The 139,909-nt window shown below is 32.1% G+C and overlaps 10 protein-coding genes and 1 non-coding gene across 21 annotated transcripts; 8 read left to right on the forward strand and 3 right to left on the reverse strand.

The window, feature by feature from the left end:
- The first annotated feature begins 56,586 nt into the window (after positions 1–56,586).
- Positions 56,587–57,237, forward strand: LOC129318359 (uncharacterized). The gene has a single exon (XM_054963082.1). It carries the CDS (start codon positions 56,587–56,589, stop codon positions 57,235–57,237), a length of 651 nt encoding a protein of 216 aa, XP_054819057.1.
- A 6,828-nt stretch (positions 57,238–64,065) lies between these two features.
- LOC129317893 (histone H4) lies at positions 64,066–64,720 on the forward strand. The gene has a single exon (XM_054962308.1). The coding sequence runs from the start codon at positions 64,167–64,169 to the stop codon at positions 64,476–64,478; it is 312 nt and encodes a 103-aa protein (XP_054818283.1). The 5' UTR covers positions 64,066–64,166; the 3' UTR covers positions 64,479–64,720.
- A 3,849-nt stretch (positions 64,721–68,569) lies between these two features.
- LOC129318584 (calmodulin-binding receptor-like cytoplasmic kinase 2) lies at positions 68,570–71,794 on the forward strand. The gene is made up of 6 exons (XM_054963430.1): positions 68,570–68,876; positions 69,050–69,285; positions 69,395–69,560; positions 69,799–69,888; positions 69,970–70,268; positions 71,245–71,794. Exons 1-6 carry the CDS (start codon positions 68,636–68,638, stop codon positions 71,569–71,571), a joined length of 1,359 nt encoding a protein of 452 aa, XP_054819405.1. The 5' UTR covers positions 68,570–68,635; the 3' UTR covers positions 71,572–71,794.
- A 6,413-nt stretch (positions 71,795–78,207) lies between these two features.
- Positions 78,208–91,888, forward strand: LOC129318626 (alpha-glucan phosphorylase, H isozyme). 2 transcript variants are annotated; one of them, XM_054963485.1, is made up of 16 exons: positions 78,208–78,356; positions 78,490–78,730; positions 79,271–79,450; positions 80,225–80,401; positions 80,494–80,579; positions 80,757–80,946; positions 81,193–81,285; positions 81,967–82,151; positions 82,257–82,374; positions 82,467–82,595; positions 83,079–83,297; positions 83,383–83,586; positions 83,997–84,155; positions 84,676–84,939; positions 85,424–85,614; positions 91,279–91,888. In XM_054963485.1, the coding sequence occupies exons 2-16, from the start codon at positions 78,509–78,511 to the stop codon at positions 91,403–91,405; spliced, it is 2,544 nt and encodes an 847-aa protein (XP_054819460.1). In that variant the 5' UTR covers positions 78,208–78,356; positions 78,490–78,508; the 3' UTR covers positions 91,406–91,888. The 2 variants fall into 2 exon arrangements, with proteins under 2 accessions (XP_054819460.1, XP_054819461.1); XM_054963486.1 differs by having other exon boundaries at positions 78,228–78,245.
- A 1,222-nt stretch (positions 91,889–93,110) lies between these two features.
- On the forward strand, positions 93,111–95,416 carry LOC129318361 (FT-interacting protein 3-like). The gene is made up of 2 exons (XM_054963084.1): positions 93,111–93,831; positions 93,936–95,416. The coding sequence occupies exons 1-2, from the start codon at positions 93,111–93,113 to the stop codon at positions 95,414–95,416; spliced, it is 2,202 nt and encodes a 733-aa protein (XP_054819059.1).
- A 511-nt stretch (positions 95,417–95,927) lies between these two features.
- Positions 95,928–99,206, reverse strand: LOC129318134 (serine/arginine-rich splicing factor SR45a-like). Of its 5 annotated transcripts, none has more exons than XR_008595170.1 (8): positions 99,053–99,206; positions 98,131–98,153; positions 97,962–98,045; positions 97,709–97,817; positions 97,422–97,571; positions 97,151–97,258; positions 96,908–96,971; positions 96,731–96,809 (listed from the first exon to the last, which is right to left on the reverse strand). XR_008595170.1 is itself a non-coding variant. In XM_054962734.1 (7 exons), exons 2-7 carry the CDS (start codon positions 98,151–98,153, stop codon positions 96,145–96,147), a joined length of 1,095 nt encoding a protein of 364 aa, XP_054818709.1. In that variant the 5' UTR covers positions 99,053–99,199; the 3' UTR covers positions 95,928–96,144. The 5 variants fall into 5 exon arrangements, 1 of the variants encoding a protein (XP_054818709.1); XR_008595169.1 differs by having other exon boundaries at positions 96,732–96,809; positions 97,154–97,258; XR_008595171.1 differs by having other exon boundaries at positions 96,733–96,809; positions 97,170–97,258.
- A 5,470-nt stretch (positions 99,207–104,676) lies between these two features.
- Positions 104,677–110,227, forward strand: LOC129317856 (uncharacterized). Of its 3 annotated transcripts, none has more exons than XM_054962258.1 (8): positions 104,677–104,837; positions 104,987–105,093; positions 107,008–107,093; positions 107,202–107,313; positions 107,847–107,881; positions 107,991–108,158; positions 109,656–109,767; positions 110,094–110,227. In XM_054962258.1, exons 1-8 carry the CDS (start codon positions 104,812–104,814, stop codon positions 110,123–110,125), a joined length of 678 nt encoding a protein of 225 aa, XP_054818233.1. In that variant the 5' UTR covers positions 104,677–104,811; the 3' UTR covers positions 110,126–110,227. The 3 variants fall into 3 exon arrangements, with proteins under 3 accessions (XP_054818233.1, XP_054818234.1, XP_054818235.1); XM_054962259.1 differs by having other exon boundaries at positions 107,208–107,313; XM_054962260.1 differs by lacking the exons at positions 104,677–104,837; positions 104,987–105,093 and adding an exon at positions 106,011–106,146.
- A 3,705-nt stretch (positions 110,228–113,932) lies between these two features.
- On the reverse strand, positions 113,933–115,790 carry LOC129318520 (uncharacterized). Its single transcript, XM_054963341.1, has 4 exons — positions 115,498–115,790; positions 114,711–114,803; positions 114,385–114,519; positions 113,933–114,214 (listed from the first exon to the last, which is right to left on the reverse strand). Exons 1-4 carry the CDS (start codon positions 115,729–115,731, stop codon positions 114,173–114,175), a joined length of 504 nt encoding a protein of 167 aa, XP_054819316.1. The 5' UTR covers positions 115,732–115,790; the 3' UTR covers positions 113,933–114,172.
- On the forward strand, positions 115,229–115,300 carry TRNAG-UCC (transfer RNA glycine (anticodon UCC)). Its single transcript has one exon. It is a non-coding gene; the product is annotated as a tRNA-Gly (tRNA).
- A 14,730-nt stretch (positions 115,791–130,520) lies between the features above and the next one.
- LOC129318195 (protein GRAVITROPIC IN THE LIGHT 1) lies at positions 130,521–132,921 on the forward strand. 2 transcript variants are annotated; one of them, XM_054962824.1, is made up of 2 exons: positions 130,521–131,310; positions 131,978–132,921. In XM_054962824.1, exons 1-2 carry the CDS (start codon positions 130,623–130,625, stop codon positions 132,769–132,771), a joined length of 1,482 nt encoding a protein of 493 aa, XP_054818799.1. In that variant the 5' UTR covers positions 130,521–130,622; the 3' UTR covers positions 132,772–132,921. The 2 variants fall into 2 exon arrangements, with proteins under 2 accessions (XP_054818799.1, XP_054818800.1); XM_054962825.1 differs by having other exon boundaries at positions 131,981–132,921.
- A 1,727-nt stretch (positions 132,922–134,648) lies between these two features.
- LOC129318196 (mitochondrial uncoupling protein 2-like) lies at positions 134,649–139,211 on the reverse strand. Of its 3 annotated transcripts, none has more exons than XR_008595190.1 (10): positions 138,901–139,211; positions 137,724–137,942; positions 137,560–137,638; positions 137,205–137,338; positions 137,010–137,108; positions 136,800–136,904; positions 136,432–136,506; positions 136,100–136,186; positions 134,795–135,192; positions 134,649–134,720 (listed from the first exon to the last, which is right to left on the reverse strand). XR_008595190.1 is itself a non-coding variant. In XM_054962826.1 (9 exons), exons 1-9 carry the CDS (start codon positions 138,979–138,981, stop codon positions 135,163–135,165), a joined length of 909 nt encoding a protein of 302 aa, XP_054818801.1. In that variant the 5' UTR covers positions 138,982–139,211; the 3' UTR covers positions 134,649–135,162. The 3 variants fall into 3 exon arrangements, 1 of the variants encoding a protein (XP_054818801.1); XR_008595191.1 differs by having other exon boundaries at positions 134,649–134,724; XM_054962826.1 differs by having other exon boundaries at positions 134,649–135,192.
- Positions 139,212–139,909: the final 698 nt, after the last annotated feature.

Raw genomic sequence — 139,909 nt, forward strand, 5'->3', positions numbered from 1 at the left:
CAATAATGTGTGGTAGAATGCATAAAAAAAAAAAGGACTGGGATAGATACACACGAGGCAAATATTTGGGCTATACAATTTTTTCTTTTTTCTTTTTTTTTAATGAAGTGTATTCCCCACAGATGAGTGGAAGACAAAAACGGCCTAGGATTACAAACAAGTGTTAACTACAAAGAAGTAGTGCCACTGCATGACTTTATTATTCTCTTTTGGATGTAAAATCAAGAAGAGGAGGTCACTTCAGCTTCCACATCCACCATCTCCAATCTCCATAGCTTTTCCCTCCCCACTGTGATCAATCCGACCCACGTGTGTCTGAAGCATTATTGAGGAGATGCAAGAGAAAATTGTAAGACAAGAATATGGCCATGACCAGCAGAAGCGAAGACGCGTGGACGAGGAACCACTTTATTGGAGAGACGAGGACCAGCGAAAGCAGCTCGCCGGCAAGAATTCCAAAAGTATGGCACAGCACATTGTTTAATTGCTTGAGCGTTCATTGAAATGATCAAATTGATCAAAGGTTAAGAGGGAAGTGACGTAAACAAATTGTGTGATGATGAAAACTGCACGATGGAAAGATATTTCTTTTGATAAAAGGAAGGGTGTTAGATTTCTCATGGGCCGCCAGCGTTGAACACGTTGATATTCTATTCTATTAATTTATTTAGAATTAAAATTTTATACCTTACAAATAAATATCAATATATAGTTGTAATTTTTTATGATTTTGTCAACATATTTACAATTGTAATATATATATATATATATATTAAATTTATAGTTACAACTACAATAAAATAAATTATCAATAGATATCAAATCAGAATGGTAGTTTTTGTAAAATATTTCATTGGAAAATTTTTTCTCCTGTAATTGTTAGAGATTTGAGAAATAAGTCGTATGATTTATAAAATATAAATTTGTAAGATTTAAATTTGAATACACATGCTTATGAATAAAATTAAAGCATGTGTATTCAGAATTACCTTAACAATTATTTTTATCCATAATCATGTTTATTCAAATTTAAATCTTACAATTTATATGCGTTTTTAATATATTTTTACCTTTACATTCTTTTTATAAATTATTGGAGAACAGATTTTGATAAAAATACACCTCTAATTTTATATAAAATTTTAACTTAAATTTTTTAATTTTATAAAATATATTTTTTTTATTTTTTATTTTTTATTTTTTAAAAATTAAATATATTTTTAATTCATAGCATAGTAGGAATTACATATGCGCGCGCGTATAGTACTATAGTGGCATGGTGAATTTGCCTACCGATGCGAAGCGGCTTGACATAGGGAATAAGGTTGGCCCCCCGAATTTAAATAATTTGTTTTAATCTGTATATCCTCATGATTTTTTTTATTTTATATATTAACCTTTGATATTAAAATTAATAATAAATTTTTTAATTTTTAAAACAAAAATACTCTTAATTGAATTTTATAAAAAAATAATTTAATATTTTTAGCGAAAATAAAAATGAATAATATATTGTTTACATTTTTATTAATTTTTTATAAATATTATGTTTTTATCTAATTACATAAATTTGAGTTATAAAAATTATGTAATTAATTCTAAAGTTATATATCATTAGATAAAAATAAAAAAATTAACTTTGTTTTTTAAAGAAATTTAAGGATTTTAACTTCTAGTAATTAAAAAATTTAATTGATCAAACTATAAAGCCTTAATTAAAACAAAATAAACTATAGGGATCTATTCAAAATTAAAGAAAACTTGAAGAACTTGCAGATATATTTTCTCCTTTTTTAGTCTTTGTTATTTCTTATTTGTAGAAATGTGAAAAGCAATTTTTAGACCCCAAGTTCTTGTAATTTTCCATCTTTGACCGCCCACATGCCAAACTCTCAGATTTGTCCATGCACAGTCCCTTCTCGGACATCAGGTAAAAACAGACTTATAAAGTCCTTTCGACATCAGATAAAAACAAACTTATTTTTTGTTTTCAATAAAAGATCAAGATACCCCTTCAAATAAAAAGCTCTATACTAAAATAGGCATCTAAATGACAAAAATAGGAGCAAGACAATTAAATTAAACTTCACACTATGAAAAGAAAAAGATTGGAGCTGTTAAAGCAAAATAAAAATGCATGGCTTCGATCATATGAGTTGACCTTTGCCAAAAGAGTCTGGATCTTTTGATTACTCAACCAGATAAAAACAAACGCATATGGTTTATACTTTATAGGACGTGAGAATTAGGATTTTATTAAAAAAAAGTTAACAGTAGAAATAAATTCTTTCTTTAAATTTTGGCCAAATATAAAATTTCTCTCAATTAAATCCTCCTATTTTTTGTTTTTAGCCAACACATGTAGGGGGAAAACTATTATTGGACCTCCCAGCTTTATTATTAAAAGATAAAAGAAAGTCTCACATTCAAAAATTAAAAGATAAATAATAAATATATAAGATTAAGAAATATCTAATCAAATAATTTAAGTTATTTTGATGAAGTATACTATCCTTAAACACACTTAATATAAGAATTCTAATATAGTATCATGAGTTATTTGATAAGGGACCAAAAAAAAAATGAAAGATGAAAAAAAAACAAGAGATAAAAAAAAGAGAGAGAGAAGAAGAAGAAGAAATTGAATATATTTGAAGCCTCTGAAACTTAAAAAAAAAAAGTACATGTCTAGGCAAGAAGAAGAAAAAAAGAAAGAAAGAGGGAAAAAAAAGAAAAAAAAATAATAGAGAGAATATTAAAAGATAAAAAAAAGTCTCACATCTAAATATTAGCAGAGAAATCATAAACATATAAATTTAAAAGTATTTAACTAAATAGTTTAAATTATTTTAATGAAATATATACTACTTAATATGAGAATTCTAATATCTATACCATCTCAGTCGTGCCCTGCCGTCCTGCACCGTGAGCCTCTGGCAACGATGATTCGGCTCCTTCAAGACGGAGACATGGAATTCGTGGTAATGCATACTCATACCATAAGACTGACATCAGTGTAACTACCACGAACGAGGACACGTTGACGACGAACCACTTAACTGGAGACACCAGAACCAAACCAAGCAGTTCGCAGGAAACAGTTCCAGAAACATGAAACACAATCTCCATTAAGTTGGTCGATTGATCGGATCTGAACGTTACGAGTGCGAGGGCGTAGACAGAAATAGAAATAAGAAACAGGAGCATCAGAAGTGGGTGTTGTTTGAAAAGGTCGGTGCTTGACCCTTGATACTTTATTCCGACCAGAGTAAGGAGGAGGCCCGTCAAGAAAGCATAAATAGTATGAAGTGAAGGAATGGAATCTGAATCTGAGACCCTTCATGAACAAGATATAACAAAAATTAGAATGGAAAAGGAGGAAAAAACAGGCAAACGAGAAAGATGGAACACACACACACACACCCATGTAGTAACAAATTAACCTGGGTGGAGTCATATTTCTATTTGACGTGGAAGTAATCCTGGAGATGGAAAACCTCATCAGGGAAGTCGTTTTTGATCTGTAACGTAGCTACTTACGGTTCAGTTGGAAATTAAGCTGCGTGGGATAAAAGAGGGAAATGAAATGAAGGTGTGGATTTGTCGGAAGAGACATGACTGCCTCAGTCCAAACGCACGGGAGCGAGCTGATGGGATCTTTGACAAAAGTGGTCCACGAAGAGGAAAGGTGTGTTGACGTGGTGAGACCGAAAGGAAGAGGACAAAAGAGGTGCATGAAAAGTCTAAAGAGAATGCAGTGAGACGATAAGAAGCGCACTGCATGTTCACTTCTTCAGATGGCGTCATGATCAAGTAATAGTAAGCAAGCATTCTGGCCATTTGAGCTATGAAAGTCGTTCTTGCTGAACACGGGGTGCTCCTTAAAAGAATGCCTGTCATATAATAAATTTTTATTTTAGTAAATACTGACTACTTGCAAATATAATTTTCTAACTCACACTTCCCAAAAAAAATATTTTTTTAAAAATACAAGTTTTAAATCCACAGCTTTGTTAACATCTCGTACGCGCTCAACATTCCAACTTCTGTCAAGCATATTGCTTCGAATCCCCCATGCAACAGTCAAGCATCCAAGCGCTCACTCAAATTCGAATCATCCACAGCCTGAATCAGCCCGCGACAGTCACTCTCCACTACAATGTCCCGCCTTCCCAAATCCCACGCAGTGCATAAGAATTAAAAATTGTAAAGAGTAATAAGTTGTTGATAAAATAATTTCTAAAGCAGGGTTTAAGATTTTAAAATAAAAAATATGCCGTTTAACTTTTTTTAATGTGCACTGAATAACAAATTATAGAACATAACATGTTATTTTAACATCTCATCTTTGTGAAAAGTACAATATCCGATCTGAGGGGAAAGTTAGAGAAAGAAGAATGCACGCGAGTGGATCTAGCTTTAATTAACGGAGCTCAAGGCCCAAATGTGGCCAACCTTGTTCAAACGGTAAAAAAAATTGTTTTATACTTGACTTTTAGATATAGCCTTTGTTGCCAAGAGCCATCGTCTCGTCTGGTTCAAATGGCATGAACCTTTCCCCTTAAGCAAGGGATTGTGGATATACCCCTAAATTTTTCACTTAAATGAATGGATATACCACTAATCAGTAGAGAATAAAGACAAGGGATCAGATATGCCTATTACAATTACATTGTAGGACCGCATGACGTAGAATATATACGATGATCACGGAATATATATATATATATATATATATAATGAATCTTTTTTCTGAAGCCTGTCTAGTGAAGAAAGAGACAAGCCAAATGATCTTGCACCCTTCACTTCGCGCTCTGCCTCCAGAGTTTTAAGTTTTAAAGGTTGGAATTTATTTTTTGGCTCCACACCTAACGGTCCCGCACAGACGCTAATGGAATTTAATAGCTTAGAATTTAAAACCCTATAAGTTGCTTAGCAGAATAAGGACAATTAATCTATCCCTTACCCCGGTCTTATATTAATATTTTAATATCATTTTAATATCGTGTTGGTCTCCATCCCACCACTTTCTTCACTTCCACTACTGCATCTTTCATCTGGTTCATCTCCACCGGAGAGCCTATTACCGCCGTTTGTTTCGGCGCCGCCGCCATCGACCCTGCCCCTTCCTCCCATTAATGTTTCTTCCACTTGTGATAATTCTTAATTCATCCATCGTCAACATATATACTACAAACATGTTAACATTGTCATGATTATCACCTTCTGATGCAGTTTCAAGCATCTGTCCAAACATTTTACCACACAATATATCTAAAAATGTAAAAAAAATATCCAGCAATTTTTAAGTTTTTGCGTCTATCCCTCTTTTTCTTAACCCGCCTTTTTTCATGACATTCACAAGACGCCGTTGAAAGATTATAGTAAGGAGAAAATACAATCTCCTTCCTCCTCATATATTATTACTGATGTGGAACAGTATATTTAGTTTTTAGTTAGTGTGGCGAAATTGTAATAGTTCAGACATGAATGTATAGTTAAATATCAACAAAAGAAGAATATTGAGGAAGAACAAAAGGGAAACTCAGAATAGTCTAATTTGTAGCCAGACATGCATAAATTAAGGATTTTCGATCGTCAACTGGATATAAACATTTTGGTGAGGATATTACAGATTGAAGAAATAACAGAGCACACATGAGCTTCTTCGCATCACCCCCGTACGTGAAGTCGTGAAGAAGAGGGAGGAGAGAGAAAGTGAAAAGTTTATTTTGAGTTGACCCACGTGGAGGGGAGAGATAGGAATTGAAAAGGCACTTTTGATATAAATTAATAATAGAAAAGGGTTGCCTTGAAGAAGAAGATGACGATGTCCTAGCTGATGACAACAGAAGGCTCAACAAACAGGTGATGGCGGCCTTCACGGTGGCAATGGCTCGGCAAACGGAATCAAAGTTCTCGCCTTTAGCTTCTCAAGGCAAGAGAACGTAGTGAAAACTTCTCGGTTTCGCCATGTTCGGTTCACTCACGTATTAGTTTGGGTCTCAAAGCCAAGAAGTCTCTTGATGGAGTATAAATAATAAGGGTTAATTCCTGAGCATGAAAAATGAGGTACTGAGTAAATAAGGGCTAATTGATAGTAAACAAGAGTTAGATTAGTTTATTAAGTAACAAGAAAAGGATTACAGAGATTAAACAAAGCTAATCAAGGAATGGAGTCATCGTGATTGAGAGCTGATCGTGTATATTTATTGTGAAAATGTGAGATTTGAATTATCAAAATCTAACCGGTTGTTCATAATTAAAGCTTTTTAGTAGTTATAGTACATGGCCCGTTTGCTATAAAAAAATTTTACGGGGTGAAACAAGAACAAAAATTAAAATAGAATGCACATATATACGGATGGGAGCAAGATGTGTGCTGGGCATGCACAGGTAACGGAAACAAAATATTTTACGAATGTAGAAAAAAAACGAAGTAATGGAGATGAAAATGAATCAAATGACTAAATCATCCCTAATCCTTGTGTGTGTGTGTGTGTGTGTGTGTGTGTGTGTACATATATATGTAACAAAATCACTCCTAATTCTAATAAGGCAAATATTTGGGTTATATTAGATTTTTAATGAAGTCTATTCGCCATAGATGAAAGGAAGCCGAAAACAGCTTGGGACCCGTTTAAAATGTAAACAAGGGGGCCTAACTCGACTCTAAATAACATAATTTCGTGAATATGTGGGCCCCCATTTTTTTATAATTGATCAAGATTTAAACGGAGCTCCCCTGATTGAGACAATAAAAACCCCATGTAATTAATTATACTCTGTACAGAGACATGCCACACTGCAAACGAGTGTTAATTAGCTACCAAGAAACCTGCATGACTTTATTATATTCTCTTTTGGATGTAAACTCAAAAAGAGGAAGTCACTTCAGCTTCCACATCCACCATCTCAGTGGCTTGTCCCTCTTCACTGCGATCAATCTCCGACCTTTATGCTTCTGAAGCATCGTTGAGGAGATGGAAGATAATTGTAAGACAAGAATATGACCACGACCAGCAGAAGCGAAGACACGTTGACGGGGAACCACTTTATTGGAGAGACGAGGACCAGCAAAGCAGCTCGCAGGCAAGAATTCCAAAAACATGCAAACCACAATGTGAAAATTGCGTCAGTGTTCATTGAGTCGATCAAATTGATAGGTTAAGAGGGAAATTGCATAGACAAATTGTGTGATGAGGAAAAGCGTCATAATATAACGGAAGGATGGTCTTGGAAAGGGTTGCTGATGGATCCTTGGTACTTTATTTCCACCAGAGAAAGAAGCAAGCCGGTCAGGTATGCGTATATGGTGTGCGGTGAACTCGAATTTGAGGCCCTTGGAAGCATGTATGAAGAAAAAAAATAAAAAAGAAAGAAAGATAAAATTAGAGCAAATTAATTAATAAAAGGATAAAAACACAAGAAATAAATAAATAAATAAATAGGCAGCAACCTGTGCGACGTAATGTGAATAGCAGGACCGCTTGAGGAGGAAGCATGGGAAGGCACAGAGAAGAAACGAAAGAATGTAGAGATGGAGCTCTTTGAGAAAGGAAGTGAAACTGTTGGCATACTCGTGAATAAATGGAATTTCAAATGCTACATATGTTGAGGAGATGGCTGACTAGCTAGCGGATCAGCATGAGTGGGAAGTTGCATGATGGAAAGTAACTATATATATATATATATATAGAGAGAGAGAGAGAGAGGGAGAGAGGGTTACATTGCTGGGATGATATGATTTACAAAATAAAAAAGTAGTAAAAACTAAAAAAATGAAGATGGAATTGTCTTAGATATGTCCACCATATATAAATTGTATGTTCGATAATCGATAGTACTATAAAACAAGCGCACGTTAGTTTTTACTGAAAGACGCCGCTGAGGTGTGGAACGAAGGCGACGGGTCTGATGGATTAGATCACAAGAGAATCTCTTATGCAGGCTCGCAGAGGAAAATAGAAAAGGAAAAAAAAAAGAGTAAAAAAAAATGAAGAGAAAAAAAATAAAAAAATATAATTTTCTCTCATTGTACTTGATTAAGTAAGAGAAAAAGAAAAAAAAAAATTATTAATTCTATATGAACAATAATAACTTTATTATTTATAAAAATATTTATATAACAAAATTTAATATTTTAACATATTATATATATAATAATTTTTATCATATATTAGTGACCGAAAAAAAGCATAAATAAAAATTATTTTATCCAATATTAACAAAAAATATTTTATCCAATTTAAAATTTTATATATTAAATTATTAAATATATAATAATTTAATAAATATAAGGTATTTAATTAAAAATTAACTTGAAAATTTAAAATTAGCATTTGTCTAATTGTAAAAATTAAATATACTGTTCATTTAATAAAAAATTATCATTCAAATATAACTACACTGCAAATGTCATGATAAAAATAGAGAAAAATAAGAGGTGGCAATGAAAAATTAGTGGATAAATTTAAAAATAAAATTTTCTCTTTAAAATCTCTCTATATTTGGAGAGAAAAGTTAAAGATACAAATATGTGTTTCAGATATTATTTTTCTCTTACTTTTCTCTCCCCAAGCAACAAAAAAAAAGTTATTTTTTCCTTACTTTCCCTCTCACTTTTCTCTCCCCTCACTTTTTAGCATTAAGGACTGGCGTTGAATTAGTCGGGTGGCCTTGCTCCATTTTACCGTCATATCAGATATGCTAGGAAGGATAGAGACTTCAAAAGTATATATAAATATACAAAATTACAAGCAACTAGGAAGGATGATTAATTGAAAGGTACGTACATTGGTTTAATTTCGAATTAATATATAAAAACACTTCATTAATTTCATACGTCTTGGAGGGAATGAAAGCTTCATTTTTTTTGGTTACAATGAAGGGAATTGACGGGTTGAGAAGTCTATTTAGTTTGTCATTCTTTTGTCTATTTAACTCACCAGAGTATCCTGGAGTTTGAAGCATATGCTTAATTTCCATCATCACTACACTTGCTCTTGCATCAAGTCATCAACAGTTCATCAGTAAAGCGTCGGCAAGGAATTTTGCATATGATTCCAAGACAACTCTATTGAAACCCATACTAGATGTAGCTACTCTTGAACGAGCCCATTTGTCTTGGCTTCCCATGAAGCTGAGCCCAACGGGGAACCTTCGAGAGTCCAACAACTACAATGGGCCAAGAGGTTGGAGGTCCAGCACATGGGAGAAGAAGGAGCAGGCGAGTGGGAAAAGCCACGTGGAAGATATTAGAGCGGTAGAGTAGGGGGAGACATGAAGGCGGAAGGGTCCGCACTCCGCAGGATGGTGGCGTGGATGATTTTTTTTTTTCCTCCTTTTTAAATCAAAGAGACAGGCACGAACGTTCTCAGAATGATGGCATAGATGAACTCGCAACCTTCCACTTAAAAGTGAGCTTACAATGCCACCAGATTGCAAGTTAGAATACTAAGGGGTGGCTTTTGTGATGAGTCCACGGTGAAAGCCACGCTCATAATAGAAATTCTCTTTCCAAGAATACTAAGAGCAATATATATGTATGTGTGTATTTCTCAACTAAGTTGTTACATGTATACTAGTTGTTGCATGTATATATATTTCAATTACTTGAGTAACAAAAATTCTTATCACTTACATTTACTCAAGCTGGCTTGAATATTGTCTATTACATGGTAAATAATGAGTTTTCCACCCCATTTTCAACTAATTTGAAATCTATGTCCTTGTAATATATATATATATATATATTGTGTTTTTAACTCACACCAATAGTATTTTTTTAAAGAATTAATATATCAATATTGGAATTTATTAGTGTGTCATATGAAAAAAATATTAAATTTTAATTACAAAATTATATATTAAATTTTATAAAAGCGATAAAATTTATTTTCTTACAAGAAAGACTAGTCGGTAGCTAGATAAGGCATATTTTTTCTAGAAAAAATTAATCATTTCATCCATGTAGTTTTGATCCAATTATAACTCAATCTTTAAATTTTGATTCATTATAAATTAGTCCTTATAGTTTTAACTCAATTGTAACTCAGTTTCTAAATTTTACCTCTTATAATTTAATCTCTATAATCTCAACCACTTAAATATTGATCCTTATATTTTAAAAAATAAAATTACAAATATTAAAAATATTTTAAACTTTTAATATTTACAATATTAGTAATACAATTATAAAGATCAAAACGATGTTAAAAATTATTACTAATATTTTAAGTTATTAAACTCTTTTAATCTTTATAAATATTATAAATATTAAAAGTTTAAAATATTTTTAAATTTTATAATTTAATTTTTTAAAATATAGGGATTAATATTTAAGTGGTAGAAAGGACTAAATTGTAAAAGATAAAATTTTAAAACTAAATTACAACCGGATTAACATTTAAAAATTGAGTTGTAATTGAATTAAAATTATATGAATCAAATAAATAATTTTCTCTTTTTTGTTAATACCAAGGATAGTTTAAGATTTTTTAAATAAAAAAGGATAATTCAGTAAATAAATATTCTTTTCCACCTCTCCCCTCAAACCTTTAACCAAATTAGAGGCATCCTTTCCATTTATAAATAACAACCAAACAAGGGGACAATAAAACTCACCCTTGATTTCTATCTACGAATTCATCAAATTGAACAAAAGGGCTCAATTCTTCTTGAATGAAGTTGAGAATTTAACCCATATGTAAGGAAAAATTTAAGAGAGCTCCTTCCCATTGAGCATAATAACTTGAAATCAATCTAATAGTATCAAATACCAGAAGCATAATCTCTAGGCTATTTGCTTACATTTTATAATAAATATGTAGTATTATAGGAACATTTTGTGCGCTTATATATGATGAGGGTTTATCGTCCCTTGCACTTCACTCGTTTCCTTGTACCTCGTACGTCGTACGTCTTGACATTGTAACCTCTTATTCAAAGAGGGGAAAGAAAAAGAAAGAAGTAAATAAATGCATATGTAGTTGAAAAATATTTTTAATTATCAATAGAAAAATATCACTTATTATAAGTTGGAAGAGGAAAAATGTCCCCATCAAATTCTAAGAAATATGAATCGCTCGCGTATATGTATTGATAAATTTTTATTAATTGATTGCATGGATGCAAAGAATAAGAAAAAATGTATGATAATGTTGTATATATGTTTCAACGTTTGCTTTGGTGTTTGCACAGGTATACGCGGAAGCTCTGTGGAGGGGGATGAGGTGGGAGAATACAAATACTAAAACAAACAAGTAGAATTGGAAGACGTACGCCCCTAGTTCATAAGGGCTTAAGCTTTTAAACTTAATTTTTTATTTTTCATCCATTTTTTAAGACTCAACTCTTATTTGAAGGGCTTAAAGCCAAGTCTGCAAGACCTATTCTGAAATAATTTTTAAAAAATTAAAATAAAATTAAGCACTACAAATTAATTAAAATATTTTATAATTAAAAAAATTAAAATTTTTATAATTTTTTAAAAATTAAACAACATATATTTAGAAGTCTAATAATACACAAACATAACCTTGGTTAAAAAATAATTTATTTTTTTAATAAATACACAAACATAATAATTATAAAAAAATTAAAAATATCAAAAATTTTATACTGCACACTAATATTTATTAAATTATATTAAATTAATTTTAGAATAAATTAAAATTAATGATAATATAATACGCATAAGAACAGGGCTTCAAGTAAGCAAGTCTTTGGTTTCAAGCGCATATTCCAATAAAGAAAAAGAATAATAATATAATAGAGTTTGAAGGGCCGCTCGAGCCCGACCTTTTTTTTACAAAACTTATTAGGGCCAAGCATTTAAACCTAAATTTAATTTTCTATAAACTCTTAGCATAAACAGTCACTGTAGCTTTATGACTGACCCTCTCCTCACTTATTTTCCTTCTTTTAATGATTAAAGGACCCATATCATCCTCAGCTTCTCTTTTCATTCCCAAACATTTAATACTTTTCGTAACTTCTACCACCTCTTGTTTTACATAAGGTATTAGAGCATTGCATTTCAACTCACCATCTGCAACAACAAGCTCCTTTTTATAGCCCACATTATCTTCTACTCATACCCTCAATTCTTCCTCGAGCCTCTCCTTCCCATACTCATCTTTACAACCACTAGGCCCATCAGAACTAGGCCCAAATCCTTAGCAGTAGCAGCACCAACCTTAGGCTTAATGACAATTCTACCTCCCATTAACCATCTTAATTCCAGAGTTAATTTTACCCTTACCAGCTAGATCCACTTTCTTTTATTTACTACTGACCTTCTTATTCAAATTAATAGAAAACAAATCAACCATATTCAACGTGCAATCATTATGATCATGGATAATACTGTGAATACCTCCTCTTTCTTTTGACTTTTTTCCTACCTCTTTTTTTCGCCATTCATGATTCACCTTAGGCCAACCTTCATTAACAACCACCGTAGCATCGTCCCATATATGAGCTTGACTCATAGAAAGCCATGCACCATATCTCGGCTTATCATGATTAACGATCGACATCAGCCTCACAGCTCTGCACATCCTCGCATCATGTCCAATTTTGCCACATTGATAACAAAAAGTTTGAAGTTTCTCATACCGCACTGTCATCCAGCCTAGAGTTCCATCAAGTTTTGGAATCCAAAATCCTGACACTAGTGCTCTCTAGAAGTGCAACAACACACGAATGTGAAGAAAACATCGTAACAAATGATCATTACATGATGGATTCTCTGTTGTCATAACCTCTCCAACACAACCTTCGATCCTAATAGCATTCTCAATGTTCATCGCTTCCAAAGGCACATTGTGCAATTGAATCCATGTCGTACTACAACTAAAATCAAATTCATCAAACGCCTTATACTTCTTCCACTCTTGCAGATTCAATAGATTTTTGTTGATCGACCACGGTCTACCTCTGAGAATCCTATTAAATTCCTCTTCCTTAGCAAACTTGAATAGAAAAGCATTTCCACTTATCTCATTAATGTCGAGACTAGTTTGCATATTCCAAGCCTATCGGATAATTACCTCAATCGCAGCTCTACTTATCTCTTTATCAGAGATTAGCTTTCCAATCATAACCTTCTTTGAATCCTCGTCTCACCAAATCAATGGTTCCTTAATAATAGCCTCCTCATCCACATCAATTTTCTCCTTTTCTGCCATCCGATCCTCCTCCAAGTATCATTGTCACCACCTAAACTCCCACCACCGAACACCACCTCACGGTCACTCACAGGAAAACTAAGCTCTCATACACAAAGTGTAGAGAGAACTCAAGCTCTCATGTACAGGGTGCACAGAGAGAACTGTTACACTCTCAACACCTTAATTAAAAGATCCAAAGTAACAAGTTTGCACAATGAAAAATTATTGAGCGGCTTCTTCCTAAAAAGAATGGAATCAACTTAAAGTATACTGTATCACCTGTATTAAAGTGATGTTTAGATATGTTTTTTTTTCCGTTGATTTAGGGCCCATTTGTTTTAGCTTATTTTATGAAATAATCACTAATTTTTTGAAAAAAAATTATTTTGAGTTTTCATGATGTTTATTGAAACTTTTAAAAATAATTAGAATTTGAAAAGAAATAAATTTCTAATTATTTTAAAAAAAAACTTTGAATAACTTCTAAAAATATTTGAATGCAGTAAACGAAAGATGTTATTTTAAAAAGGTGGGATATGTGAAGATATCATAAAATTTTAAAATATATAACAATAAATTATTTTTATAAAACAAAAATTAAGATATCATAAAATTTAAAAATAACTAAATAATAATCATTTTTTTACTATTTTAACCAAACATAAAATAATGCCTGTTTTTTTATCAAATTTTTATAAAATAAATCTCTTTTTATAAAATTTTAAATTATCTAAAAATTACTTGTTTTTTAATCTTAAATAGACCCTTAATGTAACATCTCAATTTTTATTCTTAAAATTTAAACAAGATTAGAATAAAACTGCTTCCTGGCAAATGAATTTGTCATAAAAATGAATTCTTCTGTTGGTCTGTTGAGAATATTTGAACGCTGCACGCTGCTATGAAGTAACGCGACAGGATTTGGTAATCCACACGACCACACCCCATCTCTTTTTGTTATGCTTCTGGGTCCCCGTATTATGGTGTTTGTGGTACGAATCACTAGCCATTTCCTTGCTTACGTGGCCATCTATTATTAGCCATGTTTTGACGGTCCACTGTATCTCGTACGTGTTTGTTCAAATACCTCAGTTGGCATATCAGCAAGAAGCACAGAGTTAGCGCGTCCAGTTTCGGCGGTGCCACTCACCCAAATGAGATCCGGACAGTTTGCATTTAAAATTTTTTATTGGAAGAATTTCAGTGAAAGACTACACATAGACTTAATCTCAAATGAGTTTAATTTTTTTTAAAAATTTCAATTTAATTTAAAAGAGAAAAGTTAAAAAAATTTTAAATGGTGAAAACATTAAAATACTTTTCACTTATTATGCAGAATCACTTTTTATTAATTTTTTTCCTACACTTGTTAATTTATTAATACCACCTGTAAATTACATTCATTTGTCAAATAATCAGAAACATTAATTATTAATTCACTAACTTTGCTTGTTAATTTATTAATATTAGAAATGTATATTAATAAATTAACAAGTAAAGTAAACAATTTCATAATTGATATTGCTGTTTATGATTAAAAAATTAATATCAAATCTTATATAATTATTAATATATCAACTTATATACTTTATAACTCATATTCATAAATTAACATGTGGGGTAAAAAATTAATAATTAATAATGTTACATAATAAGTTAAGGATATTTTGATCATTTTACCGTCAAAATTATTTTGATTTTTCTTCCCTAAACTGAATAGAAATTTTAGAATTTTTTTTTGACTCTCATGAAAGTAAGTCTTTACAGTGGCCCTTAGCTGAAATTCTCACTTTTTAATTCTTAATTTTACTTTTATTAAATTAAAATTTATAAAAATTATAATTTTTTTAATAAATATGGTTTTTTTAAACCGAGACAATTCGTACATACAGTAAAACGAGTTCAATAAATGGGCTATGAGTACCAACACTAAGAGCCCCAAACTACAGTGCAACTCAAATACATACTTATGAGACTCAGAAGACTAGAAAGACGGAAGACGAAGCGAAAGAACATAACAAAAGCAATGAACATGAATCTTGACCGGGTTACCTCAGCCGAAGATGAAGTCATCCAAATAACTAAATTACCCACCATCCTAATAAGGCAAATATTCGGGCTATATTAGATTTTAAATGAAGTCCATTCGCTATAGATGAAAGGAACACAAAAACGGGCCAGGACCCGCTTAAAATTTAAACAAGGAGCCTGACCCGACTCTAAATGACGAAATTTCAAGAATGTGTGGTCCTCCAATTTTTTTTTTTTTATAATATTTGACCAATATTTAACGAAGAACCCCTGATCGACTGGTCCACACAATAAAAACCCCCTGTTCGTTACAGAGGTATATATGCCACGCTACAAACAAGTGTTACCTACCAAGAAATAGTACTACATGACTTTATTATTATTCTCTTTTGGATGCAAAATCAAGAAGGGGAAGTCACTTCAGCTTCCACATCCAGCATCTCAGTAGCCTGTCCATCTCCATTGCGATCAATCTCCAACCTTTGTGTTTGGGAAGCATTGTTGAGGAGATGCAAGAGATAACTGTAACACAAGAATGTAGCCACGACCAGTACCAGCGAAGACGCGTTGACGAGGAACCACTTGACTGGAGAGACGAGGACCAGCAGAAGCAGCTGGCAGGCCAGAGTTCCAAAAACATGGCAAACCACAATGTTAAAATTGCGTGAGCGTTCATTGAGTCGATCAAATTGAAAGGTGAAGAGGGAAATGACGTAGACAAATTGTGTGATGAGGAAAAGCGGCATGATGGAAGGGTGGTCATGGAAGGGGTTGTTGGTGGATCCTTGGTACTTTATTTCCACCAAAGCAAGAAGCAAGCCAACTAAATATGCGTATATGGTGTGCGGTGAAATTAAATTTGAGGCCCTTCGCAAAAAAATGCATTAGAAAAGTTTAAGAACTGATCAAATAAGAGAAAATAAAAGGATAAAAAACACAAATAAATAAATAAATAGGCGGTAACCTGTTATGTGATGAAATTTGAATAGCATGGCTACTTGAGGAGGAAGCGTGGGAAGGAACAGAGAAGGAACGAAGGAATGAAGAGACGGAGCTGATGAAGAAAGGAAACGAAAGTGGAGGCATTCTTAGCTTGTGTTGTCAAAATGTTTAAGAGAAGCTGAGAATCATCACGGACGGGGTCATACTAGCTGGAGGGCCATCTATATATATATATATATATATATTAGATATTATAAAAATAATCGATATATGTACGTATATATTCATTTAATTTCTGTGCATATCTTAAGAGAGTTGAGGCAAATGCAGACCTTTAAAGGAAATATCTTAATATTTAGAGATCAGAAAAGTACAAGGCTGTGCTTTGAGCCTCTGAATTGACGAATGAAAAGTTCTGCAAGTTCGATATATATATTTTTTATTTTTGGCAAATAACAGAACAGATAAGAGGAAAGGTTAAGAAAGTCCAAATAGGCTGTGTAGCCAGAGAGCCCGGAGATGGAACTTGAGGGTGATAGCTTCAGCCCCCTCGATATGTATTATCAATGCTTTTTGACCTTTACTTCTGGCCAACATTCACAAACTAAAGGCAAGAGAACGTAGTGAAAGTTGGGTTTCACTACGTTCTCATGCCCTTAGCCACTAATTAAATGCAAGCGAACGTAGTGTTGCCTTTAGCCACAAAAGGCAAGAGAACGTAGTGATGAAAACTTTCACTTTGTACGTTCACTTCACCGTATAAGGTGCGTTGGTAAGAAGGAAAGGACAAAGGGAATGTAGTGAGGCGATCAGAAGTGCACTGTTCACTTCATTGATTTTAATTAATTAGCATTCTGGCCATTTGAGCGATAAAAAAAAATAATCGTTCATGCCTGTCATATTTTCTTCAATTTTAAATTAAGTTCTTATAATTTATTTTGTTTTAATTCAAGTCTTTATACTTTAAGTTATTAATTTGAGGGTTAAAATTAAAAAAATATTTAAATTTTCCAAACAAAAAAAAACTTTTGGAGTTTATAGAAAATTTAATTTAATACTTTCAGCTAAAATTGAAAAAAATTAGTTTTATGAACTGTTTACATTTTTATTAATTTTTATGAAAATTGTATAAGTATAAAAAACATTTAAAAGACAACTTAATTATATAAATTTTGAGTTATAAAAATTGTGTAATTAATTCTAAAGTTATATTTTATACTAAATTCTAAAGTTATATAATCATTTAGCAAAAATATCAAAGTTTTAAATTTTATTTCTTAGATAAAAATTTGAAGGATTTTAATTTTTAGAGGTTAAAAAATTTAATTAATCAAAATGTAAGGACTCAATTAAAAGAAAATAAACTGCAGAGACCTGATTCAAAATTGATAAAAACTATAAAGATTTATAGGTATATTATTTTCTTTGTTAATAAAAATAATTTCTAACACAGGTTAAAATTTTAAAATAAAATATACCGTTTACCATTTTTAATATGTACTGGATAACAAATTATAGTATATAACACGTTATTTTAACATATCATTTTTGTGAAAAGTACAATATTCATGGGAAAAGTCAGAGAAAGAAGAATGCCCGCGAGTGGAATCAGTGGATCTATCTTTAATTAATGGATATCAAGCCCTTAAATTTTATAAAATGGAATATCGCTCAGCCATAAACAGACCAAATTCCTCAACTTTGCGCCTTTATTTATAGGATTGACTAGACTTGAATTTGACTTCTCTCTATTTTTTTACTCTTCACTTCTTGTCTCAACCATTAAATTTATTTTTAATAATTAAAATTTAAAATATAAATATTTTTATATAAATTAAAATTCAAAATTTAGTATTATAATTAAAAAATTACAAAAATTAATTTTATAAAATAATAAATTTTAATCATTTAAAAACGAATCTAATAATTGAAATAGGAAGTGAGGAGGAAATAAAGAAAAAGGGCGGAACGGATAGAAGCCACGTTCACAAGACTTGTCCCAATTGGCCATGGAGCACCACGTGGCCGCCCCTACAATTCACCCTCATTTTCAAGACCCCTGCTGCCTCCAGCCTCTCGAGTGGAGTGGGATTGCCTGCTTTTTTCATTCAAAAATAATAATTTTATTTGTTTTATATTTGAGTTTGTTTTACATATAACTTTTGTTGCCAAAAACTAAAACTGCAAAATGGGCCAACCTGCAAGCCTGTGAAGAGTTGCGTATTAGGCGTGTGGGTTCAAAGAGCCACTCCTTGACAAGCTGGGATTTTCCTAACCAGCCCGCATAGGTGGGTTGACAAGCGAACCCACCCGCCATGTTTTATCTTTTTTTTTTTTTTTCACTTGCACTTTTTAAAATTATGCTATTTTTTTTTTGCTTGAATTATGCCATGATTAATTCAATCAATATTTAAAATCATTTTACATTAATTAATATTTGTCATTTCCATATATTAGATGAATATTATTAGTGTCAAGGGTGAAAATGTTCACTAATGACACTTAGAAAAAGCTTCTTATTCACTGGGTTATAAATTCCGTTCGTTAAGACCATCTTCCATGCACCCCAGCTTCTCATCACTTATTTTGAATCCATAATACCAAAAGCATAAAGAATTCATCATTAATCTAATAAAATGATTTATTTCGAATTTCTTAATATCCTGGATTTGACTTTTTATTATATTTGTATCAGGTATAATACTTAAAATCAGATATAATTTTGATAATCTTTCTACTAAAATTTAATTTCAAACTCTACACTACCCATTTAAACAGCATGTAGAGTGGTTTCTTTTTGGAAAGAAATAGAATATGATGTTGATTTTAAAGAGCAATATTAAATACTGTGTGCATATCATAGGCAGATAGGCTTATGCATTATCATATCATGTGACAACATGAGATATGTATTTGTATTTGAGAAATATATGAGAGAGAGAGAGAGAGAGAGAGAGAGAGAGAGAGAGAGAGAGAGAGAGAGAGAGTACTGGACGTTGGATGCAGGTGGTAAGTTGAGGAGCTTGCTTGTTGGAAGAGGAGACGATGACCGAAAGCTCAGATTGCATTGCATTTAGATTAAAGAACGTAACAAAGAAAAGAAAGAAAGAAAGAAGTCTGGGTTTGACAGCCGGTTTGTTTAAAATTAAAAAATGATTTGACTAACTAAATTAGGCTTAATGTTAGAAAATTATTGTGATTATAAGAAAATTGTTGGGAAAATTTAAGCTGAACAAACATGAGAGATGTGTTAAAAAAAGGGAAAATTATTGCTCGAGACCTGGAAAAAACAATATTAATTAAAAAGGATTTTAAAAATATCAATTATTGAGAAGGACCAAATACCAAAATATAAATTTTAATTTAAAATACAAAATTTAAAAATATTATATTTTAAAATATATAGATTTAATTAAATTTAATATTATATTTTTGTTTTTATTTCCGTGGAATTGAAATCCACATAACTTTATTTTAAATATATTTTTTGTAACTTATGCTGAACTATTAATTTTAAGATATTATTAAGGGGTTTTATGTTAAGGTTATAATAGTATATTACATTTATCTTAGTCCTTACTCCTTCAGCCTAATTTAAATTATTATAATCCTTTATAATAAATATTTTTCCAGGTATTTAGCAATAAATTTTCCTTAAAAAAACTTGTCTTGATAAGTTATTTGAAATAACTTTTTAAAAAAGGTTACACACACAGATATATATATATATATATATATTAACACCCACCTTTATAATTAGCTTAACCTGTCCCAACTATCCAAGCATTAAACTTAACTAAAGCCAGTTTTTTCTTTTAAATTTAAACAAGCCGGCATGAACGTACCCCAAAACAAATTATGAACCTGTTTCCTCTGGCTTTCAATTCCAGCACATCTATCTCACTGGCTTGTTCCTGGTCCGCATCTTCAGTCTCGGACCTCCGTGTTGCTGCTGAATCGCAGAGCTTTAATATGAACTTGCAGCACAAGATTGATGCTACTGCCACTGCAAATGAAGATATGTTGATAATAAGCCACCCCATGGGTTAGACCAGAACCAGCACAAGTATCCCACAAGCTGTGCTTCCACATATATATGGCACACACCAAACCTCAAACTCTGGTTTCATCTAACTGGGGAAGTTGCGAGTATGAGGGCAAAGACAGATATTGCTACTAGAAACAGCATCATGAGACGAGGTTGTTCCTTAAAAGGGTTGTTATCAGATGCTTGACACTTTATCTCAATCAATCTAAGCAGCAGCCCCGTCAAGAAAGCGTAAATGCTGTGAAGAGAAGAACTTGAATATGAATCCGAGGCCCTGCATGCATGCGCACCATAAATATTATAACCAGAAATAAAGTTAGAATTGAAACACACAGAGAGAGAGAGAGAGAGAGAGAGAGACTAACCTGGATGACATGGTATCAACTCCTAGAAAATAAGAAAAACGCAGAGGAAATTGATACTTCAATTTTGGAGTGCTGCTTATGTTCACTACAACATTTTTAACCTACAGTAACAGTTAAATTTGCAACCGACATAAAAGAGTTGCCAGAAATAGGAATAGGCAACAGTTTTTCCAGTGTAACTATTAACCCTCACTTTAAAGAACAAATACCGAATAACACTTGAAAATCGTTACCTAAAGTAAAATAGGCAATAGTTTTATGACTGTTGTCTTTTATTTTTTAAATAGGTAACAAAACATAATTGTTGCCTATAAAAATAAGCACCAAGTTTATACACGTTGCCTAATATTTTTAATAGGTAACAAACAAATCTGGTACCTCTCTATTATTTTTCTTAAGGAAACATCAATAGCCTGTTGCCAATAGGTCGTTTTATTTTTTTTAGGAAATATATGTAAATATATTATTGTTCTTCTTTTTAAAATTATATACTTTATTTTTTCAAAAAAAAATACTTATCAAGAATACAATATATTTAAATGATATAATATCTACTTTTAATTATTATTAATAATAAAAATATAAAAAAATATCAATAAAATATAATAATACTAACATTTTATAATATGTATAATAAAAATAAATATTAAAGTTTTTTGATTTAGATTAATTTTTATTTTGTAATTGTAAAGTAATTCTTAATATATATTATCAGTCATATAAAAAAAGTAAACGAATTCTACATATATATTATCCCTTGGGCTATTATATATTAAATAAAGAGTGAATAAATCATCAAAAATAAAAATACAGTCACTATCAAAGAAAAAAATATTAAAATAAGTTGAATTATTAAAAGTTAAAAACATAAAAATAATAAATACTCCCTCCATTAAAAAATATAAAGCATTTTTTGAGGAGTTAGATGTTTAAAAATGTAAGACATTTTTAAATCTTTCAAGGTGTGATCATTACCTTTTTTTCAAAAATGCTCCTATTGATGAATGATTACATATTTATTATAGGGTGTTTAATATGAGTAAATCTGAAAAGATAAGATTAATTTAAAAGTAGGTAATTACTTTATTAAGAGATAAGATTTAATTAAAAATGTTTTATATTTTTAAATGGAAGGAGTAATATTTAATAATAAAAAAAAAGCATGGGAAAAGAAGATGAAGAACGCGCGTAAATTTGCTACCCGTAACTACTCCCAATCCATTCATCCCCAAACCACAACGCCTATCGTGACTGCATCTATTTAAATTGTAAAGTTTTAGTTATGATGGGATTGCAACTCACAACAACGCAGATTCTCCTTCCCGTTCAAGTGCGGACATGTTTAGTAGGTAAAATTTTGAGATCATGACGTAACTCTTTTCAACATTGAGGTCCTCCTATAAGTAAAATTTTATCTTGGTTAGAGACAAGCTGAGCTCCATTGATGAAGCGTCAATAGGTTATAATCTTTAATTTGCATCTTAATGCTTCTAAGCTTAGTATTTTATCTCTTTGTTTTCAATTTTTTTTTTGTTGTGTGTGAAGGAGTGTTGTTAACTTGGTAACATTGCTTGATCCACAATATTTTTACTGGACACTGGTTACTAATTTTGTCCCCTACGTTATTTGGTTCTTTGTTCTCCACTACATCGTTATATAACTCAGAATGTTGGTTATAAAATTAATAGAATATTTCTTTTGCATCAGCTTTTCTTGAAATATATAATGATGGGTTGAAGATGCGTCTTCTACGCATAATGAGATGGTCGAAACAAAATCGTGGTGTGTCCCCCTAACAATTGTGACTTCGGCAAACAAATCAATTCAAGAATTTTTGGAAATTTTATATATATTCATTTAGTGGTTATATTGCATTTTTTGGGAGTTTACTCTTTTGTTTGTAGTTGCAAACATTGTATTTAAGGCAGACATGGGGATGTGATCTTATTGTATGTTGACATTGTCAATATTAATCTTGGAATCATGTGATTATAAAATCAATTTTATTTTTATTTGATAAATGTTTCTGTTTTTTGGACAAATGATGAAATTTCATTTATTGCAAATCATATTACTTGTGCTGCTGCCATATCTTTATATAATATTTTTTAATCAATAATAATAATAATAATAATTAACATCATATAATATTATAGACAACATGTATAAGTTGTAAACAAATACTTAGGCAACAGGTGAAACGTGTAACAAATTACTGTCTATGGCAACGATCATAACTTGTAACCAATTACTACAAATACAAGACAACTACTGTCTAAAAACACTTTGTTACGGGTGCAAAACTGTTGCAAGAAAAGTTACAAGCAACAGGTGAAAATTTTTGCCGTAGATGGGCAATGATTACTATACGTTATCTATTTCCAAATTCCAAACCCATTGCGGGTGACAAGAGGCAATGGTTTTACCATTCGTTGCCTAAAATTATAAAAAACTGTTGCCTTAAATTTTAGATGGCAATCACTTGAAGTACAGTCAAAAATCATTGTCTATATTATAAGCAATAGTTTTCTCCCTTTGCCTATTGCTATGGGCCTAAAATGTTGTGTTGCTATATATAAGAAAAATAAAACCAAGGATCACTTGAGATAATTAATTGTGTTACAAGTTTAAATGATTCCGATATCACTCTGCAAGATTAAAGGACCTAAATGTAATTAAAATTTATTGTGAAAATATAAAACTACCCCTAATATATATTTGTTGTAATGGGAGACTTTATTGTTGTTAAAATGATAATGAAAATTATTTTTTCTTGAATGAATATTTGTTTATTAGATTACAACAATTCTTTCTATAAAGTTAATATTTTGTAATTGTTAACACAAAGGAATTGATTGTTATTAGTTAGAATGAAAGTGAGACTTTTTTTTTTGAGTGGGGATTTATTCACTAAATTACAATACTTGTTCCTCTCAAATACAAAGTTAATTTTATAGGGTTATTGATAAGAGAATTAATTATTGTTAAAATAAAAATAGAGCATGTGTTTTTTCAAATGGAGAATTGTTTGTTAAAAGAGTGTGTATATATATATAAGGGGTAGTTTTATCTCTTCATAGCAAATTTTAATTTAATTAAGGTTCTTTAGTCCTGCAAAATATTATCAGAATCATTTGAACTTACAGCACAATTAATTCTTGATTATGATTTTCCCTTATGTGGGTGTGTGTGTCTCCCGTAGTGCGCTGGATTAATTCCTCAACCGGGAAACAGTGGAGATTACGCACGACAAAGACACTGTGAGTAAAAGACGGACTATATCCTTCGGCCGCTAGCTCAATCTTCCTAGATTCAAATGGCAAGTACGACTTGAAAAACACACAATCAAGAGTGGAGAAAGTGAGATCAGATGGAGGCATCACTACTACAAAATAAGTTTACAGGAGCGCTTTTTTTTTACTTTAGGGAGCGCTTTTGAAGCGCTCTCGTATCGAGCGCTCCGAAATGTATAGGAGCGCTTAAAAAAAGCGCTCCTGTATATACGCTATACGGGAGCGCTTTTCAAAAAGCGCTCCTGTAAGGGAGCTACATACGGGAGCGCTCTCTACAAGAGCGCTCCCGTATGCAACCATACCGGAGCGCTTTTATAAAGAGCGCTCCCGTATGAACCATATAGGAGCGCTCTCTGGAAGAGCGCTCCTGTATGTTACTTTACAGGAGCGCTTTTCAAATGAGCGCTCCCGTATATTACTTTAATTTTTTTTTAAATCAGATTTTTTAAAATTTCTCCTTTTACGTCTCTTTAATAATGACAAATCATAATATCAAAAACTAATTTAAAAATAATATTAACATAAAAATTTATATACAAGAAAAGAATTTGAAACTGATACAAAAATTTCAATTTCCTAACTAACGTAGTTTAATTTCTAACAAGCCTAACAAATGAAACTATTGTTATTTTTCTAACATTGAAATCTAACTTCCTATCACAAACAGCCAATAATATATTTTGACAACTCTTCAACTAAATCTTCTATTTGCTCCATAGTAAAATACAAACATCTTACTCCAACAAAATACTACACAAGATATGAAAGCAATATATAAGAAATTAACATTATATCAACTTAATTTTAAAGTTTTTGACTTACATTTTCAGGAATGATCAACTCTTGTTGTGTGATTACTTCTCTCATAAACTTCATAACATAGTATCCACACTCCCAACCTTGTAATTGTGTAGGTACCTATAAAACAATAAAAGATGTCATTATCAAAATATGGTGGAAATAAATTCTAACTTAATTTAAAATACTTCAGCGATGAAGTTATATATATGAATCATTTCATCAAGACGGTCAACATCATATGTCCCACTATCACGATCAAATGTTGAGTAGCTCGCACTATCCCTCCAATCATTTGCATCATTCCTTGTCTCCCCATGCATGGTCCAACAAGTATAAGTTGGATCAATCCCATTACAGATTAAATGATCTTTCAATTCTATTGGCTTTACTCTTTTTCCATAGCAACATTGCAAACAAGGACATATGACTCCAAGGGGGTCTTGATCACAACAAAATGCAAATTCAATGAATTCATCCACACCATCCCAATATTCTCTAGATAGTTGATTAGCCGACATCCACTTATGATCCATATCACTAATATGATTATCAAAATTCAATAAACAAAAGACTTAGATTTCTATAAAAAAAATTCAACAACATCTTCCTTAAAAGAAGAACCTCCCAAATGATCAAACAATCAAATTCCACAACACAATACATTTAAACTCAAAAATTAATTCATCCAAATAAAAATTTAGTAGCATAATGCATCTAAATTCTGTCAATCAATTGTAATTTAATTAATAACAATAATCTCCCTTAAAAGTATATTTCATAAATAAAATAAAAATGTTCAAGTAGTTTCCTCAACTTTAATCTAATTATCAACTACAAATACTCTATAATTCTAATATAAATAACTCCAATTCATATATTATCTATAATATTGATTATTAAAAAAATATATATGAAATTTATTCTCAAATATATATAAATATATCAATATATTACATTATAAATTAATTATTAAAAAAATACCTTCACAGTGTAGTCTTCACGGCAGAAAACAGAAGTCTTCACGGCAGTAGCGGAGGTCTTTGCAGCGTTGCTTCCTCGGCTGTACAGCAATGACACACGGCTACAACGGAGGTCTTCACGGTGTCGCTTCCTCCGGTGTACAGCAGCCGCACAAATCTGAAACAGTAATGTAGATCTAGAATAGTGATGCAGGAGATGGCGATGACGGCGACGGCAGCGCAAAAACAGAGACAGATGGCGCGACATGACACAGAAATGAACAAACAGCGATGAACACTAATCTGGAACAATGAACAGCAGCAGACGATGATTTGGAACAGCGAACAGTGGCGAACGTCTTTCGGAGCGCTCATTAAAAGAGCGCTCCGAAAGATGAGATCTTTCGGAGTGCTCTTCAAAGAGCGCTCCAGAAGATAGTCTTCCGGAGCGCTTAACTACGAGCGCTCCCGAAGGTCTTTTTAAATTTTTTATAATATTCTATTTATATTAATTAGGAGCATTATCTTATTGAAAAGCCCTGACATACAGGAGCGCTTTTTTAGAAAAGCGCTCCGGTAAATTCTGCATTTACATTTTAGAGCGCTTTTTAAAGAAGCGCTCCTAAATACCCGCTCCTAAAGATATATTCTGTAGTAGTGCATGGATTGATTTGGACATAATGGCGTCCAACCCATAATCAATAGGGAAGCCAGACATTGCTAAATTATGGCTATTGTTATTTCTGTTGTTTTTCCTGTATGGAAATCTACCAGGCTTTTAAAAAAGAAAAGATAAATGACTTATGACTAAAACTCAACAACCAATGCCCAGACTTTAATAAATTCACAATCATTCTCATCGAATTCGTCATGTTATTGGTAATGTATATAAAATGTACATCTTACTTTGCAAAACACCATCTCATCGATCTTTGTGAGTTTTCTAATATACTCCCTCAATTTTAAAGTAGTTCACATTCCGAAAACGTCGCTTTAAAAATTTAACGAAGTATTAATTATTTTATATGATTTTGCCATTTAAGTGAAAATAATAATAGACAGAAATAGAACCCAAGTATAATTAACATCTGTTTAACATGTGTAACACGTATAGATAGATATATATCGTTAGTCAACAAGCATATGTTGATATTAAATATTTTGAGTCGGGGATACGCTAGGAATTAATCAACGACCATGACATGAGGCATGAACGTAGACCACATCTCGTTGCGCCTGCTTTTTTGGACCCCCGAGCCACATGTACTTCTAACAAGTGACAGCACCCCATGAGCAAAAATACCAATAATGCCCTCGAATGTCACATCATTCATCATCCAGCCCTCACGGCAATAATGGACGACTTTGGTCACGCAGGGCTTTAAGAAGGGGTGTTCACCAGATAAGACCGGATGGGAATCCTCTATCTCATGTGCCGTCCATAAAAACGATTGGAATTAAATTTTTATCTTATATTTAATATTTTGTTCAGTTTTAAAATTCATCCCATTTTATTAAAAATAAAAATAAGATTGAGATGTCTCAGTAAATCAAGCAATATAAAAAAATGTAGAGAACATTTATTAAAATATTAAATCACATATCTTGTTAAGTTTAAAATTAAAACAACATAAAAATATAAATTATAATAATTTAAAGTCAATTATTAAATTACATCAATTATAACTAAAAGTGTACTCCCTTTGTTAAAAAATATAAGGTATTTTTAATCGAATCTCACTCTCTAATAAAGTAATTATCTACTTTCAAACTAACCCTATCTTTTTATATTTATCCCTATTAAAAACCCTACAATAAATATAAAGTCATTATCAATAGAGTCATTTTTTTTTAAAAAAAGGCAATGATTACACTTTGAAAGGCAATAATAAAGTAGTTATCTACTTTCAAAAATGCCTTATATTTTTTAACATCCAACTCCTCAAAAAATGTTTTACATCTTTGAATGGAGGAAGTATAATTTAAAGTCAAGTATATAAAAGATATAGCACATTATGACAATAATTACCAATGAGCTTCAGGCTACAAGTGCAACAACCCCAAACAACTTAGGTATAATATTAAATCATTGTTCTTTTTTTTAACTGAGATATTTAAAACTGTTGACTTTTTAAAAATAAAACAATAAATACAATAAAAATAAAAATTAGTAAATATATAGATATAAGAATAAATTATAGTAATGTAATTAATATATTGTAAAAAGAGAGATTACCTCATGCTATTTGCTCTGTATTATTAAAATTATCAATATTGAAAACTTTTAGGTTTGAATAGGGATTGCAAATATTAAAATTATAATTAACATAATTAATATATTTTAATACATATTTTTAAAATAAAAAATAATATATATATATATATATATAAAATATTCAGGACGGGACGTAATATCTCAAGAACAATCCCATATCTCGTCCTGTCTTCAGGTCAAGAAAGACCTATCTTAATGATATAACTAGAATGAAACTGGATAGATCGGATAAGTACAATGTTAAACACTTCCACAGGACGTCAAAGGATGACGATTGAGGATAATACTCAATGACAAAACTTGCATTTACTTAAACGTATTTTCTTCAATTCAATGTTGCCACGTAGACTTTTCCTCCCAGCTCATCCTTAACCTTCTAAACAGTGTCACACTATATTGCATCCTTTTTATTAATTCTTCCCAGGCCCTCAGCCTCTATGCATGTCAGCTATCAATCCTTATGTGTGTGTCTCTCACTCGGCTTCTCTTTCACAGTTTCATTGTTCTCAAACATATACGTCCTTCCCGCTCGTCCTTACTTCCCATCTCTCATGCATTCTTCGTCTCTCTCAAGAACAAGAACCAGAGACGATGATGTTTTCTACATAATACCGCACTTGGAAGGACCGAAGAAGATGATGCCCTTGTAATTAGATGAGCACACTTAATTTTCTTTTTTTAAAAAATCATGTTTAGCATTGTAATGGCTTGACGGCCGGGCACACACACATGTATGTATCCATATATATGAATTGGTTCTCTTCAAAACAGAGACATCAGTCAGTGATCATATTCATGGAGGGAATGGTGTAAAACTGAGATCGTGATGAGAGATGGTGTTGGAAAGATGCTCCAACTTATTTTAGTAATTAATATTAATATTATCTTAAATTTTTAAGATTCGTGCATGTTACATATGCTGGAAATAGGTAACAATTAAATTAATGTCGTTGTTTTGAGCTTTTGAAAAGACATGCATGTAAATAAACAAAAATAAATTACCGAGTTTTGTGTGTGTTTGTGTGGCTATCTAGCTATAGAGGTAAATTTGAGCATTGTGAAGTTCAATTGAAAGTGACTATCGTAAATATGTTTTAGGATACCTCTTATAAAAAGGGACGGGGAGTGTGTAGCAATTTATGAATATTGCTGACTCATAAAAAATAAAAAACCACACTATTTATCGTAAGCCATGAATAGGATCACACTATCACATGCTCCAAATTTCAAATCAAATAAGTATAATAATATATCCCAGATATGGACATTTTCAAACTTAAAAGACAGGCTGACATAGTATTTATAGAAGTTTAAAACCTGATGATAATTCATCAGCGTAAAAAGAAAACATTAAATAGCCCCAACGAGAAAGAGAGAGCAAATATATTAATGAGCAGAAGATATTCAACTTCCTTGTTATTTAGGGTCGCGTACTCGTTTGTCTCTGTCCCTCCTCACTGTAAATAATTTCCGATCTGTTTGTTGCAGCATGATTGAGATCAGTTTGTAATAGATACTTGTAGCATAAGAACAAGGTCACTGCGAGACAAGACAAGACGCATTGACTATGAACCACTTGATCGGAGAGACCAGAACCAGCAAGAGAATCTCGCATGCAATAGTTCCACAAACATGGCACACCACAATCTTCAAGTGGTCATTTGTTTGTAATAGATACTTTTGGCAAGGTCACTGCGAGTGGGAGACAAGACAAGACGTATTGACTATGAACCGCTTGATCGGAGAGACCAGAACCAGCAAGAGAATCTCGCATGCAAGAGTTCCACAAACATGGCACACCACAATCTTCAAGTGGTCATTTGTTTGTAATAGATACTTGTAGCAAGGTCACTGCGAGTGCGAGACAAGACAAGACGTATTGACTATGAACCGCTTGATCGGAGAGACCAGAACCAGCAAGAGAATCTCGTATGCAATAGTTCCACAAACATGGCACACCACAATCTTCAAGTGGTCATTTGTTTGATCTGATGGGGAAGATACGAGGAGCGCAATGACGTAAACAAAATTTGATATAAGAAAACACATATCACGATAACAAGGTGTCCTCTGAAGAGGTTGCTGCTCGATCCTTGATACTTTATTAGAGGAAAGGTTCAAAATTTTAAAAATCAAACTAAATAACACAAAAGAAAATAAAAGATATAAACAACACAAAATGAAGTTCATAGCTCACTTTGGTGTGGTGTGACGAAAAGGCCTACAGACAGAATTTCTCATAACGGAGAATATTGACACTGCAGTGTATAATCACTGTCGTCGTCTCCTCATCAGGTAATTGATGATAGTATTTCGGAGAACACGATCTTTAAGGAGACTCTAAGGATCAGTAGTGGCATGTAAGTGGCTTGAATATACTCCTGGCTATATATAAATTGGAAGGGGATTAAAAATTTCTGTGTCCACTGGTAAAATAAAAATTAAAAAATTATGCTGTCAAAATGGAATTTGACGTCAAGTTGGGTTTGAACATTGTTGAATATGAGATCATGGAGGCTTTTGTGACGTGGAGGGATGAAAGAAAAGTATGTACTATATACTATATGCTTCTATAATATCCATGCGTTGCGCGAGCGCCAGTGCAAGTATGTATGCAAAATTTGTGATGCTGATCACTCTGCATGCAGAATTTAAAGTTTTTTATTTTTATTTACATTTATTAAAATATAAATTTTTAATTTTTAATAAATATATTTACCATCAATTTAGACAATATAAATTTAATTTAGATAGTTCAGTTTAATATTAAAAATATATAATTTTTATAAATTGACTATTCAGATATACTTTGAACAGTCTAACTTTAATATTAATTTTTTATATTTTTATAAATTTTTTATTAATAAAATATTAAAAATAAAGATAATATCCTAACTTGCACTTTCAAAGAATATTTTTTTAAAAAAAGTAAGTTAAAAAATTTAAATCTTAATTGTTCAAAGTAAATTTGGATAGTTAATTTATAAAAAATTTTAATATTAAATTTAAACTATGCAAATTAAATTCATATTATCCTAGTTGGTGATAAGCAAATATATAAAATTTGTTAATTATTTTTATTTTTTTATTTTAATAAAAATAAAATAAAATCTAAATCTAAAACATTAAATCTAGAGATTACCCAGATCTTATCAGGGGGTAATGAGCACCATGGTACTTGGCGCTCATTACCCTGATAAGCACTAAAGATGGATCTGCACATGTGTGAGTGTTGTGTGTATCGTCTCCTATCCTCAAAAAATGGCAATTCATATTTTTAAAATTTGTGAAAAAATGTTTAATCTTTTCTAAAATCAATTACCACAATAAAAATGTCTAGAAATTACAACTTAAATCAAATAAAGAGGTGTACATAATATTAAATAAAAATTCAAAACTTTATTTTGTAATTAGGACTGTTGACTGGTGAGCTGTGAGGAATAGAAATGCGGGTTTCGAGCAACGACACTGGGAAGGATAAGCTTGAGAGTTCAGGATATGATTTCTTATCTCATGCGTGCTCCAAAAGTTCAAAGTCAATAAAAACACAAAGAAAACTGTAATATGGTGTGGAGTACAATTGAAACCAGTGGTGATAGATTTCTTGGACTTACTAGGGGTTTGGTGATCTAAGGAAATTTAGCATCACTTTCCCCATGAAATAGTTGAAAGGGTCCAAAAGTATTAAAGATAGTGTTTGGAATTATTAGATGATTAGTTGTGAGTGCTGTATGAAACATGAGTCACGTTAAAGATATCACGAAGAATAAACAAATATAAAGAGGATAGGTAAGCACTGCTGATTTGTTATTTTTATGTTTAATTTATAGACATAAGTATTGATGCAACTTTTTAATAATTAATTCCTTTAAAATGTTGAGTGATTTTAAAAGATAATTATAAATTAAATTTTCATGCAAACCTGCAAGATTAAGGCTAATTAATATTATATTACAAAATGAAATTATTTTGTGATTTTGGAAATTTACTTATCAATCACTGTTTACTCACTTGTTTAGTGCAGGTAACTTTCTCAGAAATTTGAATTGACTATTGGTTTTGGCATGTTGAATTGAATATCTCGTGCGGTACGGTATGCACAAAAATATCTTGTACAGTACTATAATGCATTGTTTTGCTTGCTTATCGCTTAACAAAATTCAAAAAGGAAAATAGTGTGTGAGTTCAAAAACAGGGAGAGACGAAGGCCGCTTTTGGTCCAGGGAAATAGGGAATGGAACTATGTTTTCTTTTTAAAAAAAAATTAGATAGATGCATTTTCTATTTTTCTAACTATCTATTTTTTTATACTTATTTTTTATACACCAGCTACTGATTTTGGCGATGCTACGAACGTTAATTTGTTCATGCTATTGATTAAGGTCAAAATATGTAGGAAGAATGACAAAGAGATCCCAAAGAAATCAATTAATTCAAATTAGGTCTTAAATGCCAAATTTCATAAATTTGTAATTCAACCTCTCAATTTTGCAACTATTAAAATTTAAGATACAAGATGTAAATCCATCACAATAAAATTGTAAAATTGAAAGATTGAATAGCAAATTTTTAGAGTTTAATGTTTAAGACTTGACTTAAATTAATTGATTCTTTTAAAACATCTGTGTTATTCTCCTAAGTGTGTATACATAGAAGATTGGAACCAACCATTATCCGCGCATGATTGTCTCTGGTATGCAATTTCTTGGATCCTAGCTCAATTACTGCAAGGAGCGACTTATTTCAAGGGCTTCGCTTTTGTGATCATATGTCACAAGAAATTGTTTTTTTAGTTTCAGATGTGGTAACATTTTGCATATAAACTTGGGAGATCTTCTGTCTCAATTCATAAATATGAATTCATTTCTTTTTCATTCTTTCAACTCCCATACCTTTTTCTCTTATGGAAATTGATAAAGGAGTTGATTTTTTCTCTCTTTTTCTTTTAATTTTGTTAATTATATTTTTGTTTAATATAGCACCTGTCTTTTAATAATAATAAAAAGCATATTTAAACGATCAAATTATTCCAATAACGCTCAGTGCATCAATCATTTGTTTTCAAAAATCAAGCCTCAGTTCCTAAATGGCATAGTAACTACTGAATCTTAATTAATTAGTGTGATACAGTGTATTGTATAAATAGGTATATCACACAAATTAACTAGTTTGATAGAGGCTCAACTTACAATCCCCCATTTTTTTTTTTTAAAGACCAACTTACAATCCTTTAATAGTCACCAAAGTCATCATCATCCATGCTGAGTCATTATGAAAGAAAATGTTGAATTGTTACCAGTTAAATTTATGAATAAGTTACAGTATTATACACTGGAATAGGTAACTATACCCAGGTCAGTATATGTGTTGAAACATCGTGCATTATAACTAATTCTATTAGTGGCATTAACATCCTCTCCACGCACTTCTAAATTAAATCTCTCATTCTTGAAAAAATAAATAAATAAATCTGTTATTTACAATTGTCTACGAGTAAGGCACATGTTGAGATTTAATTTGCCCACACATGCCCTCCTTTAATGAGATTTTTATACCATTCCATCTCTGATACATGATTCACATGCACTCTCTTTTAATTAAAGCTGTCAACAATAAGGGCCGAATTGCTCTGGCCACCCCTTATAAATCCAAAAATAGTTAGGGTTTGGCCACTATTCTATTTCAAAAAAATGATAATTTCTTTTGTAAGTCCTTTTATTAAAAGAAATAAACACCTTAAACTCATTTGTCCCCCCCTCATTCATTCATTAAGATTTAGTTAATAATGTTAGTTAAGTCTAATTTTTATTAGTATTAATTTTGATCTTGTTATTTGATATTAGACTTAGATGTTTAAGTTTTTTATATTTGTTGTGGTGTAAATTGATTTAAATTTATTTTTCTAAACTTAATCTTATGTGTGATAACTTTTTTAAAATTATAAATATATTTTTAAAAAATTTTAATTGAAAAAAAAGCAAAAAAAAGGGGGTTGAGGCCTTGAGGGGCAAGCCTTAATTTGAGAAGTATGAATGAAGCTTGTCTTCTAAAGTTAGCTTGGAAATTGCGGGAGGGTTCAAATGAGTTATGGGCAAAGGTAATACATCATAACTATAATAATGGGAAAGAGCTCTCTTCAATCCTTAAGGTGCCAAGTAATGCATCTTGTTTTTGGAAGGGTATTGTGAAGGTATGGGACTATACAAATAGATTTGCATGGAAGGCTGTGGTGGATGGAAGTTCAATGAATTTTGGGAAGATTGTTAGGTGAATAAGAGTACTAAATTGGTTGATCATTGCATGGTGGAATTAGATGAGGGTTTGAGAAGGTAGAAAGTTGCAGACTTAGTTGATGCAGGGGGTAGATGGAATTGGGAGCAATTAGACGGATTGATTGACAGGGAAGGGATGACACTGTCGGAGGGAATTCTGTGCCTTGTGATGAGGAAAGGGATAGGCTATTATGGAAGGAAGGGGATGGTTTGTTCTTGGCTAAGAAAGGTTATAATTGTATTAGGGGTGATCTAGAAGGGGAAAAGGATGGGTTTTGGGATTTGATTTGGAAGTGGAAGGGGCCAAAGAGAGCAGTGAGAGGGTTAGGAATGTACCTTGGTCGATTGTGTTTGTTGTCATTTGCTGGGCCCTTTAGAAAAAGAGAAACATGAGATTATTTAGTGCTAGAAACCATGTTGATGATAGTTGTTTCAGGATCTAGCATTTTACAGAGGAAATTGCTCATGTCAAGGGAGTATTAGAGTGTCTATCTACAGTTGAAGAGGTAGAATGTTAGAGATCGCTTGAGACTAGATGGATTAAGGTTAATACTAATGGGGCTTATTGGGGTGAGCAAGGGATTGTGGCGTGTGGGGGAGTGATTCGTGTCGATCAAGGGGAGTAGATCTGTGGCTTTGCTAAGAATTTGAGGGTGTACACTGTTTTGGAAGCTAAAGGATGGGGAGCTTTAAGGGGTTTGGAGATTGCGTGGGAGTTAGGGTGGAGAAAGATAGAGCTAGAAGTGGAGTCATAAGAGTTGGTGAGATTTTTGAAGGGAAAGCATCACTCTGGAGTAACAGCAAATTGTGTGTTGAATCAAGTATGGCAACTGATAAAGAAAAGATGGAAGATTCGTATCAGAACTGTTCGTAGATCAGCTAATGGGTGTGCAGATGGAATGGCAAAGTTTGGTTTAGGGATGAAGAAGGAGTGTTGGCGACAGGGTTTGGTGCATCCTAAGGTTCATGATGTGTTTGTAAAGGATAAGGGGGGAGATATGTCAGGTTTGGCTACTGGGTTAGGAACTGACTAGTTTTTTTGGGCTTTTGGCCTCATCTTTACCCAAAAAAAAAAATATAAGGCATTTCTAACTGAATCTTACCTTTCAATAAAATAATTAACTACTTTTCAACTGACTCTATCTTTTCATATTTATCCCTATTAAACACTCTATAATAAATATAAAGTCATTATCAATAGGGGTACTTTTGAAAAAAATAATAATTATACCTTAAAAGCCTAAAAATACTTTATATTTTTTAACATTCAACTCCTAAAAAAATACTTTATATTTTCTAATGGAGGGAGTATTCAAATATTTTTTAAATTTATAGAAACATAAAATGGTTTTTGAAAACATAAATCAAACATGTCCTATGTCATTGTTCTGTGTCATGGTTTCTGTTTTCACAGGGCATGGCGCTGCCCAAGTCTCTGTGAAATTACGTAGTAGATTCCTTAAAGTTCTAATGTTTTAACTTATGGATTAAAGTTATATGAAGTTTGTCTGAAGTTGCAATTTCAGTGTAAAGTTGACTTACTTTACAATATATATAAGTTTTACACCAAAAAAAAAAAGGTAAGCCTACTTCACAATTGCAATTCATGAATTTCAGGCATTAGAACTTTAGAAATTTGATTCCGATCCTTTAAAATATTTCTCTCATTTATTCGCGGGACGAAGACTCCTTGCCTTTCGGGAGGTACGAACGCATCTCACCGACTAGATAATGTATTCATTGGTGACTGTGACTTATATAATCATATGCTTCTCATTAATTAATTACTAATAAAAAAAAAGTCGTTGCAGTGGTCCCCCGCACTCAATGCGTCTATTTGAGCTGATTTAAGATTCAACTTTCCCCCTCCCTTCCAATATCCTATATCCTCCACCCTTAATTCTCAACTCCCATAATTGATATTTAATACTTCTTTCATTTTAAATTATAAGATACTTTTAAATAAAATTTTATATATCAATAAATCTTATTAAATACACTTAATAACCTTATTTTTTAAAAAATAAAAATATAAACTTTTAAAAATACCCATCATATAATATATTGAAAAGAGAAAGGATAAAAATTAATTATAATGAGAGAAAGGATAATATTAAAATTGATGTATTCAATAAAACTTATTCTATACAAAGTGTGTTATATTTTGGGAATAACAAACTCTTTCAAAAATACCTTATAATTTGAGATAGAGGAAGGATATTACAAAATTATCATTATATAATTAAATAATAAATAATAAATTTTAAAATAGTTTATAACAGAAATAGTCATGGGCTGGTCACTTAGTTACTATAGTGTAGAACAATATATATAGATATATATATATATATATATAAAATAAAATTCGCCACTTGCTTTTACCCCTTACGGAACGACAAATCATAAATAGGGTGATGGCACATAATTGACACACACTACTTTTAATATATACATTAAAATATTCAACAAGCTGCATTCTCGGGGAGGTACGTACGAAACTTGACGGCAAATCCTCGAGTGTTTGGGCCTCTAGTTTTATTTTATTATTATTATTTTATTGTTATTTTTTTTTACAGTGGAGCAAGACTTTATTAATTTTTTCCCCATCAGTCTAATAATTAAGGAGTACTGGAAGTTATTGTTTAAGTTTCCACGTTCATGGTCTCGTCATGAGGTTGTTCTTGATCTCTATCGTGAACTTCTTCTGATGACCGGCCTTGTGTCATAACATGATTATCCAGCAGTTTCAATAATAGGTACTTGTAGCATGACAGGGCCAGTGCGACCACAAGTAGTGAAGACACATTGATTATGAACCATTTGTTGGGAGAAACGAGAACCAACAAGAGTAGCTCACACGCTATAGTCCCAGAAATATGGCACGCCACAACCCTCAGATGGAGCAGTGAGTCGTCATTATTCATTTGATCCGGTCGAAAAGTTAAGAGTGTAATGACGTAGACAAATTTTGATATGAGAAAAAGCACAGTGATAACCAGATGTTCCTTAAAGAGGTCGCTGTTGGATCCTTGATACTTGATTTCAATCATAGCTAGTAGCAGTAGAGTGAAGTAGGCATAAATAGTGTGAAATATTGATGCAAAATCCGAAGCCCTTCAACGAATTAAAAAGGGTCAGTCAAAGAATAGTGCGAAGCAATTAAAAAGAAAAAAGAAGCAGCAGAGTGATGAAGAAGCTTTTTCTCAGTTCTCACCTTGGCGGCGATGCATGATGAGTTGGTAGAGTATTGTGAGGAAGAAAGAATAGGCGACGGAAAAACGTGCAGATCATGGGAATGCTGATCATGATGCAAAATATAAAGAAACTTAACCCCTCAGGTGATGGAACTGCAATTGTGAGACAATGATGTTGAGCGCTGAGAGTAAAGAGGAGCTAAGGTGAATTGAATATACAAATATATAGCTAAACAAGGGAAGAAAGATTTGGACTTTAGCCACGGATAAAATAAATAAAAAATTTAAAATTAACCAATAAACTGAGATGGATGGCGGGGCCCTCAAAAGACGCATGCTGAGTGGACGTTTGATAGTTTATTTATTTGGGGCGAGAAGGATAAATATGTAAAAAAATTGGGATTAAGAGATAGTGGAGACTGATCAGTTAGGTCTCCGCATTGCAGAGGAAGCTGAGAGATTATTTGTCCCTTTTAGTTTTTTTAGACTGCGGTGATTTGAACGGTTAAGAATGCAGGGTGAATTGAAAATTATTGGTTACTGTCACATCGTAAGAGCGACAACGTTGAGTTAGAATCCTTCCTAAGAAAAACACTTGCGTCCCCATATATATATAAAATATTTTCAATCAAATTATACAAATTAATAAAAATTAATTATTTAATTAAAAATATGATAACATTTTAATTTTATCTCTAATTATTATAAATAAAAAATAATTTTTTAAAATAAACTAATAAAAGTATTTATTTTTTTAAAATTTAATAAAAATATAATGGTCTATTTATTAAAAAAATATACTAACAATTTTTTATATTTAAAAATAAAAAATTTTAAAAAATTTTCTTGTATAAAGAGATGAAAGGAGTACATATACAAACAATAATTAATTAAAAGATCATCTTTGTTTTTTAAATATAAGGTTACGGAGAATCCTTGCGAGAAAAAAAAGCTAAAAAAATTTAATCAAGTCAAGACTCATAAAAAATCAACACCTTAGGAATGGATCATCCAAAACCAATGTATCTGTATTATCGTTTGAAACTTGGCGATTGAAAGGTCATCTTTAGAATCAAGAAAATAAGTTGAACTTATGAGTTATCCCTTTTGACCCGTCAAATTGAACGAGTTGGATGAAGAAATTAACCTACTGTAACAAAATTGGTGGGCTAAGGGAACCACCCTATTAATATTGCATGTCCTCGGAAAAAAAATAAAAGACAGCCACAAATCATTCCTCAAGTCCGCTATTAATATTCCACGGGCTGGGGGTTTTCGTTTTCCAAGTATCCCGTACTCACATCGAATATTTTCCCCATCATAATCTTACGGTCCTGAAGCACGGCCAGAAGGTATTATACTCTTTCTATCTCAAATTATAAAATATTTGTAAAAAAAATTCATCATTTTAAAATATAAAATATTTTAAAAAGATTAATATTTTATTAAGTATTATTAAGTAGACTTATTTTAATATTACCTTTTATCTTTCTATTTAATACTAATTAAGTGTAGATTTAAGATTGTCGAATGAAGATTATTTTTAAAAGTTTATATTTTTGTTTGAAAAAAATAAGATTGTTACGTGTATTTAATAAGATTTATTAATACGTGAAATTTTATTTAAAAATGTATTATAATTGTTAAGAAGTATTAATTTAGCTTTGAACTCTAAGTTTGCTAGCAAAAAATATGACACTACAATTTAAAACGCCAATATAGATATTTCAAAAGAGGATCTTTTAGTTCTATCATTTTTATTTTTAATTATTTTTAACATAATTTAAGGAAGAATTATATAAATAAAAATTATACTTTGAAATAAGAAAAGCATGCATCACTAATAACAGGAAAAATATGAATAATTTTTCATAAATTTATTATTAATTTACATAGAATATCACGCAAACTACTACGTGTCCTTTTTTTTTATATGATATGCCAAACTCTTTTAGTAAGATAAAGAAATAATGATAGAGGAGTTTGTGGGAAAAAAATTAAAAAGTTAGAAGAGTTAATTTTAAATTTTTAAATGGGAAAAGGTTTTGTGCAACTACCTCAAAATTCAAGAAAGTTTTGCATATTTTAAAAAAATAATTTATAAAATAAAGAGGCCAAACTGAAATCATATGTGAAGTTTGAACATCAAATATTCATTTTTTATTATTTTTTCCTCACAAATTACAATTTAGAAAGAGGAAGATGGAAAGTTAGCAAGAAGAAGAAGAGGAGAAAAAACGAAAAACGGATTCGTAGAAGGTGCAGCAGCGAGAGAACAGTGCCTCATCCAGTTCCAGTTATTATTAAATGTTGAAGCGTGGATTCAAACATGGCCCCGGCCTTGTTCAAATATGGCTTCAGCTTTGAATAGACAGATTTGTTGTGTTTAGATAGAGTTGGTAATTCGAACATCAATAAATTTAAAAAAAATTAGGACAGGGTCTAATAAAAAATATATTTTTAAAATAAATATAAGGTATAATAAATATTAATTATTTTTTTAGTTTTAGATCATTTTATAATAAAATATCATATACTTAAGTGCATTATTATATATTTTTTTAAAAAATAAAAAATAATAATATTCTTATCTTTTTATTATTTTTAGTCTATAAATATCTTAAAATAATATTTAAAATATATTTTAATATTAATTTTTAGATTTAAGACCCACATATATTTTTAAATTTTTTTTTGAGTCTTATATGTTGTTTAAGTATCTAAAACATATATTTTATATTTTAAAAAACAAAAATTATTAATTTTAAATAAATGGTGTAAATTAAAATTTATTTTAAAAATAAAAATGTGGGTATTCAAGAAACCTAAAGCCTAAATGAATTTGGATTAAGTTTAGCCATTCAAACTTTTTAAAAAATTCAACATATTTGGGTCAAGTCTATTTAAGTCAAGCCCGAATACCTCCAACTTGCCCAAATTAGCGACTCTACATTTGGGCCTTCAATTTATAATTAACTTCAGACATTTCTCTTTTTCCTTTGTTTAATTAAAATATTAAATCATATTATAGGAATAAGCCCACGCATCAAATGTAAATCACTTATTCTTCGTCACCCCAAGCTTTACCTATAATTAGGGGTGTTCATTGGATAACAGGATTGGAACAACACTATTCTATGTCCTGCCCTAAAAAATAAATGAAATTAAATTTTTATTTCATGTCTTGTCTTATTGGGGACCAGGATGTCCCAATAAAACAGGCAAAATATTGAATTTTGTCAATAAAAAATAAAAATTGGCACAACGTAAATATTAAACATACTTCAATGGGTGTGATTTATCCGTTCATTTATATATATATAAAAGAGAAAATAATTGTATTATATTGTTTTAGAAAATCAGTTAATTATAATAATTGTATCTAGAAATAAAAAAATTAAACTCAAATATCCTTGTATTTAATCAAAATAAGATTGCATTAGTTATTTTTCATGAATGAAAATTATGAATTTATGATAAGTAATTTAAAAAAATTATAATAAATGTTTATTGAGATACATGATTTTACTTAATAAAAAACAAAGCAATGAGTGATAATTTTTTTTATATATAAAAATAGAGGGAATATAACTGGGACAGAGCTGTACAACATCAGCAGCAGTTTATTAATTAATTACCATTCAAGTAATCTAGTATTTGATATTTATAATGTTTGACTCGGTATCACCTTAAATTAATGGATACACTGCTCAGTTGAAAGAAAGGACGAGGGATCGATCAGCTATGCCTATTACAGTTACCGCATCCATGATGATGTAGAATATATACTACTGTATATTGCTACAGCAGATCGAATAGAATGGAGTACGTCGAATCCCTACTCCTTCGAATTGCGAATCTCATAACTCTGCCTATATCCTTTTCAGTGCAAATAATTAAAGCCAACCTTTAAACTTGACACAGAGGGAGGAAAATTTAAGCATTATTTCATGCACTCCTTCCGTTTTTATATATAAAAAATCTTTTAAAATATTTTTTATCTTTAAATATAAGAGGTTGTTAGCATATTTTTTTTAATAAGTGAATCATTATACTTTTATTAAATTAAAAATAAAAAAGCACTCTCATTAATTTGATTTAAAAAATATTTTTTTAAAATAATTAAAGATAAAATTAAAATATTGTTTGTGTTTTTAATTAAATAATTAATTTTTATTAATTTATATAATTTAATTAAAAATATTTTATTTATAGAGATGGAAGGAATATAACACAGCTGATATATTGTACAGAACTTGAAAAAACGAACCGTACTGCATGCCACTCGTAAACGCTAAACAAAATGAATGCATCTTGACAACGATAATATCTGCGTGGGAGTGTGTGTGGAAATTTATGAAAAGTGTCAAGGTGAGAGGGAAACAGTTGGTAGGTAGGAATAGGATAGGGGAGAGAGAACCGTGGTTTCCACGGAAGTAAGATCGGGCGTGCTTAAAGCGAGGCCATACACAGGTGACAGGTGTGAGGAAGTGTTTTGATTTTTGATCTGGCTTCTCACGTATGAACTGTCATTCTGACATTTATCCTCGTATCCCCATATTTGCTTATTTTGTTAACATTCCAGGCAAACGGACAATGTTGTCACTTTAAAGTATTAGGGCTTGGGAAGGATGGAGGGCCCACATGACATGACCCACCACAAGTACAACACTCTTTGCGATTGAGAGAAGAATGAGACCCAACCCAATATGGAATTGCAATTGAACCCCCAGATCTTAATGCCCGACAGCATTGGCTGTGCTGTGTTATTATAATTCAACACTTAGTTCGGCCGCATTATTTTCCTTTATCAAGGAAACCAACATGCATGGTCATGATTATCCTGGGCCTAATTAACGTGGGTACAAACAAATCTTACGAACGTGCGGGAACTAAACGCAATGCCGCCGCCGGGTTGGGGTTAATATAAACCCCTTTTTTGGTTTTCTTTTTTATTAAATAGAAAAGAATCAGCACAAAGATTGTTATGTCAGTCCACTGCTTACATAAGACTAGTCCTCATTCGTAGCATAACTTCCCTCAAAGAATATATATCACGACGCGCTTTTTCTCCGGTAGAATCAAAATATGAAAAGATAATAATTCTAAAGCAAGCCAAAAATCATCAAAGGAGATCATGTAAAACAACCAAACACAAAATAACAGAGTCCGAAACACAACGAACAGCAGTTAATCTAAATCTAATCCTCTTAAGTCAATACATCGGTGAGCTCCTCATGTAAAAGTAATCTAATCCTCTTAAGTCAATCGAGGAGTGGAACTGGAATCTACTTGAGCACCCAAGCTTGCCAGATTCTGCCCTGCTGCTCCTTCAGTACTGTGGGGTGGTGATCCGGAGAAGTGATCTTTCGAAGCAAGCTGCATCTCTGGAGTCGGATTTTCTGCTACTTCTGTAGTTTGGGGCGCCGGTGATCGGCGCATCTGAGATAAGACCAACATATATATATACACACACACAGCCAGTAAAAGGAGAGGCATGCCCAGACTAGCCTCCAGCCCACATTGGAGAGATGATCAAAATCAATTGCCTTTTATTTTTAAAATAATAGATGTTATTCCTCAAAGTAGAGAATCCGACTCGTACAACACCTCAGAGTGCAATGCCTCCACAGTCCACACATTCCCACACGGATTAGGCTCGTGTGAATCTGGCATTTGGCTGTTTTATTCGCATTACTGGCAAATTAACTTTCGGGGATAAGCTGGGTTTCATTTAGTTACCGAAATTTTACTATGCCAGAACTTTAGTCGTTTATTGACATTTAGTGAAAAAAATCCATTGACAAAATGTAAGTTAAAAATCCTAAAAAGTAAAAACTACTCCCTCCATTAAAAAATGTGAGACATTTTTTGAAAGTTAAATGTTAAAAATATAAAGTATTTTTTAGTTTTTTCAAGTGTAATTATTATCCTTTTTTCAAAAGTGACTCTATTAATAATGGCTTTATATTTATTATAGTTTATTAGAGGGTGTTTAATAGAGTAAATATGAAAAGATAATGTTAGTTGAAAAGTAGATAATTACTTTATTAAAGGGTGAGATTCAAGTTAAAAATGCTTTACATTTTTTAACAAGGGAGAAAGTTGTAATTGTTTAACTTAATCAAACGGCTTTTTTTTATAAATATTCTCCTAACATTTCTAATTCGTGCACATTGTTTTTCCAGCTCATTAGCTTCTAGCATTTCTAAATTGAAGGATAAACATGGAGGTATGGTTAATTTAAAATCATTCCAACTTAACTTCCAAAATTTCTTACTTGGCCTCTGAAAGATTTCTACCTTATACGTGAAAATGGGTATTCTGATTAAATAGCTTTTCAAAAAGTGTCAATAAAAAAGTAAGATTCTTATAATTTACATTTTAATAGAGTCTTGGAATTATTATATGTTTAGACTTTATTAATAAAATAAAATGATCAAGTAATAGCAAAAAACATTAATATTACAAATTTTAAAAATAGCATTTATTATTTTAAAAATAAAGAGTAATTTTCTATATATATAACTTAAGAAATAAAAATTATACACTCACATGAGTCATTATGACTTAAATCTTATATAATTTATGCCGACAAAAATAGCCAAACATGCTCCAAAGATTGTAGTTAATTATATCGGTTTGAAAATTCAAGGTACCTTGCTAGCTGCTTGAGGAAATCGAAATTTCTTTATTTGAAACTAGATGGAAGAACTATGCTATACATACATGCATATATATATATATATATATATATAACTGCATACCAAACATAAATTTAAAAAGAGAAAAGGAAGAGTTTATTGAGGCAATGAATTTAAATGAGAGAATCATATCCAAAGATCACTCAAGAAATATATTTGCAAATAAGAACTAATACGGAATGGATTATTATTAAATGGAAACATGAATTTAATTTTTTATTAAATGGAACTCGTTATTAGTTCTTATTTGTAAATAAAATTTTTAAGTGATATTTGGATATAATTATCTCAATTTAAATTGAAAAGAGTACTTGTGAGTCAGTTTCGTCCGGCTTCACTTCCACCGTCAGTCTCTGGATCCCTAGCCTGAATGCACCCCTAAACACAAATCATGAACCAGTTTCCTCAGGCTTCAATTCCACCACATTTATCTCACCAGCTTGCTCCTGGTCCGCATCTTCAGCCTCCGACCTCTGTGTTGCTGCCGAATCTCGGAGCTTTAAGATGAACTTGGAGCACATGATTGATGTTACTGCCACTGCAAATGAAGATACGTTGATAATGAACCACCTCACGGGAGATACCAGAAGCCGCACAAGCAGTTCACAAGCTGTACTTCCACATACATGGCACATCACAAGCTTCAATGTCTGTAACTCACTGTTGAATATTTTTTCACATAACTGGGAAGTGATGAGTATGATGGCATGCACAGATATTGCTATTAGAAACAGCATCATCAGACAAGGGTGATCATTAAAAGGGTTGTCGTGAGATTCTTGACACTTTATCTCTATCAAAGTAAGCAACAACCCCATCAAGAAAGCGTAGACAGTGTGAAACGAAGGATTTGAATGTGAATCCGAGGCCCTGCGTGCGCACCATAAATATTACAACCAGAAATGAAGTTAGAATTTGAAACAGAGAGAGAGGGAGGGAGAGAGGGAAAGAGAATAACCTGGATGACATGGTATCAACTCCTATAGGGCTTTGGTAAGGAAATATTAGAGATGCTGATCATAAACTAGGAAGAAAAAGGTAGAGGAAATCGATGCTTCAATGTTGGAGCGCGTGTTATCATATATACACATAATTTATCCCCGAGCGCGCTCGATTCCTCCGTTAGAAGACGGGGACGTTACGTGATAATGGTCGACGAACCCAACATCTAACGGCGGTCGTCAGACACGACACGTCAGGAGAATAGAAAGCGAAAATCACGTCCAAAATCTTCCTAAAAAAATAACTTTTTTCTTGAATGATGATTTGTTATTAATTTTTATTTGTGAATATTTTTTTTTTTGAATGTGATTCTCCCGCATAGAAATGAGTTCCAAGTGGCAAGTACTCCAATTTTGCTTTTTATACGCCTGCGTTGATAACTTTTTTTTTTTTTAACTTTTTCTAATCCATATTTCCCATTATTTGGATATATAGGAAAAAAATCATTATTTTTTTAAATTTTTTTCTCATTCTTATTTTCTTCACCCTCTTCCCTCCATCCAAATGAAGCATTCGGTTGCATGTGTGTCAATAATTTTTTTATTTAAAACTATGATTATAGAGGCTCAGGTCATCTCTGCTAGTGCTCCCTCTCTTCAACTCTCCTAAAAAAAATCAATATTATACTGTTTACAATATTTAAAATAATTTATCTATATATAATGAATATATATAGTGGTAGGTGGGTAGTTTATTAATTTTAAATAAACAAAATGGATGAATAATTTTTTACTTGGAAAAAAGAGAGTCAAACGCAATAAGCAATGCCCAGATTTTGATGTGTGTATCACACGCAATCACGCATATTAACGCGGCAAGACGACCTCAAACCAGCTCCTACAAGTTTCCATTTATCATATCAATAACCCATTCATCCACACCGCACTTAACTTGTGAATTGTGAGGGTGGAGATTGCGTCGTAAAATCTCCACAGGACCCGAAAATACGATTTCACATGACAAAATTTCGACGACCGTCGACAAAGTCACAAAAGAACAACCAACAACGTCATTTTCACTGTGACATCATTTTGTTCTTACTGTTAATTAATAATATCTTTAATTTGTTTTAATTTATTCTATTTTACTCCCTCCGTTCAAAAACATAAGATATTTTTAACCGAATTTTACCTCCAATAAAGTAGTTATCTACTTTCAAACTAACCTTATATTTTTATATTTATTCATATTAAACACTCTATAATAAATATAAAGTTACTATCAATAGGAATACTTTTAAAAAAAGGCAATAATTACACTTCGAAAGATTAAAAATTTCTTATATTTTTGAACATTCAACTCTTCAAAAAATACCATACATTTTTGAATGAAGGAAATATTTTATCATATTCACTCCTCTCAAATTATTAGTGAGGTTATTGGTCATATACATGTTTGTGCACATCTTCCATTTCTGTGAATCTTCTAATATACTCCCCCAATTCTGAATGAAATGTCGCTTTAATTTAAAAATTTAGCCATTCAATCGTGGAAATAATAATATATAGAACCCAAGCACGTACGAATTCTCTCTGTTTTTTTTTTGGGGGGGGTACAAGTGGGAGTAGGAACTCCTATTATTTAAGTAAATTAGAAGTTTGAATCCCAACCTCTTATTACAAAGCCCAAAAAAAAAAGATAAAACTCCATTATATATTATCAATATTTTGGGAGAGATAATTTCTAGTGTTAGTGGAGCTCACTTTTTATGCTTGCACAAAAAAATCCAAGTACTATTATTTTTTTAAATAAATATAGTTTATTTAAATATCATTAAATTTTGTCTACTATGTGTGGATATTAAATATTAAATTATTGGCAAAAACTATCAAATATTTCGAGTTGGGGATAATTAAACTAGGAGTTAACGAATAACGACCATGAACGGAGACGGCACTTTTTTCCCCCCGGCCACATCGCATGCGTAAGCGTAACCAGTAACGAGAGTAAATAGCACTCCCAAAAGGGAAAACAACAAGAATGCGCTCAGATTTTTTTTTTCCCCCAGATGAGTGGGTTGCAAGTCAAAAAAAGTACTCCTTCCATGTCCCAAAAAAAAAAATCATTCCAATTTTTACCATAACATGCTTTCTAGAGTGTGAGAATAGGAGGAGGAAAACATACTTTGTGAGTTGCACCCAACGAATTATCACTACATGGGAACAGAGTCACGAGGTCAAACTTGGTTCAGGTTCACAAAGCAAACACACACGATCAGAGAGAAGAGAGCGGAAGGAAAAGAGGGAGTCTGAACTCACGCATGTAACCTCACAAATGAGAAACCGGTTCCTCGTATAGCCATCATTCATAATGCACAAAGTGGCGACGTGTGGGACATGGTTAGATAACGGTTCCATCTCATTCAAGTTAACAGGAGAGAATCACACATAAAAGCCCAAATTCTCTCATAATTCTGATAAAACCCCATTTCACAATTGGGCCATTATTTGGGCTTAATCTATCAAGGGTAAATAACCCAACATCTCTCGCTCGTATTTGGTAGAAAAAATGATATCAATATTATCCCTTTCTCTTTCCTCTTTTCATACGATGTGCTTTGCTACGATCATATGAATTTGACATCTTCATTTTGAATATTTGTACTAGAAATTTCATTAAGGACCAGCACAAAAAACTTTATAATTTAATTTATTTTTAATTAAATTTGTGCCTTTAATGTTCTAACTTCTAAGTTTACCAATATACACTTTTTTTACTATGATTAATCTGATCCTTCTCGAGCCAATTTAAAACTCAAATAGTCTCTCTTGTATGTGTGTATAATTTCATAGACATGTATTGTACAATGACAACTTTTTACTTTATATAATCCTTTACAAAACCATACTTGATATCTATATGTTTGGTTTTGCTCTGATACTTATGATCTTTGGCAAGGTTATCAGAATTAGACTGAACTACCCAATTCAATTAGTTAAAGCAAGAATCGGCCAAGTATCTTTGAACAATTTATTCAAATTTTAATTTCAATAATATATTCTACTATTTCACTCATGTGATTCGTTTCAAAATTTGATAAAAAAATTCTTAAATAGGGATTATTGAACCTCTTGAGGCAAACACAATTGTCTTCCTTGATCATTTGAGAATCATGTGAGGTTATGAATTTGTGAAACTTCAAATACCATTGTCTGAATGATTGTTTAGTCCATACATTAATATATTTATCTGACATACATCATCTTCTTTTCCTGTTTCAATGAAACCTAATGGTTGCTATATAAAGATTTTTTTCATCCAAATCACAATTCAAAATAGCAATTTTTGCACCCATCTGATGTAACTCTAAATCTAGACTATTTATTATTTTCAAATCATCTAAATCACCATTTAAAAAAGTAATTTTTACATCCATTTGGGGTAACTCTAAATATAGATTATTTACTATTTCCAAAATTAGTTTGGGAGAATTGAATCGCATAACAATGAAAAAAAATAGCTGAAAAAAATTGATTAGTGATGGGAAATTTTGTGGCTAATAAGTGAAAATTTTGTTGGTAAAAACACTGCTCACTAATTTGTTAGCTGCGGAATAGTGATGAAAAATTTTTATCATTAGATAAGGATAAGCTATTTTGACTTTGCGATGGAATACATTCTATCACTAATTCGTTGTAAATTTTTTAATGGACTTATTCTGTCACTAATTTTTAGGTGGATCAAAACATTATTGCTATGTCATCCGGTGGACTGATGCCACCTTACCATTGCCTCGTCACCCAGTAGACTAGTACCACCTCATTTATCACTGTCATGTTAAATATTATTACCTTCAATTATGCCTTGGCCAAGCTTGAACTCACAATCTTATACTCTTTGGTGCCTTTGTGTTCACCTTATTATCAGTTGAGTTGAAAGAAATATTCAGTCTTAATTGATAAATTAAATATATAATATTTAACCACACACACATATATTAATAAATATATTATTTAAATTATTTTTAAATATAGTATTTAAATTTATTTTTTAAAATTATATTTATTAATATGGAAAAATTAATTTTTATATAAGAATTATTTATATTTTTAAAAAAATTATTTTTGATAATAAATTTAATATTAAATTGAAAAATATTTTATTTTCATTTTATATTATTATATAATTTGTATCTATATAATATATAATATTTTAAATTTTTATGTATTTATATTTATTTTTAAATAAGAATAATTAAGTATACAATTTAAATTATTATTAATAATATAGAAATAATTTAAAATAATAAAATTATTTTAAATTATGATTTTTAAATTCTTTATTTATAGCATAATAATAAATTATTAAATAAATTATACATAAATATATATCATGAATAATATTAAATTAAAAATAATTTCTTATGAAATTATGATGAAAAGTTTTGTGATGAAATTTTCTATCATTTCGTCACTAAATTGAAATATGATATCCTAAAAATTAACAACAAATTTTTTCATTGATAAATTATTTTTGATAGATTAATAATAGAATAATGATAAAATTTTAGTGATGAAATATTCTGTCACTAATTAAATGACAAAATTAGTGAGGAATTAATGATGAAAATTTATTCCGTCACTAATTTAATATTTTTTTGTAGTGCAAGAAGGGAAGAAATACTCTTATAATTTAAGAATTAATCTGATAGAATTAAAGCGCACACACTTGAAGAGAAGAGAGCTAAGCTAAAAGGGGAGCATTGACAAACGCATGTAACCTCACAAGTGAGAAGCCGATTCCTCATATTGCCATCATACATAATGCACAAAGTGGCACGTGTAGGATACGATTAGATACACTTCCCTCCCTCATTCAATTTAAGAGGAGCAAATCACACTTGAGGACCTGAGAGAATCACACATAAAGACCCAGATAGTCTCATGATTCCAATAGGACCTAATCCACCAAAGGTGAATAACCTGATATAGAAAAAAAATTGTCCTTGACATAAGACACATGAGAATATTAATTATATTTTTGTAATATAAACCATGTTTAAATTTATTAATTATAAGAGAGAATATAATACAAATTTAAATTTTTTTATTTAAATAAGGGTAAAATCATAATTTTATTTTATTTTTTCGAAAAATTTAATAACTCAATCATATTTTCTCAATTCCAATGAGGTAATTAGAAGTCAAAATGCCTTATAGGTGAGAGTATTATTTTCTATTTTACATAAAAAATTGGGATAAACGATGAACATGTCTTTCAATATTCACATGGATATAAAACTCCCCTAATATACGGTGCTAAAGTATAAAAATCCAAGGGGACGACTTTGATTATGTGGTTACAAGGGTTTTTGTCATGAAAGGATATTTTTTATTTGTGCATGTTGTCTTTGTACATGAGCTGTGTTAATATTCTCCGTATCCAATTTTATTGGTCATAAGGGTCTTCGTCGTGAGAGGACATTAAAAGAGGCTATTGGTTCCCATTTCTTCTTGTATGATTCTCAAAAAGTCTAAATTATTGAATGGAAAAAATAAATAAATAAACTTTGGCGATTTGGACGTGAATGCATAATATGAGCTTTCTTCAAGTTTGGGCCACAGCTTTGGTGATTGAAAAATTTAGTGATAATTATAATATCCCGTTCTTCCGTGAAAAAAATTATAATTAAGAGGCTTTCAAAAATATATTGAAATATTTAGTTCAAAAATATAAGGTATTTTAATTAAATTTCACTCCTTAATATGTTAAATCAAAGAAAAGGTAATAAATCTTCAACCATTGTGATCCTCTGTCTGAACAAGGATGCGACTACGGGCAAACTTTTATGGGTTGTATCTGAAGATATGGAAAGTGATTTTATCTCAGTAGTAGAAGTCCAAGCTCATGTGAAATTGTTGACCTTGTAGAGGTTGAATAAAAAATTAGGAGGGGTTCCAGGCAAATGCACGATTTGAGATTTTTTTTTTCTTTTTACCCCTTATGGTCCTCGCTTGTCATGTACAAGTACGACGGCGCCTTTTGGGAATGAAATTCCAAAGATATTTTTATCAATTTTTTTTTATTGCCGCTTAATAACAACAAGGCTTTCTTCGTGTATGCAGAAAAAGAGGGGTGGGGGAATCTAATTTTGACCCTCACTTTCATGAATTTTTTCATTGTTGCCCTTCATGAGTGATGCTCTGGATCTGTCACTGCCTCCCACGTCAACTTACAGTTAATCGCCTCAACAAATAACTAACATAGACACAAAAGGATTCGTGCATACCAAACGGTCTTTGTATTTCATTTATGGTACCAAAGGAAAAAAAAAAAGAGACCTTTGATTTCTATCTACGAATTCATCCCATGTAAACATTGTTTATAGACTGGTAACATTAATCGCAGGGGCTTAATTTTGTATTACGGTCAATTTAATTGAAAATATAATCAGTTAGAAAATGACCAAAATACCCATTATTTTTTTAAAATAAGAAGGGACTTGTTAAAACTTTAATTTATCGTATTATTAATACATACTTGTTAATTAATTAGCAAGATTTATTAATACTTTATGCATATTCAATTTTATTGACTTGTTATAACATAAAGTGGGCTTATTAACATCTTAATATAACTTGTCATTTTAATAACGTGTGCTTGTAAATGCATTAATAATATGTTTAGATTAATGTGAATTTAGATTTGAATCAAATTACTCATTTGGATATATAAGAATTTATGGTCTATTTCTCATTATAATTCATTTATGATTTCAAATATTCCTTCTATGTCCTAGTTATTTAAAATTTTAATTATTTCAAACCTTTTATTCTATGTGATTTTATATCTCTGTAACTTTTGTATCTTTTCTCAACTTTCAATTTTATCTCTCATTGATTGAAAATAGAACTAAATTTGTCACTTTTCTCATCTTGAATCTCACCTTGTTTATTTTTTCATTTGAAATTGTTTAAACTATCAAAAGAAATAATTTTAAATACATAAATTTTAAATATAATATTTGAAATGTAAGATTTTAAATATAAAATTCACATCAAAATCTGTTAATCCAAACACTACTTAGAAGAATTTGTTAATAATACTTTTTAAATCTTCAATCTCTTTGACTTATGAAAATATAAAATGTATTTGTTAAAACCGTAATTTATTAACAAATAAGGATATTTTGATTATTTTTATTAAAAATATATTTTCAATTCAGTGCACTGTATTCTCAAATTCTGCTAGTCATGATTTGAAAGTAAACCCTCGCCAGAGTTCGTTGAAATTCTCCATTTTAATGGCAATGAAATGTATGTATGCATGAAAAATTAAATTTGGTATCACTGGAACGCACAACAAAATATTTAAAAGAAAGGATGAAAGATAAAAACATCTCAGATGACCGAATCACCCCTCCTCCTAATAGGGCAAATATTTGGGCTATATTCTATCTTTAATGAAGTCTCTTTGCTACCGAAGAAAGGCAGACAAAACCCGGCCCAGGAGCCGTTTTGAATTTAAACAAGTGGCCTGACTCAACTCTAAATAACATAATTCCATGAATGTGTGGGCCTTTATTTAAAATAAAAAAAAAAGTAATTGACCAATATTTAACGGGAATTCCCTGAGCCGGACAAAAAAAACCCCATGCCCGTTACTTTATTATTCTCTCTTGGATGTAAAATCAAGAAGAGCAAGTTACTTCAGCCTCCACATCTACCATTTCCATAGCTTGTCCCTCTCCACTGTGATCAATAATCTCGGACCTTTGTGTTTCTGAAGCATTGTTGAGGAGATGTAAGAGATAATTTGAGCACAAGAAAAACGTCGCGACCAGTACATACACACCAGAGAAGACACGTTGATGAAGAACAACTTGACTTGAGAGACGAGGACCAGCAGAAGCAGCTGGCAGGCCAGAGTTCCAAAAACATGGCAAACCACAATGTTAAAATTGCGTGAGCGTTCATTGAGTCGATCAAATTGAAAGGGCAAGAGGGAAATGACGCAGATAAATTGTGTGATGAGGAAAAGCGGCCTGATGGAAGGGTGGTCATGGAAAGGGTTGTTGATGGATCCTTGGTACTTTATTTCCACCAAAGCAAGAAGCAAGCCAACTACATATGCGTTTACGGTGTGCGGTGAAATTAAATTTGAGGCCCTTCGCAAAAAAATGCATTAGAAAAGTTTAAAAACGGATCAAGTAAGGGAAAATAAAATGATAAAAAAACGCAAATAAATAAATAGGCGGTAACCAGTGATGTGAAGAAAATTTGAATGGCATGGCTACTTGAGGAGGAAGCGTGAGAAGGATCAGAGAAGGAACGAAAGAATGAAGAGATGGAGCTGATGAAGAAAGGAAATGAAAGTGGAGGCATTCTTAGCTTGTGTCGTCCTCAAGATGTTAAAGAGAAGCTGAGAATGATCATGGATGGGTCATACTAGCCTGCAGAGGGACATCTTAATATTTAGATATCAGAAAAGTACAAGGCCGTTCTTTGAGCCTTCGAATTGATGAATGAAAAGTTGCAACCTTTTTTTGGGGAAACGACAAGACGAAAGGTTACGAAAGTCCAAAATAAGCTATGTAGCCAGGTAGAGCTTGGAGCTTGGAGCTGATTATACATGTACGTAGTAGTCATTTTTTGTTTTTTGGATTTGAATCATGTTGATTCTTCAATGCGGGTTCATAGTGGACGTTATTCTTTATTATGAACCCTAGGAGAGTGAAGTTACTGTAGGCACTAAGGAGAAGAAAAAGAAGCAATAACCTCTGGTTCGAGCCACCTTCGTTTCCTTTTCTTTCTTTCTTTTCTTATCTTTTGTTTTTTTTTTTTTTTGGGTACTCGATATATGGCTTTACCCAATCCACTACATCGATAAAGCATTCTTTGATCGTGTACTTTTGAAATGCGTCACTTAGCTAGGAAGAAGGTTCATACATATTGTACTAACAAGCGCACCCCGTAGCTGCGTCTTTGCCCCGAGCTCAAAGATGAGTGATCCTTCCGCAGGTTGGAAGTGATAACTAGAATTCTTGATTGGTACAAGTACTTGTGATAACTAGAACTCTTGATTTACGAAGCTCTGAGGATGGGCAAGACTCAACGGTTTGAACGTGGTTTGGGACATGGGCTTCAAAAGTGTAATCGTGGGATCTGATTCCAAGCTACCGGTAGATAGCCTGCTGAGGGGACACTATACCAATGTTACTGGTAGCCTGGTACGTGAGAAGATTAAACAGATGCTGAATCTGAAATAATGATCTATTGTGATACAACATATCTCAAGAGAGCAGAACAAGATTATTACAGACAAGTTGGCAAAGGAAGGTCTGAATATCTCTTCCTTTTATGACATGTCTCCACCTTCTTTAAGAGCCCTGGTGCAAAGTCTATGGGATCTGATGATCTCCGGCTTTCCATTATTTAGCTTTCTCTTGGGCTTAGCCCATCTCTTGCATTATTAAAAAAAAAAATGTACTCCTTATAAAGTACTTTTAATTATTTTATTGGAACTAAGAAATGATTATTAATTTATTAAATATATTTTTAAATAAAAAATTTAATCTTATTAAATCAAACTTATAGCAGAGATAAAATTTGAAAATGATAATAAATAGTTGTATACGCCATATAGTAAGAATTAAATAATCCTTCTAATGAGTATTCTATGACAAGAAAGGAGCAAATGGCTTGACACATCAATGTGATCCCCCTCCAAAGCTCTCTTGCAATGACATACAAGTCAACAAATTTTTTCACATAGAAACAACCCCTTTTTAAGTTTGTATTTTATGTAACAGCAATCAACTTTAATCCTCAAGAAAATTTGAAGGCATACAAAGAGTAACATCAAAAGAACATCACCAATATTATATATATCAATAGATATTTTAAAAAATAAGTTTTCATTAATAATCACTATTCTGATGTTACTTCTCATTATTTCACTTTTTCAATATATTTTTTCATCTCTCTTATTGATGAAGTGTATCTTTGGAAGCTAATAGAAAAATTAAGATTATAAAATGTATATAATGAACTATGTTAGTGTGTGAAATCTTGTTAAAAATATCTTATAAATTGGGATGGAGAAAGTATTTCAAATTTTGAGAACTTCTATTAATATACAGTGCCATGTTCATTATTATATATTAGTCACTTCTAATCATTTAATTACCAAAATTAAGAATAGTTAAATTATTGATATTGTCTACATTTTTTTTCAACTTATCCATATTAAATGCATCATTTTTAAAAATATTTTCTTTTTCATAAAACCTTTTCTTCCTTCCTTATTGAAAATTATTGTGAAAGGATAAAATTAAAAAAATTAATTAATTGTTCATCATTTTATATGAAAAAACTTATCAAAAAGACCATAAATTTTTATGAACAAATGAAAATATTAGAATGTCCACGAACCAAATTATTCAAATCCAATGAGACCCAAACATTGCCGTGTATTATGCACGCAAATCAAAACCAAGTCAAGTTATGAAAAGTAAAGATAAATGAATTGTTAAATTATTTAAGTATGAAAAGTTTTATATTAAATAAAATTAAGTTTAATAATTAATATAAAATAAAAAGAAATGACATCATGAACGAGAGCTTTAATTAAGCTTAACTTTATTTAACGTGGACTTCTCGTATTGTTTAAATTCAATCACTGGACAACCTAACCTTAATGAATGTGAACAGAGATGCCCATGGCCTACATTTGCAGCACTATTACCATCTTGTGAAACATGCTGTATCTGAAAATATTTCTGGAATCTCAGCATATCTCTAATCTCCATCATGACAATACCGACGCTGTCACGATAATTCAAAGTGGAAAAGATCAGCTGGTCATAATTGTTATGGTTTAACTGATGGTATAATAATTAAATAAAAAATACTTCCTTCGTCCCCAATCATAAGACATGTTTAAATAAAATTTTACATACCAATAAAATTTTATTAAATATACTTAACAACATTATTTTTAAAAAAAATATAAATTTTTAAAAATATCCGTAATTTAATATATTAAAAAGAGAAAGGATAGAAATTAATTACAGAAAGAGGAGTGATATTATTAAAATTTATACATTTAATGAAACTTCAATTTATCTAAAGTATTTATATTTTAAAATAAAAAAATTTTATAAAATGTCTATAATTTGGGACGTAAGGAGTTCTATTTATATACATATATATTAAAAAAGTAGTCTAACAGTTCCAGGTCTCGGGTATTTCTCCAGGTATTCAGGAACGGCCTTGCCACATCTGAAGCTTTATGCAAGAAATGATGTAAAATTGATCCAAGGTGTAAAGTTTGCGGCCTTTATGATGAATCATTGGAGCATTTATTCCTGTTATGCGAGTGGGTAAAAGATGGGTGGTCTGGCGTCTGGGTGTCATTTGAATATTATGATCAACCCACTGCTTATCAGTAATATAAGGGATTGGCTCTACCATCTTATGGGAAAGCTTATGTGGCTTTGTTTTGCTGGAACATTTGGAGAATTCGTTGCAGAAGTGTCTTTGACGATGACCCACCTGATCCTGGGAAATTAATGATGCAAACGGATGCAGGCGTTCTTAGAGTTCTGGAAGGCTCGAGGTCTACTAACTCAGATTCCTGAATCTGGTCTGCGAAATACTGATTGTTGCTCATCCACGCCTCCTGTGGGTGTTATAAAAATCATTTGTGACGGGGCATATGAGGGCCATAGTAAAAATGCTGGTATTGGCAAAGTCGTACGGGATTTCCACGGTATGTTCCTAACTGGATGGTGTGGAAGCATTGTTGCAGATTCTGGTTTCTTGGCCGAACTAAAGGCTGTCAAGAAAGCTCTTGAGTTAAGCTCATATTGGCCTGGTGTGGGTTTAATGTTAGAGGTGGACTGTGAATCTGTGACGAGGTTTTTAAACTTTGCACCAGCAATAATTTATACTTATGTGATTGGGAATACCAGCCTTTACTTAGATATCTGGGATATTTTGGTGTCTTTGAGCTGTGTTACTTTCTCTCTCACTCGCCGTGGTGAGAACCTGGCTGCTAATTGTTTAGCAGGTTTAGCTTCAAGGGAGCTGGAATCAGTTGGTTCGGTGTTCACACCACGCCCTCCTTTAGCACTTGTTTTGCTCCAGGACTCCATGAATGTGCCATTGTCTACTTCTGGCCAGTATTCAGTAGCAACAGATCGCGAGGGCATTTGCAGCAGCTTTCTCTTTTAGTTTGCTTTGTTTTATTTTCCTCACGTTTTCGATTTACTGTTTCTGGTTTGGCATTTTTATGGACTATGTTATGTTTGCATGGTTTTTCTGATTTATGAATGAATATCTTTGCTCCGCCCACTATTATAAAAATGAATTTTTACAACAGTTAAAAATAACTTTTTACAATTGTTAAAACTGATTTTTTTACGGCAGTTAAATAAGTGGTGTTGTTATAGAGGATGTAGAAAGTCTAACTTTGACATCGGTTATATAACCGGCTAACCATAACCATAACTGCTAAAAATATTCTAGCGCAGAAGAAAAAACAGGGAGAGATGAGGGCCGATTTTGGTCCAGTGAAATAGGGAAACCTGATGGGAAGTGATAGAATGGAAGTATTAAAAACACTAGATATGTGCATTTTCTATTTTTTTAAAAAACATTTTTCTAATTATCCAACTTATTTCTTTTTACACTAATCGATCGAGCGTGCTTGATACACCAGCTACTAATTTTGGCGATGCTATGAAGTATGAACATTAATTTGTTCGTGCTATTGATTACGGTCAAAATATGCATGGAAGATTTCTCCTTTCTTTTTGAGGTCGAGAGATTGGAACCAACTATGTTCTGTGCACTTGCTTGTCTTGGATATGCAATTTCTTGGATCCTAGTTTAGTTACTGCAATGAGCGACTTATTTCACAGGCTTCACTTTTGTGATCATATGACATGTGCCACAAGAAATTGTTTTTTTAATTTCAGTTGTCGTTGCATTTTGCATATAAACTTGGACGATCTTCTCTCTCAGTTCATAAATGGGTTCATTTCCGTTTCACTCTTTCAACTCCCGTCTCTTTTTCTGTCTGGAAATTGATAAAAGGGTTTTTTTTTCCCCCTCCTTTTCTTTTAGTTTTCTTAATTATATTTTTATGTTTAATATAATTTCTGTCTCTTAATTTAAAAAAAAAGCACATTTAAGCAATCAAATTATTACAATAACGCCCAGTGCATCAATCATTAGTTTTCAAAAATCAAGCCTCAATCCTTAACTGATGTATTGACTATTAACTCTTAATTAATTAGTGTGATACTGTGTATTATTATATGTGGTAAGTAGATCACATAAGTTAACTAGTTTGCTAGAGCCTCGATTTGCAATCTTTTTTTTTTTTTTAAGACCAACTTACAATCCTTTACTAGTTTTCAAAGTCATCGTCATCCATGCCAAGTCATAATGACAGAAAATGTTGAATTGTTAGCTATTAGATTTATAAGTAAGTTACGATATCGTGCGCTAGAGTAGGTAACTATCAAGGTCAGTATATACATTGAGACACTCTCATTATCATTCCATCTCTGACTCATGATTCATAAGCACTCTCTTTTTGTTTGTTATTATATATTTTGTATTGCATTAAGAAGATTCCAACATTTGATATCTGCTCACATCTGGTTTTATCCTCACTTTATTAGCTCTAAATAGTGAATAGCTATATTCTACATATTTTGTCAAAATACCTGACGCGTATTAAAAAAGAGTATTAGTTAAAAATGTTCATCACAGCGACTCGCGATAAAAGATACTGTTCTTAATTGTGTAGTGGGAGTGATATTTGCCATTTTCTGTCTCACTTTGAACCAATGATAATTATGCCTTAAAATAACGTGATGGACTGGTTTAATTTTGATGAGAAAAATGGACCGCGAGATAAAAGACTGGGCTAACCAATGGGCCAGCTATAAGTGGGCTCTGAAGTAAGATTAGAAGTCTCTCATTTTCCCCTGCTCTCTTTTGCCCTTTACGACATTACTGTTCTAATTTTAATTTTTATATAAATAAAATATTATAGCTTTAAATTGTTTATATCATATTTTAATAGTTTAAATTTATTTATATATTTTTATTTAAAATTATAATAATAATGTTATCAAATATTAAATCAAAACAATTGAAAAGCTTTGACTCAACAATGATAAAGAGAAAAGTAAAGAAATGAAAAGTGAAGAAAAATGAGAGGCCCCTAGGAGGAGTAAGGGTGAAGTATAAATGGGTTTGAAGTTAATTTCTGAAAATTTTCTCATTTTTTCAATTTTTAGAAATTATTTTAAAATTAATTTTAAAAATTATTTTTTGAAAACAACAAAAATATTTTATTGGTTATGTTAATTTGAAAAAGGTACATAGTTAAAAAATAGCTGATAGTGGTAGTTGCTTCTAATTAATGATAATGACCTGCAATACTGGTTGGCTGTAGCTAGAGATAATTTATAATAGTCAAATATAATATACTTAAAATTAAAATACTTTTAAAAATATTTAAATTCAAAATACTTACCCAAATATTTTTTTTTATTTTTAGAAACATGAAATAGTTTTTAAGAACATAAATCAAACATGTCCTTTGTAGTCTTTGTTCTGTGTAATAGTTTCTGTTTCCACAGGGCACGGCGCCGTACAAGTCTCTTTGAAATTAGGAAGCAGGTTCCTTAAAGTTATAATGTCTTAACTTATGAATTAAAGTTATATGAAGTTTGTCTGGAGTTGCAAGTTTCAGTGTATAGTTGATTCAGTTTGCATTATATATAAGCTTTACAAGTAAGCCTACTTCACAATTTTATTCGATTCCGATCCCGCGAATAAAATATTGGTTGTCTTTAGTGAGGTATGAATGTATCTCACCGACTTGATATTATATTCAATGGAACTTTGACACAAGGTGGAGATGGAGGATTAAGGAGGGGCCTTAATTTTTTAATCTTTTTTAGTAAAGTACATGGGTTATACATTTTTGACCTTTTAAGTTAGTAAATTATAGAAGCATTAAAATATTAGATAGAATTATCATTTTTATTTTAAATGCAGTCATTTACGCATGTAGATTACAACTATTTTAATAATTTAAAAATTATCATAAGATTTACTTATTTTCAGTAAGACAATACTACACATGCTCCCAAAACATTGATGTTATTTAATTTTGCTTTCATTATATATTTAATGAAAGAAACTATAAAAATTATTACTAACAAACGTTGTCAAACATTATAATAAAAACCCTAAAATATATTGAATGCTATGTGCTCAATATTTATTATACAATCATTTATCTAAGAGTTAAGAAGTTATGGTTAAAATGTTCTTCTAGAAAAAAAATACTCTCTTATAATAACCAAGCTATTAAAATTTATGATATAAATAATTTTACTCTAATATAATTGAAATTCAATCTTATTGACATGGAGATTTTGTGACAATTGTGTATCATTATCATGTTGATATGTTTATTTGTTATGATTATCAGTTAAAAAATTAAATAGTAAATTTATTTAACAATTAATAGAGCTCCATAGATTGGACATAATTTTATATCCTAATGATGCATTTATGTCATTCAATGTTCATAGGGAAGATGTAATTTTCATCAATTTAATGATAAATTTTATTGAAAAGAAAATTGCTAAAAATTTTATCATAAACGTGATAATTAATTTTTATGTTATGAAAAATCGATAAGCAAAATTTAAAAGATAAATATATATTTTTATTTTTATTATATATTCGTGTAGTTGAATATAAATATAGACATTAAAATATTTATATATGTCATGTCAGTGATATATATATATATATATATATAGATAGGTTTATTTTTTTTAATTATCATATATGTTTTATCATCTTGACTCTCTTAATAATAAAAATTTCTAGTTTCACCCCAGCTTTGACTGACATAATCCGATGCTTCTCATTAATTATTTACTAATCTATTTATTAAATTATATTAAATATAAAAAAAAGTCGCAGTAATAGTCCCCCCGACACTCAGTATGTCTATTTGAGCTGAGTTAGGATTCTCCTCCTGCATTCTCTAGCACCCTTAAATCTCCACTCCCATGGTTTAGATTTAATATATTATAAAATTATCATTATACTATTAAATAATAAATAAAAAATTTCAAAATATTTTATAAAAGAAATAATCATGGGTTGGTAATTGGCATGCACTACTTTTAACATATACGTTAAAATATTTAACAAGCTGCATTTTCAGGGAAGTACGTACGAAACTTGATGGCAAATCGAGTGTTTGGGTCCCTATTTTTATTTTTTTTACAGTGGAGCAAGGCCTTATATTTTCCCCCCTCAGTCTATTAAAATTAATAAGCAGTGGAAGTTATTGAGTTTAGAAAGGTTCATGGCTCATCATGAGGTTGTTCTTGATCTGTATCGTGAACTTCTTCTGATGACCGGCCTCGTGTTGTATCATGATTATCCAGCAGTTTCAATAATAGATACTTGTAGCATAAGAGGGCCAGTGCGAGCACAAGTAGCGAAGACACATTGATTATGAACCATTTGTTGGGAGAAACGAGAACCAACAAGAGTAGCTCACACGCTATGGTCCCAGAAATATGGCACACCACAACCCTCAGATGGAGCAGTGAGTCGTCGTTATTCATTTGATCCGGTCGAAAAGTTAAGAGTGTAATGACGTACACAAATTTTGATATGAGAAAAAGCACAGTGATAACTAGGTGTTCCTTAAAGGGGTCGCTGTTGGATCCTTGATACTTGATTTCAATCATAGCTAGTAGCAGTAGAGTGAAGTAGGCATAAATAGTGTGAAATATTGATGCAAAATCCGAAGCCCTTCAACGAATTGAAAAGGGTCAGTCAAAGAATAGTGCGAAGCAATTAAAAAGAAAAAAGAAGCAGCAGAGTGATGAAGAAGCTTTTTCTCAATTCTCACCTTGGCGGCGATGCATCATGAGTTGGTAGAGTATTGGGATGAAGAAAGAATAGGCGACGGAAAAACGTGCAGATCATGGGAATGCTGATCATGATGCAAAATATAAAGAAACTCAACTCCTCAGGTGATGGAACTGCGATTGTGAGAGAATGATATTGAGAAGATCAGTAGAGAGGATATATATACATATATATATAGTTAAACAGAAAGCTAGGGATGACAAATTTGGACTTTGGCACTTATAATCAAAATGGCCAATAAACTGAGAGGGATGACGAGGCCCACCACACACGCATGCTATAAGAACACGATGGATTTTGGTAGTTTAATTTGGTTAATAGGATGTAATTAATGACCAGCGTAAATGGGGTGAAAAGGATCAATATAAAGAAATTGTAGAAATCTTTCTTCATGAAAAAATTGGAGGGATCAGAACTCAAAAGTATATATGGACATTCATATACAGACAACTGAAAGGTAGGAAAAGTAAGCACTTGATTGAGTAAAAGTTAATTGCTGTCATGCACGTGTGGCAATTGGAAGGTCACCCTTAATCACATTGAATGCAATCTTGACTGTCCTCAAGTATTTGGGGAACGAGACACAGACAGCAACCTTGGCCTCATCTTCATCTCACAAAATGTACTCTGTTTCCTTTAGCCACACACACGCACCCTACTCATCTCCAGAACACAAGAAAGAAAGAAACAAAGGCTCTGTTTGGCAATCTGTTTTAAAAACAGTTTTTTGTTTTTCAGGATAAAAAAAAATTATTTGATAAGTTGTATTCAAAAAGTGTTTTAGAAAATAAAAAATAAAATAAAAATAAAAATAACTTTCAAATGTCCTGGGATTATTGTTCTGGAGAATAAAAAAATAAAAAACCCATTTTTTAAAAAATATGTTTTACAAAATATCAATTTAAAAATAATAAAATAAAAATAATTTCAAATAACTTCAAGTTTATTCCTATTCTCCGTTTTTTCAAGCTCGGTGCCACATTCGCGTTGCTACGGGTCCGTGGAGAAGAAGTATCAAGCATTCATACATTACATGCTATTAACATATTTATAGATTATAGATTTATAGAAACTGGCACAAGGTTATAAGCTATTACCGGTAAGGTTAAGGTGATTTGCCATTAACTTGTTGAGCAATTCACTTCCAAGTTATAATAATATTTTCACAAGAAAATATAATAATATTCGTATTAAACAATAATTTTTGAAAAATTAATTATTTCACTCCTATAATTTTAACTTAGTTGTAATTTAATTTTTAAATTTTTATTCATTATAACTCAATTCTTATAATATCGAGTGCGCTGTAACCCATTTCCTAAATTGTTACTTGATTTTTATAATTTTAATTCAGTTAAAACTTGATCCTTGAACTTTCACTCCTTACAATTCAATTCATATAATTTTAACTATTTAAAATATTGGTCTTTATATATTGAAAATAAAATTTTAAAAATTTAAAATTATGTTGTCATTTAGGGATTAATATTTTAAATTACTAAAACTTTTAATGTGATAAAGATTAATATTTTAAATAATGTTAATCTTTTTAATTTTATTTTTTAAAATATAGAAATTAATATTTTAAATGATTAAAATTATTAGAATTATGTTATAGTAAATTAAAATTTAAAAAATGAGTTACAATTAAATTAAAACTTTAAAAATTAAATTGTAATGAGTCAAATTTTAAAAATTGAGTTATAACTAAATTAAAATTATGAGATTAAATAATTAATTTTTTCATAATTTTTTGTTATCCTAGTGAAACACAATATCAATACCCAAATTTAAGAAAAGTAGATCCCCCCCCCCCCACCAAATTTTCAGGCTCCATTCACGAAGAGATAGCCAAAGCAAAAGCAATCCACGGATTACCCCTCGGCTAAAAGCGAATCTCCACCGTGGAAACTCATCTATCGACGTTCTACAATAATCCATGTTGAGACGCACGGATCGTGAATTTGAGCCCTCGATCAATCATAAATCCAACGGTTCTGATCAACACTCGAACCCTCGTAAGCTTTAAATCCTGACCTTCCCGCTTCGATATATACCCCAAAGGGCGAGTATTTTCACAATTCGTACTCTTCACACGGAAACGTTTGCAAACCCTAAATTCTCAAACCGATCTTTCTACTTTCTTCGATTCTTAGAGAAATTTTCCTGCGAAAATGTCTGGTCGTGGAAAAGGAGGCAAGGGTCTGGGCAAGGGAGGAGCAAAGAGGCATCGTAAAGTCCTCCGCGATAACATCCAGGGCATCACAAAGCCTGCTATTCGGAGATTGGCCAGAAGAGGAGGCGTCAAGAGAATCAGTGGCTTGATCTACGAGGAGACGAGAGGCGTGCTCAAGATTTTCCTGGAAAATGTGATTCGTGATGCTGTGACTTACACTGAGCACGCCAGGAGGAAGACCGTTACTGCCATGGATGTGGTTTATGCGCTCAAGAGGCAGGGAAGGACGCTCTATGGATTTGGTGGTTGAAGTTGTTGGTCTGCGAATAGGTACAAACAGAAGAAATTTGTGTCTTGAAAGAGGTCTATATAACAATTATGTACTGGGGATGCTCTATTTGGAAATTAGAAATGCCAGTGTGTTTAAATTTCTTCTGTTATTTGGTGTTGTTAATACTGTGTCCTCGAATCAGAGGGATTAATGCATTGCTGGATCCTCATGTTATAACTGCTTGATTCACTTTTAATTAGTAGATGATTTTGTCCCTGGAATTGCGATTCCGTGCTACGTAATCTTGATGTCCTCCGAAAAGGATTTCTGGTTTTAGTGTTCTGCCTCTTGGTCTCGGGTTGGTTGATTCTCAGGATTTGCTTTGAAGTGGGTTTTATTGTGAAATTTTCTCCTCTTTACGAACAAGTTTATGATTGTCGTTTTTTTTTTTTAAAGTATAAACCAGATGGGGTGGCTATAATTTTCACTGGGTGTATTTTTACCAAACAAAAAGGATGTTTGAACTTTCAAGGGAATATTTCCAATGTTGGAAACATTTATTAGACGGAAGCGGAAGATGATTTCAATAGCTTTCTTGACTTCTAGAAGCTCGGCCATGGAGCTATCTTACAGTGGTTTGTTCCCCCTTTTGCATCCAACCCCTTAAAAATCTCTGCGCTGGAGCCATCGTTGCTGAAGGCGCCAACCCATCACTATTGCTCTATGTTGTTATTGTTGATTATATCTTGAGCTGTGGATGGTTTTTTCGTAAGTTGGCATTTTCTAAAGAAGGAAATAGAGACAGGGCGCCTTGAATGAGGTCCTGGAAAAAGCTCGCCTGTGCAGACATTGCCGAATCAAGCTTTGTATGGTTGACCATAGGAGCGTGTTGTTCACTCCTATTATAACGACGACAATGGCAGCAATTCTTATCTTATCAGCGAGATCGGCTACAGCAGGACATCTCCCTAAAGTAACGACTAAATAAATTTGACTGAAGTGTCTAAACCAGCTCAACTGCCGGCGAACAATTATAACTTATTAAGTAGCCTCTCAATAATTGGTTTAAAAAAAGTAGCCTGTCAATAACAGGCCCAAAAAAAAAAATCTGAAAATAGTTGCTCGACGAAACAAAACGTGTTGCTCCATACATGTTGACCATCATTGAGGACAAGTGACATGCTGTCACTTGAATGTTTGTGCACGTGGAAACCAATCTAGCTCCAGCCTGCCATTTTCCATGTTCTTGTCATCTGCTTCGTTGACCGTTACAATTTTAAAAAAGGACATTTTGTTTTAAGGGCTCTGGGTTTCTGCCTTCTGGAAGGTCTAGCGTATATATAGGAAAGAACCCAAGCAAAGCTGAATTTCAACATGCAAACAGATTTTTTGGGCAAATTAAGTAGAATGTTATAAGTAGAATTTTTTTTTCCAAATGTTATACTTTTGAAATTATTTATCAGAATATTATAATATAAAAAATTGACTTTTGACATATCGAGTATATTAACATAAAAAATGCTTTTGTAAAACTAAATTTTTATTTTTTGTTCTTTAATATTTGTTAAAGTTTGTTTTGTGATCGACCTGTACATGACCTACAAGTCCTTTACAATTTTTTTGTAATTGCTTCCTCCCCCTCCCTGTTTCCTCTAACTCCATAAAATTATTTATGTAATTATGATTATAATTATACTATATAAATACTTTTATAATTATTTGTTAAATCATATATCAAATATAATTTTGTTAACAAAATCAATATAGAAATATACAATTAAATGATAATTTTTTCATGCAAATTCATTTACTGTAAATGCATAAAAAAGTAAAAAATTCTTTCCTAACTAGAATAATTTTTTGCAACATAATAATCGATAAAATTGTAAATGTTAAAAAATTGCATAATAAAAATAAAATAAAAATTTATAAACAAAATATGTCTCAACTTAACTTGCTAAGTTATTAATAATCCATAACTCAATAAATTGTGGTCTTATATCTCACTACTTATGTGAGAAGTTTAGTAGTGGGCGATTTTTATAAATACTCTTTAAATTTAAAGGTATGTCTGACTTTTGACGAATCCTTGAGAACTCATTTAAATTTTTTCTACTAAAAATATCAATTTTGTTAATAATTTTTTATTATATCATTTAATTATAATTTGAGAAATCACATAATTGTATATTTTTATTTTGATAAGGGGAAACAAGAATTGATTTTAGTGTTTGATGAGATTTGAACCTTCCAAATTTAAAAGTCTTATTTTTTATTAAAATAAAAATTATAAATTTTTAATAAATCTACTTTATCATTAATTTAGATAATGTAAACTTAATTCGAATGGTCCATGTAAATATTAAAATTTTTTAAAATTTTTATAAATTAATTAATTATATATACCTTGGACAGTATAGATTTACAATTAATTTTTTAAAAATTTTTATAATTTTTTACCTTGATAAATATTGCATTAAAAGTAAAGATTTTTAAAAGTAGGGGTGATCAAAACTAGTTTCTGAAAGGTGGGAAGCAATTGCAGAAGATTTGGAAAGGATTTATAAGATAAGTTTATAAGGGTTTATAAGTTTGTCATAAAATAAATTTTAACAAATATTAAAAAAATCAAATAAAAACTCTTCATAGAAGTCATTTTTCACATCGGTGTATTTGACATGTCAACAGCTAATTTTTTATATTATAGTATCTTAGTATATATAGGCCGCCTTTTTATTATTATTATTATTCTTATGGATTTATACTATGTTGCTCGTTTGCAAGGGCCGTTCCCTCGAAGTGACATGACTTTTTCAACCTCAAATGAAATAGTCGCGTTACTCCAATCTATACATAGTAACAAACCAAACTTCAATCTGATTTTCAAACTCTTGTTATGTGGAAAAGTTTAATACCGTAGCGAAATTTTATTTTAAAGTATGCAAGTACTTTTTTTTTTTTTTGCCTTGAAACTATTTTCACTATTTTTTTAGCCAAAAAACTATTTTCACTATTAATATGCTGTTTTAAAATTTTTCATTTTTTTATTATCAACATTTAACAATTTTTCAATTTTGTATTGTGGTTAAAGTGTAACAATATTATAATACTAACATAAACTAGACAAAGTTTAAATATTAAAACGATCGCTTTAAAAAAAATATAAAACGGTCAATTAATGGAAAAAACATGTGCTTTAATGGAAGAATCGAAAAAGTCAACTTCCTTTCTCAATGCGTGACCGATAAACCGCGTGGTTGGGTCATTTGCTTGGTATGTGGTACAGATAAGAGACGTTGACCCGGTTTAAAAACAAAAATCTAATTAAAAACTTAAAAAATATAGGTTTAATCATTGGAATTCATTTAATTAATTTTAAACATACGAAATAGTGCATTAAAAAAATTAATGTTTTTTTGTTTTGCCAAATATAATTAATGAGTTTTTTAATCAAAATACTCTTAATAAATAAACCACTTAACTGACTTTTAAGGTGAAAAAATGATATTAGTTTAAAAATAATTAATTAAATTTATTATTGGTGTAATTATGCTAAAAGTATCTTATACTCCTTTCCATCCAAAATATAAGTAGTTTTTGACAAAAATTGACATACAAATAAAGTTATCATTTCCACAAAAATATATTTTATTTTTTATTTTTATCCCTAATCCCAGCTGCTAATGCACTCTATGATAAATTAAGAAATATATTTAAACAAATACCTAGATTAATAAATATAAGAGGTAAAGTGAGAATTTTTTTTTCTCAAGTACCATATTGTTTACATTTTTAATTGAAATATAATTGAGAAAAATGCTAATATTTTAGGCCGCAAGGGATATTTTTCAATGGAGGGAGCAATAGGTAAGGACTAAATTTGTTCTAAAGTTGATTTAAAATTATATTAAAAATCTTGACTAAAATCTCATATCACTGTGTTGCCTTATTTGACTTTGGCTTCTGATGGACATTGGACAATTTGCCCTTACTGGTAAGCACTTCAAGTTTAAACCGTAAAAAGAGAAATGTTACTATCAACTTCAAAAACTACTGAGTCAACCAATTGGACTAGGACAAAATTTGTTGGAGAATTGGTCTCAGAAATAAAATAAAAGGGATTAAGAATCCTCAGACCGTCTTCCTTTTAAATTTTGGTAATCGGGAATGATCTGGGTTAGCATTAATCTCTGCAGATGAAGAACACTCCAGAACGCCATTTTGTCCTTTCAAGTCAAAGTAATCAGAATGGAGGCAGTGATACAAACAAGCATAATCAAAAGTCTCGTCCTTCCCTTAAGTCTTTCAAATCTCTTGCCAAGAAATTCGCACTTGTTTTTGCGATCTTTCGCTCTGGCAAGGGAAAACCATCTGCAGAAGTTGCCGGAAGCAGTGATGTTAAAAGGAATAGAAGTAAATCCAGATGGGTATCATCATGTAAGTCTTGGTCTTTAATTTGATGAGGAATTTGATATAATTTTCCGGTTTTACCCGCATCCTCATTTTCTTTAACAGTCTGAATTCATTGTGCTTGCCAAAATGTCAACCCTTAAAATTAGATTGTGAATGCCATATTTTCCAAAACTGAGACATAATTGTAATCTTTGCAGTTTCAACTGATGTATCGTCTGAGAGTAACAAGAATTCATGGAAGTTTTCTCACTCCTACGCATCTTCTAGCGTCACAAGTGGACAACTTGGAATGGGCAACTTCTCGTTCGAAGAGCTTTACAATGCAACAAGAAAATTTTCTGCAGATAATATAATAGGGGAAGGTGGGTTTGGAACTGTGTATAAGGGGAAGCTCAGTGATGGGTCTATTGTTGCTATAAAGCGCTCCAAGAAGGTATGGCAATGGCTTGATGATATGTTTTGAACATTGCCCATCTCCAAGAAAAGCAGATTTTTCAGGTTTTTGCTACCAATGTGTCTGATATAGTGAAGTTTGTTGGCAGACTACGCATGACAAGAACTTAGCGGAGTTCAAGAATGAAATAAATACTCTGTCAAAAATTGAGCATCTGAATCTTGTGAGGTTATATGGATATTTGGAGCATGAAAATGAAAAGATGGTTGTTGTTGAATATGTTGGCAATGGGACACTTAGAGAACATCTGAATGGTAAGTTCAGGGAATAATCAATCTTTTACTGTTGCATATGAAAAAGATAACCCAGTCAGAATTGGCATATTGTAGAAGGCAATGGTTCGTGTCTTAGCTCGTTGTTCATCTCCTCAACTTTTCGAATGTGCTTTATAAAAATTATAAAATTATAAAAGTTCTTTGTTAAGTTTCTGCAAACTGTATATTGTTTTTAAGAACAAGATGAGAACTTTATAATCAATTGCTATAAATGCAGGTACAAGAGGAAATGGACTGGAAATTGGTGACCGTCTAGACATTGCAATTGATGTTGCTCATGCAATAACTTACCTTCATATGTACACAGGTGTGTCCATTTAATCAAAACAAGTCAGTGCTTCTTGTTGAAATCATATGAGAGGCTTAATTTGTGTTGTATATTTGACAGATCATCCAATAATCCATAGAGACATCAAATCATCCAACATCTTACTCACAGAAAAATTGAGGGCTAAAGTTGCAGACTTTGGATTTGCTCGTTTGGCTTCAGATGATCCTGCAGCAACTCATATCTCAACTCAAATAAAAGGAACAGCTGGTTACTTGGACCCTGAGTACCTTCGAACATATCAACTCACTAAGAAGAGTGATGTTTATTCGTTTGGCGTATTGCTCGTTGAAATGATGACCGGGAGACATCCCTTAGAACCAAAGAGACCTCTCAGTGAGAGAGTGACCATCAGATGGGTAAGCATGTTAAAAATTCCTAAAAGTATTACATGAGAACTAGGAATAGTACTTTTGCTTGATGAGCACATTACTTGAGAATAGAATCTGACTGTTTCAACTGTATATCAAAGTTATCTGGTAGATTAAAGATATTTAAGAATGGAGAAAGTGAATTTTGTTCAGTGTTTATTCTGGACACAAGCATTTTAAGTAGCTAATTATTCTGATGAGAGGCTCCTCTAGGCTTTAAATTTTAATGTCTACTAAGGAGACTAAGATGATCATTACTTATTCCCCTCAAAAAAGTTTCCTTCATTTACATTTGCTTGAGAGTTGAAGTCACAAATTCACTTCCACTGGTTTATTGAGTCGTTAGCCAAAAAAAAAAAAAAAAAACAGTTCACTTGGTTCCAGTATTAAGAAGATGCCACAGGCCACAGGGCAAAAATGTGCTAGAATCTGCCTGATTGAAACTTGATGGCATTGCCGCGGAGTTAGTTTTTAGGCCATCAAATTCTGAAAATCTACAGCATGAGTGTAATGTTTTAGCATTCTAGCATTCTAATTTTTTATTGTCTATCTCGCAGTAAAGTGCTCGGATTATTCTACCTAGGCCCTGGTCCTACGTAAAACATTCATTACATCGAACCATTCTGTGTAATACCGAGGAAATATCATATTTAACGATTAAAATCAAAGAATGGACATAGTGCGGATAGTAAATGATCAAATTCTGTAAAAGATGGAAATGCAGAAGAAAACATTAAGAATTCTTAGTTACTTCTCTAAGTTTCACATCATAGAGTTCTTAAAACCTGCACAAATGTGCTACTTGGGGCTGATTCAGGTAGTAAGAATGTAGCCTAAAAAGACCTACACAAATGTCCAATGGCTATGTTTTCTGTTTTCATTAAAATAACTCAGCCAATGATTATGCACTTTGAAGGCCATTAAATTGATTGGACGGAAAAATATGCAATCTGTTTGAATACAGGCAATGCAGATGTTGAAACAAGGAGATGCTGTTATTGCCATGGACCCCAGGCTGTGGAGAAGTCCAGCTTCAACCACGGCAATGGAGAAGGTTATGAAGCTTGCCTTCCAATGTCTTGCACCGTTGAGGCAGTCGCGACCTTCCATGAAAACTTGTGCGGAGATTCTATGGGGAATCCGAAAAGAGTTGAGAGATCAAGCTTTGGCTAATGTTCCTCCTCTTGCTTCTCATCATTCTGCAGATTTCACTAAAGCTGACGATAGGAAGAATAAGTTTGTATCGCTTGAAGTTGAGGATGATGACAATTATAAGTTTGTCTCTGCCTAATCATATTAATTAGTTCTTGAGAGAATTTTTTCATTGATTGTTCAAATAGGCTCATTCATAGTAAATGTGCTGCTGTTTCATATCAGTCTATTGTTTTCAAGAGGTTTTCTCCTCTTCCATTCTGGAAGTTCTCAAGTTATCAGAATGATGATGAGGAGGGAAATGAAATATTGAAAATTCAAGTCACATCAATTATGAATACAAATTTTATTTACATTTTTTAGTAGAATCTATAACATGAATTTGACCCTATAAACCTCAAGATTTTGTATTTAGATTGTAATGATGTGTTGAGAGATTTAATTACTTTTTTGTGCAATAATCTCCCAAGAGTAAAGATGGGATCAAATATTAGCAAAGCAGAGGACATTAATTAAGGAAAAAAAAATAACATTTTAGATGACAAAATTGAAAAGTGATATATTAAAGATAATGAGAACATCTTATGATAAGGAAAAGGAGTAATATGTGCATTCTAAAAAAGAAAATTCCAATGCCTTCAATTTTTTCTCAAATTTGAAATTAAATAATGTTACACCAACTTTGTCAATAAGAATTATGAATCAAAAATAGGATAAAAATAAAATAAAACTAATAAAAATAACTATAAAAGTGCACTAAACATTATTAACATAAAACATAAATTTTATAAAAAGTCTCCCTCTTTAACAAACCATAAATAAATAGCGCAATTTACGGAAAAACCTACCTAATTATAAAAAATTAAAGATAGAATCACTCTCTCAATCTTAAACATTTGAGTAACTTTACAATGCTTAGTTGACTAATTGGCATTTTACGAGGTGGAATAATGGAAATCTTTATATACTACAGCAACATAAAGATATAAAGATTAAAGTTTTACCCAAAAAAAACTAAAAAGATTAAAGATATGATTTTTTTGCTAAAATGTATTGTTAGTTGTCTAACTTTGTATAAAATTTTTGTTTGATTTCTTAATTTTATAAAGTATTATTTTCAATCTTTTAGCCTTAAAATTTTTATTTTTGAATGATTTTCTTTTGAATCAGTTATTGTTATTTTAAAAAACTAGCTTTTACTATCAAAAATATTGCATTTTATTTTTTTTTATTGATACTACTCATATATTGGTCGAGATATAATTATTTTATCATGTAATAGAATACATTCTTAATAAAAATAATTTTCATTTTATTGATTTGCAACCTCCATTAAAAAAAAAAAAATTAATCCATCAGTACAACATCATGAAATCAAACATAAAAGGAAGACAACAAAATAGATACATAACATCTCATTAGCTCACCTGCCGAAAGATTTATCTCCAAGCAACATTTGTAGTTATTCTTTTACCAATATTTTGACAATCATGCAACAAAAATTTGTAACTTTTCATGGCACTTACCCTTGAAAATACCACATACCATGCGTTTACTTCTCAGTGTGATGTACTAGAATATTATAAATAAATGTTGATCAAATATAGTGATTAATTCTTATAACAATATATTGATTGTAGGATTTTCTTGTTTAGTCATCTTTCATACAAAGAAATTAAAACTATTAGACTTCTATTTATGATATACATTCTACACTTTTTTTATTTTAAATATAATGCCTTCATTTTATAATTTAAGAACTTTTTTCATTTGTTATATTCATGCAAGTATTGTTATTTTGAATTTAGCTAGCTTTTACTTTCCTTTCCTTTGCATGTAAGTTCAAGGACCTCCTTAAAAGTTAAGAAAAAACTGTAAAGATTTCCATATTAGTTTTACTTTTTATTTTCAACCATTCATTTTTTATTTTTGAAAAATTGTATAATTTCGGCCATTCATTTTTTTTTTTACTTAGGGAGGCACTAACAACCTATTTAAAAACAAAAGACATTAAAATTGTATGGATTTTCAAAACAAACCTCAGGACATAAAAGAATGGGGTTCTTGCAATCTGGCCATAAATGAAGAGTACATTAAAAAATGAGTACAGTTGGAAGTTAATGAACATACACTATATAAGGTATTGACATCTAAATCATGCGATTCGGAAAGAAAAGTAGACAAAAGAAGCAAGTGAAGAAATAGCAAGAATGCATAAAATAGAAATTTAAAGTAATCTCATAAAATTGAAGAACCCAAAAGTCGAAATCACTTTGGTAGCTTTAAAGTCACTAGATGTTGGTCAAAATACACGGAGAATGGAGGGCGTGACAACTTCTCCATCTGACCTGAACGAAGGAAGCGATGAATGCTAATGAAAGACGAAAATAGCAACACGAGCAAATCTAATGACACTCTAAGCTTGAACCCGACAACCAAATCTAAAAGGGATGTTGTGGAAGGATTTGAGAACTAGTGCTCTTATCTCTGCTTTGAAGCTCGAGACACTGAAGAAGGAGTTACAAGAGGGAGAAAAGGGTTGAGTGTTAAAAAAGACAAAAGGAATGGAGGGGATGACAAAAAAAAAAAATGAAGCATGCAAAGGCTAGTAGCAGAATGATCACCTTTTTTTCTTTTTAATATGAGACAAGGCAGGAGTTTTTAAATTTAAAAGGTGAAAAAAGAGAGTAAAAGGGGGCTTTTACACATATAACTTATATTATAAGATCAAGTAAAAGAAATAGCTTATCCTTCCTCAAATTTAAAAAATTGTGTTTTTAATATTTAGATTATAATTAATTTATAAAATTGCCCTTTTCTAATATTTGCTTTTTAAATACCATAAGATTTAGAACATAAGATATCTTTAGAACAATAGAGACAAATGTGAGAGAGAAGACGAAACTCGACACGACAAAGACAAATGCGAGATAGCAAAGTAGTGTGAGTGTACCACAGTCACGACGGCGAGAGACAAACATGAGGTGAGATATATCGACAAAATGGAGTGTGCTAGCGAGAAATGGAGCTACAGATTCATGTTTTTTTATTTTACTAGTTTAGATTTGATTCTCTGTAACAAGCTAAGAGTCCAAAATTTTTTATGAACTTAGATTTATTTTGCAAATTTGTGTTTTGTGTTATTAATTTACAATACTACATTATTGATATACGACTGTATATTAATTATAAACAAATTTATGTCTGATTATTTGATTATGTTGATTTAGTGATATACTATTGTATATCATTCATATATAAGTCACATCAGAAAAAGCTTATTGACTTGTCTACCATTGATATATAGTCGTATATCAGTAATGGAGTTTTCTTTTTAATGTCTAATATCCTCTTCATAATATCTAAAAAAAATAGGGAAGGAGAGAGAAAAAAAATTGTGTGATGAAGATGATAATTCAGGCAAATTAAATTAAAAATTTTGATGAAGAAAGACATTGTATGAGAGATGAATATGATGATTCAAGAAAGTCAAATAAAAATCCGATAAAGAAAATATTCAGAGAGGGAGCACACACAATATAATTTTTTATAATAAAATAAAAGATTTAATCAGTTAAAAATTAGCGAAATTAGATATATTCTGTTCTAATAATAAATTTATTATGAGCATAAAAAAAAATATATGTAATTAATTTTATGAATGAGTCATATTTTAAAATATTTAAAAACTTCATTCATAATTTATACGAGTTGCATTTTTAATGACCATTGAGGAAATTTTTTCAAATTTTTTTAGGACAGAAATAATGAAGTAAATAGACTTGATAATGCTAAAAACTAAGGATAGAAGCTCGTGGCCTTACTTTATGTCAAAATGAAGTGTTGTCAACCATTTCAAGTGAAAGACCGAAAATGCCCCATAGCTACTTTGTTATTTTAAAGAAGTGTGAAGGAATCTCATTTTTACCGCTCTTGAAAATGCCAGGAATGCTCTCATTTTATCATTCATAAACTCTACTTTTTTGAATAGTTATCTATTATATGTTGTTTAAACTTAATGCATTAATATTTGAAAAAGTTTTATTAATATTTAAAAGTTTAATATAATATTTTTTAGTTGATGAAACCAACGATAGCAAGATTAAAAGATTGAAAGAATGCCTTATAAAATTAAAAAGTCAAAATTAAACATAATATAAAGTTAAAAGATATGTCATGTTTTGGTTTGCGATGAAGATTGGACAACCCTATCAAGAAAGAAAGAAAGAAAAGGCGAGCTTAGACTCGACCATCATCAGGGAAAAAAAAAATAATCATGGTGAGCATGAAAATAGAGTATGCATGGTTCAATCAAATAAAATTTCCCTTAAAAAAGATTAATATACAATTTAAATTTTGAACTATAAATGTAAAAGTAATTTAAATTTATACTATTAATTGATATATTTTAAACCCAAAATAATTAAAACCAATGCATCTTCACCCCCACTTGTTAATTTGAAGCTAATGGCCATTATTTTTTAAACACATAGTAGATATAGAATGTAGGCTCCATTATATTTAAAAAGTAACAGTTGTTAGCTTCAAATTAATGGGAGTAAGAATGCACCAACTTTATTTATTTATTGTTCAAAATATACCTATTAATAATATAAGGTTTGAATCGTCTCTAGAGCTATAGTTTAACCTTTTAAAAAATATGTTTTCATCATTTTTTCACTCTGTCCTGCAAATTGATAAAGCTTATTCAAAAATAAGATTGTTAAGATAAAAAAAACTTTGAATTTAAAATTTGTTTTATTATTTACAAATAACAAGAAACCTCAACTATTATAAAAAAGAAAAGAAAGAAACCTCAACTACTGTCTAATTTTTTTTCACAAAAAACGAATTTATTTTATCTTTCAAATTTATACTTTGAGGTTTGAATATCATTTGATTTAAAATTAAAATATTTTTATTAAATTAAATTTTTATTTTTATAAAAATATATATTTACAAACATACAGCCGGATGTGCGTAACATGTTCGCGCTTATAAAATAGCATTTACTACCATTTTCAGTACAAAGTAGTATATATATTTAGCTTATCTTCTTGACTAACAATCATTATTACTCCTTTATTAAAAAAACATTTTTATTTTTTAAGAAGTTAGGTATTTAAAAATGTAATGCATTTAAGGTGTAATCATTGTCTATTTTTTAAGAGTACCTTTGTTGAATAAATTATTTTATATTTATTTTAAAATAAAATACTCTATTGAATATGGATAAATAAAAAAATAGGATTAATTTAAAGATAAGTTAATAATTTATTGAGATGAGATTCTATTAAAAATGACTTATATTATTGAACAGAGTAATATAGTGTAAAAATTAGGGGAAATAACAACAAAATCCCACCAAAATATATAAATGACAATCAGGTATTTTAAAAATGTCATAATTTCGCTAAAGTTTTTATATATTTTTTAATATTAATGATTTTAGATTAAATAACTAAATTATCCTTAATTTAGGTAGTTATAATTTTTATTTAAGCAGTCAAAATTTTTATTTATAAATCATAAAAATTGAACAAGATATTATAATTTTTTACATGAACATCTTATTTTTTAATTTAAAAAAATAATTTAATTATCTAACTTAAAATTATTAATGTTAGAAAGATATTTAAAGATTTCAAAAAAATTACAATATTTCAAGAGACTTAATTATTACTTATATATTTTTATAAAATTTTATTATATTTTTTAAATTAAGGTCGGTTTCACCTTTTTTTTTTTTGAGCATATTTAAGCAATCCCTTATTATAAGAAAACGTTTCTTAAATGACAAGTCACATATCTTTAAAGATTAATTTACACCACATTGCTTTCTCAACTTGTAAAATTTATTCAAATTAAGGGTTGATAAGTGATTTAAATCCATTTTCTGAATAAATATTTTAATTACAATCATTTAATTTAATTAATATTTTAAAATTATTAAAATACATTTTAAAAAATTCAAAATGATCCTACAATCAAAATAATTATCTTCTTTAATTTATATTTTTTAAATATTATGTGATAAAATTTTTAGAAACCATTCAATTAAATCAAATTTTTGTTACTTTGCCACATAATCCACTAATTAAATGGATGAGTGGATTTGCGCTATTCACCGAATCCAAATCCATCTAATTTGTTCTGATAAAAATTGTTAAATTGATAATATAAGTTTATAAAATAAATTATGTAAGTACATACTCCCTCCCGTCTATTTATAAGATACATTTGAAAAGTAATTTTTATTTCAAAATATAGAATACTTATAATAATTAAATTATTTTTTTAATTTTATTTTTTTGATTAATGTGAAAGTATTTAATGTAATTATATTATTATTTACAGTTAAAGATGAAAATAAAATTATATTTTATTTTTTATGATATAAAAAATTAATTTTTTTAAAAATGTGTGAAATGTTGAAAGTGTATTGTAATTGAAGTAATAAACTTACTTTCAATTTTTTTTTTTTAAATTCCTCACAAGACGGCGACGTCGCTCCCAAATTTCTTTTTAAATTCGCGCGTAAAGTTCAACCGCCGTCTCAAACTTCGCGTTATTCCCGCTTTCCACTGAATGCTGCCACGTGTTCACCGCCTCGCCGTTGTAAAACTATCTCCTTGTGATCTCAATGTCACATCCAGAAAGGTCCTTAGTCCCACAATTTCATGCGTCTCGTGCTTCAGTCTCACTCCTTATTATTTCTTCCAGGAAAGAACGAAGGATCTTCTCTGATATTTTCTTCCTCTCTTCACAATACTCCAAAACCCTCCCTGTTCCACTTGACGGCTTTCTCTCGAAGTATCTTCTAGAATATCTCTTGATTCTCTTTTAGTGGCCTACCATTTCCTTAAATATCTTCTTCCAAACAAAATTATTATCACTATATCAATCTTAGAATTGCTTGTGCTGGTAACACTCTCGCCTGGGTTGCTGGTTGTGAGAATTTTGATTGACGTTGTATTAGTTGGGTTTTTCCGCATATGCTTAAGAGTTTAGATTAGGTGGCTAATGTAATTTTTGTTGTTGTTGTTGGGCGTGAAAGCTTGATTTTGAGATTGGAAATGGCGGGGAAAGTGGAGGTCAATGGCGGCAGCGCCTCTTCTTCTTCTGTTATTTCTGCCAAACTTCCGGCGGTGGCGAACCCATTGGCTGAAAAGCCTGACGAGATTGCGTCGGACATCAATTACCACGCTCAGTATAGCACTCATTTTACCCCTTTCAACTTTGAACTGGAGCAAGCTTACTATGCCACTGCTGAGAGTGTTCGCGATCGTCTCATTCGAGTACGGTACTGTTTATGGATGTCGTGCTCAATACTCATATCAGATGCGACATCACATCTCATTTCAAATTATATTAGAACGCCATATACTTTGTGGTATAATGTCCTATAGTCTTGTCCATGCTTCTTGTAATGAGGTTCCAATTTTGACTGATGATCCTTGATTTGTTGGCGTTTCACATTGAACAACAAATGCACTTCTCGTTACCCCCGCGGAATATCTAGATTCTTGGTAACTATTGTCCGTCGATTTCCATTGAGACAAGCTTTTGGTGTGTGTAGTGCATAAAATATGTGAACCTTTCTAAATTTGTCCATGTCAATGACATATATAAGCATTTCAACCTTTCAAAATCAATTTTGAAGTTGATATTATCAATGATAAATGATATTTGTAGTCAAGAAGGAAACTCTGTGGGTGTCTTGGTATTTGACTTCGAAGTTATAATAATAAGAGGTAATTTGTTAATCATCCTTTAAACTAGTTTTAGTATCATATCATTCGACTAATGCTGTTTCCACCTATTGATAATTTTTTCAGCAATGGAATGAAACGTTCCTCCATTTTCACGAAGCTGATCCTAAGCAAACATACTACTTATCAATGGAGTATCTTCAAGGTCGAGCTTTGACTAACGCAGTTGGAAACCTGAATATACAAGAAGCATACGCAGATGCTTTGCACAAATTTGGACTCAAACTTGAAGAAATAGCAGAGCAGGTAAAAATTACAATATCTGCCATAACATGATTGTTTCCAAGGCCTTTTTCTTGAAATTAACCCAATCTTGTAATTGTTAGGAAAGCTTTTATGAATAAAATAAGCAAAACGTGATAATTGTAAAAGAAAAATTCATTAGAGTTTTGTTCCAGAAATAATATCAAAGTCTGTAAAAACATGCAAATCTTAAGCAAGAATTACAGATGACTATACTCATAGGTAATGAGCCATCGAATTTATGCCACCTTATTTTGACGTGATGGGTACTTAAGTGGGTGAACTAGCTCGGTTAAATATCCATTGAGAATCCTACACTACTCACTGCAGAATATAAGCATCTCATGCTACTTTATTCTCCATCAATTGGCCTCTTTTGGAGAGCTGACATCTTGGTAGGTACTTTCAGTTAGAACCCTTTGCAGGTAAACCTTTTCAAAATTGTTTTTGATACCAATTTTTAGGTACCCGAGTGGGATGAGAGACCCTCCCTTAAGAGCTAATTACTGAAGTGGAAGAACAAATCCACTTAAGTATCTAGTTGAGTATCCTATACTACCTTAGTCTCCATTGTGGATCAACCCAAATGATTCTACATGATTCATTTGAACTGTATTTCTCACTCTGTTATAAAAGTAACAATGAGGGACATGAATCCAATTTTTCTTGAAAGAACTGCACAGGTATATGAGTAATAAAAGCAAGGGACAAATTCATATCATAAGTATGTTTGATATTTTCAGCATCTTCGTGATAATTCCACTTAAAACTTTGCAGGAGAAAGATGCAGCTTTAGGAAATGGTGGTCTGGGCAGGCTTGCTTCGTGCTTTCTGGATTCCATGGCAACACTGAATTTGCCTGCTTGGGGTTATGGTCTGAGGTATAGATATGGGCTATTTAAGCAGATAATCACGAAGGAAGGCCAGGAAGAACTTGCAGAAGACTGGCTTGAGGTTTGATTTATCTTTCTTCTTTTAAATCCTGGGAAATATATCACATTTTTTTACTATAAGCTGATACTTGAACTCAAATGAAAACTGAGCAGAAGTTTAGCCCCTGGGAAGTTGCAAGGCATGACATTTTGTACCCTGTCAGATTTTTTGGCCATGTTCAGGTTAATCCTAATGGAAGGTAAGTGGAAATCTAGTCCTTAAATTATTTAAGTACTGACTTAATGATGAAAAACTCTATTTTATAGTCTGATTTGATACATAAGTCTATTTCCATAAACTTAATTCAAATGCAATGTCAAAGTTCACCCTATTTATAAAAATTGGTACGAACTTAAAAGATTGGTATGAATGCCAGCCGAAAATGGGTTGGAGGAGAGGTTGTGCAAGCATTGGCGTATGATGTGCCAATTCCAGGATACCAAACCAAGAATACCATCAGTCTTCGCCTTTGGGAAGCAAAAGCTAGTGCTGAGGATTTGAATTTGTTTTTATTTAATGATGGACAGCATGAATCTGCTTCTGTTCTTCACTCACGAGCTCAACAGGTTTGTATTTGGCTTTCTATCACTTTTTAACTAAAGCTGGCTGTTTTGGCAGGGATGATTGATTACCAACCATTCTCTTCTCATCAATCACAAGCAATTAATCTTTCTGCAAAAGACCTTTGTTCCCATTGCAAGGGCATATGCATAAAGAGATAGATCTATCTTTGCCTTAAATTCATTTTCAGAACAAATTCTGGTAAAATTTCTTTTCTACCTCCGGTTTTATATTGAATTTGAAAATGCTAGATTTGTGCGGTTTTGTATCCTGGGGATGCTACAGAAGATGGGAAACTTCTTAGGCTGAAGCAGCAATTCTTTCTCTGCAGTGCATCACTCCAGGTAAGATATATCCTCTGAAGAGCTCCCCATGTCATTGTCATTTTATTTGTATTGTAGTTCTTGTCCTCCCTTCTAGTTTTTGCTTCGTAACTGAGGCTGTCTGAATTCAAAGTTTACATGTCCTTTAAAGTTTGAGATATATTAATCAAATGATCACTATTGGGGGCATCATATAACCACGATTGAGGCCTATCATAATAGCTTGAGTTTTTGAAAGAGGGAGTTGACTTGACATGGTATTAGAGTAGCACCAAGAGGTTCAAGGAGTTCACAGTCCAAGAGGTCCACCCATACCATTTTCTTAATTAGACGTAAATTTTAGCACAAGGTATTGCAAGCTTGTGCTCAGTCCATGCGTCAAGTTCAAAGCGATTTGGTTTAATGGGGTGTGTTAGAGCTGCTTGCATGTCAGCCAATTGCTGCAACTACAGAATTTTCTGCTTGTTGACATGAGTTAAGGAAAACTAGATCTTCTGCTTACCAGTGGTCTTTCAATTAACACCTTAGCTGACAGATCATATTATATGATGACATAAATAATATATTTATTTCTCATTGTTATGCTATTTTGGTACAATGGATATTTAAATGATTCAAGCTATTTGTCTCGTTCTACTCAATTGTCTCTTGTTTGACATGCTGTTTTCATTACTTCCCTCTCTCATCTTGGGTCTATCCCAGGACATAATTTTTCGGTTTAAAGAGAGGAGACAAGGAAAGGAGTCTTGTACGTGGTCTGAGTTTCCTAGCAAGGTTGCTGTGCAACTTAATGATACTCATCCTACCCTTGCAATTCCAGAGCTAATGCGACTACTTATGGATGATGAAGGGCTTGGATGGGATGAAGCATGGGATGTGACAACAAGGTGCGGCGTTTAAAATTTGTTGCATATCATAGGCGTCAGTGATATTCCTTCTTTTATGTCTCTTCAACATCTGTAGGCTAAAATGTGATGCTATATACTAACCAGGACAATTGCTTACACTAACCACACTGTCCTCCCTGAGGCACTAGAAAAATGGTCTCAACCTGTAATGTGGAAACTACTTCCTCGCCATATGGAAATCATAGAAGAAATAGACAAGAGGGTAAGATGCATTGGCTTCTATTTTACTATTTCAAAAATTTCATGAAAGTCTTATTGATATATTTTAATCTATAAATCATAAAATACCTGCAGTTCACTGCATTTGTAAGCTCAACACGGCTGGACCTTGAGAGCAAGCTTCCTTCCATGTGCATTTTGGACAATAATCCCCAGAAGCCAGTAGTTCGGATGGCAAATTTATGTGTGGTTTCGTCACATGCTGTAAGCATTAGACCTGTGTGAATGCATCAAAGTATTCAGCAGCTTATTTTATTGTTAATCTAGTTCTAGTGTTTTTCTAGAGTCACCAAGTGGTTATATGGGAAAAAAATTTAGCTGAGTGGTTTAAAACAACTGTAAACTAATGTCCCATGTGGGTGTTTCTCCAGCAAGCACTTTACCTGAGAGTTATACAATCTTGTGACTAATAGTGGTTGCTATATGGAATGAATACTATAAACTTGGCTAAAGATAAAAATGCTGAATGCCATTCAATGTTTTTCATCCACCGATACAGAAAATCTGTTGTAGCTAAAATATGCATTCCAAAATTGGCTGAATTATTATTATTTTTTTTTTTTTGGTATAAGAGGAGGATTGAACTTGCTATCTTTTACACTTTTCTTTCTAAAATCTTGCTCTGTACATTTTTGCTTGTTGGCTACATTTAAAGTTTGTTGTCTAAAGGTTTTTATCTCTTTCAAGGTGAATGGTGTTGCTGAGTTACACAGTGACATTTTAAAATCAGAATTATTTGCGGATTATGTCTCAATATGGCCGAAGAAGTTCCAAAATAAAACCAATGGCATCACACCTCGAAGATGGCTTCGCTTTTGTAGTCCTGAGCTCAGTAAGATAATCACTAAGTGGTTAAAAAGTGATCAATGGGTCACCAATCTTGATTTACTGGCAGGTCTTCGACAGGTGAGTAATTGGATAATTTTTCTTCCCTTCTAGTTGAGTCCTATAATTGCAACATTCTCATATCAATTCCTGGTGCTTCCTATAGTTTGCTGACAATGAAGAACTGCAAGCTGAATGGCTGTCTGCAAAGAGAGCTAATAAGCAACGCTTGGCACAGTACATTCTTCGGGTGACAGGGGTGAGCATTGATCCGGACAGTCTGTTTGACATACAAGTCAAACGCATCCATGAATACAAGAGACAGCTACTGAATATTCTGGGTGTGATTTATAGATACAAGAAGTTAAAGGTACAAGAAACAGCCTACTATTTGGAGTAAAACTGTGACATATTCATTGCCTGATAATGCATGGCAAGAAATTTTGCTCAGTTGCCAATTTTTCAACAACAGTTACTGTTGTTCATGATGAAAATTAATATAGAACTAGACTCATTTTCCCTTCACCCTACACAAAAATTGAGGTGAATTCCACTGTTCATGACTAATAAATAGCATGGCTTGTTATGGATTTTGTATTTATATTTTTAGTGCCCACCCTATTCAGTTTTATACTTTCATATCTCATGCTAATTATATAGCCCAATACTAGCTTATGTCATGTTCTGCCAGCATTTATATAGAAGATACTGTCTATGATGCCAGTCTTCTAGAAATGCTACAATATACCAGAAATAATTCTTACGACTTAACTGTTATAGGAGATGAGCCCTGAAGAAAGGAAAAAAACAACTCCACGTACTGTGATGATCGGAGGAAAAGCTTTTGCTACGTATACAAATGCTAAAAGAATAGTAAGGCTGGTTAATGATGTTGGTGCTGTAGTCAACACTGATCCTGAGGTCAATAACTACTTGAAGGTAACTTAATTTTTATTTCCCTTGCTATTTTGAAGGTTCGAATTTAGGATACTATATGTCTAGAGTTCATAAATTGCAGTGCCTATCCAATTGTAACGTTTAGAGGACATGAGCCTTTAAATTTGATATTTTCCCAACATTAGTGAAAAACATTAATACTATAGCTACTGGCATATCGTGATTTCTATTATTTTGCACTGGCATAATCTGCAATTAGTTAAGCCCCAATTTTCTGTCATTTTGCCTGTGGAACATTGCATGTATGGGTATTTTGATGGAGTCCCACATTGGGTATCCCCAAGCAATTCTGTTGGTACTTAAATGATATGGTTCTTCCCTCACAAGCCAGTTTTTAAGGGTGGGCTTCCCATTTGCACTTGGGTTTCCATGATATGGTTTGATGACATATTGCAATGCAGTTTTATGTGACAGTCAATGTGTGGGCTGTATTTTGCATAGTTTTGTCTAGTAATTAGGCTAATTTATGACTGCTCTGTTTTTATTGGACAATCATTCTCAGGTTGTGTTCGTCCCAAATTACAATGTGTCTGTGGCAGAGGTGCTGATTCCAGGAAGTGAGCTGTCCCAGCATATCAGCACAGCAGGCATGGAAGCAAGTGGTACAAGCAACATGAAATTTGCATTAAATGGGTGCCTCATCATAGGTACTTTAGATGGAGCTAATGTTGAAATCAGGGAGGAAATTGGCGAGGAGAACTTTTTCCTCTTTGGTGCAACAGCAGAAGATGTCCCTCGTCTCCGAAAGGAAAGAGAGAATGGACTGGTTAGACATAGCATCCCTCTTTAATAATTTTATAATAATCAGTGAAAACAATGATGTAATACTTCTTAATAAATCTGTAACTCTTTTATGTTGTATAACATCTAAAAACCTATCAACGAGTGATCAATATGGATGGACTGGAAGAGACTAGGTTAGTGTTGTGCAAGGCTTTAACCACCTCAGAAGAACTCTCATAAATCTAGTCCTGGATCATAATATCTAACAGATTATTAGGCAATAAAATAACCGGAATAGGTTTCTAGGAAATGATTCATGATGTGAATGTGATGATGTCTCGGTTTCGCTGTTGAAGCAGTAATATAAGACATCAAGCTGCATTGTGAGTGATCTAAAGCCACTAAATCAGATTTGTCTCCACTGTAGTGGATCATCTGACCATGCTTAGTTATGTTTCCAAAAGTTTAGTTTCTCTGGCAAATCCTAACTTTCCCTTGCTGACTACTCTGCTTCTTGTTATTTATAGTTCAAACCAGATCCTCGGTTTGAAGAGGCAAAGAAGTTCATTAGGAGTGGGGTATTTGGAAGCTATGACTATAACCCACTGCTTGAGTCGTTGGAAGGAAATTCTGGTTATGGTCGTGGTGACTATTTTCTTGTCGGCCATGACTTCCCAAGCTACATGGATGCCCAGGCAAAGGTAGATGCTGCTTATCGGTAAGACACCATCTCCATTCTCCTATGTTTTCGCTGTTTTATTCCTTTACCAGTCTGTGGTAAAGATCAAAGATCCTGACTGCAAAGCACAAGTGCATTCAATTGATTTAATGTTTCAGTGCTTGTCAAGAGCAACATAGTGAGCAAGACTTCATTGGTTTCTGGATTTTTGCTTTTGAAATGTTTGAACTCAATTAACTTGAGCATGCATTGAAGCTGGTTGAACAAAGCTGTTATTGTTCAGCCTTCACCTCATTCATGACTAATAAGTTAGGCTCAAACATAGTGAAAGGCAATGTATTATGAAAATGATTTTATGCTCCCATCTGATGTGAGGATTTAATGGTGACAGAGTGTTACACGTTACTGCTATTTACTGCTATTTGAGGGCTTTATTGTCTTTATGTTGATATGTTATTATTCTCTTTATGTGTTGCTGAATCCTACGGCAGTTATTGACAGTGTGGGACCTTACCTTTTAGGGCACGTGTCTAGGTTTAGCGTATATCATGTATCTTGCCTCCTTGTTACGTGCTGTGAATGAAATCAGTCTCTCTTCTCGTCTATATTTCTCTTCTTCTGTCAAGGTATCAGAGTCGTCTCTTCGGCCATGGCTCTGCTAGAGACTCAGTCCTTTATAGAACGTGTTGGAGATCTTGAACACTGCCTTGAGATGCAGTCTTATTTGCTTCAAATCACTCAAGATATTTTAGACCAACACACTAATAGCATATCTGAGATTAAGAATACTCTGTCCCAAATGGCAAACCAGTTTAATGATCTCTCAGGCAAGCTTTCTACGCTTCCTAACTAGTCACACCACTCCCCTATGTTTGAGGTTGGCGAATCTTCTCATCCTCTCCCATGCTACCACAAAATCTCCCACCTCCTTCTATGCATTCACCATGTCCAACGACTATGAACCCACTACCACCTCATACCCTTCCACTGCCTCTGCCGTCATGACCTGTGACACCCTTAGCAGCTATTCCCCCCTTTCTATATTTACGACACCACATCAATTTGGCTCCTTCCATGGCCTTTTACCCTTTCCACAATCAACCTACTCTGCTCCCACTAAGTATAGCCGAGTGGAATTTTCCAAATTCGATGGTGTTGACTTTAGGCGATGGGCTTAGTGTTGCCGGCAATTTTTTGAAGTTGATGGAACCCCACATGAACATCCCATTCATCTCTTAAGCATTCGCCTAGAGAAAAGAGCATTACGGTAGCACCTTGCCTTCATTAAACAGCGTCGTCTCTCCAAACTTTCTTGGGAGGATTAATTTTGAGAAATGGAAGCCAAGTTTGGAGATATAAAGGATGAACACCCAATGATAGCCATTAAAAAACTCCAAATGCACGACTCTATGAAAGATTATGAGGAAAAATTTGATGAATTGTTGACTGAAGTCGATTTGTTAGAGGAAGCCGCCATGAACTGCTATATCAAAGGTCTAAGAATGGATGTCCAGCAAAGTGTTTTTGAGCTTTCAACCAATGACTAGCTGGTGCGATGGAAATGGCTTGGCGTTAGGTTGCAGCTATCTCTGCAATTCACGCGAATGCTCCTCGGAAGACTTTCTCGATGTTCTCATCACTTCCCTCGATTGGGTCTTCTAGGTTTTTACCCACTCCAATTTCTAGTGTCAAGTTTGACCTGATTAACAAGCCTAACTCCTTTATTGACCTAGTAAGAGATAAGCCCAAAACTGCCTCTTCCTCTACTGCAACGAGTTCGGCTTCCTTTAAGCCTTCTAGAACTCTCTCAAACGTGAGATGGACGATCGTCGGCGTAAAGGACTTTGTTATTATTGTATCGATAAATATACCAACATGCACAAATGCTGAGGGTCGCACATCTTTGCTTTGGTCATAGGGGATGATACCGAGATATTCGAAGATGCTTTTGAAGATGTTGAGGCCCTTGAAAATACTGTCATAGTGAACGCCATTGAAGGTAAGGTGGGTACATCCACTTTAAGGCTTCTTGGTTGAATTAAAAATCAACGGGTGGTCATTTCGATTGACACAGGGAGTTCGCATAATGGGACCCAAGTAGTCAAATGACTCAATTTGAAAACTCTAAAAAATGAGGGGGTTCGCATTACAATTGCTGATATTTGAGAGGTCATTGTGACTAAATATTGTGCGAATTTGACTTGGGAAATGGACGCTTCCTTCTTTTCTTCTGATTTTTTAGTCATGAAAATTTGGGCATTTGATATGATTTTGGGTGTACAATGGCTTAAGACATTGGCCGTTTCTTTATGGACATGGTTGAGCATCTATTTGCATTTCATCAGAATGGTCAACTAGTTGAATTAAAAGGGATTAATTCAAGAACACCGAGGACCATCATGCAAATAGCTCCCTCAGACTATGATGAAGTTTTAGCTAATCATCTCTATTTGGTTTATACTCCTCAGCATTTAGAGGTGCAGCTACCACATAACCTAGTTACAAAGTCTCCTCCATTCTTTTGCTGATGTGTTTGTTGAACCTTCTACCTTGCCGGCTTCTCGTTTATTTGACCATTCTATTCCCCTTAAGGTAGATCATCCAGTGAATTGTAAACCTTATTGTTATGGGCCTACTCAAAAATCTGAGATCAAGAAGCAAGTCCAACAGATGCTTGACAATGTAATCACAAAGGAAAGCAATAGTTCTTTTGTGGCTCCTGTGGTTTTGGTGCAAAAGAAAGATGGTATATGGGGATTTTGTGTCGACCGTAGAAGATTAAATGAGGCTACTGTTAAGAACAAGTTTCCAATTCCAGTTATAGAAGTGCTCTTAGATAAACTTACTGGAGCACAGTTTTCTCTAAACTGGACTTAAGAGCCGGTTACCACCAAATTTAGATGAATGAAGCTGATGTTGCTAAAACAGCCTTTTGCATTCATGAAGGGTTGTATGAATTTATGGTCATGCCACTTGGCCTCACTAATACTCTTGCCACTTTTCAAGGCCCTATGAATTCAGTTTTTAAACCTTACTTGAGGAAATTTGTTCTGGTCTTTTTTGATGATATTTTAGTATATAGCAAGGATTAAATGACTCATTTAGAGCATTGATGGAAGACTTTATTGCTTTTACATCAATATCAACTTTTTGCCAAAGCTTCCAATTGTACCTTTGCTACCACACAGATTGATTATTCGGGATATGTCATCATAGTTAATGGGGTTCAAGCAGATCTCAAGTTGACAACAATTGCTTGTTGGCCAATTCCTTCTTCCATTAAGGAATTGAGAGGTTTTTTAGGCCTTATCGGCTACTATCGCTACCGTCGGTTTGTTTAGAATTATGGCTCTATTAGCAGTCCCCTCACTAAGTTGTTGAAAAAGAATGAGCATTTTGTTTAGTTGTAGTAGGCTCATTCAGCTTTTGAATCTCTCAAACAAGCCATGATTTCTCCCTTGGTACTTCTTCCTAACTTCAACAAGACTTTTGTTATTGAGACTGATGCTTCGGGACGTGGTTTGGGAGCTATATTATCCCAAAATGGTTACCCTTTGGCTTTTGCGAGTAAGGCGCTTTCCCCATTAAAAAGACAATTATCTGCTTATGAACGCGAATTATTAGTTATGATGTTTGCAGTCAAATAATGGTGTCCTTATTTTTGGGGGCAGAAATTTATTATCAAAACTGATCACTTGCCTTTAAAGCATCTTCTAAAGCAGCCTGATTTAAGTCCAGAGCAATGCAAGTGGCTTCATAAGTTGTGGGGATTAGACTAAGAAATTGTGTACCAAAAGGGAAGTGAAAATATCACAGCTAATGCTTTGTCTAGACACTCTAAGGGGTTTTACATGGCTATTTCAATGCCTATTTCTCCATTGTACGACAAGGTGCGTGATTCTTGGCTTCTTGATGATCATCTACAGTGACTTATTAAGGCTTTGGAGAATGATCCCTTCTCTAATCCTAAGTATACTTGGGAACATCACTTGCTGAAATGAAAAGGCAAACTTGTGGTAGGGGCTGATTAGGGCCTTAGAGATGATTGACTTACGTTTTTCCATAATGATGGCATTGGGGGGGCATTCCAGTATGACTCCAACTTATAAAGGAATTGCTTCTTTCTTTTATTGGAAGGGGATGGAGAAGGTTGTTCACAATTATGTGCGTCAATGCACAAGATGTCAAAGATTTAAGCTAGAATTGGTGGCTTCTCCTAGGCTTCTCCAACTTTTGCCCATTCTTAAACATGTTTGGTCGGAAGTCGGAACTCTTAATAGATTTTATTAGTGGCCTTCCAAAATCTTACTCTAGAGCCACTATATTGGTGGTAGTTGATCGCTTGTTTAAGGCTGCTTATTTTATGGCTCTTAAGCACCTGTTTACTGTTGTGGACATGGCTAATATGTTCATGGATAATGTTGTCTAGTTGCATGGCTTCCCTAAGTCTATTGTTTCCAATCAAGATCCTATCTTTTAAGGGGAATTATGGAAGGAACTTGCTCGGTTATATGGGGCCAGATTACAATTTTCTTCTGCATACCACCCTCAAACTGATGGCCAAACCAAGGTACTTTGTTGTCATTTGGAGTGCTACCTTCGTTGCATGACGGGAGGCTTTCTTAAGCAATGGGTTAGGTGGCTGCCGCTTGCTGAATTATGGTACAATGCTACCTTCCACTCTTCCATTGGCATGTCTTCCTTTGAAGCAGTATTTGGGGTGCCTCCCCCTACTTGTGGGTGATTCCTCTAATAAAATGGTTGACAAAACTTGCATTTCACGGGAACTTACTATCTAACTTCTGAAACAACACTTATTGAAAGCTCAACACAGGATGATTCGACAAGCCAGTGAGCTCAAATCCGAGTGCAAGTTTGCTGAAGGGGATGTGGTTTTCCTCAAATTACCTCCTTTTAGGAAGAATCTTTTGAACAACTCTTCCTTGCATAAGCTAGCTGCTCGCTACTTTGGACCATTCAAGGTCATAAAGCATATTGGGGAAGTTGCATATGAATTGGATCTTCCTCCTAACACTAGGGTGTATCTGGTTTTTCATGATTCATTGCTGGAAAAGTATGTTGACTCCGCTGCCCCCACTAATCCCACCGTGCCTCCAGTGGATGAGCAGGGTCAATTTCTGTTGGAGCCCGAAGAATTATTGGGCACGAAAATTATTAAGCACCATAATCTACCTGTGACTCAAGTGTTGGTTTGCTGGAAATTTTCTCAATCCAAAGACGCTACCTGGGAAGATCTTTCAGCAATCAAGCAGCAGTTCCCTCATTTCTGAACAGATGCTCCAGCTTCTGCCACTACCCTTGTGGACAAGGATGTTTTTTAGGGGGGGAGCATATTGTTGTAAGTTACTGCTATTTACTGCTATTTGAGGGCTTTATTTTCATGTTGATATGTTATTATTGTCTTTATGTGTTGCTGAATCTTAGGGTAGTTTTTGAGTGTGAGACCTTACCTCTTAGGGCACGTGTCTAGGTTTAGGATATATCATGTATCCTGCCCCCCTGTTACGTGCTGTGAATGAAACCAGTCTTTTTGTCTATATTTCTCTTCTTCTATCAGAATCTGATAATCCTAATAATTAATGGTTGTCTAGTTCTATATTATCTTGTACTAACCGCTGGTTCTTTAACGGGTCCTTGTATATGAAGTTTATGTTGCTATTTTCCTTTTTTTTTTTAATGCAGGGATAGGAAAAGGTGGCTAAAGATGTCAATTTTAAGCACAGCTGGGAGTGGAAAATTCAGCAGCGACAGGACCATTGCTCAGTATGCCAATGAAATTTGGAACATAGCAGAGTGCCGCGTACCTTGATTTCAGCTGCAGATCTCTCACCTTCAAGTCTCTGAGAAGTAAAATGGATAGTAGCATCAGAAGTAAGAGGGAGAGAAATGAACATTCACTTCTTTCGTGGCTGAATCTGTGTGTCCATGCCCTGTCAGGTTCTGAGATGTCTGCTGTATAATCATCCTTCATAAGTGCCCTCCACTCATCTGCTTTTGATTGATGGAGCTTTCTATTTTCAGTGTTCATAATAACAATATCTGTGTTCAGTCGAATAAGATCATATTCTCTCAGAATAATGATTAGGTTATCTGTTTTACCGCAGGGAAAAAAAGAATAAAGGAAGAAAATATATCAATAATTGTGAACGAGTCTGTTTTCATTTGTTACACTGTACCTGTAAAGTAAATTTGATTCTCATTTTAAACTCTATATACTGTTATGTATTATGTGATGTTGCTTGAGGACTTCGGTAATAATCACTATGGAATGTGATAGATTATTATTTATTAAGCTCTTTGTATATTTTCCCCCCTTTGTTATCTTGCCCAGATTTAATATATTATAAAATTATTATTATATTAAATAATAAATAAATAAATCTAAAATATTAAATTTGACCTGAACAGCTTAGAAATGTAATAAAAATATTTTATAAAATCTTTTTTAAATTTTAGGATATACTGTATCTCAATCATTGAAGTTGAAATTTAAGAGTGTTGAAGATAGGAGGAAAGATAGGTGAGGGGATGGACTGGTAGAAAGAGTTGAGCCAACTCGCATAGAATTAGAGCACTTTTTCTTTCAGGCTAAGAAAAAAAAAACGGGGAGATAGAAATTTTCTGCCGAACCTTTTGCCAACAGTGGAAGTAGAGCTCCTGGGTGGGAAACATCTTCATCCCACTAATTTTTGGGTTATTTTACTGTTTTATTTGTAATTTTCAAAATTTATTTATTTGGTAAATTTCATTCAAATATATTTGCCAAGGGTTGCTAGCTTACCTGAAAGTGGAAATATATTGATGCAAATGCAAGAGATATTTGTATAGAAGTCACCAATAAGAAAATAACAAGTACAAAGTTTCAAATTAACTTTAATAATAAATTTTAATGAGATCGATTGTTATAAATTTTTTATGAATAATGTTAAGATAAGAAGATCAAATTTAATGTGATTGACTTAATTATTACACCGACTTATAGATAATAAATTAACGTGAATATAATTGATGTGGATATTTTTATAATAAAAAATAAAATGATGCTCATATCGAGTTCTTGTTTTGGCCCAAAATAAAAAAAAAAACGTCGCAAACAAATCACGTCAGTTGCCGGCCTGCCGCTTTACATTCATATATGTTAGACCTGTCAATGAATGATAAATCAGTTTCTCGTGGGCCACGGAAACATTAATATTAATTGACATTGACCAGATATTTTATAATCTTATAAATTAATACATCAATAAAGATGATATGGTAATTTGTCAACTATATAAAATAAATTAGATAATTATATGATGTTAAAAATCAAATTGATACGGTAACGATTACAAATTTTAATTTAATAATTAATATGAATATGAATGTTGATGTTGAATTTTAACAAAAGAAGTTAAATAAGATAATGATGTGAGTATATAAAAAAAAGCAAAAAAATTAAAAAATTCTGACGCCTATATATTACGATAATGTAATATAGGTTATAATAGATTCTTGCTTCGCAGTCAGAAACAATGGCAAATAACCAGAGCTCAAAAAAACCCAATGCAGATTTCAATTTGAAGGAGATCTCTCCAAGTATTGGGGTCAGGACTGGCAAAAGCCATGGTGGAATCACAAATGCCACAGACCTTGTTGAAACCACTCTTTTCTTGTACGTGAGGATTGTCAGGGCCGAGGACTTGCCGGGAATTACAGGTCCTAATACTTGTGATCCTTATGTGGACCTGAAAGTTGGAGGCCTAAAAGCGACCACCTTGTGCTGCAGCAGAAACTCAAACCCAGAATGGAACCAAGTCTTCGCTTTAGCGAAAGCTCGTATTCAAGAGCCGACTCTTGAAATTCTGGTGAAAGATCAGATTCCAAGGTTTGGTGAAATTTTGGGTCGCTTATCTTTCGCTGTTTCGGACATTCCCACACGAGTTCCATCTGATAGTTCACTTGCACCTCAATGGTATTGGCTAGAGGATCAAAAGGGAAGTGGTTTGGGAAGATTGATGCTCTCTATTTGGATAGGTACTCAGGCTGATGAGGCTTTTCCCGAAGCTAGGCATTTAGAATCAACAATAATAAATGCTCATAACGTTCTTAATACTCATTCGAAGATATATCTTTCGCCTAGAATTTGGTGTCTTAGAGTCAATTTGATCCAAGCCCAGGACCTGTTATATGAAGACACAGCTGAAAACTCTGAGATTTTTGTTCAAGCTACCTTGGGGAGTTTTACTTTCAGAAGTAAGTCAGTTAATAACAATAAAGGAAATCCAAAATGGAATGAGGATATGTTCATTGCCGTGCTTGAACCATTTGATCAGCAATTGTTTCTGAGTGTGGAGCAGGGCAAAATGAACACTACAGAAGCATAGGGAAGTGTTCAGTTCCTGTCAAGAATGCTGACAAGAGGTTAGATGGTGCACCTCCTTCTGCCAAATGGTATAATCTTGAGAGACCCAATATCATTACTGAGGTTCAAAATAATGCAAAAGTTATTAGTAAGCTTAATATGAAGCTCTCTTTGGATGGTGGATATCACATATTTGATGAGGATCCATGTTTTAGCAGTGATCTGAATCCAACAGTACCGAGGTTGTGGAGATCCAGTGTTGGGGTTTTTGAATTGGGGATCTTGAATGCTTCCGGCTTGCCTGCAATGAAGATAGGAAATCGTACTGATGCTTATTGTGTAGCTAAATATGGCCCAAAATGGGTTAGGACAAGAACAGTTATTAATAGTCTTAATCCAAAGTGGAATGAACAGTACACTTGGGATGTCTATGACCTATGTACATTCATCACAATTGCTGTGTTTGATAATGGTTGTTTACATGACAGTGCCGTAGATGCAAGAATAGGGAAGGTGAGAATCAATCTATCAGAAATGATAACCAACAGGATTTACACCTATTCTTTTCCACTTGCAGAACTGCAGCCTTCAGGATTGAAGAAGATGGGAGAAATTGAATTAGCTTTCAGGTTTAGCTGTCCAGATATGGCCAATCTCTTGAAACTCTATCTAATACCTAAGCTTCCTAGGCTGCATTTTTCTAACCCGTTGTCTCGGACTCAGTTAAGTGGTTTGAGGAAACAAACCATTATGCTTCTCTCTTTAAGGATGAGCAAGGCAGAACCTGCATTGAGGAGAGAGGTTGTGTCATATATGCTGGATTCTCATGAAAGCCTGTGGAGCATGCGCAGAGGAAGAGCTGATTTTGACAGGATCAAAGCTGTTATAAGTGGATTTGTTGCCTTGCAAACTCAATATAATAAGATATGTGAATGGGAGAATCCTACTTCATCGCTCATGGTTTGCCTGATAATTTTTGTTCTGATCTTTGAACCTCAAATTGTGCTACCTGGTATGTTGATCTGCCTTATACTGGATATCATCTTGCAGTATCAAAAGAGGCCGAGTCTCCTATCACATGTGGATTTGCAGTTGTCACGTGTTCAAGCAGCTAGTGTAGATGAATTGGAAGAAGAGTTTGATCCAATTCCATCCAAATTCGAAGACAGAATCATCAGGCATAGATATGATCGGTTAAGAATTGTCGTTGGGAGGCTTGCAGCTGAGATGGCTAAGTTTGTGACTAGAGTAGAAAAATTGCAATCCTTTGTGACCTGGCAGGATCCAACAGCTACATTTCTATTCATGATTTTGTGTCTGATTGGTGGGATAGTGACTTTGATTGTTCCTTTCCAAGTGATTATAAGTGTTTGTTTCCTTTATCTGCTTAGGCATCCAAGATTCCGCTCGCCCATTCCTACATTATTTGAGAACTGGGTGAGTAGGATGCCTTCAAAGTTAGACAGCATGACATAAAGAACACATTTTGTTGTTTTTTCTTCCCTCTCTTAGTGATAGCCAACATTGAATGCTTGCATGCATCCCGAGATTTTTCTAAATTGCGGGCATATTGTGATCCACCTTGCATTTTTAATTCTCATATTTTTATTGAATTTCTCCTTATGAATCCATTTTTTTTTAATACATTTAGAGATATGGGTATGAGTCATAGTGCACGGCAGAGAATTACCATTCCCGATACTATCAGGCTCCTTTTGACGACTAAAGATTTCACGAATTATTTATGGATAATGTTAAAAGCTAACCACAACCAAGGAATTTTGTGGGTCATCATGCTTCATAAATAAAACTCAGCCTCGACCAACCAGACACACTATCAACATCAGTATCAACAGAGTTCTATTTACGGGCGTAGGGTGAAGCGATAGCGTCATAAAGCGAACCACGTTAAGTTAATAACATATTCTTCTAGTCAGATGGGTTGTAAATATTTCATGAGGAGAGTAAAGAAATCACGCCAAGTAGCTAAAGGGGAATAAGGAGCTGATAACATTATTATCTAATTCGTTGGGCATCGGATAGAATAGTGAGTGACACCACCGTATGATAAACGTAATACCATATATAAAAGCTTCAAAAGTCGCAAGACTACTCCTGACACAACCAACAAAATCAAATACATTAGCAACACTACCACATATCTAGGAATATTAAATGTTGAGCCAACACGCGACCGGCAAATTTCAAGGGGAAGCTGATCTGGGAGTAGGAGACCTTGAAAATGACCTTGAACTTGCACTCACACTCGGACTTGTTGAGTAGCTTCTATCACTAACTGGTGTACGCCCACGTTTAAAAGAACCACCTCTCCTACTGCCTCTTGGTCTTGGAGAGATGCTGGGAGAATACCTCCTTCGTGAACTCCTCCTCGGTCTAGGGGAAAGACTTCGAGAAGAGCTCCTTCTCCGTGAACTCCTCGGTCGAGGGGAAATACTCCTTGAATAGCTCCTTCTTGAGCTCCTCCTCTGCACAGGGGACACACTGCGGGAATATCTCCTTGAACTTCTCCTTGGCCTTGGGGAGGCACTTGGGGAAATGGACCTGTATCTGTGCCTTTTGTAGTAGCGATCATCAGGTGAGTCATAAGGAGAGAACGATCTATCACGCCTCCTGACAGGTGACCTGCTGTATGGCGAGCGGGATCGAGAGTAGGACCTGTGTCGAGCATAAGGGCTATAAGATCTGTCCCGGCTATAATATGGGGAGTAAGACCTCCGTCGACTGTGATAGGGAGAATAAGAACGACTCCTAGTGCGATCAGAAGAATATGGTGATCGGCTGTAGCTTCTTCTGTAAGGAGAATAACTAGGGGATCGCCGAGGCGAATAGCTTGAAGAGCGACGACGCACTGAATGATAATCAGATGGGATGTTAAAGATGAATGAGCATGCCAGCATAATCACACAAGACAGAATGAAAGCACGAGAACGAAGATGAAATGCTTACCCCGAACGGTCCTTAACCCAAGATACCTCCCAGGTGTCGGGGTTCGACCCCGACTTCTTCTAGCCTGCAATGATTGCACATAACAGCATGAGGCGAAAACATTACTAAAAAACTATATCCTTAACATGGTAAATGGTAAAACCAAATACTACAGTAGCAGTTAGAAGAATAATCATAACATATCAGAACATTGTATTCAGGCATAAAATGGTAAGAAAAAAGAGAGAAATGTGCAGGGCATACAACCCCAGTGGTCTGATACTTTGTTGATGTGTTTGATTTGTATGTTTAGTTGAGATTTGAGAGGTTGATGAAGAGCTGCTACACACAGCTAACCTGCTGCCACAGAAACTTCACAGGGAAAGAAGCAAAAAGCTTTCAAATCTCACAAAGAACTAAGTGCAACTCATCCATATATCTCATACGCAAAATCAGTGCGAGTTGAATTGAATCAACAATTAACAAATATATTTCAGAATCTTGCTCAGAACCAAATGATATTTAAAAAGTATACCTTTTCTACTGTGATGACACGCCCTTCTAGAACAGAGCGATTCAGATACTTTACACACCGATCAGCATCCTCAACAGTTCTCATAGTCACAAATCCAAACCCTCGTGATTCTCTTGTCCATGGATCAACAACCAGGTGAACGTCACTCACCTAAAACAAAGCAACACGAGTAAAGTAAAAATTGACACAAAACCTATCCAATTAAAAATAGAACGTTGAACAAACAATAACAAGTCCAAAAAAAAAAAGGACATCAATGGCCATAGCATAAAAGAAAATGAGCATACTTTCCCCTCGCTTGCGAAATGCTTCTCCAACTCTCTCTTGGTAATCCGAGGAGACAACCCTGTCACATACAGATTGTTACCGGGATTCTCTGCATCCCTTGATGGGCTCCTATATCGGGGGAAAAAAACAAATCAGACAGAAATGAATAATAAAACATCTGAAGTGAGAAAATGAGTAAGAGAAAGAAGTCCATGACATGTGAGAAGTCAGAAGAAAGTTTTTTCTTTTGTTTTTTTTTTGGAGGGGGGTCACCTTGAAAAGCTCCTGGATCTTGACCGTGACAGAGACCTGGAAACAGACCTACTGTATCGCTTGTACAGAGGTGATTGAGAATACCTACGAAGTACACACATAACACCTTTCAGAAAAAAATGCTCACCACTTAAAATAAGCATGAAATTAAACTATTTTGTAATCTAACCTTGATCTTCTTGAGTAAGACATCTGCAACAAATCAGACCGCATACAGAAGTAGGTATTAAATAAACTCATATCAATAATCAAGAAATTAATAAAAAATGACAAGAGTCCAACAACATAAAATACCACGCTCCAACAAGAAATTGACATTGAATCAAATACTCAAATTACTGTGTTAAAAAATTAATGATACAATTTCAATTAAACAAAATAAGCATATCATCTGTTCACTTTCTAATTGAGCCAACACGTAAAAGGATTACCAGTTTCCAGCATACTTATTTGAAATACAAAAAAGACTAGTTTTCAATCAACTTAACCAAATCTTGGCAATTCTTAGTTACAAAACTTTACACCTAAATATGTCAAATAACTGATTTGCTCTTTGCTCAAAATATAGCTATGTTTCAAAACCAATTATTTTAACCGAGACATTTGTTACAGGCTCGCAGTTTCTTACTGTTTCGTGAAAGAGATAACACCATATCTCCCAAACTAGGTTTTTTAAGATCCGTTTTTCTGAATGAACAAAATTTGTTGAAGGCTTACAGCCCCTTCCAGTTTCATAATACAAGTCATGACATAAGAAACCAACAAAATCCGAAACTATACCTTATTCATATCTATCGGAAAACCTCAGACCCAGACCCAGACCCCAACACAGAATTTTCAGTGGTCTTTCGAATTCTCAATTTTCCCCAAATCCTGAACGCTTATATATGATACAAGCAAACTCAAAACCCAGATATAACATCCAGTACAAGAGTAAAATTTAAAAACACGTGCTCACTATAATACCCGATACAAATACCTTAGAAAAGAAATGAAATTTAGAGCCAGATAAGCAAAAGAGAATTTCCATCAATTGAAAAAGCAATCAAGAAAATCACTCGTGTCCATAATAGAATGAATTTGAAACTTACATTAGAAGCAGGTGATGAAAATACTCTTCCAACCGATGATATTGGTTAATGCAAGAACACGGTCCCTTTTTTCACACAGAGGAACAAACTTAGCCTGGAATGAAGAATGAAGCTTTACAGGTAAAAAAGGGATGTGACCTGGTAGAAGTTTCTGGAGATGCGGACGCGAGGCTATATTTAAATCTTGTTGAATTTGTTTGGCCAAACAAAAAAAGCCGGTTGGATTTTTCGTGGCTCACGTCGTCGCAAGATGCAAGGTTCGGCTTCATGGGTTTATTACTTCGGCAATCAAAAGACGCCACGTGTTGTGACGTCGGGCCTGTCGAATATTTGACGTGGCTGGTCGCTACTACTCATTGACATTGGGCAGGCATAGAAAATAAAAACGGAGGGAATCGCACCTGGCGCCTTCAAAAAGGAATCTCGGTAGACGAGGTCGAAAGGTTTCTGACATTTCTTTTAGGTTTAACTTTTAAGAGTCTCATTAGCTACCATTTTTTTTTTCTGGTTAAAGAAATAAAAAAAAAACTACTATGCTTTCTTTTAAATAACTTTATTATTAGAATTGTGAACTAAGACCAACCTAATTCTAAAAAATTGGCTTTTAAAATATCAAGATTTAAACAGATTGATTTTAATAAGTTCAATCATGTTTCAGAATTTTTTTTTACAAGGCCCGACCCCAACCTTTAAGATTGAAGGGCTAGCTCTATTTTTTTTTACTTTTTTTATTTTAAAATTTTAAAAAATATATTTATAATCTTAACAAAAATTATTATACATAAAATTAAATTTTAAAAAATAAATTTAAATCAATTTACACCACAATAATGAAAGAAAACTTAAACATTCAAGTCTAATATCAAATAACAACATTAAAATTAATATCAATAAAAATTAAACTTAATAAATATTATTAGCTAAATCTTAATGAATAAATGAAGGAGGGGTGAATGAGTTTAATATGTTCATTTCTTTTAATTACATATTTAATCTCCTATTTTTTAATATTACAATTTAAAAAAATAATAAAAGAGCTTAAAAAGCCTGTCCTTTTATTTTTGAGCTTAAAAGGACTTTAAACCTGAATTATCATTTTTTCTTTCAAAGTAGAGGCTCGACTTTAATTATTTTCGAGCATAAAAAAATTAATCCGACGGACTCAATTTTAATTGACAGCTCTACTTATTACCCCTCATTTTGAAAAATATAACCAAACTATGAAATGACTACTATTTGACTCTACCTTTTCTTCCTTCTCTTATCCCTCGTTCTTTTTTTACGCCTCCCTCAAGCTCAGGCAATCCTTTGCTAATACTATCTCCCTTTCTTTCTGGGTCCTTAATTCCTCTCTTTATTTTGTTTGATGGACTGTCATAATCATCAACAACAACAACGTCATCATCGGTATTCATTTTTTTGACTTGGGTCTTTCCGGCAAAGTAATGCTTTGTTAGCTACTAAAGGTCACAGACAAGCAATGCTCATTTGTTTTTGGTTACAATTGCCTTTTTTTTTTAATATAGTTATTAGACATGAGAGGAAGATCATATGTGTTTACGCGATTGTGTATATATTAGATCGACATGAAAATGACCCTTTTACTTTTTGTGTAGGACACTAAATTATTTAAATTTAAACATGATGTACTTGTTTATGTTATCAATAAAAGCAAGTTGTTATTTACATATTTTTGTAGTGATTTTTTTTTTTTGGTTAACAATTTGTTCTGCACGCGTGTTCAATTGTTAAAATCACTAGAGCCTAATGAATGAACATTTTGTTAAAAATAATTGAACTTTGATTGTTATTAATGAACCTTCTAATGTAAAGTTCATTTAGGGGACTTGTAAAAGTTACATTACAATATTTGTGTTATAATTTACATTCTACAACCAAAAAAAAAAAGTTACTTGAGACAGTATTGGTACCAATGAATGAAGAATTGGATCGGACTGTTATTCGGTAAACCGATTAATTGGTTGAGTTGGTTTACCAGGTAAGCTGAAGAAATGTTAACCCAATCAACCCAAGTGTAACCCGATGGGTTGGACAAGTTACATATTTTGTCTATCAAAACTCTAAAATGTCATCATTTTTGAGATTTAAAAAAAGAATGAAATGAACATCTGAACCCAAAAAGTTGAGAAGAGAATTAATCCCTACCCCAAATTGATCCTCTCACTCTCCCTCTCCCGTGTTTCGTTCGCTGTAGCTGCTGCCATCTCTCTTCGCATCTCTGTCTGAAAAGTCATCATCGATGTTGCTGCTCTAAGTGAAACCTCGCTGTCTTTGTCTCTTGCTATTACTTGTATGCTCATCTCTATCTGTGGTGCTAGCCGGTGTTCTCTTTTTCTACTTTGCATTTCTTTCCCCTTCTTCATTGCTAGTGCCATCTAAGCTTTTGTGAACGGGTAGAAGTGTGAAGGTTACGTGGGACTGTGTTAGTCAAAATTGAAAACAAATGCTTCTACTTTTCTTGATGATAGAGAACCTATTAAAAGTAACTATTTTTTTATGGTAGGAAAGGCAGACAACAAACTTAGCTACATAAACTAAGAAAAGAAATGACAAGAACGAGTCTAAAATCACATGCAGTATCCTTCATACATGGTCATCAAACACCTCCTCTATGCTTGGAACAATGCGATCATTTCCCTCACAAAAACTCAAGAATATATAATATCATTCAAGATTAAAATTCAAGTAGGAAACTTGAACCGGTAAATATTTGAAATGTTAGTAATTTATTATTGTCAAAATTATTATTATATTTGTGTCTTATATGAGACATTAATCTTAAATACTAATAAATATTTTGATAATTAATGTTTTTTATTTAAATTTTATTATTTAAATAATGATCGGTTTGTTGTCAGTTTGACCCTCAGTTCAACCCCGTGAATCACTAACTCATAAACCAATGCCTCAACCGATCTGATGACTGGTATGGTTTTCAGTACCTTGGTTGGTACAATCTGATTTTACAAATTTAATATGTTAATTTATTTTTAATAAAAATTAATTCATGTTTATAAGAGGTAGATGTAATTATAATTTTGTGTTAATTTTTGAATTAATTATAATTTTTTAGTGGTTAAAATATACATTCAATTCTTTGACTTTACACAATATTTCATTTTAGTCTATTGACTTTATAAAGTATTTTTTTGACCATTTACTTCTAACACTGTTAATTTTATTCTAATAAATTTTTACATTAAACTTTTAAATATTAACAACATATTCTCAAATGTTGACATATTAAGTTTAATTTTTTTAAAATAATAATAATTAATACAAAAAATAATTATTTAAAACTAACGATATTAGAGACAGAGGACTAAAAAGATACTTTATAAAATTAAATGACTAAATTAAAATATTGTATAAAGTTATAAGATTAAAAATATACTTTAACCTTTTTAAGTACTATTCAAGTTAAAATTTTCAAATTTTGCACAATGAATCAACCAGAAATACAGAATAAAAAACATAGGACCTAATTTGTCATGATAACAAATAATTCATTGCCTTGTTTGGCATTTGAAAATAGTGATTAAGTATAATCTGATTGGTTGTGAATTAAATAAGTACGCATGCTCATGATTTTCAAAAAAAAAAAAAAGTATGCGTCATTAACATGCAATCTAAATAATGTGTTACATCAAGGAGAGGTTGCTATGGCTGTCGTGGCATGTTCAAAATTAAATTTTGATAATGTCACCTGTCGATAGCGGATGTCAGTTTTTTGGGGCCTTTCAATGCCCATGTTTCTATTGCTATCAGGCGCAAGTTAATCCTTAGAAGGCCCATGTCACTTTGATTGCTATGGATGCTATTACGTTCGGTGACTGCACCGACCTTAAAAATAACGACTCTGCTCGACCGAAAATAAAAAATAAAAAAAATAAAGAAATAAAGAATCTGATGACATGTACACGGCCACCGGAGACCGAAGTTGGTATTTTTAGGAGGGTGATACATATTATAAATTATAAAATGTTATAACATTATAACCCAATGCCACATAATTCTCAAAACATTAATTTGATGACCATTAGGCCACTTATTATTAATATAATATTATATTATAAAATGTTATACATATTTAATAATTTGTGTCAACTTAAACAAAGAAAAATGACAACTTGAATATAAGAAAATAACAATTTAAATTAAAGTAAATAACAATTTGAGTGTATGAAAATGACAATTTAATAACAAAATATGATAATTTTGGTATAAAAAATAACAATTTAAGTTTAAGTAAATAAAAATTTGGATATACAAAATGACAACCTAATAAAGGAAAATGATAACTTGAATATCGAAAAATAGCAATTTGAATTCAAGTAAATAACAATTTAGTTATATGAAATGACAACTTAATACAAGAAAATGATAATTTAGCAAAGAAAAATGTAAAATTAAGTATCCAAAAATGTTAATTTAAGTTTGAGTAAATAATAATTCAGATATATGAAAGTAATAATTTAGATACACGATAATCACAACTTGTCATGTAAAATATGGTAAATCTCATTGCAGGATACGGAGGTGATTACAACATGTTATTGTAGGACACGTATGTCTCTGTGCAAAATTTTATGAAAATATATTAGTTCCACATAAAATATGGTAAATCTTCATTACAGTGCATGGATCAATCAAATTAAATGACCATCTCCTGTGTGTTTTTTTCTTGTTCGGGGTGCATGAACATATTCAATATCATTAATACGGTTACATGCATCTCTTGCGTGCTGATAACAATTTTAATTGTTATTGTTATTTGACTTATATGTCTTATATATTCATGAAATGAACACAAGCGCAGATCTTATTGAAAAATTTTTTTAAATTCAATGCTATAGAAATTGTTTTCAGTGCCTAATAAATTACATAACATTATAGTTACATGATTAGACAATATATATATTGGTATGAGTATAATTAAAAGACACTTAACAATTTTTTTTGATTTCAAATTCAATGTACTCCCTCTGATTCCTAGGAGGTTTTCTAGAAATATTTGTTTAGCCCTTAATATAAGGCACTGAAAGGTATTGATTATGCTTTTCTTTACCTATAATTAAAATTATCAATCAACTATAAGAGATAATGTAATGCAAAATTTAAAAGTTTTCACTTAAACAGGGATAAAATTGAAAAATTTATCTATTTTCAAATAAATTCAATAATTTAACTTCATCTTCTTAATTTCAACTAAGTAATTAGACGTGCAAAGGGTAAGACGGATCACAAAGATAATTATTTAAATGCATTTGACTTTCTTTACACTGAAAATTAAAGGTTAAATTAAAAGTACTCAATCTCTCTGTATTTATTTTATTTTTATTTTGAACCATTACTGTTCAGAGTGAGTGCATGAACCCACATATAATCTCATTCAAATTAGGAAGTTTGGAAGTTAATATTGGGGGTGGGAAAATATTTTTATATTCAGCGTTTAATGCCTCCAAGTCCAAAAGCTTGAGGATGAAGATGAACCAAGCAAAATTGACGCATTGGGTTCAACGCTGACTGTGTGAGACGATGACCGCTGTGGCTGACTCAAATCCATAACTTCGTTTGGCTGCATGAAGCCATGCACCTCCACTTTTCACTCTCTTCACTGCTCCATCTCTCTCTTCCCTAAATACACATGAGCGTTTCGTTTCCTCCATTCACTCTTTCTCGTCTTCTCCGTTTCTCCTCCTCCCAAGCTTTCTCTTCCGGGTTCGGAATTTGCGGTCATGGCAGATTTCGATGCTCGCCTAATGTGCTTTTGATTCTCTCTCTCTCTCTCTCTCTCTCTCTCTCTCTCTCTTTCTCTTTCCCGTCGTTTTTATTGTTCATGATCTAGATCACTCAAGAATCGCTGATTGATTTTCGCTTCTCTGATGAGTTACTTCTTGTGGAACTTTGAAGGTTGGATCGTTACCTTTATGACTATTTCATGAAGAAAAACTTGCCAGAACTTGCCGAGACTTTCAAGAACGAGGCTAATCTTGAAATTGATCCGAATGTTCCGCTAGGTAAATGTATCAATAGTGGTTTGGTTCTTCTACGTCTTGTTGTTTTATCCTGCTTGTTGATTGCAGAAAATGATCCTCATGCTAATCATTTCACAGAGTCGCTACACTCTAATGATTGAAGTACATGTAATTATTGTGATAAGCATGTTATTGATTGGAAGGTTGCCAAGGTTGTAACGTACAATTAATTCCCTTTCCCTTGAATTTAATTTCTTGCGATTGAGACTCAGGTGAATTGGTGGTGAGGGTTTGGGTAGAGGGTTACTGTTCGATTCTTCTCCCGTGCAAAATAAAGATTTTATTTGGTCGACAGAGAAAATTAAAAGATGAATTACACTTTAGCCAAATCTTTTCCGGTGATATATGGCTGTAAAAACTGGACAGGAATAGTGGGAGGCTGTGAGCTGAACAAACGTAAGCCCAATAAATTTATAGGAGTCAATACATTTGCACCCTGGGTTAGACATGGCTTCCACGTTTCTTCAAAATTTTTAAGGTAGATACAATATATCATATCATCTATATCATTGTACCTTTCAATTAAATAAAATTTTGTGTTACTATTTTAATAAATTTATTTTTATAATAAAATTTCTATATTATTTTTTATTTTTATATTATTGTTATTATTAAAATCAATTTATAGTGTCATGTTTTTATTAGATGAACTAAGATTTCGTACTAAGAATTTTTCTATTATATAAGACCTATTTAATCCATTAATTTCTTTAAAATAGAAGCTTTATGGGAATTGATGAAGCCTCTAGATTATCTCGAGCATGGAGGGAAAATCTTGAGCACCGATCCATCACGAGAAACTTAATAAAGCACAAGCAGACGGTATCAACAGAATTAACCTGCACGTAGTCCAACATTAGTGCGCGGGTTGTAAGTTTTTACTTCAGGCAAAGGTCTCTCTAAGTTGATGCAGGATATGTATGGATATGTCACGCCCAAGATGGAGAAGTTGGGCCGACAATGCAGAGTATGTGTGGATATGTTACGGCCTTCGCAGAAGCGTGTCTTATGGAGAAGTTACGCCCCATATGGAATGTAATAAATTCTTTCAATCAATTTCTTTGGGTTTTAGGTCCTTTCATGCATTCTTTTATCCAGAAAAATACTAGCGCTACCTTGGCCTTCGCTTGGTGTGTATTTGGAAACCTGCTGCCCTTGGTCAAAACTCAAAACGTAGATTTGACCTGAGAGTAGCTTTGCCTTGATAGTTGAACGGGTTTCCAAAAATAGCGCTAGTCAACTTGTTCCTCCCATAAAGCACTTGCTAGGCACCATGCACTTCACTGAAGTTGTCTTACCTCAGCCTTCTAGAGGCTAAGGCTGCTGAAGTGCCTTGGTACCCTTAGCTTCCCTAGTTTAATAGAGGTTAGAGAATATTATAAGAGATTTTCGATGGTTGACTGCCAAATTGCTATTAACAATAAGATTCATCATTTTGATGGGAGATCTGTGGTGGAAGGTTGCCTGAGTTTTAGGAAGCTCAGCATCTGAAGTCATTGCCTTAGTTGGAACTGGTCCGAAAATTCACTAGACAGTACTGGCATCAAATGAAAAATTGGGGTTGGAGCCAAGTACTCTAGACATCGGAGATTGGACATTGAACAGCTCTAGCATGCTAGCTTTAAAAATCTTTCTAAATTTCTTTTGCTTTACAGTACTCTAACAATATATGTGTGCCACTTGCTCTTTTCTCTGGAGAGTGCTCCTTCAGGACTCTTCTATAGAGTACTAAATAGCGTTAACACCAATGTATGATTCCACATTCATCATCATTATTTAGAGTATTACACATTTATGCATTATTTCTCCACTTCCATGTTCTTGAATTATGTTCAGAACTATAAATCTTCAGGTGAATTATAATTTTTGACAACGAAATATGGTCATTTCTTGCAGCAATAGATGTACCGGAAGGATTTTTGCTTGAGTGGTGGAAAGTGAATTGTGATTTTGCCTCACTTAGAGAATGGCTGAACCAACGAGTGAGTAATCGTGAGAAATCTCCTTCTAGATGGCTTGGTTTGGAGCAGTTCAAGTTGACTTTTTACAAGTGCAATTATGTCTATAAATATGACTGTTCCTTGGTTTAGTTACAGGAAAAACCAAGCATGGAAGCCACACAAGAACATAATGATTCTCAATCAGGAAAATTTTTCATGCATTCAGAAATAAACAAGCAGTTGCTGATTGATTATGCTTCTGGTACATTTCTTTGAGCAACTCATTAACTATATCAAGGCATTTCATTTTTTTTGTAATAAATCAGTGATTTCATTTCTACCAAAGAAAAGGCTTTAAACTGTATAGACATACTGCAATAAGAAAGAAAATCAAAGGCAACCTTCTAGGAAGGGTTCTCCTAATTCCTGGAATTTCAAATTTGATGGAGTAAATATGCAGTTTTACCCCATCGTGGATATGTTACCTAATCACTGGAGTCTTGGTACTTTGCACACCTTCATTCACCTTTCATGCATTGGTTAATTTACTCAAATTTGGATTATTTTATCTCAAGTTTACTGGGATGCTTTGCTATGCACAGTTAAAGGGTCGGATGTTACGCTAGTGTGAGTGTATATTTTTGAGAACTCCTTGCATTTGCTAATACAATGTGCTAACAAGAATCATGTCAATGATGATGGTCAACTGGTCATATATATTCAAGAGTCAAATTGAGGCATTGCCTTCTACTTTATATTCTTCTGCTTTAATTTTAATTGGTTACAATCCTGCAGCAATGAGCACTGGGAGGAAGTCACCAGCCTTGCATGTAATATTTCATGTTCCTTGGGCTATAATATTAACTGCTTGGTTTGTGTAAGTTTAAACTTGTGTTTTTGTTTTTTATTTTAAATATTATATTACTTAATTTCGTGCAGGAAAGGGGTAAAGCGCTCCTGGCTTTCTCAACATCATCACATGAACAGGGACTACTGACACCCAATTTGGCAAAATATATTCCATCCAATCATCCAAATACAAGTGGTCATAAACCAGAACCTATATTCTATGCTACACTGGGAATAGCAAATACTGGGTCGATTGAGGTAATCATAAGATAAATGGTTCAGTCTGAAACTACACCTGGTGACATATATTATTTACTTGTTCATTGTTGAAATAAGTATGAGAATTTACAGGGATGTAACTGAATTACCTGTTCACTGTTAAAATAAATATGAGAATTTACAGGGATGTAACTGAATTACTTGTTCATTGTTAAAATAAATGTGAGAATTTACAGGGATGTAACTGAATTGATAATGAGACACACACACACACACACACAAAGGGAGGTAAAAAACTATCCAGTCTATAGTTGATTCTTGTCATTTTTTAACAGCAAACAGATCCCTGACTTGAGATCTTAGTAAGCACATCCTAATTGTTTGAAGAGAACACACAACTAACACGTTTTCTTTAGGAGATGTAATATGTGCTAAAACTGTCCACATTGGAATAAATATGCTGTGCAACTAAACCAGCCTTGTCCTCTCCATGTAGAACTTTAATCAAAGTGTCACGTTAGGATGTTTTTTACACAGGAAAAGCAGAATTTACATTTTTTAAAAAAAATTCATCTCTATAATTTTAAACTCTAATTTGATGTAACTCAATTCTTGTAATTTTGTCAGTTGAAATTCAATCTTTGAACTTTGATTCGATACAACTCAATCCTTAAAATTTAACTTGGCACAACTCAATCTCTAATTTAAATCATTTAAAAAGTTGGTACCTATATTTATATATATATATATATATATATATAATTATAAGGACTAAAGTTATCTGTTGGAGTTTAGGAACTAATATTTTAAATGGCCAAAACTATAAGAACTGTGTTACATTGAGTTAAAATTTAAAGATTGAGTTTCAACTAAGTAAAAACTATAAGGACCGAGTTTTACCAAATTAAAAGTTTAAAGACTGGGTTAAAACTATGAGAGCTAAATGATTAATTTTTCTTATTTTTTTCTTCAGTAATACATGGTTATATGCTCTGTTTGACTGGAAGATAGACATTTCCTAGCATGCATTACTTGTTACTAACAGTGTTTTTCATATAAAATTAGAAATGTTTGAGGTATAGGAATTCATGAAGCCCATGTAGATGTTTAGCGTACTCCTCTATCGTTAGCCTTATCCTCCTGTTATTTATCAGTTCTTCTAGTTTTGTTAATTGTTATTAGTGCGAGTAATTTTAGCCCTTAAACATGTTCAGGTGCTGCATTTCTTCTGCTATCCAATAGTCATGTCGTTATTTGGCTTTAGGTTTGTGAGCTGGATTTTGTCATGCTTGTCTCCTTTCAAATCAGTATCACGTGTGTGCGTGTGTTTATTCTACACTTATATAAACTCTGTCAATATTCTATTTTTTCTGTCTAACTATCTCTAAATGCAATACTTTAAAAAAAAAAAAAGGTAAATAAAGTTCTTATTCAATTTTATCTTTGCATCATATATTATGTGTGCTTTTGGTAATCCAAAGCAGCATAAATTTGAATAATTCATTGGCATTTGAAGAAGGAATCCCTTGTATGCAGAAAAGCGATGGTTCAACTTCTGAAGCGATAATGACTGATGGTGATACAAGTGGAACAAGTGACTGCACCAGCAACATTGGAAGACTTTCTACTGCTTCAGAAGTTCCAACAGGTATTTTTTTTTAAATGGCATTTATTAACAAAAGTATTTTGGTTGTGTGATAACTGATAAGTTAAATGCAGTTTTTATGTCATGGTTATATAGCATATAAAGTTCTAATCTGCAAGGGGCAACTTTTCTTACTAATTACTTAAGGAGGGTTTCCTATTTTATTTGGTTATCAATCAATATCTCGCCTTAATCTTACATGATTTTCGTGGTTGCTGTTTTCAAGAACTGATCACTTTTTCAAGTTAAATGGTTGGTATATTGTTTTCACAATACTTTACCTGTTGCTCTTATGATTGTGTCCTAATTACGGAAAATTATGCTTGCAGTCCGTCAGTTGGATTCCAATAACGAGAAATAGATCAATATCCTCAAGCATGGAATGACTTCGGTGTTTGCAGGAGTGAATTCGCTTGTGAATATTTATGATTATGGTCTAATTGTCTAATCAATATGCAAAGCCGACAAATTAAGCTTTATCTTATTGGTGTCCTATTAGTTCAGTTTCTTATATTATAGACCCTAGCCAACATATTTCTTTCAACACCAATATAGATTGGTGAAAGCCTTCAACAAGAAGTTAAGACTATCTTTTCATAATTTGATGTCTTTAACATGTAATTGCATTTTTATGACCTTAATCCATGTAATTGATTTCAATTAGTGAGATAAAGCTTCTTATTATTGTAGTCATAATGATCATAAACGCTCATGCTTTTTGTAATGGAATTGAAACTCATCAGTATGACAAAATGAACCTTTTGTAAAATTTGAAAGCATGCTTTTTCTTCCTAAATAAGTATACTATTTTCATTAATTTACATGACTGCCATTAAAATTATGTCATCCATGTCAATAATTTTTAACAATATAACCTCCTTTTTAAACAATAAAAACTAAATCAATAATTAAAAAAAATTAAACATGACAGACTGATCTTCATTGACCACTGAGACAAATTTAAATAATTAAAAATTACATTATCCCAAGAATTGAATTAATGACAATTAGATCTTTTGACAAAATATTATAAAAAAATATTACAAATATCAATTTAAATGGTTATAGACAAAAATTTCAATTATAGTTAAAAGTTACATTTAAAACTCAAATAACTTATTTTAATTAAAATTTTTGAATTTTCAATCGGTTAAATCAATAACTTCAAGTCATTTTTAAAAAATTTATCAAAAAATTAACTATCATTGATCCAATTTTTTGATAGGTAGTTGTCATTCTCCAAAAAAAAAAATTCATATTCTTTCTATGTTTTTCAACATCTATAACAATAATAGTAGTAAATAAATATTCTATTATTGTTTTTTTTAGGCCAAACTTAAAGTTAACTATTCAACATCCACTACTATTGATTCAATATTCTATTATTGTTTGATTTAATTGGAATAACCCTCTTAATTTTTTTATTTTTTATTTTTTGCCATTCATGTAGATTTAACTTTAAATTTTCATGTTTAAACGATCATAATTATTACAAGCTGCTTTAACATGAATGAGCTTGGAATCTTGGAATTGAATTCTTTTAAGTGAAATTCAAAAATTATGGTTTTCTTTAATTTTACCTTTTTTTTGCCATAACTTGAAAAAAGAAAAAAACTCTACAGCTGTGTTTTCGTTGACAATTGCCATGCTACGAGCCATGTTGTATGCTACATTATGGTTTTTGAGAATAGTGTTACACCCAATGGTGGGATTTGTGCTCACGCTTCTGTTGCTCTTGGATGCATGAAGAAGACGAAGGCTAAGTTAGGGATTGTTTAGTTTCTGTTCTCATTTTTTATTTTAAAAATTTGTTGTGTAATAACTTCTAAAAATTTTTTAAAACAAAATAAAATAAAAATCTGTTTAGTTATATCAATTAAAAAACAGTTTTAATTAGAATTAAAAAATAAACTGATAATAATGATTATAGGCCATTAATGGTAGTGATTAATAATAAAATTGGCCAAAGTAATTATAATTTTCAATAATCAAATGTAGTGTATTCTAAAACTAAAAAAAATGAAAACAACTTAAAATTATTTCTATTTTTTGTTTTTTTTAAATGGAAACAGTTTTAGAAACAAGCAAGTAAAAAACACTTATTCAATTTTAAATTTTTTTATTTTTAAAAATAAAAAACAGTTTGTAAAATTAAAAAACAAACAGGCCTTTAAACTCTGTTAACCTGCATGGCCGAATAGTTCCTATTGACCCCCCGAGTGCCCCTTGCAGTGAGGATGAGATAACGTCGTTCGTGGAAAGGGCGTTCTCTACTCGTACCCGAAGTACCAGCTGCGGTGGCATCTTTGCTTTGAAAGACTTACTGGAAATAATTTGGCTGCTTTTATGGTCCGGTTACAGGATGGGGATCAATGCTTTGAAAGGACAATTAGGGGCGTGTTTAATTGATTGGGATAGTTATCGTAAAACATTATCTAGGAGACTTCAACTGTGATGCGGACAAGATTATCTAGGTACCAATTTATGCATAAAACTAAGTTCATCCTCCAAGTTTGAGGATAAACTCAGAGAGATAGACTGTTTCAGTTTTAGTGAGGCTGTACTGTTGCAGTGCAGAGTATCTTTCTGGTGTTCAATTTTTATAATTGTTCGTTGCCGCTGTTGTCAAAACCTCATCTTATTTTTCAAGTTAAATGGTTGGTATGAATCTAAACAGATAGTTTTCACAGTACTTTTCTCGTTGCTCTTTATCCCTATTGCATTCCCAATAGGGCAAATTATTTTCACAATCAACCATTTTGAATCCCAACAAAGAGAAACAAATTCTTGTGTGTTTGAATTAAAAAATTTATAATTAAAATTACGATTCAATTGAAATTAGCAAATTAAAATTAAAAAAAATTTATAAATATAACATAATTTATATTTGGATATCTTTCTTTTCAGAAGTTAGTTGGATAAATTAAATTTTATTTAAATGATTTAATTTAAAAGCATAATAGTTAAAAAGAAGATAAGTTTATATATATATATATATTGCAACTAATTTAATATTTTTAAAAATATTAAACTTAAAATTATAAGTTTTAAAAAATAGATTAAAAATATAAAATAGAATGATAAATAAAAAATATTAATTTTTGAAAAGGTAGAATGAAATGATAACTTTACAAAATATTCAAATATAAAAAGTTATAAATTTATAAATTATAATTAAATATTATAAATTATAAAGTATAAAGTATTTTGAAATTAAAATAAATTGATAAATTATAATTTTATTAAAAAATTGTCCAAAGATTAAAAAAAAAAAGAACAAGAAGAAAAAATCAAACACCCCTTCTCTGTTAATATCTTCTAGACCCATCTTTTACATATGATACTATGGGATAAGATTATTATTATTATTATCGGTGGTCTCCATCATTGTTTGGAGGTTGTCCTCATCATCCACATCAAGTTCTTCCTTCATATCTCTAATTGCAAGGATGAACAGAGAGCAACAGAGTCTCAACAAAAAGAACAAAATTTACAAAGCAATCATGATGGACTCGACTTCCTCGAACGGCGACAACAACAAACACAATTAAGGTTAGTGGCAATGATGAGGAGGAGGAGGAAAAAATGAGTGTGCGAAGAGCGAAGAATCAGCACTGCAAGGAGAAGAGCAAATGATGGGAGTTTAGGTGGTGATAAATAGGAGAAAGAAGAATCTGAACATTCCACCTACCAGAATGCTCATTAAAAAAATCCTGGAGATAGCTTTGGCCAGAACGTTAGTTTTACTTCCAATGCTCGTTTAAAAAAAAATTATTCAAACATGATTTTAAATATTCCAATGAGCTTTCTTATCTTCAAATGAGGTTAGAATCCTCTCAAACCTCAATTACAGGGTTATCCAAACACACATTTCAACATCTTACTAGACCAAGATTTTCTCCCGACCCTCCCGTCCTAGACTCCCTCTTATCCTCACATGGTGGGGATAGGGGTCATTGCCCAGATCAGGAGGGGAGGAGGATCAGAAGTGATCCTAAGCCCCATCTTACTAGTTTCTTTTTAGTTCAATATTTCATTGTAAATGTTGGCACGGGCGTATAATATCATTTTTGTTTTCTCACTGTGAGTGAAATGGGTGAGGAAGGCTATGGATTTATCAAAAAAGAAATAATGTACATCTATAAACTTATCATAAGAATTTTCATACTTTAATCTTAAATTAATTTGTGGTATTAATTAAGGTACCGAAATGTCATGTTTTTAATAGTACAATGAAATTCATAAACCTAATACGAAGGATGCGAAGAATCATATCCAGACACAAATAACATGAGAACACCCCCATAAACTTAGCTTTATTAGACCCAGGATAAACATTTTCCTCTCTCCATTTGACCAGCAACAACATTGAAGAGAACGTGAAACTCCCACAACCTAACATGAACTTTCAAATGTCACTCCTGTTTGGCTTGTCTGAAAAGAATCCCACCTGAGACAGATTCAATCATGCAATTCCAGTCAGAGCTACTCTCCAAACAGTATATAGATGAAGCATAAACACTGTACATAGAAATTGTTACACAGGCCAAGTTATTGCGTCCATGTCAACATGTCAAGTTTTCAATACTACATTAGAAATGCCTAAGCGTAGCACGTTACCTCATTTGAAGCAGCAGGAACCCAGTCATTAGTTGCTGGATTGCACTTGCCAGAGGGATGGTGTGTGGTGTTGTTATCTGGCTCTATATGGAAGAAATTGTCACTTTTCTCCATTTCGATGAACCCTGTTCCAGTCTGCGAGAAAATCACAAATATTGGATTAAATTTAATGCAAGTCCATGTGTGATCACCATAAAGCAAAAATTGGTTTGATGACTTGCAACATTAAGCAAAACTAGACCCAAAAAACGAAAGAGAGTAAAACAATTTAATAAGTGTTGTTAATACAGAATGAATATCTGAACCAGATTGAAGAGAATATATACCGTATGATGTTGTTTGTCAACGCTGTTAAGATCATTGTAATACTCTGTTTCCACGAATTCCTCTGTCACTTGAATCCCATTACTAGCCAAATTCTGCATGAGTTCGTATTATTAGACAACCAAATGCATGTGAAACAGTAAAAGGATACACTTTGAAGATATCTAGGACTAGCTTCTCGTTGAAGTGTTTCTAACACAAAGGATAATTCATTTTTTTTTTCTGGGTCCAAGTTCAGATCCATATTTCAATAGCAACAGGAGAAATTTTACACATCATGCACGGTCTCGTCAAAAAGTGGACCTTGTATGAGAATAAACTTTAGATGCAAACTTCAAAAATCTATTATAAAAAAATTATATACTCATCAAACTTAAATTAAGATTCCACGAGAAAACTCATTTAGAATTTAGATCTGTGTTACTGAGAGTCCGAGAGCAAGACTTTCTACCACCGAGGTTAATACTAGATTTATATGTAGATCAGACTAAATAAAAAAACTACCACATGTTCATACTAAGCGTTTGTAGTCCAACGGTTAGGATAATTGCCTTCCAAGCAATAGACCCGGGTTCGACTCCCGGCAAACGCATGTCTTCTATAATTTTGTCCCCCTCTTAGAAGCAGGGAAGAGAAATTTGGGGAAGAAACCTGATAATAAGGAAGATTCTCGAGGCGTAGGAATTGAGGCAATTTATTTCTTTTTCTTTTATTTTTTTTATTGGGTCTCCTCCAAAAAAATTAAGAACCGAGAAAGGAAAAAGGAGAGGAGAAGTTTGAGGAAGAAACCTGAGGATGAGGAAGATTCTCGAGGCGTTGGAATTGAAGCATCTCAGGAATGGCACCGTCAGCATCGCCGGCGAGAGCATCGACGTATTGAGAAGAATAGTCGCTGCGCTGAGGCTTAGTGTGACGCTTGGGAGCGGCACCGTCGAAATACTGCCTGGTCTTTGTCTCGATCTGAGCCTCTTCCTCCATCGACACATGGACATCGCTCCTGTTCGGCCTCCGGCAGCACTCCATTCTCTCTTCTTCTTCTTCTTCTCTCTCTGTTACTTTTCCGCTCAGAATTGCTATGGACGATCACGTTAATGACGCCTCTTGTTTATAAAAGCGTGTGCCAGATATTTTTGGAGCCCACGCATTTACTATACCTTTTAAGAAATTAAATTTCAATTATTTACTTTTTTTTTAATTGACACATACGAGTAATAGATTCGGTTTATCAATCATCACTATATTGTAGATATAAAAATATTTTACCCATTAAATAATTGTGAGATTATAAGAATATTCATGAAAAAAATAAACTTATCATTTTATTAAAAAATTATATAATTATCATATTTTATTGATTAAAAGATGAAAAATTATATTATAAGCAATATTATAAAAAATGACCTATCTGGATTAATAATTTATAGTAACGATAAGTATTTTAAAAAATGTAAAAATGAGTTATCGTTGGTGTTTTAAAAGTTTAATTTGATCTTATTAATGTCATAAAGATATAGATAGATATGAAAATATATTTTTAAATTATAATATTTTAAAGATTATACCATAATTTTTTTCTTTTTGACATTTCCTTTCTTATTTTTGGACAGTTGGACACTACATCATCCCCTCTTAAATTATACTTTCTTTGTTTAAAAATATAAAATATTTTTTAAAAACTAAATATTAAAAAATATAAAATATTTTGAATCTTTTGGGATATAATCATTACATTTTTTTAAAAGTGCCCTATTAAATAAAGTGCTTTCTATTTTTTAAGGTGAAACACTTTATTAATAAAGATAAATATAGAAAGATATGGTTAGTTTAAAAATAAATAACTAATTTATTAGAGGGTGAAATTTGATTAAAAATACTTTATATTTTTAAATGAAAAGAGTAGCATTCAAAAGTTATGAATATTATTTTGCCAAAAAAATTATGAATATTAACTTGAAGAGGTATTAATAGTAAATTTTAGTAATTTATTATTTAAGATAACCAAAAATGCTGTTTCTAAAATTTTAATTTCCATTAATGTAAATTATAACAAAAAAATCCTTGATTTTTTAATTATAGAATCATCAATCAGTGTGCTGAATTGTTCAAAATAGTTTGTCTCGTAAAAGCTAATCAGTTCATCTAAATACACTATTTTCAATGTGAAATTCAGATAATTTCACTACAAAAATAGTGACATGATAACATGCAAAATATCCAATTAAAAAAAAAAGAGAATTCACCAAATGAATGATTAGTTTAGCATGATTAATTAATAATTCACAAAAATGTCAATGCAATGATGGAAGATGACTGATTGGTAAATTGATAGTTACTTTGACTGGAGCATTTTGTTAAAAAAGAATGTTTGGTGTAGATATTTGCAAGAAAATATCTAAGAAACCTAATCCAATTGTTCCTCTTCCGGTGGGACCGGTTGTTGGGACGTAATTGTCGTTGCATGTCAATAAATAAGTTTGGACCCGAGGGTATCAGTGTAATTACATTACCTCGTCCCCGCCAAGGGTCCAGATGCTGGGTGAATAATTGCGACGTAGGAAGAATTGAAAGTGAGATTTGGACTGCAATTGAATAATTTCATTTTTTTATATTTGATATAAAAAAATAAAAATTTAATCTCAATTTTAATCTCTCTTTAAAAAAATTACTTAATACCATCACCCTTTAAAAATTAATTTTGAGTTTGATTATTTTTAGATTAAATTGCCCTCGCCTCTCTCACTTGTCTCTCTCCCTCAGCCCTCACTCGGTCGACGCACTTTCAAACCAAGAGATACCGACGCCCCTCTCATCTACTGATGCCGTTCCCTCATCTGCCGATGCCAACACCATCCTCCAGCAATGTCGCTCCAGATCTAAATGGAGAAGGAGATCGAAGATAAGAGAAGAAGGAGAATGATTGATAACCCAAACCTCTTCTCCACGACATGAACCTGAGCTATGGCCACCTGAACCTATTGCTGCTGTTGTCGTTTTGAAGAGGAAAAGGAAGCCGATGAAAGGGCAAAGCCCAACCAAACGGCCGTCTAATCGATCTTCTCCCTATGCATGATGTTGTTGTTGGCATTCTCCATCATTCACCGTGGAATCAAATCAAGGATACGGTCCAATCTTTTTTGAAGAAGCATTTCTCCATCACTCTTGCGGCATAATCGAAGGGATGCAGGTCTGAAGGTTTTTTTTTTTTTTTTTAATTTTAAGAGGCATTATAATCTTTTCATAATTTATATTTAATTATAAAATAAAATAAAAGAAAGTATTTCTCACAAATATTACTTCATACTAAATATAATTTTAAAACCTCATTCCCACACTCAATTCTAATCTCAATCTCTTTAAATTGAGACATGCCTACAAAACAAGCCTAAGATCTAGACATGTTAGACAAGGTGAAACATCCATATATTACTCAACTTTAAACAAATTAAATCACCATAAATAAAGTGAAAGATCTATATAAACAAATCAACAATTATTATAAAAAACCATCAAATAGAAAAAAAAAATCCTAATATAATCGCCTGCAGATAAGAGCTATTAGAAAATTCAAATTAAATCCTCCATAGAACGAGTATCTAGATTCAATGTCTGGTCTTATTTTAAACAAGATTGTCTATAAAAGGATGACACAACCTGAACAAGTGACATGAAATAAGGGGGAGTGATACGGCTTACAAAGTAATGAACGGAGGGAGATGGTGCAGCAGAAAGCCTGACGGACCAAGGGACGTGCAAAGGCAAAAACAAGATGATTGACAATGCATCTGGTGAGGGACCAGGTCAAAGCTCTTGTGCTTTGCGGTTTGAAGGTTTAGATCTGTTTAGGGACAACAATGAGTTTAGACCTATTGCATGGGAGACAACAGGTCATTTAAAACAAAAGCAGCTATGGAAAAAAAAAAACAAAAAAACAAAAGCAAAGCACTTCGGTAGCTTTTGCTACCATCTTCCAAGGCACTTCCAAAAAAGCACTCCGGTAGGTCCATTTAAAAAAGAAAAAAAATATTTTGGCTTGGCCTTTCCAAAAGTGCTTCAGAGAAAGCTCTCCCATAAGTTTATACAATTTTATTTTAATTTTTTTTATCTTAGACTATTGGAGCACTTCCTGAGGTTGATATTTTTTTTTCCCTACTTTTTAAATATTTATGAGAGTATTTTTTTAAAGAAGCGCTTTTATGAGTTGATGTTCCACAAGAAATGTTCCAGGTATATATTTTCAAAGTGCTTGTTATAGAAACACTTTAAAAGGGGCGCTTCCATATACATATTTTGTTGTAGTGCACCAAAACAAAACGTTATAAAAAACTCTACATGTATACATAAGGATTCATAGCCTCTTCAAGAGTAACAAGTTTCAAAATATGTAGCAAGATAATCAAAGAAGCAAGATGATTAACAAAACTAAAAAAAGTAGTTGCAAAGAGTTTAATGGTAGATTTGTAGCGTAGCAAAGAATTGAGAGCAGAAAAAAATTGTAGGATTTTTAATTTATAAAAGGCAAGATAGATAGAGAAGTTAAAGAATTAACCAGCTAGCTTTTTAGCCTGTTTGGATTGAAAGTATACTTAATTTTGGGGGCAAATAATCAATTTTTGGAAAGATTATTCAAACAGTCAAAAAATTTGATAATTGATTATTGAATTAAAATTATCTTTTAAATAAGCTCTAAAATGTTGCTTATAAATTTAATTTTACTATTAAATAATATACTTTACTTCTTAGATAAAATTTAACAAATTTAATAATATTAAATACAATTTTATTATTAATTTAATTTTAAAAAGTAATATGGTAATTTGTATAGTTAACATTAATTTCAGAAAAACAATATTCAAACATATTATGTTATAACATAATAAATTATAATAAAAATTAATTATATTAATTAATTATTTTTATAATTAATATTCAATTATATCCAACTTAAATTTAAATGGGCCCAAATTTATCTCTATGATTCATTGCTTGATGATGAACCATTTGGGCACAAGTTCACATGTTGGTAGATCAAAAGGCAGTTGCAGAATTAGGATTAGGCACTTGGTGCATTGCGCAAGTTGTAAAGTTATCCTCAAATGGGAGAGGTGGTGGGCTCAATCCCCAACTAGTCACGTTCCGATTTTATTTTATTTTTTTAAAGGGATTAGGGAAATAATAAAAACTCACAAGAAACTGGCCAAAGAATAAGGGACAAGGTTTCATCCCTAAAAGGATATATCAATATTACAGCGTAATTAGGATGAGAAAGAATGGTTAATTAAATAAATAAAACAATCAATATCATACTCGAAAAATGAAAATATATCTTGTATAAGTATGCATTACATTATCTCATTGATGCATTTGAATTCCTAATCCTATGTAGTTCTTATTTGACTTGCAACATATCTTGTATGTAAAGGGGGCTTTATTTATCTAGTGCAAGCATGAATCAAGATATAAAGTTCCTGAATGAAAGGGGAAATTCCATTAAAGGTCCTTAATCTTAAAGATGGATAGATAAACTTAAAGCATGATAATAATTTATCTTTATAATATTTTTAAAATATTTATTAATTTTATAAAATTTGAATTTAAAACTTTAGAAGATAAAGGTCAAACTTATGCATTAAAATGATTCCCCCCCGCCACAAAGGTGCTAAACATTTAGGGAAATGAAAAGCAAGAAAAATAATTCAAACTACTAGCTACACTTAATTCAATTTTATTTTATATATATATATATATATATATAAGTATAAAATAAATTTTCCTTTTTTGGAACTAATTTTTTTTAAAGAATGCAACTCATCGAATTAAAAATATAAGTGTTTATAATGCAAAGGTTTTTTTTTTTTTTGACCAACTATAATGCAACTGTTCAAACTTCAAAGTGTTACTTGAAGAGAAGGGAAGTTAAAATTCTATTTACTAGTTACTTTAAATTTTTTTTGTTACCGATAATAAGAACAAAATCGTGCAATGCAAATGCTAATGCATGCGGACTATATTTTGAAATCGTCCTTTTAAAATTTCTCTGTTTTTTAAAATTTATTTCATAAATATTTCTAAAAAAATAATTTACTATCAAAATTATCCATTCTTTTTGGTAAGGGAAAGAATAGGCTAGGTCCTTATTATGAACCTATATCTTGGCTCATTTTAAGCTCAATCTAACTTATTTATTAAATAGGTTCAAATTAAATTTAGATTTTTAATTATGTTTATTTAGTCAAATAAACCCGGCATACATGCCAGCCTATTTACATACACACACTATATTATGTAATGTATCACACATACATTATATCATTTCATAATTTGATATTTAATCAATCTATTTTTTATTTTTAATTATGTTTTTAATCAAATTAGACTTATATATTGATTTTAATGTTATTACTTATTATTATATTGTATTGTAGTTAGTTAGGCTTTTTAATTGTTATATATTGTGATTGATAAATTAAGTTATATATTTATACTAATGATTTTAAAATATATTTAAAACATTTACAATTAGAATGCAAACTCATTTAAAAAGTTTACTTTTAAGTAAGTTTTTAAATAAGCTTTTAGATCAGACTAGATTTTAGATAAATTCAAGTTTGAGCCTTATACAAGTTCAGGCTTCTAACTTATCACGTATGCTCAAGCTTATTTAGTCAAAATTTAACTCGGTTTAACTTATTTTCACCTATACTTTTTAGTTTTTAAGATTATACCTACTATGCATTATCACATAAAAATCACCAAATAAATTACTTTGTTGGATATTGTTAAAGTGCAATCTTCTGTTGTTTACTCAGAAGTCGAAAATGATTGAAGACCGTTACTTAATAAACTCCACTTGATTAATTATGACAAAGATACTAATACATATGATTACAGACAAAAGCCACAATGGAATTCATAATTTAAATCAACAAAGCGATTAACTAAATTCCAAAAAATAAAAGTAAATATTTTTATTAATCATCAGTTGTGGGCATTTGAAAACGACATAACGGGCAAATATTGTTATGTTGCAACCAATTAACGATGCAAGTTACATGAAATAAATGAGAGCAAGGCATACGAATAGCTTCTACATCGACATTAAATTTTTCTAAACATATTGTGCAAAGACTTGACCCTTCTTCTTGCCCAATCTTTACTCTTTCAAGCTTCTCAATGGATGATTCAGTTGCAGGAACCAATAATGCTTCAACAGCTTGGTCCTCCATGGATGCCTCAACAGCTTCATCATAATCATCATTCTCATTATAGTCGTTGTAATAGAAAGTGTCAACATGAACATCCACAACCATGTGTAAAATCCTATAATTTCTATGAGTGGTCTTGGTCATATTTTCTGCAAAATCCAAGATCTTTGTTGACATGGAGCTGCGCACATCTTCAGGAATATTGAAACATACAAGACTTGAGCTTATCACTTCCTCTATTAAATTCTTTGAGACGTTTGAGAAATCGCGCACAATGGTCTCTGAAGTAAGATCTAAGCCAGGAACTTGCCAGTCTCGTTTTATACTATTGAATCTGATGTTAAAGTATCGATCACCGCTGGGAGGACCAATGAAAAAGCAATTCGAATTGATAGGAAAAATTGTGTAAGTTGGATAAACTTCACACGTGTATTGAACTTCAACATGATAAGGATTCATGTCCTTTTTAGAAGAACGAGCTTTGAAATATGTAACAAGATGATCAAAGAAGTAAGATGGTTAATAGAATTGAAAAAAGAATTATAGAGTTTGATGGTGGCTTTAGAGTGTATCAAAGAATTGAGTGTAAAAAAAAAATCGTAGAATGCTTAATTTATAGAAGACAAGATAGATAGAGGAGTTGAAGAATAATTAAGATTAGGAAAATAAATAAAACTCAAGAAATTGGCCAAAAACTAAGGGATAAAGTTTAATCTGTGGAAGGATATATCAATAAAGAATAATTAGGATATGATAAACAATGGTGATTAATTAAATAAATTATATATATCTTATTTAAATATAAGTATCTATTACACGATCTTATTGATATATTTTAATTCCTATGTAGTCTCTGTTTGACTTTCACCATATCTTCAATGGAAAAGTTAATGCAACTCTATGTGATAATCAATCATAAGGCAAAAATTGGTTTCATGACTTGCGATATTAACCAAAACGAAAGAGAAAAACTATTTAATAAGTGTTGTTGATACAGAATGAATATCTCAATTAAGCAGATCGAAGAGAATGTGAACCGTACGATCGATGTTGTTTGTCAACAAGCTGTTAAGATCCTTGTAATGCTCTGTTTCCTTGTAATACACTCTGAAGATATCCAGGACTCGCTTCTAGTTTTTCTTGACGAAGAAAACAAAAGAAAATAAGGGTCTGTTTGTTTTCTATTTTCAAAAACTATTGTTTATTTATGAAAACAGAAAAATTTAAAAATTTATTTAGATAAGTGTTTTTCATTTAATTATTTTTAAAACTGTTTTTTTTTTGTAAAAATAAAAAATAGGAGCAACTTCAAGTTGTTTTTATTCTTTTTATTTTTAAAATACACTAAATTTGATTTTTGAAAATTATAGCCACCTTGATTAATTTTTATTATTAATCACCATCATTAATTATTTATAATTATCACTATCAGTTCATTTTTTAATTTTAAAATTATTTTTAATTGATATAACCAAACAAATTTTCATTTTAGTTTGTTTTGAAAAATAATTTTAAAAATTATATTATAAAATAATTTTTAAAAACAAAAAATGAGAACAGAAATCAAATAGGTCCTAAGTGTTTCTAACACAAATAGATACTATACTTTTTTTCTTGATCCAATTAAGTTCAGATCTATATTTCAATAGCAATAGGAGAAATTTTAAATATCACGTTCTCATCAAAAACAGGCCCTAAATAAGAATAATAGTTGTAAACAGTTTTTTTTTCCCCGGAAGAATTTAGTGCTTAATTAATTTATAGAAAAAAGGATCGAGTTGTTCACCCGAAAAGAAAAAATGGTAGAGTTTGATTGTAAAAGAATAAAGAAAAAGAGATTGATTAGGATATATATATATATATATATATATATATATTATTTCAAGATACGGGTGAATATATGATCCGATTATTATTGATATATTTAAATTCTTTTGCGAAGGGATAAAACTTTATCTATTTTTGGATAAACTTAATTTAAATTTAACAGCAAAGTATGAATTAATATATAAAGCTCTTACAATCGCACTTCATTTTATTCTATTTATAACTCACTTTTAATATGCTTTATCAAAATAAAAAAAATTTAAATCTCATTAATTCTATTTAGATATTTAACAAATTTTTAACTTTATCCCTATTAAATATATTACATATTTTAAAAATAAAATACTTTAGCATTTAATATGAACAAAAAAGGTAAAAATAAAGACAATAATAATTGAGATGTCTTATAAATGAGACCAAAATAAATATTATCTCTCTATCTTATAAATATGATTAATTAGAGGAGTAATCAACATTGAAAGAGGTTGCAGCTCATTTTAGATGAATAAGAAATCTTCTAATTTGATAATACAGGCATCTCGGATTTTAATCCCAACACATTCAAACATGATTTTTATGAATTAATATTATACTAATAATCTGCGTTGGTCATCTTTAAAAGAGATTTTTTAAGTTTATTAACTTTAAATTTAATTTTTTAATATAGCTTTATATATGAAGGGCCGTTTGTTTAAATTTTTTTCTTGAAAAAATCATTTTCTTTTTTTAAAAATATATTTTATGAAATTTATAATATTTTTTTAAATTTTTGAAATTATTTTGAACAGATATTATGAATAGCTTCTACAAATACTATGATATATTAGATGAGAGAAAATATAAAAATATATAAAAATATTATAAAATTTTAGAATAACTAGATAATAAATTATTTTTAATAACTAGATAACTTTGAATTTGTTTTACATAAGATAATTTTTTTAATACGAGATCAAGGTATCCATTGCTAGCAGTAATGACAAATCTACTCACTGCAGGGTGTCTCACAAAGAGGTAAACAACTGACCATGAAATACTCTTCATTTATATGAGCGAGAAATCAAAACCTTTCATGACATGTTTAAGGAATAAAGTGAGATGGTATACATGACATAATTTTTGAATTGTTTCACTATGATTTTCTCACAAGTCACAGCCCACAAGCACAAGGCTGGAAGGCCCAATAGGCCATCCAATTTAATGATATCTTTGTAGGGGACCATCTAGAGAGAAAATACAACCAGAAATATGTTAGTTAAAAAAAAAAAAAACAGCACACATTGGCTGAGAGGATAAGGTGTCTGAATTCCCTTAACCATCAACTCTTAAGTTTGATCCCTAGGTGATAGGAATGGAAAAAATGTGCTTGAGAGAGTTTTTCCCATTTGAGACCTGACCCGGCTTGAATCTGTATTAGTCAAGGCTGTCAGCTTCGAACACCAAATGGTGAAAATAAAAAAAAATCCAGAAATACAGACATAACTCAACTTTTACTTATTTAATGACAAAAAATTGAAATTATTGGAATTCAGGAATAAAAAGCAGCCCATTATGATTTTTTTAAATTGGCCGCACAAAATCTTTCGAAATAACAGTTAGGAAAGTGATGATTGAGAAAAATATAAATTAAAACTAATAGACACTTAACTCCGTTCAATTTTATTTTGTATATGTGTGTGAGAAATAAAATAATTAAAAAATTTATTTTCGTTTTTGTGGAACTAAAATTTTTTTAAAGAATTAGAATAGTAATATAAAATCAAAGTGTTATAACGCAACAATTCAAAGTGTTGCTAGAGGAGAAGTTTTTAAAAAAAAAAATTAGTGGCAAACTGGTCTTGATAGGTGAAGCTATGGCCGTTTAAATGTGAAATATCGAATTTAAGTTCATATGAATATAGATCTGTTCCAAAAAAAAAAAGTTCATATGAATATAGATAATATTTTTGACACTATCAAACAGCTAAATTAAAAAAATTCCGTTATTATCAAAAAAAAAAAATCCATATACTGTTACTAGCAATACTATATACCTGTCCAACAATAAGCTTCTTTCCATTTTCTAATCTCTTCATTTCCTCTCAACTTTTCATGTCAATCATTGAATTTATTTTTGAATAATTGAAATTAATGTTTCATAAAATTAATTTATTAATGATTTTTTTTAAATTTTATATTTTAATAATAATTTTATGAAATATTAAATCTCAACCATATAAAAATAGATTTAATAGTTGAAATGAAAAGTGAAGAGAAAATAGAGAGGAGAGGAAATGGAGATAAGTCCGTCTATAACAATAACAATAACAGTAACAACAATAACAATAACGGTAACAATGATTAGCTCTTTGTGTGTATAGTGTCTTTTATATCCAAAAGTGTCAGTTTGTTACTTTTATCTTTTTTGGCCAGCCATTGTTATATCATACTCCCTCCGGTCTTATTTATAAGTCATTTCTACCAACCTCATCAATACCAATACAATAAAAGTACAAGGAATAAAAGTAAGTAAAATTCCAAACATGCCCCTATATAACAAATCTAAAAAGTAATGTCCTATTACTTTTTCTCTCTCATGAAGGGTAATTTTGGAAATACCTCTCAAATATTACCTAAAAAGACGCACCGTGACTTATAAATGGAACCAAATACATCTTCTAAAATTGGACTTATAAATGGGACCGGAGGGAGTAATTATTAATGTGCATTGACATAATGTAATGTAATCAACTCTCTCACGACCTAGTTGAGATTTAATTAATTGTATGATTTATTAGAACCTGAAAACTCAACTTTTTATCCGTTACACAAATATTATATTATATAGGTAAAGACAGTGTTTACTCTGCGCTGTGAAATGAAAATTACCGAAGCAATCGCCCTGTTCAAGACTATTAAAGTGTAGCCTGTGATATTACATGTATAACAAACCCCACTTGGTTAATTATGATCAAAATACCAATAAGTACAATTATAGACAAAAGCCACAATGAAATTCATAATTTAAATGAACAAATTGATTAATTAAATTCAAACAACCAAGACCAAGTATTGTTTGTTAATCATTAGTTGTGGGCATTTCAAAAACGACATAACGGGCAGATATTGCTATGTTACCACCATACGAACAGCTTACACGTCAACTTCAAGTTTTTCTAAACAACTTGTGCAAAGGCTTGACCTTTCTTCTTGACCAATTCAACTGTTTCAAACACCCAATAGATTGATTCACTTGTAGGCACCAATAATGCTTGATAATGTTGAATTACATTACAATAAATAGCAATTTTGAAAGATTAATTTTCAATATTTCACTTTAAAAGATGATCAATCAAAAGATTTGTTTTAATTCTCAAATTCATTTGTCTTTAACTTTGAAGGTCATTTTTTTTTACTCACATATATCTTTTTATTTGAGGTAATCCTATTTAAAGTACTGTCGAATATTTATTGTGAGGTCATTAAATTGAAAAACTAGTTCTTTCTTTTAAATCTATCTAACTCCTGATGGGTTCAAGATCAAATCTTATCGTAAACTAATAATATTAAATTAGGTGTAGCATCACTTCAGTCCAAATTTCCAACCCACAATGACCTTAGATTCCCCCGAAACAAGAGAGGAAAATAGAAAGAAACAGAGAATAAAATGCAAAACTGAAATAAGAATTAATAATAAAAATAAGAAATAATTTAGATTAGGGTATAAAATGCCATGGGCGATGTGGGGTTATGTGAAAGTCCTCCAATTCAATTCGACTCAATCCAATTCGAGATGATCCTGTCTTGTTCAGTCCATATAAACACTGATTCTTGAGGATCGAAAAGATTAAAAAGATTAGGCTATTTTTTCAGGTTGGATTGGACAGGAGACTGAGTATCTGGACTACTTAGTTCAGTCTAGTCCTATTAATTTATTTAATATAATTATAATTAATTTATTTTTTATAAATGCTTCAAGTGTAATTAATGTTAAGGAGATAATTGCATGAAAATTGTTGAGTTTGTTTTTAAATTGTTGTTATAATGTAGTATTGTTGAAGTTTATTGGGTGTTGTTTTTTTTGAAGTTATAAATTTAAATCATTTAAACTATAACTAAATCTTTTTTTTTCTTGTTGTTGAAAATTATTATAAATTTATTATGATTGTAAGTGTTTTTTATTATTTTAACTGAGCTTATTAGATTGAAATGGATTATTGCTTCTTATGAAAAAAAAGAAAAAAAAAACAACAACTAAGTGAGTATTGGCAACAATACCAATCTCTTAACCTATGAACTAAGTTTGATCTTATTAATCTTTAGATTATCATTAGACAAGATTAGACTATAAATTACTTAACCCAATTTTTTTATAAAAGAGATCAAATTTTAGATTAGACTGAAATTCAATGTTGTGTTGTCCACTCTAGGGTGATGTACCTATTAGATTTTTTTAAAAATAAAAAATAAAACAAATGTAACTGTTGCAGGTTGACACATTCCTCAGTTCAATCATTCTTCATCAGTGAGCTTCATTTCTTGAGTTGAATCAAACCCCAAAAGAAAGAAAAAATTATTGGGATAAAAACTCAAAAGTAAAGATATTTACAACATGATTGAAAAGATGATTAGAATGGTCACCTATCAGTCATCACTATCCACGTTCCACATCAAGGAGCCAAGAATATGATAATAACCTCTTTTACGTCTCTATCAAATATTTCTTTCCCCTCCTCTTCTAATTATAACTCAAACTTAAATACTCCTGTTTAATCCAAATATATAGAGAGTAAAGATTCAGTGTTTATATATATATATATATATATATATTGTTTCAATCTTACCCTTCATTTAATTTACTGCATCAAGTTGTTGCATATTTTTAATTCAACTACAACATTTATTGTGGATATTAATTCAAGTGAAAAGTAAAATTAATTTTTTTAACAAATTTACAGATCACAACAACTTTAAAAAGTGTGAAGTGATTAACTTTGCTTTACAAGGAGTGAGTATATATAAACATTGGGCACTAATTTTTATCTTGCTCTGCGTAAAATGAGTATACATACTTTCTTTCGTCTTTATATGCAAGTCATTTTCAATTATCCCATTAAAAAAAAAAAAAATAATTAAATTATTGATATTGTCTAAAAAAAAGGAATTTTATAATTTATCTTTATTAAATATATTATCTTTTAAAAATTTTCTAACACGTAATATTTTACCTTACTCAAAAAATTGTTAAATGAAAAATTGAAAGAAAGTAATTAATAATTTATTTTTCATCAAAAATATTACCTTCATTTCAAATTATAAGATATTTTTGGGGGATATTTAACATTCTAAAACATAAGACACTTTAACAAAAATAAAGTTTCATTAATTATACTTCTTTAATATTATCTTTTCTATTATATTCTCTCTCTTTAATATTATTTAAAAAACAAAGTATTAAATGAACAGTATTTTTAAAAATTTATAGTTTTATTTTAAAAATAAAACTGTGAAGTATATTTAATGAGTCTCATTGAAAAATATAATTTTATCTAGAGGTGTCTAATAATTTAAAATAGAAAAGGTAACTTATAAAAAGGCCATCAATTTTTTAGAGGATGGCTTACAAGCAAGTGTGGGAGTAAACATCATGTAAGTTTTGAGGCATTTGCGTTTCTTTGTTGAGCTTCAGCAAAACAAGCGCCGATAGGGCAATTTATCTTCTATGTTTACCAGTCTTAATAAATGACTTAAGCTTTATAGGTGCCTTCCTCATCATGCGCGCCCTTTTTTCCTCTGAAGAATGGCACTGGGGACTGTCAAAAGAGAGGGGAAAAATAGTAAAAAGGTTATAAATAATTGAAGATTTTTTTATGTATAATTAAAGATTTATCAATTAACTTGTATATAAATAAACTTTCGCTTATTTAAGGACATTCACGACTTTTTTCTCTCTCCTTTGGGGGCCTCACTCACATTCTTTCTCCCCCGTTATTTTTTATTAAAAATAATCTTGTCTAAGTCAAAAGTAAACACTAAACTTAAGTACTTCTCATAACAAAGAGATAATCTTCAGTTCACTATATTATATTAAGAGACCATTCTTTTCTATTAGCCTTCGCTCGTTAATCATGTTTCACACACACAATTAGATCTTGTCTCGATTTTTTTTGGCCAAATGATCATGTCTCAATTTGGAAGAGCATAGTTGCACATTAGGTGAAGTAATTTAAAATAATAATAATAATTAAACTGGCCCTTTTTGAACCATTTTAATAGTAAGATTTAATGTAAATTAAAAAAATCAATTAAAATTCATATGGTTCAAACAAATTTTAAAATTTATTACTATAAAATTTCTTTTTTTTTTTGTTTTTTTTACGCATACTTTCTTCACTCACTTCTCATCACTGTAAAAGATCAACAAAAATTTCTTAAATCATTAAAAAAAATTTAAGACCACTATTAGTTTAATTTTTTTTAATCTCTTTTATACGTATCCTTTAGATTATATTAATTTAAATTTAAACTGGTACGATTATCTGTCAATTACATTTAATCATTGAATTTTGAACTAATATTTTAACTAGTTTAATAATTTTTTCAGTTCTTAATTTTTTTTATAATTAAAGATGATCATTATGCCTTACATAAAATTTGAGATTTGTCGCACTATTAATATTAATAATTTTATAAATAATGTTTACCTCTTATAATTTTTATATAATATATTAATATTAATGATACGTTGAAAGAAATTTTTGGTTACAGTTATTTAGCATTATTCGTTAACGAGCGAGTGGTCCTGCTCATCTGTCATCATTTCTGATCTTCTTCCATTCTATTCTGTCTGGTTTGCTCTGTGTCTGTCTTACTCTCCTCTACTCCCTCACGGTATAACTAAGACCAATGACGAGGAAGGTCTCCAATTTCTCGGATCTGATCCAAAGGGTCACCGCCTCTTGCTTGCTCCACCCGCTCGCCGATACACGCTATGACTCTTCCGGCGACAAGGACGAAAATCTCCTCTACGAATCTGAACCTAACAAGGACGTCGATGAAGATGGGGAAGCCGACAAGGACAGCGAAGACGAGGAAGAAGACGAAATCGACGACTGCGATGAAGGAAAAATGGCCAGTCTCAAGGCATTGGGGGAGAAGAAGAAGTTGAAGCAGATGGAGTCACTACTGGAGGAGGTGTTCGAAGCCGTATCGGCGATGAAGAGATCGTATGTGAGCTTGCAGGAGGCACATTGCCCGTGGGACCCGGAGAAGATGAGGGTTGCTGACGTGGCAGTGGTGGCGCAGCTGCGGAAGCTCGGGGTGCTTCGTGAGAGGTTCCGGCGGCGGCGTGGAGTCGACGAGAATGGTAGGAGGAGGGAAGTGCGGCGGAGGGCGACGGGATCTCTGAGAGAGGTGGTGGCGCCGTACGAGGCGGTGGTGAATGATCTAATAAAGGAAGTGAAGGCTAAGGATTTAGAGGTTCATAGTCTGAAAGAGAAGCTTGATAATGTGGTTACTCTCTCGAGCAATGGTGGTGGAAAGAAGGTTGGGAGATCTCAGTCTAAAAGGAAGCTTGGAATCAGTCAGATCCAAGGTAAATAAACAAATAGAAAATTATCTTCTCCTGGGAAGATTTTTTGTTTGGCTAGCGAGAAAATTCAGAGGAAAGTTTCTAGATTCTTTTGTTCTCTTTGTTTATTTCAAATATATTATTCGTTAGTCGTTACCATTTCAATCTTTCGAGGAGTAATTTTCTTTTTGATTTGAGGTAAATTCGAAAGTACATATAGTTAGTTGATAGAAACTTTTTGGCTTGCTTCAGAGAAAAGTTTCAAAATTCAGGATTGAGTTTATTATGCTTGGCGTCAAATTATCAGTTCGTCATTTTCATGGCATTTCTTGGGTATGTTCAAGACCACGATAGACAAAATTTCTCCGATATTAACCGTAACTTGAATATTGAAAATGAGTGACACAGTTATTGATAAAAATTAAAAATAACATACAAGACAAGAAGAGCCCTTTTATTTTAGAATAGCTTTTGATAGAAACTTTGTTTGGCTAACCTGAATATTCAGAAAAGTTTGAAGATTTCTTTTGCTCTTCTGTTCTGTTGATTCAAGAATAAACTACTTTAAAGATATGCCCTGCCTTAATTTTCTAAAGAATATTCACATCAACCTCTAGAATTCAACTCTGTTTAAAATTAAAATTGCTGCCTGAAAACTGAAATCTGAGCCTTTCTGTACAACTTCTGGCAGCAGTTGCAGCAACCCCATCTCCAGAACTCTTTGAAACAGCAATGTTGCAAGTAAGAGAATCATCAAAGTCCTTCACATCTCTTCTTCTCTCTCTAATGCACAATGCACATTGGGATATTACAGCTGCTGTTAGATCCATTGAAGCCGCCACAGCTAGTGCCACTGAAGAAAGTTACAATCCCTCAGCCATCACCATTGCCACATCCATTGTCTCAGCTCACCATGCCAAGTATGCCCTAGAATCCTATATTTCCCGGAAATTCTTCCAAGGATTCGACCACGAAACTTTCTACATGGATGGAAGTCTCTCTTCCCTCCTCAACCCAGATCAATTCAAGCGTGATTGCTTCACCCAGTATCATGACATGAAGTCTATGGATCCTACTGAGCTCCTTGGGATCTTACCATCATGTCACTTTGGCAAATTCTGCTCCCAGAAGTACCTTGCCATTGTCCACCCCAAGATGGAGGAGTCTTTGTTCGGAAATTTGGAGCAACACCAGCAGGTTTCGACCGGGAGCCATCCCAGGAGTCAGTTTTATAATGAGTTTTTAGGGGTGGCCAAGGCTGTTTGGCTGCTTCATTTGCTGGCATTCTCGCTCAATCCTGCTCCAAGTCAGTTTGAGGCAAGTCGTGGTGCTGAATTTCATTCACAGTATATGGAGAGCGTAGTGAGATTTTCCGGTGGGCGAGTGCCGGCCGGTCAGATTGTAGGCTTCCCGGTTAGCCCTGGATTCAAGCTTGGAAATGGATCTGTAGTCAAGGCTAGGGTTTATTTAATTGCTAGAGCATGAGGTTTTCCCTGTCGGGATAGTGTTTCAGAAGAGCTAATGAAGTGATAAAGACATCCGCCTCGTAAGGGCTGCTTAGATTAGTACTGATGTAATATCAAAACCATGAAGTTATGTTACTGATTTTAAGGGGAGTTGACTTGAAACTGCTCAGCCGAAGCATCTGATTTTGGATCTAATTCGTAAAGTGGCTATGATGTACTGTAGTCGTTCCTGAAGATTGTCATGGCATGTCTAGTACTTTTCTGAGATTCATTAAACAGGGTGCACAGAAGAGTCTCGACATTTTTATTTATCACCTTTTCTAGTTATCTAGGCAGTTTGAGCATTTAATGTAATCATTTTATATCTAATCTAGTCTAAATATCTATCTAATCTAAATCTAATATTTTTTCTGGAAAAAAAAATAAATATAAATCTAATCTTCTAAATACCTTTGTATTTGCCCTCGGGATGGTTACTTTAAGGTGATTTAAATTAGGGGGAAGACTGTAACAATTAGATTGTAAAGATAGTTTAATAATTTTAAATTTTTCAACACAATTACAAATTAAAAAATTAAGTACTTTAAGATTTTTAACGGGATATTTCTAATGATATTAAAAAGTAGATTAAAGTGTCAATTTTAAAAACAAAAATGTGATATATGTAATTTTAATAAAATAGAAGGAATGTCATAGTATTTTATCAAAGTTTTTAATAAATTTTAGGAAGAATTACACTTAAGTTTTAAGAAAGAGATTTAATTATCAAGAGGTCACATAAAAATTAAAATATATTTACAACTTAACAAAGAGTATTTACAATTGGGCAGCAAGCATTTACATCTTGTAAAGGAAAATAACAACTTATAATAATAAATTATAAATACTTATTACTCAATTGTAAGTTAGCAGAATTTGAAATTTACGAGTATTTTATATATTTTTTGAGATCTTTTAATAATTAAATCTCTTTTGTGAGATTTAAGTGTAATTTTTTTACAATTTTTTATTTTTTATTTTTTACATTTTTTTTCCTTTAACAGAATTTTATAACTCTATTTATCCATCTTTTCTAAATCAAGCACATTAAAATCTTTCATCCCCTTCATTTTTCCTCAATTTCCCTCAAATCAACCCTTATTCCCATCAAATCATTTTTTTAGCCAACTATTCGCATCAAATCTAATAGATGATAACTAATATCTTGTCGCGTGAAATTGTAGTTTTAATAAAATTTGATCTTTTTATTTAAAAAAAATATAAAGAGACTAGATATACTTATGCTTTTCTAGTTTTCTTGATGATTAAGGCAACCCATTTGTTCTTTTAATATTAAAGAAAATCAATATTTTGTCTCAAGATAAAAGACCAAGCAACTTCAAAGAAATAAAAAAACGGTGAGCAAGCCAACCCATCCGCTTTATCAATGGGGATTGCAGAGATTTTGCCAGCTACTTTAAAGGAATATATTTGAATTTTTTTTTTTTTGCTAGAGTTATTTGATGAATTAGGTGATTGTACAATGAACGCTAAATAAATAAAAAAAGGTTTTGGTTTTATTTATCTATTTAACAAATAGGGAAGTAACCAGTGGCTTAATGCCACAATGACACATACTCCTTTCAAGGAGGAAAATTCCTAGTCCTATCCTTTGTGGCACGTATAGATGACCAAGTAATTGATGCCAAGGTAAATTGATTTGAAACTGCTCAATTAATTACTCTTTATAATTTTTTTTTAAATCAATGCTTTATCACAAGGAAATAAGCCATGCGACTTTAAATAAAGGAAAATATTTGATTTATTTAGTCTAAACTCTAATGGCATTCAGGTGTCACAGGGTCACAGTGAGCAAACTTACCCCAGCCGCACTATCAATGACGAACAAGGTGAATGCATGATGAGAGTAACAACTTTTTATTGATTTCTTCTTTCATACAGGTACAGGGCCACAGGCTTTGATTTTACCTGTCTATGCAACAAATTGGGGGAGTAAGTAGCTTCTTCCCCAGTAATAGAAAAATGATAATAATACACCATACCTCTAATACATAAACCTGAATTCTCCAGTTGTTGCACAATCACTTTCTTTATCTCACCATTTATTTACCTCTAACAAGGAAAGAGAGACATGCGTGTCAATTGAGTCCACCATTTTCTCCCCCCCCCCCCCCCCAAATTGACTATGCATTAACAAGAGAATATTGGGCCCAAATGTAAATATGATAGGCTGCCTGTTCGATGTTTAAGAAATAAGAATACGCTCACATAAACCTAGGCGCCGAGTGGCAAAAATATAAGATTTGAAACAAATCTAAAATAGGCTGCCTTCACCGAACAAATTTGTTGAAGACCATAAGCGGGAGGGCAGTTTGTCTGCTTAGTGAAATCTCAGAATCATTGAGAATAACTATAACGGTCCCCTGAAAAATCTCTTGGCCTGCATATATGAAGTACATATTGAGAACTTTCAAAACTGACAACAAGCAGAATCATGTAGTCAAAGACATTTATTTATGATACCATGTAAAAGCGAGTTCAATCCACCAGAATAAAGGGTATTCTTTCACGACTTTCTAGGCCACCCACAGGTTTTGGCCAAAAATAAAATAGGCTATCCACAATCATTTATCACCCGAAAAAAGAAGCCCATAAGACATAAGTCATAACAATCTGACTTCACTACCAACAAGCGTCAGTCTAGACTCTGGAGGTGGGATCATATAACTTAGCTGAAAGACACAGTGCCGCAAGTTCCAGCTAGCAGCTTTACTTTATGTGGGTGTGATCAAAGTGAAAAACAAAAGATACCTAAAGGCATTTTCTCGAGTAAATAAATTTGTGTTAAATTTATCCTATTCCTTCAGACTCTTTTTTTTTTTTTGGGACCAACATCCTATTCCTTCAGACTGACTTGCAAAATTTCCGCTGGGCAAAAGAAAAAAAGGATTGAACTGTCCAAAACAGACCTGACCTGCTCTTTATAAATATGAGCCTGAATAAATATGTAGCTCCTTTAAGGGATTGGGATCCTATAAAATAAGAGGATTATGAAGTATCTTTAAAGAGAGTGTGTGTGTGAGAGAGAGTGGGGGAGGGTTGGAGTGGATAGAAAGGAAGTGGTTATCATACACACTCCTTGTTTTGCTCTGTTTCTCACTTAGAGTTTCTTTCTTCAGATGATCCCTATTATTTTTAAGCAAGAAGTCCCTAAATTATGTAGCATGAATTAGATAGGTACAAGGCAATCCATGAGACCCTTCAGTTAGAGAAGTTTCAATATGCAATATAGCTAGATTTACACAACATTAAACAGTCACCGTAGCAAATAAATACAAATATCTTACTTGCTCAAGAGTTAAAAACATAATCACGTTCCAAAGTCCCACTCGAGCAAAATTAGGACAGAAACCTTTATAGAAAGCCCAAGATCCCTGCAATAGATTCGTGCCATGAGTTCATATTGCTCAGCGGTGTAGATAACTTCTACAGAATCTATACAATAACTTCTTAATCAAGGCAGCAAAGCTAGAAGCAATAAGTGAAAATTATGTTCAGACTCCTCGAAGAGAATACTAAAAGTTATATTGGCATTCACTGGTTTAAAGATTTCCAGGTGCAAATACAACTACAATAAAATCATTTTGAAGAACCAGTTGTGTCGAAGTATTTCACCGACCTCATTAAACAATGTCTTGAGAAAGCAATCAAGAGTGTTTTTGTACGTTGAATCTCCCATCATTCTTGATTTCACCTAAAAAGTTATAAGCATTGACAAATCATCATCTTTCAGATTAGAAATGAGATACAGTTGCTTCATATGATAAGATAATGATTTTCATTCAAAATTGTTTATCGGGAAACCTCCATGGTCCATGGAACATCAAAATGAATCTTGTGATAATGCTTGAAGATAAATATTCTATTCCAATTTTGAATTGTCATTTTTTGTCTCCTTTTGTATAAATACGCATGCCATTAAGATGATAATCTTAGATGTAGTGTAGAGATAAGGGATTTGTTTTTGGAGGGTGGGGGAGCACCTACCACATCCACCGGAGAACCAATGAAGACAGCAAAGAGACCTGCACCTAAGCCAGCTAGGAGGTGGGTGAAGACATTGTCTGTGAACCCTGGAATTGTCAAAATTGTCTGCATAAGTATAAAGAATCAGAGCAGCATTGCGATTAACATTTTCCGTAAAGCTACATCTACAAAATTATAGCGCAAAACTTCAACACACTATAGTGGGGTTACCCGTTTCACTTGATCATAACTAGCTAGTTCAGCAGCATTTATAATTGCATTCCGTGCTATATTAGGCCCAAGCCCAGTCCACAAAGACCCTAATCCTTCCTAATTTAACAAAAAAGTTATACCACACAAAAAATATACTTATATTATCAAAATATCGAAAGAACCAAAACAAAATTCATCGTCAGAGAGTCCCACCTGTCTCGCAATTGTAAAATAAGCATCCATGGCACCAGAATAACGCCTAGGAACCCCCATTGGCAATTGTCCTTCAGATTGAAGTCTTACTTTGACTAGATCAGTTGGATTAGCAACCATGATTCCCAGAGCACCTGTTCCAAGTTAAAAGCTACTCATAATGCATATCCAATGCATTTGATGTGGCAATAATGGGAAAAAAATAACACTTTTAAAGCTTCGCACTGCAAGTTTTCATTTATATTAATCATTTCTCTTGGTTCCCAAGTATGCGGATAGCTCTTAGAGGTGTCACACATGTTGATGAAATTGTATAGACAAAATTTTAGGAAAGAGACTGTTCCAAAGGACTCACCAGTCAACATAGCTGCAAGGATCATGTGGTATAAGGGGATCTCCTCAACAAATGCACTACCAACAAGAAGTATTTTGACCTGTCCATTGTGCAGTTTATATGTGCAAACCCATGTTCTCCCAACGACGTGGTCATATTCAAAAAAGGAAGACATTTATACTCACAGGATCATATAACCCAATTCTTAAGCCTCCGTACAAAAACTGACGATGTAAACCAGGAATAATGCCTTTCCACAAAGCTGATAAGCCTTCTTCTCTAGCAATAGTTTTAACTGTGCCTAGCAAGCCCCTATATTTAGGTATGCCCGTTCCATCGCCAGCTGCAGCTTTCTTTTGGAGTTGAAGCCTGACCTTAGCTGTGTCAAGAGGAATAGTACAGAACTACACCAAATCCAAGCAGAAACACAGTATTAAAACTACCAATTATGATCGTAGCAAACTACAGTTCCTAAGACATACTTAGGATACACAAACATGAAGATGTCTATCAACACTACAGAACATGTAAACGAGCAGAAAGGACATATGTAAACATGTATAAAATGAAATGACAATATTCTACCATAATTAATCTATCCAGTATAAACCAGGAAAGATGTATGCGAATAAGCGTTTTGTATGATTTGCAACTTCATTTAAAAACTTCAATTAAAATCTATCCACTAGAAACCAGTTACTGACTTCCATTCATTTATTAAGAACCCTTCCAGTGTTTTCCCAAAATAGACTTCCGGTAGTTCTCATTAAGAAGTATCGAGTGATTATGAATAGTTCCTGTCCTCTCCATTATGGATATGTTCATATAGCATGAAAAGAAACGCAATGCTTTGAATGAGTGAACTTGCATCTATAGATTTTTTTTCATTAAGCTGAATTATATAACTTACACGGTATCATTGCTCAGAATAAGAAGCTTCTTAAATTAAAGGAATGACAAGTATTATGAATTTCTTCATTTGGTGCAGCTCTGATTCTTCCCCCGGAATTTTCTACTCATACACAACCAACATTCATATCTAAATTAATTATGTACTTCTCTGATCTATTTCATTCTGCAGATAGAAATTTTCCATTTTAAGGACAGGTAGATATCAGAAATGTTTGATTTAATATGATGTTGCTGCACGCGGATTATTTGTTCATCATGTTCACAATTTCCCCACTCATTTCAACGAGATTGAGTATAGCCTAGTTCAACAATCAGCTCAGAGCCCATCTCACAGATCTTACAACTGATACGAATCAGTTCAACTGCTGATCTCAGCTAAAGCGGATGCATTTACGATCAGACCAATAAACACGCCAAAATTCACAATAGCACAAGGAGATTGATAGTTACCTCGGCCAAACAAGCAGCAAAAGCGCTGCACAAGAAAGCCTGGGAAAACGAGATCTGGGTTCCGGAATTGAGATCTGGCATTGTATCCGGAGGAGAGAAATCTAGAAGGAGGACGGTGAATTGTGTAGACGAAATGAATATTCGAATGAGTTAAATATGGAGGTTAGGTTTTGTTTGATGTGATGGTCTTAATCAAACAAAAAGTATGAAAGGGAAGTGGGAGAAAGCACATCATTCCATTGAAGATCAATGAAGGCTCTCTGGTTTGCCGATTGCTGTTTCACGGCGTCCAGTAATTATCGTCCCGGCTATTTTGAAGTTACTGTGGCCGCCATTAGTTAATATTTCATTTTCACTTGTGCTTCATGTGACCAATTTTCAGCATATTTTTTAAGCCATCTTTCACGAAATATGATTTTCTTTTTTAAATGTTAACCAATTTTCAAAATCTATATAACTGATCCTTGTTGAGTTTTTTATACAAAGAGCCTCCTAAAAATCATGACATGTCTCGGGATTAAAAAAAGCACTTGTAAATCGTCCAGTGATAAAGCCATTACTTGTAAATCGTCCAATAATAAAGCCATTACATTGATATTGGAAATAAGCTAGATTGGATTAGTTGAATTTCATCAGTGAAGGGTTGTAATTTTGTAGTTCTAGCCTTTTAGAGAATACACTATTCATTTTTTCAATTAATTTTAAAAGAAATGGATGAACACTAACGCTAGAGGTTCTTGTTTCTCATGACTTGGGTTTGTTACAGGATAATGTTCTTCTTCATCAAGTTGACTGTTAGTGCTAGACAAGGGGAATCTCTGCCAAGGAGAAATAAAGATGTAATTAGTTATATAAAACATAAAAAGATACTGAAAAGGTTTTTGTTAACTTTTTTTACTGGCATATATTAAAGCCCAATCATGAGTATATTTTTTTTTGTTAAAAAATATCAAATATTTTCAATCAAATTTTAATTCTCAATAAAGTAATTATTTTTTTAAATTAACAC

Source organism: Prosopis cineraria, unplaced genomic scaffold (genome assembly GCF_029017545.1).
Source record: "Prosopis cineraria cultivar Desert tree isolate PC_DT_omini unplaced genomic scaffold, ASM2901754v1 PC8, whole genome shotgun sequence".
NCBI lineage: Eukaryota > Viridiplantae > Streptophyta > Magnoliopsida > Fabales > Fabaceae > Prosopis > Prosopis cineraria.

What these genes read in the sequence shown, in the direction of transcription:
- LOC129318134 (XM_054962734.1), bottom strand. Translation starts at nt 98,153, where the DNA reads ATGTCTTACTCAAGAAGATCAAG. An exon ending in ATTTCGCAAGCGAGGGGAAA is followed by an intron (nt 97,572 to 97,708) that starts GTATGCTCATTT and finishes GCTTTGTTTTAG; the next exon opens with GTGAGTGACGTTCACCTGGT. An exon ending in TGGGTTAAGGACCGTTCGGG is followed by an intron (nt 96,810 to 96,907) that starts GTAAGCATTTCA and finishes ATTATCATTCAG; the next exon opens with TGCGTCGTCGCTCTTCAAGC.
- LOC129318196 (XM_054962826.1), bottom strand. Translation starts at nt 138,981, where the DNA reads ATGCCAGATCTCAATTCCGGAACCCAGATCTCGTTTTCCCAGGCTTTC. An exon ending in TTGCTGCTTGTTTGGCCGAG is followed by an intron (nt 137,943 to 138,900) that starts GTAACTATCAAT and finishes GATTTGGTGTAG; the next exon opens with TTCTGTACTATTCCTCTTGA. An exon ending in TTGGTTCTCCGGTGGATGTG is followed by an intron (nt 136,507 to 136,799) that starts GTAGGTGCTCCC and finishes ATAACTTTTTAG; the next exon opens with GTGAAATCAAGAATGATGGG.
- LOC129317893 (XM_054962308.1), top strand. Translation starts at nt 64,167, where the DNA reads ATGTCTGGTCGTGGAAAAGGAGGCAAGGGTCTGGGCAAGGGAGGAGCA.
- LOC129318361 (XM_054963084.1), top strand. Translation starts at nt 93,111, where the DNA reads ATGGCAAATAACCAGAGCTCAAAAAAACCCAATGCAGATTTCAATTTG. An exon ending in GGGGAGTTTTACTTTCAGAA is followed by an intron (nt 93,832 to 93,935) that starts GTAAGTCAGTTA and finishes AGTGTGGAGCAG; the next exon opens with GGCAAAATGAACACTACAGA.
- LOC129318520 (XM_054963341.1), bottom strand. Translation starts at nt 115,731, where the DNA reads ATGGAGTGCTGCCGGAGGCCGAACAGGAGCGATGTCCATGTGTCGATG. An exon ending in AGAATCTTCCTCATCCTCAG is followed by an intron (nt 114,804 to 115,497) that starts GTTTCTTCCTCA and finishes GAACTCATGCAG; the next exon opens with AATTTGGCTAGTAATGGGAT. An exon ending in TTCCTGCTGCTTCAAATGAG is followed by an intron (nt 114,215 to 114,384) that starts GTAACGTGCTAC and finishes AATCTGTCTCAG; the next exon opens with GTGGGATTCTTTTCAGACAA.
- LOC129318626 (XM_054963485.1), top strand. Translation starts at nt 78,509, where the DNA reads ATGGCGGGGAAAGTGGAGGTCAATGGCGGCAGCGCCTCTTCTTCTTCT. An exon ending in TACTGGCAGGTCTTCGACAG is followed by an intron (nt 83,298 to 83,382) that starts GTGAGTAATTGG and finishes TGCTTCCTATAG; the next exon opens with TTTGCTGACAATGAAGAACT. An exon ending in AGGTCAATAACTACTTGAAG is followed by an intron (nt 84,156 to 84,675) that starts GTAACTTAATTT and finishes AATCATTCTCAG; the next exon opens with GTTGTGTTCGTCCCAAATTA.
- LOC129318195 (XM_054962824.1), top strand. Translation starts at nt 130,623, where the DNA reads ATGACGAGGAAGGTCTCCAATTTCTCGGATCTGATCCAAAGGGTCACC. An exon ending in TGGAATCAGTCAGATCCAAG is followed by an intron (nt 131,311 to 131,977) that starts GTAAATAAACAA and finishes AACTTCTGGCAG; the next exon opens with CAGTTGCAGCAACCCCATCT.
- LOC129317856 (XM_054962258.1), top strand. Translation starts at nt 104,812, where the DNA reads ATGGCAGATTTCGATGCTCGCCTAAT. An exon ending in TGATCCGAATGTTCCGCTAG is followed by an intron (nt 105,094 to 107,007) that starts GTAAATGTATCA and finishes CATTTCTTGCAG; the next exon opens with CAATAGATGTACCGGAAGGA. An exon ending in TGCTTCAGAAGTTCCAACAG is followed by an intron (nt 109,768 to 110,093) that starts GTATTTTTTTTT and finishes TTATGCTTGCAG; the next exon opens with TCCGTCAGTTGGATTCCAAT.
- LOC129318584 (XM_054963430.1), top strand. Translation starts at nt 68,636, where the DNA reads ATGAAGAACACTCCAGAACGCCATTTTGTCCTTTCAAGTCAAAGTAAT. An exon ending in TTACCTTCATATGTACACAG is followed by an intron (nt 69,889 to 69,969) that starts GTGTGTCCATTT and finishes TATATTTGACAG; the next exon opens with ATCATCCAATAATCCATAGA. An exon ending in AGAGAGTGACCATCAGATGG is followed by an intron (nt 70,269 to 71,244) that starts GTAAGCATGTTA and finishes GTTTGAATACAG; the next exon opens with GCAATGCAGATGTTGAAACA.
- LOC129318359 (XM_054963082.1), top strand. Translation starts at nt 56,587, where the DNA reads ATGCAGGCGTTCTTAGAGTTCTGGAAGGCTCGAGGTCTACTAACTCAG.